At 52.1% G+C, this 137,285-nt stretch overlaps 9 protein-coding genes across 18 annotated transcripts; 4 read left to right on the plus strand and 5 right to left on the minus strand.

Annotated features, from left to right (window-relative positions):
* The first annotated feature begins 12,802 nt into the window (after positions 1-12,802).
* On the plus strand, positions 12,803-21,924 carry LOC310702665 (uncharacterized protein). 3 transcript variants are annotated; one of them, XM_083494635.1, is made up of 6 exons: positions 12,803-13,363; positions 15,456-15,662; positions 15,771-15,909; positions 17,333-17,475; positions 18,370-18,422; positions 20,728-21,924. In XM_083494635.1, exons 2-6 carry the CDS (start codon positions 15,460-15,462, stop codon positions 21,510-21,512), a joined length of 1,323 nt encoding a protein of 440 aa, XP_083350761.1. In that variant the 5' UTR covers positions 12,803-13,363; positions 15,456-15,459; the 3' UTR covers positions 21,513-21,924. The 3 variants fall into 3 exon arrangements, with proteins under 3 accessions (XP_083350761.1, XP_083350759.1, XP_083350760.1); XM_083494633.1 differs by having other exon boundaries at positions 12,803-12,993; XM_083494634.1 differs by lacking the exon at positions 12,803-13,363 and adding an exon at positions 13,482-13,554.
* Positions 21,925-22,591: 667 nt separating this feature from the next.
* Positions 22,592-30,183, minus strand: LOC310703592 (lysophosphatidic acid receptor 6-like; the record flags this gene model as incomplete). Its single annotated transcript, XM_083495977.1, has 2 exons — positions 27,264-30,183; positions 22,592-23,740 (listed from the first exon to the last, which is right to left on the minus strand). The coding sequence occupies exon 2, from the start codon at positions 23,639-23,641 to the stop codon at positions 22,592-22,594; it is 1,050 nt and encodes a 349-aa protein (XP_083352103.1). The 5' UTR covers positions 23,642-23,740; positions 27,264-30,183.
* Positions 30,184-30,266: 83 nt separating this feature from the next.
* On the minus strand, positions 30,267-38,442 carry LOC310702632 (beta-galactoside alpha-2,6-sialyltransferase 1-like). The gene is made up of 6 exons (XM_083494510.1): positions 37,532-38,442; positions 35,692-36,416; positions 34,757-34,854; positions 33,614-33,715; positions 31,237-31,411; positions 30,267-30,944 (listed from the first exon to the last, which is right to left on the minus strand). The coding sequence occupies exons 1-6, from the start codon at positions 37,729-37,731 to the stop codon at positions 30,637-30,639; spliced, it is 1,608 nt and encodes a 535-aa protein (XP_083350636.1). The 5' UTR covers positions 37,732-38,442; the 3' UTR covers positions 30,267-30,636.
* Positions 38,443-40,345: 1,903 nt separating this feature from the next.
* GPN1 (GPN-loop GTPase 1) lies at positions 40,346-48,382 on the minus strand. The gene is made up of 14 exons (XM_083494643.1): positions 48,048-48,382; positions 47,858-47,951; positions 47,730-47,769; positions 47,120-47,186; positions 46,623-46,660; positions 46,051-46,129; positions 45,857-45,951; positions 45,436-45,481; positions 44,020-44,166; positions 43,459-43,541; positions 42,719-42,758; positions 41,689-41,782; positions 41,092-41,211; positions 40,346-40,812 (listed from the first exon to the last, which is right to left on the minus strand). Exons 1-14 carry the CDS (start codon positions 48,345-48,347, stop codon positions 40,727-40,729), a joined length of 1,329 nt encoding a protein of 442 aa, XP_083350769.1. The 5' UTR covers positions 48,348-48,382; the 3' UTR covers positions 40,346-40,726.
* Positions 48,383-48,408: 26 nt separating this feature from the next.
* On the plus strand, positions 48,409-58,909 carry ZNF512 (zinc finger protein 512). Of its 7 annotated transcripts, none has more exons than XM_083494575.1 (12): positions 48,409-48,764; positions 50,593-50,682; positions 50,993-51,076; positions 51,435-51,559; positions 52,536-52,622; positions 53,095-53,190; positions 53,414-53,581; positions 54,352-54,540; positions 56,757-56,858; positions 57,612-57,674; positions 57,948-58,046; positions 58,214-58,909. In XM_083494575.1, exons 1-12 carry the CDS (start codon positions 48,695-48,697, stop codon positions 58,523-58,525), a joined length of 1,485 nt encoding a protein of 494 aa, XP_083350701.1. In that variant the 5' UTR covers positions 48,409-48,694; the 3' UTR covers positions 58,526-58,909. The 7 variants fall into 7 exon arrangements, with proteins under 7 accessions (XP_083350701.1, XP_083350703.1, XP_083350705.1 ...); XM_083494574.1 differs by lacking the exon at positions 48,409-48,764 and adding an exon at positions 48,909-50,246; XM_083494577.1 differs by lacking the exon at positions 50,993-51,076.
* Positions 58,910-64,959: 6,050 nt separating this feature from the next.
* Positions 64,960-68,346, minus strand: CCDC121 (coiled-coil domain containing 121). The gene is made up of 2 exons (XM_083494762.1): positions 66,672-68,346; positions 64,960-66,304 (listed from the first exon to the last, which is right to left on the minus strand). Exon 2 carries the CDS (start codon positions 66,301-66,303, stop codon positions 65,353-65,355), a length of 951 nt encoding a protein of 316 aa, XP_083350888.1. The 5' UTR covers position 66,304; positions 66,672-68,346; the 3' UTR covers positions 64,960-65,352.
* A 1,652-nt stretch (positions 68,347-69,998) lies between these two features.
* On the minus strand, positions 69,999-90,677 carry GCKR (glucokinase regulator). 2 transcript variants are annotated; one of them, XM_083494438.1, is made up of 23 exons: positions 90,515-90,677; positions 90,299-90,427; positions 89,773-89,923; positions 89,657-89,705; positions 85,461-85,585; positions 83,956-84,111; positions 82,280-82,348; positions 81,087-81,155; positions 80,643-80,716; positions 79,712-79,778; positions 79,321-79,374; positions 78,296-78,390; positions 77,294-77,399; positions 76,076-76,194; positions 75,827-75,925; positions 75,598-75,695; positions 75,266-75,342; positions 74,793-74,889; positions 73,166-73,263; positions 72,861-72,944; positions 72,564-72,713; positions 71,894-72,028; positions 69,999-71,121 (listed from the first exon to the last, which is right to left on the minus strand). In XM_083494438.1, the coding sequence occupies exons 5-23, from the start codon at positions 85,518-85,520 to the stop codon at positions 70,954-70,956; spliced, it is 1,875 nt and encodes a 624-aa protein (XP_083350564.1). In that variant the 5' UTR covers positions 85,521-85,585; positions 89,657-89,705; positions 89,773-89,923; positions 90,299-90,427; positions 90,515-90,677; the 3' UTR covers positions 69,999-70,953. The 2 variants fall into 2 exon arrangements, with proteins under 2 accessions (XP_083350564.1, XP_083350565.1); XM_083494439.1 differs by lacking the exons at positions 82,280-82,348; positions 89,657-89,705; positions 89,773-89,923; positions 90,299-90,427; positions 90,515-90,677 and having other exon boundaries at positions 85,461-85,606.
* A 5,320-nt stretch (positions 90,678-95,997) lies between these two features.
* On the plus strand, positions 95,998-109,601 carry LOC310703593 (GPI mannosyltransferase 4-like; the record flags this gene model as incomplete). The annotated part of the gene is made up of 3 exons (XM_083495978.1): positions 95,998-96,067; positions 100,490-100,705; positions 106,061-109,601. 3 exons carry the CDS (start codon positions 95,998-96,000, stop codon positions 107,680-107,682), a joined length of 1,908 nt encoding a protein of 635 aa, XP_083352104.1. The 3' UTR covers positions 107,683-109,601.
* A 12,477-nt stretch (positions 109,602-122,078) lies between these two features.
* LOC310703057 (trypsin-like) lies at positions 122,079-124,973 on the plus strand. The gene is made up of 3 exons (XM_083495020.1): positions 122,079-123,243; positions 123,623-123,762; positions 124,796-124,973. Exons 1-3 carry the CDS (start codon positions 123,000-123,002, stop codon positions 124,943-124,945), a joined length of 534 nt encoding a protein of 177 aa, XP_083351146.1. The 5' UTR covers positions 122,079-122,999; the 3' UTR covers positions 124,946-124,973.
* Positions 124,974-137,285: the final 12,312 nt, after the last annotated feature.

The raw sequence follows: 137,285 nt of genomic DNA on the forward strand, positions 1-137,285 counted from the left end.
CCTTGGGGCCTTTCGCAACCCAGTGGATCCTCGGGCGAAGCAGCTGATCATTCCCCAGAGGAGCCGCAGCGAAGCATTGCCACCCCAAAATATCTGTTTGGGGCGCTGGCCCCTCCTCCTCCTCCTCATTGGAACTCTGCTGGATCAGGCCAAGGGGGCCCCACAGATTCATCATCATCACCACCACCAATTAAATGTGAGCCGCCCTCCACCTATAGATCTCAGGGCGGTTCACAGCATCCTTTTCCCACAGTGGCCAACACAGGAGCCAACTCCCAGGGGCGGTGGGGTCTTCGGCCCCAACAATAAAATATTTGAGGGGGCTTCTCCCTTAGCCGATGGGCATTGCCATTCAAATGTGGTGCCTGCAGCCTTCTTGAACAATCCAACTCTAAAATCAGTAGCCACTAGGCCCTTGACCATCTTCGAAAACCTCCTGCCAGCAGAGGGACACAGGATGGTATCCACAATATACAATATATGGCTCCAAAATCCCACAAACCCCCTTGACACAATCAAAGAACAATGGGAAGATGACATAGGCCAGGGGTCTGCAACCTTTAAGACAAAAAGAGCCACTTGGACCCGTTTCCGAAGGAAAAAAAAACTGGGAGCCGCAAAAATCGTCATTATAAAAATAACTTTTTTGTCACTTTTTATTATTTCTTTGTTTGACCCCTCAGAATTACTCTTCCTCATAGAAATAAATGTTAAATTAACAAGTTACCTTTGTGTGTGTGTGTGTGTGTGTGTTTTTCACTCCCCTTCAAAACAGTGACCAGCGTACACGCCCCTTTCAATGCAGTGACCAGTGTACATGCCCCTTACAATGCAGCGGGCGGGCAGGAAAGTGACGTCGGGATGGTGCGTGACTAACGCACGCACTGCCCCCATGCGTCGTCACAGCCAGCACAGCACCCGCCACAGTGGGGAGTGTCAGGGTGCACAATGCGCCTCCTCCCCTCACTAGTATCCGCCCTGGAGCCGCGGCAAAGGTGTAAAAGAGCCACATGCGGCTCCGGAGCCACGGGTTGCAGACCCCTGACATAGGCTATGAAATTAAGCCCACCCAATGTACTAGAATGTGGCCTAAACCTCCTTTTAGGTCACTATGAGCCAAAAGAAGGGAACTCACTCTGAAACTCACCTGCAGGTGGTACTTAACACCCTGGAAACTGGCGCTGATATGCCCAGGATTTTAATGTTTGATGTTTTATTCTGTTTTTACTGTTCTGTTGAAAGCTGCCCAGAGTTGCTGGGGAAACCCAGCCCGACGGGCGGGGTAGAAATAATAAATTATCATTATTAATTATTATTGGAGTAGCTACTGCACCTCCACAGGCACATACCTCCAAATGTGGTGGGAATAACCTAAAATCCAACCCTTCTGGATAGCAGTTCTACAAAAGATATGCAAAAAAACTAACAGGTATTAGAACTCACCCCAGAATTGGGCATAAGGAACATCTTCCAAAATCGAAATGACCACTCACATTCTAGAGAGCTTATAACCTACCTACTCTCAACAGCCATAAGCTGTTCCCAAACCATTGTATGGGAAATGGTTTTGCTAGAAAAGATAACTAATAAACTGAAACTGACCTTGGGACGAATAGAAGAGGACGCCTTCACCCCAGTCTGGCTCATCTTTATCACATACACAGCCCAACAAGACAACAAGAAGAATCCACTGACAGCATAGGAATCAATCTGGCTCACCTGACCCAACAAGCCCCCCCCCCCCATGCAAACAAGCCCCACTGCAGCAGACAACCACAGACAACCAGCCCCACCCTGCCCCCAACACCTCTCCCTACCAAGGAAATGCAATAACCAAATACAAAGAGAACCCCCCAGTAGACGCTGACACAAAACCCCCCACTTAGACTCAACAAATGAAGTTACAGATAGGTAGCCGTGTTGGTCTGCCATAGTCAAAATAAAAAAATTCCTTCCTGTAGCACCTTAAAGACCAACTAAGTTAGTTCTTGGTATGAGCTTTCGTGTGCATGCACACTTCTTCAGATACCTGAAGAAGTGTGTATCTGAAGAAGTGTGCATGCACACGAAAGCTTATACCAAGAACTAACTTAGTTGGTCTTTAAGGTGCTACAGGAAGGAATTTTTTTATTTAAACAAATGAATGTCCTATATAAGCCTCCCCTCCCCTCGCCCTCTTCCTTCTCAACCTTATACTTGTTCTGCATTCCACGCTCTCTCCACAAATGTAACTGATCTGGAAGACAGACGGTACCGCCTGGAAAAAAGAGACGAGGCGTGCACTTTTGTAAAGCAAGGAAATCTTTAATAACGAGCAAAATGTCGTGCCTGCCCCGCACCCTGGGCTCGCCGGGAGGGGGGGGGGCGCCAGGAGCCAGGAGGGGCGGGGGCGGGCTCGGGCTCGGGCGGAGCAGCAGCGGGGCTTGGTCCCGAGGCGGCGAGGGGAGCCCGGCTCTGGGCGAGGCCAGCTCCCCTCCCGGAACGGGCGCCATCTTAGGAGAGGCAGGGGGGGCGGGAAGCGCGTCGGAGAGAGGGCGGGTGAGGCGCCGCCGCCGCCATCTTGGACGAGGGCCGGAATGAGCGCCATCTTAGGAGAGGCAGGGCGGGCGGGAAGGCGGGCGTCTCTCTCCTCCCGGGCGCGGCCGCGCTGCGCTGTCTCCTCACTCCGGTGCCGGGATGGGAGCCCCCGTGGCTGAGTCGCCGTCTCGGTCCCTCTCAGCGGCCAGAGCAGCCCAGATAGACCGGGAGGCTCCACGGAAGCAGCGCGGCCTGCCCCTCCTGTCGAGCTCGCAGGCGTCCGCAAAGGATTCTGGGGGCTGTAATTGAGAGAAGACCCCGATTCCCCTGCAGACCCCTTAAGGCAACCTGGGAACTGTAGTTTCCCACGATTTCTGCCAGATGATCCTGGGAGTTGTAGTTCAGGGAAGAACTAGCAGCCTCCAACAACTCCTGGCGCCCTGAACAAACTATAGTTCCCAGGACTCTCCCAAAGCATCCTGGTGGCCCACTCTGGTACGTGCAGTTCCTTTGGGGGTAAATCGCAAGCCCCCAGCACCCTGAATAGGCATCATTCTGCATTTCCCTTTGGACCTGTCACTAGATGGAGCCAGAGGAGGGACAGAGGACTGGGCCCCTCTTCTACAGTTTTGTTTTCTTTCCCTGCAGGCCTCCCAGCTTTCTGGATTTCTTCCGCCACCACCTTCATTAAAAAAACATGGATTTTTAAAAGATGCATGAAATAAAGAGTAATATATTTACGTGGTCCATGAAATCAATTTGGAACTTCAGACTTTGTGTGGGCACAAACAAGATCTCCGTCTCATCCATTCAGACGTGACGTTTTCCCCTCCCTGTGTGTGCAGGCAGATGTGAAATGATTCCCAGCTCAGTTTTTTTAAAAATGTGTGACAAGATTCAGCCCCAAGAGAGGCAGTCAATCAAATCTCTATACTTTTAAAAGAAGTGGACAACAATAATTTTGTGACTAAGAAAAATGATCTGTTTCCTTTTTGTCCTCCTGGAACAACTCAGCCAAGCCACCTCTCAGAGGGACTCATTACCATCTCCCACCTGTGTCAGGCAGGAGGTGGAGACAATAAATAAGCTCTTGGGGATCCATTAAATTAAATCCACTAAATGCAGAAGTTACCACAAAGAAATACACAAGCATGGTTTCTTTGAATACAGCATACAAGGAAACAGAAACTGGTTACAGGTCAAATCAGAATTTAATGTGAAAAAAAATCACAAAATGAAAATGTATTTGTGGGGTGGGGAAGTGATACGGAAGGGGGGGCATGCCTTTCTTCACCCTTCCGCCGGTCACCAGAGGGTCCGAGGCGATGACCTCAAGGGCGCCCAGCCCCACGTGGACCCCTCAGCCCCCACACCGTTGCACAAGCACCACGCTCTACCCCAAGCCCCATCAATAAAGTGCCTTTTCCCTTTCCGCTATCACGGGCGAAATAAGCCTAAAATCTTATGCCTCCCTCCCGCTCTATCTTTATTATGGGTCGACCATACGAAGCTGTAATTCCCTATTCTTTCAATGGCTGCATTCTACCCAATCAGAACCATGCATTCGCCTTGCAGAGCTAGCTCAGCGAGCCCCTGCATGCCTCATTTAACCTCTTGACAAGCTGCTGACGGCTCCCCGCTGGGAGAACAATGGAACCGAAACTTGTGAACTCATAAAGGTGTCAAATCTTGTTGTTGTTGTTGTTGTTGTTTAGTCGTGTCCGCCTCTTCGTGACCCCCTGGACCAGAGCGTGCCAGGCACTCCTGTCTTCCGCTGCCTCCCGCAGTTTGGTCAGACTCATGTTTGTAGCTTTGAGAACACTGTCCCACCATCTCGTCCTCTGTCGTCCCCTTCTCCTTGTGCCCTCCATCTTTCCCAGCATCAGGGTCTTTTCCAAGGAGTCTTCTCTTCTCATGAGGTGGCCAAAGTGCTGGAGCTTCAGCTTCACGATCTGTCCTTCCAGTGAGCACTCAGGGCTGATTTCCTTCAGAATGGAGAGGTCTGATCTTCTTGCAGTCCACGGGACTCTCAAGAGTCTCCTCCAGCACCAGAATTCAAAAGCATCAATTCTTCGGCGATCAGCCTTCTTTATGGTCCAGGTCTCGCTTCCATACATCACTACTGGGAAAACCATGGCTTTAACTATACAGACCTTTGTTGGCAAGGTGACGTCTCTACTTCTCAAGATGCTGTCCAGGCCTGTCATTGCTTTTCTCCCAAGAAGCAGGCGTCTTTTAATTTCGTGGCTGCTGTCACCATCTGCAGTGATCCTGGAGCCCAAGAAAGTAAAATCTCTCACTGCCTCCATTTCTTCCCCTTCTATTTGCCAGGAGGTGATGGGACCAGTGGCCATTATCTTCATTTTTTTGATGTTGAGCTTCAGACCATATTTTGCGCTCTCCTCTTTCACCCTCATTAAAAGGTTCTTTAATTCCTCCTCACTTTCTGCAATCAAGGTTGTGTCATCTGCATATCTGAGGTTGTTGATTTTTCTTCCGGCAATCTTAATTCCAGCTTGGGATTCATCCAGCCCAGCCTTTCGCATGATGAATTATGCATATAAGTTAAATAAGCAGGGAGACAATATACAGCTTTGTTGTACTCCTTTCCCAATTTTGAACCAATCAGTTGTTCCATATCCAGTTCTGACTGTAGCTTCTTGTCCCACATAGAGATTTCTCAGGAGACAGATGAGGTGATCAGGCACTCCCATTTCTTTAAGAACTTGTCATAGTTTGCTATGGTTGACACAGTCAAAGGCTTTTGCATAGTCAATGAAGCAGAAGTAGATGTCTTTCTGGAACTCTCTAGCTTTCTCCATAATCCAGCGCATGTTTGCAGTTTGGTCTCTGGGTCCTCTGCCTCTTCTAAATCCAGCTTGCACTACTGGGAGTTCTCGATCCACATACTGCTTGAGCCTTCCTTGTAGAATTTTAAGCATAACCTTGCTAGCGTGTGAAATGAGTGCAATTGTGCGGTAGTTGGAGCATTCTTTGGCACTGCCCTTCTTTGGGATTGGGATGTAGACTGATCTTCTCCAATCTTCTGGCCACTGCTGAGTTTTCCAAATTTGCTGGCATATTGAGTGTAGCACCTTAACAGCATCATCTTTTAAAATTTTAAATAGTTCAGCTGGAATACCATCACTTCCACTGGCCTTGTTATTTGCAGTGCTTTCTAAGGCCCATTTGACTTCACTCTCCAGGATGTCTGGCTCAAGGTCAGCAACCACACTACCTGGGGTGTACGAGACATCCATATCTTTCTGGTATAATTCCTCTGTGTATTCTTGCCACCTCTTCTTGATGTCTTCTGCTTCTGTTAGGTCCTTACCACTTTTGTCCTTTATTATGGTAATCTTTGTACGAAATGTTCCTTTCATATCTCCAATTTTATTTTATTTTTTTTAAAAAATTTTTTATTAGGTTTTCACATTTTATATTGACATCACAAACACACAAAGACAAAGACAGACATGTATAATTTCAAATCCTTACTTTCTTAACCACATTCTCTGACTTCCCCGCACCACCCCTTCATACATCCTAATTCCAATAGTTAGCTCAGCAAGTTCTTACTCTCATCTTCACAATATTGTTGTAATCATTTTTTTAACTTAGTTCTGCTTAATTAACCAAATTTAACTTATACATCAATTATAATCATTACATCCTTTTCTAAGGTCGACCTAAGTTCCCTTCCACAAATTTCCCAATTTTAAATATTAGTTACTGAACACACTACCTAAACATAAAAATCATAAAATTATCCTCCTTTTGGATTCAGAAGCTCTCCCCCCCCCCTCTTTCCCGGTTTCGGTCCCCCAGAACAGAAGATGTCCACAATATCAGTTCTTAGCCTGGATTTCTCACGTCCGAGGCCTTCAAATCTCCGTCAGTCCCTCTCTGCCGGTTTTGTTGATAGTCCTTTATGTTGGTCATCGAGTCTCGAAGGAGCTCTATCCCAGTAAAGTCCATGTTTCTTCCAGCCAGTCCTCCATATTCCAAAACGGAGCCCCAATCATATTTCTTGCTTCTTTTAAGTCCAAATGTTTCAAGTGTCCCAAAGGCTTCCTCTTTCATCTTGGACAAATTTGCAATCCGTAGTTCTTCCAATCCCCCCATAAAGGGATCACTCCCTACTTCATTCTTAATTTCAATCCAAATTCCCATAATCCGAATCTTGTTTTCTTTATAATCCACAATTTCCTTGTTTTCTTTATATTCCACAATTGTAGGCTTCTGGTTGGCCCTTTCCACCAGCAGCATTTCCGCTCCTCCTTCTCTCTCCTCTAGTTCTGAAAATATCTCTTCTGATTCAGCTGCAGAGTTATTTTTTGTCAAGTCACAGTCAACAGGATTATTTACTTTAAGATTCAAGGTTGCAAGCTTTGTAGCCATAGCTGTACTCTGGTCTTGTAATTTTCCCACGAGCAGAAACATTTTTTCCAATTCGGCCTGTAATTTTCCATCTGCAGCCATTGTAATGTCTCAGAATCCCCCCTAGAGGGATTCTGGTTACTTAGTCCTTCTCCAACAGTCAGTAACTTTATTTATTTATTTCTTCTTTGTTTCCAACCACTTAAAATCAAATGTAGCACATCTAGTCCTTAAAGATAGTAAATAACAAATTTTTCTAGGTTTGAAAGCTCGTTTGACAGCTCCTTTGACAGCTGTCAAACTCCTTGTGTCTCCTCAGCAGGCTCGCTCACGGATCGCTCCTGGATCCGGGGGGGGGGGGGGGTTTCACATCAACTTCTAAGATTCAGTTCTCATCCTCCAGCACAAAACTTCTAATGCCAATCATGAAATTAATAACTTTTGTCTCACAAAGAGAGAGATGGTCTCTCCACCTTAGTTATCCAATTCTTGCTTTAAATGTCTGCAGGAAGGGGGGGGCGGACTTCCTTTTAGCACTCCCCCGATCATTCCAAATTCAAGGAAAAATAATATTTTAAATCCAAATTCCGTACTACTCACGGGTTATTTCTTTTTCAGTCCAAATGTTCAAGGAAAAAAGTCAGCGCTCTCCGGCCATGGCTTGCGGCTTCACTCCACTGAAGTAGCGGTCTACTCACAGCACCACGCCACTCTCTGCACCCTCTCCAAAGCCTTTAAAAAGGCTTCTTTGTGGGTTGGGGGGGCGCCGAGTCACCAAGTCCACAGGCATCCGCGCCTGTGGTTTCTGAGGGTCCCCGCATCGCCGCCACGGCAGGACCCATCCTCAGTAGAGCCGATTCCCTCCGGAGCTCAGAGGGAATCCGCCATTAACTGATCGTGCTAACCTGGAAGTCCCATATCTCCAATTTTCTTGAACAGATCTCTGGTTCTTCCCATTCTGTTGTTTTCCTCTATTTGTTTGCATTGCTCGTTTAAGAAGGCCTTCTTGTCTCTCCTTGCTATTCTTTAGAAATCTGCATTCAATTTCCTGTATCTTTCACTATCTCCCTCGCATTTTGCTTGCCTTCTCTCCACCGCTATTTGTAAGGCCTTGTTGGACAGCCACTTTGCTTTCTTGCATTTCCTTTTCATTGGGATGATTTTCGTTGCTGCCTCCTGTACAATGTTACGAGCCTCCATCCATAGTTCTTCAGGCACTCTGTCCACCAAATCTAAATCCTTAAACCCGTTCCTCACTTCCACTGTGTATTCATAAGGGATTTGACTTAGATTGTATCTTACCGGCCCAGTGGTTTTCCCTACTTTCTTCAGTTTAAGCTTGAACTTAAGTCAGCTCCAGGTCTTGTTTTTGCTGACTGTATAGAGCTTCTCCATCTTTGGCTGCAGAGAATATAATCAATCTGATTTCGATGCTGTCCATCTGGTGATGTCCATATGTAGAGTCGTCTCTTGTGTTGTTGGAAAAGTGTGTTTGTGATGACCAGCTTGTTCTCTTGACAGAACTATATTAGCCTTTGCCCTGCTTCGTTTTGATCTCCAAGGCCAAACTTGCCAGTTGTTCCTTTTATCTCTTGCCTCCCTACTTTAGCATTCCAATCCCCTATAATGAGAAGAACATCCTTCTTTGGTGTCACTTCTATAAGGTCTTGTAAGTCTTCATAGAATTGGTCAATTTCAGTTTCTTCCGCACCAGTAGTTGGTGCATAAACTTGGATTACTGTGATGTTAAAAGGTCTGCCTTGGATTCGTATCGAGATCATTCTATCATTTTTGAGATTGCATCCCGGTACAGCTTTCGTCACTCTTTTGTTGACTATGAGGGCCACTCCATTTCTTTTATGGGTTTCTTGCCCACAGTAGTAGATATGATGGTCATCCGAACTGAATTCGCCCATTCCCGTCCATTTTAGTTCACTGATGCCCAGGATGTCAATATTTATTCTTGCCATCTCATTTTTTACCACCTCCATCTTACCCAGGTTCATGGTTCTTACATTCCAGGTTCCTATGCAATATTTTTCTTTACAGCATTGGACTTTCCTTTCGCTTCCAGGCATATCTGCAACTGAGAGTCCTTTCGGCTTTGGCCCAGCCGCTTCATCAGCTCTGGATCTACTTGTACTTGTCCTCCGCTCTTCCCCAGTAGCATGTTGGACGCCTTCCGACCTGAGGGGCTCATCTTCCAGCGTCATAACTTTTATATGCCTGTTGTCTTTGGCCATGGAGTTTTCTTGGCAGGGATACTGGAGTGGCTTGCCGGTTCCTCCTCCAGGTGGATCACGTTTGGTCAAAACTCTCCACTATGACCTGTTCATCTTGGGTGCCCTGCTTGGCATAGTTCATAGCTTCTCTGAGTTCTTCAAGCCCCTTCGCCACGGCAAGGCAGGGATCCATGAAGGGGCAAATCTTGCTACAATGTATCTATTTTGTTTCCGACCTCAGTTATCAATATAAAATGGACTAAAATCTTTAGAAATTCGTATAAAATCAACCACAACTCCGATTTCCTTGCTTTTGGTGCCAATCGGCTCAGTCTCTTCAGGACTCCATGACACCTCCCCTGCCTCCATGATCCGTCGAGCGAGGTGTCACAAACTCAGGAAGACCCTAATCCGGTCAAATCGCTCTGCCAAGCCTTTCCTCCGGGCAATGCCAGGTGGCAGACTATGCATACATGGACCATTGTCTTCTCATCACCAGTACTCAAGAGGTGCTTATCTGCGCATATCTCCAGCTCTGCATATTCCCCCCTCCCTATGTTATTCCGGTGTAACCCAACCTCTTCCTAATGTATTCATGGTGTAATCTGGGTAACCCAACCTCTTCCTAATGTATTCATGGTGTAATCTGGGTAACCCAACCTCTTCCTAATGTATTCATGGTGTAATCTGGGTAACCCAACCTCTCCTTAATGTATTCATGATGTATTTTGCACTGTATTCTGGGACATGGAAGGAAGTTTCAAAAGTTAATCTCACCCCTTTCCCGCTGTTCAATCTCGCCTTGAACCTGTTGCGCAATAAACTTGGATCTTCTGCAGCTTGCTCCTGTCTCTGGCTGAGCTCATTTTTCTCCGCAGGGACCCGCAGACTTAGTCCGACGAGCTGGGTGGCAGAGCAGCCTCGCACCCAGATTTTACCGTAACAAGAAGCAAACTGAGAAAATAATTTTTCCTACAATGACCAGCTGGAAAGGAAACACCACAGAAAGACCTGAATACATCCACCTGCTTCTGGGCCAAACTCACTGGCAGAGGCTCTCCACTTGGGTGGCATACTGTGTGAGGTGAGAGGCAGGGATGATAATAATAATAATAATAATAATAATAATAATAATAATAATAATAATAAATTTATACCCCACCCATCTGGCTGGGTTTCCCCAGCCACTCTGGACGGCTTCCAACAAAATATTAAAAATACAATAACACACCAGACATTAAAAACTTCCCTAAACAGGACTGCCTTCAGATGTCTTCTAAAAGTCAGAGAGTTGTTTATTTCCTAACTGAGGAAAGGGCCTCTTCGTTGGTGTGAGTGTTTCTGCTCATGGAGCTCTCTCCCTAGGAAGGCTTGCTTGGCTCCTAATCTGGTATCTCTTCAGTGCCAGGAAAAGACTCATCTTTTAAAGTCCTAAGTATATTTTAACTACATCTTTCTTGATGGCTGCTTTACAGTCAATTTGCATTTCCTTGTCTTGCATTGATTTTATTGTTGATTGTATTTCATTATGAACTATCCCAAGTGTCATTAAGAACAGCATACTAAAATACAACAACCAAAAGCCAAATGAAGTCTCTCCAACTTCAAAAAGGGTGAAATCCAACATCTCAGGATAAAAATCAATAAAGCGTTGAAAAGAGAAAGAGAGACCACAGCAAAGGGAATGCCAAAAATAATCAAATGGTGGGAGTTATCTCTCCAAATGCAACAAATTGTAACTTGTATTGAATATACTGTGGTACCTTGGGTTAAGTACTTAATTCGTTCCAGAGGTCCGTATTTAACCTGAAACTGTTCTTTTTTTATAAATAATTTTTATTAATTTCCAATATACATTTGTAACATCATATCAAAATTTGTCACATATTCTCTGTTTTAGACTTCCTTCAGCCTCTCTGAAAATCATTCATATCCATTTTTTTTAAAATACGCATTTCCTAATTTTAGTATTGCATTTTATATACCCTCTCCTTCATATTTTTTTTTTATACAATATTTCTTAAACATTCACAGAGCTTCTTGGAATCCCACAAGCGTTATTTGCTCATCACATACACAAACCTGAAACTGTTCTTAACCTGAAGCACCACTTTAGCTAATGGGGCCTCCCGCTGCTGCCGCGCTGCCAAAGCACGATTTCTGTTCTCATCCTGAAGCAAAGTTCTTAACCTGAAGCACTATTTCTGGGTTAGCAGAGTCTGTAACCTGAAGCATATGTAACCTGAAGCGTATGTAACCTGAGGTACCACTGTATTCTCATGCAAGAGTGACTTACAGTGTAGCTAAGCTATATAAAGGAGATGGGGAAAGTTGCTTTTGTCCTTGTTACCTAGAAGCACAGGCACTCCTTAGCAGGGGGCCATGACCCTCTTGTGGGGGCAGAGTGGCACCTGACCTGCTCCCAAGCTCCACTCTAGCATCTCCAGGAAGAACTGTCTGCCAGTCAGTGTTGACACTGCTTGAAGGAGCAGTGGTTGGACTCAGCACAGGGCAAATTCCTGTTTTCCTGTGTAATCACATTCTGGGCAGCACTCCAAATTGCAGTGACCCTTGCTGGCTAGGAAAAATGCAATTCCACCCCCAACAGGTGCTTTGGGGGGTCTGAGAAATGATGCCTTAATCCCTTGCAACAAGGGTGCATGCCCTATAAACTAAAGTGGCAGAGAAGAAAGTTCTTCAGAACAGCAACACCAAAAGATATACAGCTGTCCTAAGTCAGTCTGGGTGATTTTCCCTGCAGTTGGGGGAGTGTGGGGCAGCCAGGCCTTGAATGCAGTCAAGAAGGAGCCCTGGGCCAGAGAGCTCAATACGTTCCCGTGTATCTAGGAGATGAAGACAGGAGAAGGACTGGGTGATGAATGTGGAGTTTAAATAATTAGGACAAGGAAACCTTTGGCAAGCTTACTTAGCGAAAGGAAGGCAGAATGCCGACGCAGTGCTCTGCCAGGCTGCTCAGAACCAGGTCTGAAGGCCAGCTCAGTGGCAATGCAGGGCAAAGAGGGGGGGGGGGCACCGTGGGAAAGGAGCGCCATGGAGCAAAAGAGAATAAAAGCAGCAGACTTTCTGTTGTTTGGGGCGGCCTCTTTGGAGCCTGAGCCCAGAGGAGGCGCCCCTCAAGGCACCGTTGACTCCGCTCTAGTCAAACAAAGTCGCCCCCTCGTGCCTGTTGTCCAGCCTCTCTCTCTTGGGGATAAAGGGTCCCCCCAAAGAAGAATCGGGGAGTTCCCCCCTCCCTTGTCTAACAATTCCCACGCAAGGCTTCACTACCAACTCCTACAACTTGCTGCCCGTGCCGCGTGCCCTTTCGTTTTCTTTTAAACAACAAAATTCTCCTATTTCTTTCAAGCAGCTGAATTTGCTAGTGCCTGTGGATAAATCTCCCCAGACAACCAGGGCCTTTGGATGGGGGCATGGGAGACTCTCACCCCCCGCCCTTCAAACTCAGAACAGTTTCGGGAGCCTGGCTGCTGCGCGAGGAACCTAAAAAGAATGTAACACTTAACTTTAAAAAGCTCGAACAACATTACAGCTCATTTACAAAAACGCCTTTTTAAGGGCACCCGGCTTCCACCCAGCAGCCCAGCGGCCGCGCGCTCCACCCTGGAGTCAAAGGGCGCCCGGTCCCCGTGGGCGCGGCCTGTGGGGAGGGAGGCGTCCGGGGGGCGGGGACGCCTCCGCCTCCTCCCCCAGCCAAGGAGCCCCGGGAGCCCCGGGAGCGGGAGACCCCCGCCGCCTGCCCAGCCCGACCTGCCCCAGTCCGCGAGGCTCTCCGGAGAGACTAAGCTGGAACGTCGAGGATAATGAAAAATGGAAATACGAAGCGGCTGGTTGCGAAGGTGCTTCCTCGGCCCAAGTGAGCCGGGCGCCGACGGGGCTGCCTCGCTGGAGCGGAGGGCAAGGAAGGCGAGGACGGGGCGGGCTGCCGGGCTGCCCCTTTGGACACACTCAAGGAAAGCTGCCTTTTAGAGGCAAGACTAGGGGGGGACACGAAAGAGGGGCCTGGAGGAAGAATTCGGCGGGTCGAGGACGGGGCGGGGCCGCCGCTGCTCGGCCTGCCCCCCCCCGCCCCGTCCCTCCCTGGGCTTGACCAAAGGTGCCTCCGCGCCGCCTTCGCCCACTTCCGACGGCACAACAGCCCCGCGGCGGAGAGCGAGCGAGCGATCCCGCCAGCAGTGCCCGCCCGCCCTCCGAGGGGCTTCGGCCACCCTCCGCCCGCCGAGAAGGTAGGGGACCGAGCCAGACCCGCTCCGGGGCAGAGGCGGGCGTCGGGCGCGGGCTTGGCGCGGGAAGCGGGGACTAGTGGGGGCGCCGACGGGGCGGGGAGACTCGAGAGCGGCTGACTGGGAGGGGGCGCCTTCAACTGCTTGCGATTCTTTATTAAATGTCGATCGCGCCCTTGGTCGGAAGACCACAGGTCAGTTTGCAGGGGGTTGGCCTAGATGCCCCTGGGGGGTCCCTTCCAACTCTAAGATTCTATACAAGCACAACATAGTATAATGTAGTAATAAAATAATAAATACCCTCCCCCGCACATTTAAAAGACCAGAAGTTATTCGGCAGCCCAAGGCCTGCCTGGCAAGGTGTGGCTAGATGCCCCTGGGGGGTCCCGTCCACCTCTCCCATTCCATGAGTCTGGCGTTTCCACCAGGTGCCTAATGGTGTTTCCCTGGCTGCAGGTTTCACAGCGCAGCTCAGACAGTGTCAGGAAGGGGGGGGGCAGACACAGCCCACTTGTTTACCCTTTGGTCACCCCCATGCGAGGGGGCACAGGGGGAGGGAGCTCCAGCACAGGCCCCTCTTGCCCTGGCAGGCCCAGCCTGGCACCCTCCTCCCTGTCTGCTCCTTGGCACGGCTCTTGGCACCCTGCAGCCCTCTGGAGACTGAGTGGGATTGGCTGGAAGGAGCTGCCGCACTTTGGCCCCTGCCAGCCCCCAGCCACCCAGATCCGGCTTCTGGGGACTTTTGCCCCTTGGGCTTTTCAAGCAGATCTCTGCCCGGTCCCTGGAATCGTCTCCATTCCGTTGCTTCTTCCCAAGCAGCTTGGAGGGCACCCAGTCCAGGCAGTGCCAGCCTTGCCTTGGCAGAGGTTCCTTTTTCTCAGTTTGGCTTTGACCATCTACTCCTGACGAAGTCTTCTGTGCCGGGGGAGACAAAGAAGGAGCTGACCCGCTTGCTTGGCTTTCCCCTCACGCTTCCCCAGCTGCCTGCCAGCTCCACACGGAGTGGAGTTGGAAGGGATCCCAAGGGCCATCTAGTCCAAGCCCAGCAAGGAAGGAGTCTTAGCTGACACCCTCCCATCCAGAGACAAGGAAATGAACAGCTCCCTGACTGTTAGAGGACATCTGAAGGCAGGCAGCCCTGTATCAGGAGGTTTTTAACGCTTGAGGTTTACTATGTTTTATATGTACTGTAAGCTACTCAGAGTGTCTGGGGAAACCCAGCCAGATGGGTGGGGTGTAAATAAAATAATAAATACATAAATAACGCAAGCAAGCATCCATGACAGATGGTCACCTAACCTCTGCTTAGAAACCTCCACGGAAGGAGAGTCCACAACCTCTTGTGAGAATCTGTTCCACTGTTGAGCAGCTCTTACTGTCAGAAAATTCTTCCTGGTGTTTAGCTGGAGTCTCCTTCTTGTAACTTGAAGTCATTGGATCAGGTCCTCCAGAGCAGGAGAAAACAGGCTTTCCCCTCTTGGGCTACTGGATCCCTGCCAAGCACCTAGCACAGGATGGGGCCTCTTGGGCAGCAAGCGGCTGCTTAGTATCTTGGCTTTCTTATCAAATGCAGGCAAGCTGCTGCTGCTGCTTCTTCTTGAGTTAAAAGCATCATACTTTTTTAAACAAAATTATTTGGATTTTCAAATTCCAGTTTTACAATCAGATATCCAACATACAGACAAGATCCCAGAGAATCTCCTGGGCTTCCCTCCTCCCCTTTGTGGGTACAGTTGTTAATCATTTCCTCCTGCATCTTTCATAATAATCCAAATCTTTTACATCTCTATTATATCCAAAATTCACCATTAAACTACAAGTGTAGTCAAATGCAGGCAAGCTTCTAGTCCTCATTGGACACAGCAGTGTGCAGGACGCAAAGCACTGGCCCTTTTCTCGTGGCGCTTGGTCTCTACGAAATACTCCACCAAACCTCAGACGCTACAGTTGATGGCCTGAGGGGGCACCCGGCCTTCTCTTGGGGGTCTGTCCCTGGGAACACGCTTGTGAATGGAGAGGAGGCCCCCTCCCCTTCTTGCCGTGGGGCCAACCAAGTGCAGGCTTCATCTCCCCTTCTCTCCCTCTCCTCCTCCAGCAAGATGGCGTCACAGAAGCTGCAGGTGGCCGTGGTTGGGGCAGGGGCTGCTGGTCTGTGCGTCGCCCGCCACATCCTTGCCTCGCCCGAGACGTTTGCTCCTCCCGTGGTCTTTGAAGCCTCTGGCTGCCTGGGAGGCACTTGGGTTTACGTGGAGGAAGAAGCCAAGGAGCAGCCCACTCACTCCAGCATGTACCGGGACCTCAGGTAGCCACCCGGGGATGTGGCCCCCCTCCTTCACCCCTGTGTGTGTGTCTTGGGTCCCTGGGGGGCAAGGGAGCTCATCCTGCGGCTGCGTCCTGTTTCCCCTCCCAGGACCAACCTGCCCAAGGAGGTGATGGCCTTTCCTGACTTCCCCTTTGACCCGGCGCTGCCTTCCTTCCTCCACCACTCGGATGTGCTGGCCTACCTGGAAAGCTACGCGGAGCATTTTGGGGTCTACGACCACATCCAGGTGAGACTCAGGTGGGGTGGCGGCGCTTGAGTCTGTTACTGGGAAATTGGAGGGGGGGGTGAGAGACCTCCCCACCCTGAGCCTTGCCTCACCACAAGGCAAGGACAGGGGGTCTTCGCTGCCCATTACCCAAACTTCATTCATTTAGGTTCAGAACTCCATTCACAAAGTGCCTGTCTGATCATAAACTCCAGATCCCTGATAGCAGCCCATAATGCTTAGAAAATTAAGAGCAACAAACAGCGATACCTCAGTTTTCAAACGTCTCCATTGACAAATATTTTGGTTCTCGAATGCTGTAAACCTGGAAGTAGATGCTTCGGTTTTTGAACGTGCCTTGGAAGTCAAACGTGCCACACGGCTTCCGTTTTGAGTTTTCTGTTTTGAGGATTCTGTTTTGAGTTTTCTGTTTTCAAATGTTTCAGAACTTGCAATGGTCTTCCGGAATGGATTACTTTCGAAAACTGAGGTACCACTGTATCTGCAAGGGAAGCTCAGCTCAATTTGCAGGAGGAGCCCGTGACTCCCCTCTGAGCCCCAGGTCTCCAACAAAGGAAAACGGGGAAAGTGCCAGAACCAAATGTCACAATTCACTGAAAAAAGTATCTGTGTACTGGCTTGCTGGGGAAACTTTAGAAATTCATATGAAATTACTTGTTGGATCAATCTTCTCAGTTCCAGGGAAGTGAGGTATAAGGGGAGGGGTGAGAGAGCCCACCATAATCCCTGGGATGTGCAGTCACTCCGCAGGGCTTTCCCAAGGAGTCGTGACCCCAAAGAGTGTCGGACTCAATCACAATGCCTACCTGCCCCATAATGGGATGAAGGGGTGTATTTGACGTGACTCAGGGGCCAGAGAACTGTCAGTGCTTTCCTTTGTACTGTGATGGAGTAAGTGTGAAATACTATATTTGAGTGACAGGGGCAGGCCTGGATCTCAGGTGCCACCTGAGACGCCACCTTTTCTGTGACATATCTATGATGTCTGGATGATGTAAGTCAGAGGGAGGCCACAGCAGCAAGGACTCCGGATCCCTTTTTGGTCCAACATAAAGAGCACCCCTGAGCATGTGGCATTTCTCTGGCCACTAAGAACCCAAGAAGAGCCCGCAGGATCAGGCCAATGGCCCATCTCATCCAGCATCCTGCTCTCACAATGCCTGAACAGGATCCGAGCACAAGAGCTTGGAATCGGCAGTCCCCATACATCTGGGGCAAGGACTCCCAGGCAGGCCATGCCCCACCATCTTGTGTCAGAAATGAAGGGCTGCCTGGCATCTCCAGGGGTTCAGCAGGAGCCCCTCCAAGCTCGTTCTCGGGTCCCAGCAAGGGGTTCCTCTGCCCCCCAGAGGCCTTTCCCTGCCCACTGCTGGGTCTCCGCTGGCCCCCTCCCTGCCTGAGGGCCTTCTTCTCCCTCCTGCAGTTCCGGAGTGAGGTGAGCCACGTCCGGCCTGTGTCCAGCAGCGAGGGCCAGCCAGGGGGCTGGGAGGTCACAGCCACACAGCAGGGGCCAGAGACAAGCCAGAAAGTCACACAGCACTTTGATGCCGTCATGGTCTGCACTGGGTGAGTTCAGCAATGGAAGTCAAAATCCCTTTGGCCCAGTGCCGGGGGGGGGGGGAGGGAGCATGACTTGGCAGCAGGAGCCACAGAAATCATTGCAAGGAAAGTGTGAGTTAGCTTCACAGAAGGATCTTCACCCGTGTCCTGCATCAGTCAGGCCTCCTGTGGGGGGGGGGGGGAGGGAGGGAGCATGACTTGGCAGCAGGAGCCACAGAAATCATTGCAAGGAAAGTGTGAGTTAGCTGCCCCCTGAGGCTTCACAGAAGGATCTTCACCCGTGTCCTGCATCAGTCAGGCCTCCTATGGTCTCTGCCCTTGATGGGTGTAGACAAGCTGGGATGGGGTCAGGAGGGGCAAGAAAGAGGGTCCGAGAGGGGAGGTGAAAGGGGTTGGTGTGCTTTGCCTGGAAAGGAAAAGACCAAGCAGGCGACATGATCACATAAAAGGGCTAGAGGGTTGCTGGGGGGGGGGGGCATGGCAAAACGCCTTGATGGTAAGAGTCCTAGGACAACCAGTTACTGAGATGGGGGTGCCCTCACTGGAGGTCTTTCAAGCAGAGCCTTGGGATTCCTTTGCTCTGGATTCTCAACACTGAGTGGGGGGCGGGGGGGGTGCAGTCATAGAATCACAGAATGGTAAAGTTGGAAGGGATCCCAAGGGTCATCTAGTCCAACCCCCTGCAATGCAGGAATCTCATTGGCTGATGTCAAGTGCCCAAGGTGGCTTGAACTGGCTGGGCTGGGGGGAGGGCCAGGGACCATTTTCAGGATCCCCCCTCCCCATTTTATCAGGAAGAGGCAATCATGTTCTCTTAGTCTCTGGGAACCAATCAGGGCAGAGGTGGGGGCAGGGGCGGGACCTGGCTGGTCATGTGTCCTGACAATCCTGTTTTTGCAGCCATTATGCCAACCCCTTCATCCCTCCCATTCCTGGCCTGGACAGCTTTCAAGGTAAGGACCAAGGAGGAGCTCTGAGGCAGCTAAAGGGGGTCTTCCGGTGTCACCCCCCATCCCGTTTCCCACAGTGGCCAGCTCTCCCCCCTTTCTCCCCAGCAGCTGGCCTTCACTGGTAGACTGCTGTGGAAGCTGAAGGCTCTGTACAGCTGACCCGACGAAGAGCCAGTGGTGGGGGCAGGTCTTCTTGTTGCCAGTTCTGCAAGTTTGCCTTGTGTGGATAAGCCGTTCCTTTTGTCTGTCCAGAGTCTCCTTCTGGTGGTCACATTTTATTATTATTATTATTAATTTATTATTTATACCCCGCCCATCTGGCTGGGTTTCCCCAGCCACTCTGGGCAGCTTTCAACAAAACACTAAAACACAATAACCTATTAAACATTAAAAGTTTCACTAAACAGGGCTGCCTTTAGATGTCTTCTAAAAGTTTGGTAGTTATTTTTCTCTTTGACATCTGGTGGGAGGGCGTTCCACAGGGCGGGCGCCACCACCAAGAAGGCCCTCCTCTCCTCCCAGAGAGGTTCTGAGGGTGACAACAAGAGAAAGGGCCTTTTCTGTGGTGGCTCCCCGATTGTGAAGTGCCTCTCCCCAGGGAGGCTTGCCTGGCACCATCATTACATGCCTTAAGGTGCCAGGCAAAAACATTCCTCTTTATCCCGATCTTTAGCCATTAAATAATCTAGGGCCTGTTGCTGTTATTCATAGAATCCTAGAGTTGGAAGAGACCACAAGGGCCATCGAGTCCAACCCCCTGCCAAGCAGGAAACACCATCAGAGCACTCCTGACATATGGTTGTCAAGCCTCTGCTTAAAGACCTCCAAAGGAGGAGACTCCACCACACTCCTGGGCAGCAAATTCCACTGTCAAACAGCTCTTACTGTCAGGAAGTTCTTCCTAATGTTTAGGTGGAATCTTCTTTCTTGTAGTTTGGATCCATTGCTCCGTGTCCGCTTCTCTGGAGCAGCAGAAAACAACCTTTCTCCCTCCTCTATGTGACATCCTTTTATATATTTGAACATGGCTATCATATCACCCCTTAACCTCCTCTTCTCCAGGCTAAACATGCCCAGCTCCCTTAACTGTTCCTCATAAGGCATCGTTTCCAGGCCTTTGACCATTTTGGTTGCCCTCCTCTGGACACGTTCCAGTTTGTCAGTGTCCTTCTTGAATTGTGGTGCCCAGAACTGGACACAGTACTCCAGGTGAGGTCTGACCAGAGCAGAATACAGTGGCACTATTACTTCCCTTGATCTAGATGCTATACTCCTATTGATGCAGCCCAGAATTGCATTGGCTGTTTTAGCTGCCGCGTCACACTGTTGGCTCATGTCAAGTTTGTGGTCAACCAAGACTCCTAGATCCTTTTCACATGTACTGCTCTCAAGCCAGGTGTCACCCATCTTGTATTTGTGCCTCTCATTTTTTTTGCCCAAGTGCAATACTTTACATTTCTCCCTGTTAAAATTCATCTTGTTTGCTTTTGCCCAGTTCTCTAATCTGTCAAGGTTTTGAAGTTTTGAAGGTTTTTGGTATCTGAAGAAGTGTGCATGCACACGAAAGCTCATACCAAGAACTAACTTAGTTGGTCTTTAAGGTGCTACTGGAAGGATTTTTTTTTATTTTGACTATGGCAGACCAACACGGCTACCTATCTGTAACTGAAGGTTTTGAAGTGTGATCCTGTCCTCTGGGGTGTTAGCCACCCCTCCCAGTTTGGTGTCATCTGCAAATTTGATCAGGATGCCCTTGAGTCCATCATCCAAGTCGTTGATAAAGATGTTGAATAAGACCGGGCCCAAGACAGAACCCTGTGGCACCCCACTAGTCACTCTTCTAATTCAAATTCGTATTCTTATTCATTAAATTTGTATACCCCCCTGTACTCCTCAGGGCGGTTACAACATAAAATCGCAATATAAAAACACAAAATACACAATAAAAACAAAAAGCAAAAGCAACCCTATAGTCCCCCTCCCCCTGTTAAAGGTGGGGGAACTCTTATTGTGGTTATCTGATCGTTGTGCTGCCTGTTACTAGCCTTTCTGTTCTCTTCTTCTTAAGATGCTTCCTAAAATATTTTCTTAATGTTGCACTCCACCCTGGGATCTGTCCATGAACGGTGGAATATACTAATTTGGGGTTGGGGAGCAGGTGGGGAGACCTGGCCAGGGGAGGGCGGGGGGCTGGAGCGCCCGAGGAGCTGTGGGCTCCCTGCGGGCAAGAGAAGGCTGCCCGTGGGCAGGGGGAGCCATGCCCTTCCTGCAGCACCCACCCCTGCCTGCCTTTTGCTCTCCTCTCCAGGCCGCCTCCTGCACAGCCACTCCTACCGGCGCCCGGAGCCCTTTACCGGGCAGAGAGTGGTGCTGGTGGGCGCCGGCCCCTCCGGAGTCGACCTGGCGCTGCAGCTGGCCCCTCTGGCGGCGCGGGTGGTGCTGAGCCACCAGGGCCCGCCGGTCCGCGGGCTGCCCCGGGACGTGCTGCAGGTTCCCCCTCTGGCTCGGGTGTCGGCGGAGATGGTGGTGCCCAGGGACGGCTCTGCGCTGCCAGCCGACGCCTTGATCCTCTGCACGGGCTACCAATACCGCTTCCCCTTCCTGGATCTGGCGCAGCTGGGCTTGCGGGAGACGGAGTATGGGGTGGGGCCCCTGTACCGGCACCTGCTCGCCCCCCGGCACCCGTCGCTGTTCCTGGTCGGCGTCTGCCAGCAGATCTGCCCCTTCCCGCATTTCCACTGCCAGGCGCTCTTTGCCCTGGCGGTGCTGAAGGGCGGCTGCCCGCTGCCCTCCGCCGCCGAGATGGAGACCGATGCCCAAGCGCAGCTGGAGCGGCACCTGCGCGAGGGGGGTCTGGCGCGGCACTTCCTGCGCCTCCGGGCCCAGCAGTGGAGCTACGCGGAGGAGCTGGCCCGCCTCGCAGGGTTTCCCCCGCTCCCCCCGGCGGTGCGAGAGATCTATGAAGCGACGCGCGCCAGCCGTGCCCAGGATGTGAGCACGTACCGTGGAAGGAACTACCGGCTCTTGGGCCCAGATGCCTGGGAAGTCGTGCAAGGAGAGGCCGGGGATACAGAAGGAGGGCCTCTTCTTTGAAAGCCGACTAGCCAGGGGCCATCAGCGCCACCATCTTGTGGCAGGGAGTTCCACAGTTTAGCCAGAGCATTAGATGACTATGCTGCCGGCCAGTTCTGCCGGGAGACCCACCCCCAAATTAGGGTGTTTGGGGAAATGGAGGGAAATGTCGCTTGGCCAATGGGCGGGTGGGCAGCCTCTTTTTTGGGGGGGGGCTTGCCAAGGAGGGTGGTGGCAGCCTTGCGAGGGAGGCTGGGCCCAGAGCACAGGAGCCTTGCGCATCCTGGGAGGGGGTCGTGGCCGCCCATTTGCCTTCTCCTTTCTGAGGGGTGAATGGGGGGGGGGCTGCCTGCCATGCCTTAGGCAGACGAATCACAAGCTGTTTGCCATGTTAATTCTGAAGAAGCAGAAGAATAAAAGGACTGTCACATGCTCTGCCTGCAACTGAATTTATTTCTCTTTTAATCCCAAGGTGGTTTAGGGCAGAGATGGGCTGCTCTTTGGGTTGGGGAGGGACAGGCCATGTCAGGCTTTTCAGGGTGTGGGATCAAGACCGCCCTCACCCCCCTGTAGGAGGCCAAGAGGAGGTGGAGCCGGAGCCAATGGCAGGCAGAGCCAACTCCTCCCCCCCCCCCCAGCTGAGATCTACAGCCCAGACAGAGGAGGAGGAAGCTGACAGGCAGCGCCACACTCTGGCCTGGTTGCTGGGAAGGCAGGCAGAGGTTGGTGCGTGGCAGGAGAGAACCAGCAGCAAATCACAGGAAGCGAGTGGTGAACTCTTTATTAGAAAAAGCAGGATCCACACAGGAGCGTCAGGGCTAAGGAGCACAGCAACTCTTCTCTGGCAGTTCTTGCCCCCATGAAGCCGTGGTGGAGACTGAAGGGACCAGCTCTGCTACTGGTAATGTGCACTGCTACCTGCATTGCAGGGGGCTGGACTAGATGTCTCCTGGGGCCCTTCCGGCTCTACAGCTCAAGGATTCTGTACCCTTCCCAACCCCCCTGGGGGAGCCTTTCCTCCTGGCATGAGCGGCCTCGATGCTTCTGGCACCACCTTCCTTGAACAGCAGGGCAGGACCAGACACCCACAACTGTGCCAGTCAAGCTGCAACCTCACAAATGCTTGTGCTGCTGTTTCCCTCTGCCCTGGTGGCCTCTGCCCCTTCCAAGGGTAGCACCTCCACACCCGAGGGCAGCCCAAGGAGACCCTGGGCCCTCAAGGGCTGGCCAAGGTTCCCCGGGCCCCTGGCGTTGTTGCAGTGGGAGCTGTGGGAGCCCCAGCCTCTGAGCAGGTAATCCAATGGCACCAGGTGCTGGAAGGTCTCTGTGGCAAAGTAATAGGCCAGGGGGTCCAGGGCGGCGTTTGCGCAGGCCAGGAGCAGGGCACACTGGTAGGCCATGTCCAAGCACTCCCCCTGCAGCTGTGGTGCCTGGTACAGAAGAACCGCCATGTGGTAGGGCAAGAAGCAGCCCAGGAAGATGCCCACGTTGGTCACCACCATGTGACGGATCTTTGTGCCGTTGACCAACTCCATCTGAACGGCCCCGCTGTGGTGCACGGCACGCAGGAGCTGGCAGGAGCAGGTCACCATGATGGCCAGCGGCAGGGCGAAGGCGAGCGCCATGGCGGTGGGGACCCCGCGGGCCGAGATGTAGTGGGGGCGTTCGTCGAAGCAGAGCATGTGCTGCTCCTTCTTCCTCTGTGTGACGTAGGTGGGGATGGTCCCTGCGATGCTCAAGGCCCACACCCCTGCGCAGATGTACCTGGCCTGCTGGCGCACGGCTTGGGCCCTCGGACTGAGCGGGAAGCAGACGGCCAGGCAGCGGTCCCAGCTGAGGCAGGTCAGCAGGAAGATGCTGCAGTACATGTTGACCAGGAGCAGCGTGCCCACCCCTTCGCACAGCAGCTGAGGCAGCTGAGGCCGCCAGCCGTAGAAGTGCACCCTCAGCGGCAGCGAGGCCAGAAGCAGCAGGTCGCAGGCCACCAGGTTCTTCATGTAGGTGATGGTGATGGAGCGCCCGGCGCGGCCCAAAACAAAGATGCACAGCGCTGCAATGTTCAGAGGGAGGCCGACCGCAAAGATAAGGGCGTACATGCCAGCAAAGGCCTGGTCGGTTGGACGGGTGCAGTTGGTGCAATTTGGGCTCATCGCTGCCAGTCTCGGGTGGGCTGGGGCTCGCTCTGGAGTGCTGCAGGAAGCCTGCAGGCCGCAGCTGCTGACCAGCACCGGCCTTCTAGCACCCGCTCCCTGGAGAAAGGAGACAAGGAGTTGTGTGTTTTGCTTAGTTGCGACCCTCCAACTTTTTATTGGCTGTCTGTTGCTGGTTTATTTAGAATCATAGAATGGTAGAGTTGGAAGGGACCCCAAGGGACAGCTAGTCCACCCCCTGCAGTGCAGGAATCTCAGTTCAAGAACCCCTGGCAGATGGAGGAGGAGATGGACAAGCTGGAGGGTGGGCAGAAAAGGGTAGCCAAGATGGCAGAGGGTATGGAAACCAAGTCTGATGAGAGACAGTTAAGGAAGTTGGGAATGTTGAACCTGGAGGAGAGGAGGCCGAGAGGTGACATGATGACAATCTTCAAATATTTGAAGGGCCATCACCTGGAAGATGGATCAAACTTGTTTTCTGCAGGTGGAATCTCCTTAATTGGAAGTTTTTCTACAAAGGTCAGACGGTCACCTGTCAGAGATTCTTTAGTAGTGATTCCCGCATGGCAGGGGGTTGGATTAGAAGCCTTTAAGGGCTCCCAATTCTATGATTCTAAGAGGATGTAGTCACTTCCACCCAAGGTGACTGCTACTTCCAAAAATCAAAGAATTTTTTGAGTATCTTACATTCCTGGCAGAGTTTGAGTTCCAACAGATATCAGGGGAGCTGATCTCCCTCTGATTTGTGAATATTTAGTCATCTGCTCTGGGAAGGCCTCATCCAAGTCTTCAGTCCGGCTTGGAGGTCTATAGCAGACTCCCACAGTGATGTCACTGCTGTTTTCCTATCCTATAACATTTACCCAAACACTCTTAACCTGCCTTCCATGCTCCAAGTCCAACTTCTACACTTCATTCATGAGTCTCATCCTACCAGTTTTCAATAATGCCTATTAGGTCATATTTTCCATCCCATATCAAGAGCTCAAGTTCCTTTTGTTTATTTCACATGCTCTGTGTATTAGTATAGAGACAAGTGAAGCTGGAGAAACAGTAGAGTTGGGACCCCAAGGGTCCTCTAGTCCAACTCCTCCCTCATAGGAATAGGAATCTCAACTAAAGTACCATGACTCATTCCTTTCAGCTGCTTCCTTCTGTCCCCCCCCCCAGCTTCCTGTGTATCAGTAAAGTAATCATACTCAGTACTTGGTGTCTCCTTGTCCTTGGAAATATTTATATTGATTCTGTGACCTAGAGTAACTGAGAGAGGCAGGAAGCTTGGTAGATAAGGCCTTTGGAGACAAGAGAGCTGTGTCATGCTCTCAGAATGATGGCTCCCCTGCTATCATGGAGAATGATGGTCTGGGCATTGCTCGTCTGTTATCTAGCTAGCCTGGTCTGTAGTGTTGGGGGTGTGCATGTTGGCACCAAGGACATGAGGAAATTGAATTGTGAAGTCCTAGGAGGAAAACTTCAGGTTGCCAGGTATGCTGTCGAGAAATCTCCAAGGTAGCTTTCTCTGAAATGCTACCAGATCCATGTGCAGGGTCGGCCAGCCAGGCACAGCTGTGTAGTCTGATTGTGGGGGTGAGACAGTGTTGTCAGGAGCAGGGGGTTCAATTTGTTGGGTGCTGGGGGGCATTTTGGGATGAGCCTGTGCAAATGATGGGTTCCTCTTCAACACAGATGGGAATACTGGCACATTAAGATGGCAGAGCTGCTTTTAAACAGATGGTGGGGTGCAGGGAGTGGCTGATAGGACTTGTGGAGGGTGGTGTTCACAAGAAGTGAAAAACACCTGCTTCCCAGGGCCATCTCCTTCTACGAACACATTTAAAGAATTTGTTGCTGTTGGTCTTTATGGTTTTACCAATGTGAGCCTCAGAATTCTTTTTTTTTAAATTATTATTATTATTCGGATCCCTTCTTGGCCGCTTGTGTCCCCCCCCCTCCCCCCCAGGTTTTGTGTCGCTTTTGGTTCCCTTGATGTGGGTGGCGTTCTGGTTTTCTTAAGAATGTCTTCTTGCCTCTCACGCCTTATCTGATTCTGCCTGCTAACCGCAAAGGCATCCTCTGGGCCCTTGTGCTATCTTGCCTGACCTGCTGAGCTTTTTCAACTCCCAAGCCTCTCTTCCTCCTCCTCCTCCTCTTTTATTTCCAAGAACTTTGCGGAGCTTGACCTTCTGGACTTTGCCCCTCAGCTGCTTTTTTGCCAGTCAGGGTGCCTCTCTCGAAGCCTAACGTGACTGTGCTGGGCTCTCTTGCCAAGTCTCCATTGAGCTCTATATTGCTTTGGTGCACAGGGGTCCCTACAGCAGCAGCAGCAACAACAGTTTATTATTTATACCCCACCCATCTGGCTGGGCTTCTCCAGCCACTCTGAGCGGCTCCCAACAAAATATTAAAAACACAATAAAGCATTTAACATTAAAAACTTCCCTCAACAGGGCTGCCTTCAGATGTCTTCTATAAGTCAGATAGTTGTTGATTTCCTTGACATCTGATGGGAGGCTGTTCCACAGGGCGGGTGCCACTACCAAGAAGGCCCTCTGCCTGGTTCCCTGTAACTTCACTTCAGACACACAGGACATTCACTGCCTTCATTGGTTCTGATTTAAAAGAGAGGTAGAGCTGGGTTTCATCCACATACTGATGAACACCCAGCCAAACTGGATCAACAACACTTAACATTTCACACCAGATCCCGGGTGGCACCGCCTCTGCTTGGCTCCAGCTGTTCTAGGACACAGTCCCTGAGGGTACCTAGAAATTGTACCTCTTTGTCGGGCTGGAACACTCCTGTTCCCAGCCTCTCTCCTAGGATGTAATGACTTTAAACAACTTGGGACCAGTTTACCTACAAGATGGCCTTACCGTTCAGTTGGTGGAAATGGCCCTTTTTCATGTGCCACATCATACCTGCACTGTGTCAGTAAGAACCTGATTGTTTAGTGTAGCAGCACCGACACTTTGGAACTCCCCAAGGCTACCCAGATGTTTAGAAAGTCTGCAGGAGTTTTAATTTGTTTTAGTCTATTTTATTGTGCTTTTTAACTTTATATATCATGTTTGTAGGTTTCTTTTTAGTGATTTTTAATCATTTTATCTTTTTTGTAAGCCGCTATGAGTTTTTCCCTACAATTGAGTGGCGTGCATATTTTATTAAAATAAGTCAGTGATGTCTTTCTAACAATTTCTAAATTCTGCATTGTTTTTAGTGAAATGATGAGCTGGCCCTACAGGTACACAAAGAGGGTCAGCCATGAGAACCACTGGCCTTTGTCTGGAGGAGACAGGGCCAGGTCTGGAGGGCAGCCTCAGGTTTCCTGAAGGCTGTCTGGAGGAAGCAGCCATTGTCCAGCTTCTCTTCTGCCTGGGGGAACTGTGCTTGTGTGGCTGCCCCATCCCCCCCATCCTCTCAGAGCCTGCCTTGGGCCAGCCGGCCAGTGGGGAGGGAGGGCGAGGGAGCTGAGAGGCGGTCAGGCTCCTGCCTCTGCCTGCTGATCCTGGGCAGCAGGTGGCCAGGAGGCGCCTCCCTCTTCTTCAAGGCTTCACGCCAGCAGCCTCCCTGCTAGGCAGGAGAAGGGCTCTTCCTCCCCCACCCATTTCCCACAAAACTTACTTCACATCTCAGAGGAGCCAGTTGCAGAGGGGAGAAGCGGCTTCATGGGAGCAAGAGCCACCACCTGCTTGCCCATCTTCAGCAGATCTCCTCTGGCTTCCTGCTTCTCAAAATGTCAAGGTTGAAGCACATACAACACCCCCCCCCCCCGCCACCCGCTGGGCTGAAACCACATCCCTGGGAAGTCGGTTGCCTCAGAGGAGCACTTTCAGATCATTTTCCGTTAGCGGTGCCTGGGTGCCGGGGGTGGGCAGGGAGGGAGCAGAGTCTGCAAAGAACTCACGAACTCATGGAACCGCAAAGGAAGCCATGAGTGGCCTCCTGGAGGGCCTGTGGCAGCCGTAAGACCAGCTCTCGGGACACGTCAGAGCCCCACATGCAAGCAGTGGGGGCTACAGGAGGCTTGTCGTTCAAAATGCATATGGCTGACACAATTTGGGCAGGAACCAGGGACAGGATATTACCTTTAAATGCCAAGGGATTGTTTCAATATTAAATTCAACAGTTGCTGTGAAAGAGGAAAGGGTTGTCCACACAGAACCCCAAAGCCAGCAACTGGGAATATGAATTTCAGTTTAGGGTTTCTCCTCTGTGGGAGGACAGCTGAAATGATGCTCCCAGACTGGAATGGGTACATCTACTTGCCAGAAACTGGCCAGGGAGTGACTTGTGGCCACATCTATGCCTCCCTCCTGCCCAAATAGTCAAGTGGGCTCTCTTTGCAGACAGACTCTCTTTGTAAACACCCTAGAAATTTGAATAAATAGTGGCATGAAGATGCCCCCTTTTATTTTTTTGAAGCATATCTGCTTAGCCCCACCCCATAAACAGCATGCACCACCCTGGGTTGTCTGTCCTGACGGGATGAAACTTTGGGAGGCAGCCGATATACATGTCCAGGGTTGTAAGGAGTTAACATGCTGCCCGCAGTCACACTTGCTCACACCCTGAACTAATCTTCAGGGTGGCAGGGGTGGGGAAGATCAATAGCTGAAGCACAGGCAAGAATGTCAGAGAATCATAGAATTGTAGAATGGAAGGGACCCCAAGGGTCATCTAGTCCAATCCTCTACAACGCAGGAAGCTCAGCTAAAGCATCCATGACAGATGGCCATCCATCATCTGCTTAAAAACCTCCCAGGAAGCAGAGACCGTTTCACTGCCAAAGGGCTCTTATTGTCTTCCTCCTGGTGTTTGGTTGAAATCTCCTTTCTTGTAACTTGAAGCCATGGGTTCGAGTCCTGCCCTTCAAAGCAGGAGAAAACAAGCTTGCTCCATCTTTCATGTGACAGCCCTTCAGATATTGGAAGATGGCTCTCCACGGGGCGCAGGCATCTAAACCACTGAGCCTCTGGCGCTTGCCAATTGTAAGGTTGGCAGTTAGAATCTGCACAATGGGGTGAACTCCCCTTGCTCTGTCCCAGCTCCTGCCAACCTAGCAGTACGAAAGCATACCAGCATGAGTAGATAAATAGGTACTGCTGTGGCGGGAAGGTAAACGGCATTTCTGTGTGCTCTGGTTTCCATCACGGTGTCCCATTGCGCCAGAAGCGGTTTGGTCCTGCTGGCCACATGACCCGGAAAGCTGTCTCTGGACAAAGGCCGGTTCCCTCGGCCTGAAAGCAGAGATGAGTGCCGCACCCCATAGTCGAATTTGACTGGATTTAACTGTCCAGGGGTCCTTTACCTTTACCTTTCTTTACCCTATCTCCTCTCAGTCTCCTCTTCCCCAGGCCAAACATACGCAACTCCTTCAACAGAGACAAGTTTTCCTTCCTGGTTCACAATACTAGAGTGCATAGTAATTGAGTGAAGCTGAATGCTGGAAGATTCAGGGTGGACAAAGAGAGGCATTTCTTCACACAGGCACCAACTTCTGTGGCTTTACAAAGGACGAGGCGACCAGGAGCTACCAGCCAGGATGGCTCCGCATTATCTCCGGTCTCAGAGGTTGCTGCAGATGGCAAGTGTGGACAGTTGCTGTTGCACTCAGGTCCTTCTTGGGCCGTATTCAGAGGAATCCCACCTGCAGCTGTGGAAGCAGAAGGCAGCCATTGTGGCTGGTAGCCATGGATCAGCCAAAAGGTGCCACGAAACAGCACAGAAGTCCATACAAAGAAGGATTTCAGCTTCTCAGGGAGGGTATTGACAGAGGGGGAATGTGAGGTGGCTTCCTGCTCACTTGTGCTCCATGTGAATTTGGTGTCTTTTTCCTCCTGGGGGGCAGTTTGGTTTTTTGGTCTCAGGCTTGGGGCTGGATGCCTTGCAAAAACCTCGCTTCTAGAAGCTTCCACCAAGCTTGTCTGTTGCAACCATTCTGCAGGACAGTGACAGACCTACAATTATGGGACCCTGAAACTTGAACTGTTATGGGGGGGGGGGGCTTGACAATCAGCAATGAGTTCTGGGTGACCCCTGTGACCACCTTCAAGAGGGTCATTCATAACAGATCACAACAGTTTTGTTTTTTTAAAAAAAAATATCTGATATGGATTAAAATGGCTGTCCTGGATTTTCTCACCTGTCCAAGTCACTGGGGTGAATAAAAATGTCTGATGCCTTATAATTATTGAGCCCCACATTGGGTGAAAGATTCCTTCCTTGAACTAGATGACCCTCAGGTTCCTTCCAATTCTATGAATTTATGATTCTATATAGAATTTATTATTCTATATGCAGGGGGGTGAAAAGGAGAGAAATGTTCTATACCGTACATGCATGAAGCATCATTGAACGATGAAATAAAACCTAGAAAAGACCACAGTTAATATAATATTCCATCATAGACACCTATGAGAATACATACTACATGAAGCACGTTTTAGAAAATACTCTTTATTCCAGTCTTGCAGGGGGTTGGACTAGATGACCCTCGTGGTCCCTTCCAATTCTAAGATTCTATGATTCTTTTTTTCTGGTTTTTCAAGCAACATATTCACATCCTGAGAGTTTCCAAGCTGTTTCTGGAGACAAGATGGAGAGCTCTACAGCAGAATGGCAGCACCTGACTCTTCAACTTTGGGATTGTCAAAAGAAAGACCACCCAGAATTAATCAGTTTGAGTCATGGGACCCAAAGGGGGTTGACTGGACCCCGTTTTTTAAAGCAACGTGAGCCAAAGTTGCTTCTGGGGCTCCCCTGGGATTCAGCTTCAGTTTCATATTTTTCAAGGAAGGTGTGCCTCCATCTACACCCTGCAAGGGGGACCTTTGTGCCCTCCACCCACTGTGGGGGCCCATGAGATGCCTGTGGGGAGCACAAAGGGAGCCCTGCCACCCCCACCTGGGCCATGGCTTGGTCTGGCTGTGCCCTTCAGCCCCCAGGTCTTGTCTCCTTCTCTCCCCCCCCATCTCCCCCCAGGGGCTGCAGGCCACTAAGGAGCAGGGGTGTCCCGGGCCCCTAATGGCTTGCCTCCCCTGGCCAGGCTGCTACTCCTCCAGGTGCAATTCAGGGCCCGGAAGCCAGGCAGCGTCACCCGCCCCAGCTGGGCCAAGTCAGCCGGCGAGCCTTGGTTCATGCGGCGAACCAGGTCCTTCTCGAAGAGCAACGGGTGGTAGGCACCCAGCGTGCAGGCCTCATCCACAAAGTCCTGGTAGTAGTGGCACCGTGAAGACTGGCGCTGTGAGGGCAGGAACTCGTAGACATGGACCAGGTCACAGAGCGACAGCATCAGCACTGTCCCTGGAAGAGGGAGAGAGGGAGGTGGGGCCGCTGCAAAGAAGGACCTGCAGGGCGGCAGAGGAGGGGGCCAGGAGGAAACTTCTTTCACCAGGGCTGGAAAGTTGGCGCTTGATGAGTCCCCCTGAGAATGTGGAAAGTGCCTCGCACCTCATGCCCTGGAGTAACATCAGCCGCCCCCACCCTCAACCCGTGAGAGGAAGGAAAGCAGGGCTCAGAGGAGCTCTGAGTAAAAGGGGAGGAAGAGGAAGGGAGCACCCTTGGGAGACACGAGGGAGGGGGGTGCCTTCCTTACCAAGCAGCCCTGAGGAGGGGGGGTTCCGCTGTACTGCCTCGGGTGCCCCTTCCTGCACCAGCCCCCAGAGCTGCCACGGCACTCGCGGGTGCAGCAGGTGGAAGAGCTGCTGGGGCCTCTGGGAGCGCATCGCACGGAAGGGTCTGAAGATGGGGTAGTCGGGGGCCTCGAACCACTGCCGGGGGGAGAGGGAGAAAGGGGAGTGTGGAGCAGAGCAGAGCTTCAGCTCACCCCACCCCACCCCACCATCTTTGGTGCAAAGGTCTCGGGCTCTTGATTTCCTCCTAGCTGTGAAATTCATTCTTTAAGCCAGAGGGAAATTGCAGGGAGTTCCCCTGACAGTCGCCAGAAGGCGCCAGAGGAGCTGGGTGAGGACTGCAGGGCCTGCTCCCTTCCAGGGCCTTTTCCAACTGGCCCCGGGGGCGTGGCCCAGGCCCTTATTTGGAACAAACTTTTGGGGAAGCTGGGAAGTGTTCTGCCATTGCTTCCCTGTTCCAAGTGGTTAATGTGTTTTAAAATGTCCTCAAGCAGTTGGTGGCAATTTAAATTTGTATTTCCTTTTTTCCTTTGTTGGGGGTGGGTGGGTGGGATGGATATTTGGTTGGGGATTAATTTTAGTATAATTGTTCTGTTTTTGTTTTCTGTTCTTTTATTGGTTCTGTATAGTTTGTGTTTTGTTTTTAAGGGGCGGGATCAGGGCTGCCTGGGAGTGGGGCCCCAGCCAACACGATGGCTGGGACAAGTTCCACAGGGGGGGAAGCACTGGGACATCCGATCTCGGTGATCATGGGCAGGAGGAGGAGTTACGCTAAGACCAGACCATGTCATTAACGAGGAGGCAGGTTTAGTCGTTGTTTGAAGACTATCCCTGCCTCCGGGTCTGGCCTTGACCAGATGGATACTGGAATCAACAGGGGAAACCCACATGACCTGAAGGTGCTGCTGTGCAATGCCAGGTCAATGGTGAATAAAGCCACTGCCATCCACGACCTGATTGTGGATGGAGGATTTGACCTGGCATGTGTGACAGAGACCTGGTTGGAGGAAGCAGATGGGCCTGTCCTTGCTACTGCTTGCCCACCAGGTTTCTCTTACACACAGCAACCCAGGTCATGTGGGCGGGGAGGGGGGGTTGCAGTGATTTTTAGGAAGTCATTAGTTTGCATCAGGCGTCCTATTGGGAAGACCCAGTTTTCTGAGTGCATGTTCTGGAAGTTGGGCAATAGGGGCAGTACAGGATTCCTTTTGGTGTACCGACCTCCCCGCTGCACCAATGATTCCCTGCCCGAGCTGCTTCAGGTCGTGGCGGATATGCTCCTGGAGACACCTAGTTTGGTTGTCCTAGGGGATTTTAACATCCATGCCGACACGACCTTACAAGGGGCCGCTCAGAACTTCGTGGAAAGCACGGCCTCCATGGGGCTGTCCCTGAATAAGTTGGGCCCAACTCATAGTCATGGACATGCCTTAGACCTGGTATTCACCTCTAGTGACATGGGTGATCTGACACTAAGTAAAAGTGAAACCAAAGAAGTGCCATGGTCAGATCACTTCCTGGTGCAACTGGACTTCTCCACGACCCTTCCCCTCTGCAGGGAGGTGGGACCAATTCGGATGGTCCGCAGTTTAATTCTGTGTCCAGGGCAGCTGTCTACCAGCTCCACCTGGTACACAGGCTAAGACCCTACCTGCCCGCGGACTGTCTCGCCAGAGTGGTGCATGCTCTGGTTATCTCCCGCTTGGACTACTGCAATGCGCTCTACGTGGGGCTACCTTTGAAGGTGACCCGGAAACTACAGCTAATCCAGAATGCGGCAGCTAGACTGGGGGCAGCCGCCGAGACCACATAACACCGGTCTTGAAAGACCTACATTGGCTCCCAGTACATTTCCGAGCACAATTCAAAGTGCTGGTGTTGACCTTTAAAGCCCTAAATGGCCTTGGCCCAGTATACCTGAAGGAGTGTCTCCACCCCCATCGTTCAGCCTGGACACTGAGGTCCAGCACCGAGGGCCTTCTGGCAGTTCCCTCACTGCAAGAAGCACAGCTACAGGGAACCAGGCAGAGGGCCTTCTCGGTGGTGGCGCCCGCCCTGTGGAATGCCCTCCCATCAGATGTCAAAACGATAAACAACTAACTGACAATCAGAAGACATCTTAAGGCAGCCCTGTTCAGGGAAGTTTTTAATGTATGATATTTTAGTGTTGTTTGTTTTCTATGGAAGCCGCCCAGAGTGGCTGGGGTACAAATAATAAATTATTATTATTGTTATTATTATCAAGTCCTGGGAATGTAATTCACAGAGGATGCCCCTGCCCTCCCCTGGCACCCACGGATCTTGTCCTGCCCCAAGCACAAGGCAGAGAGAGGGTCTCACCTCCTGCAGGTCCCCTGGGAAAGGCGCTGGGTCCCATGCAACCAAGGCTCCCTGCGCATAGAGTTGGTCATCCAGAAAGTGCTGCTCAGGAGAAGCCATCAGCTGTGGGGTAGAGGGGGGCGGATTGGGTCAGAACGGGCCTGACTCCAGGATCCCAGAAGGTTGTTCAGATGCAAGAGGAGGCGGAGAGGGGAGGGCAGGGAGAGGTCCCCAGGGTTGCTGGCCCTTACGTGCAGCTTTGTTAGACATGTGGGTTTCTTGCCCGGAGCCCACAAATACCTGCCCAGGGATTACTGAAGCCTAGCGGGGAAGGGCAGGCTGGCAGGCAGAGGGCAGCCCCACCTTTCTCTGCACTTTCAGAGAGGCCATCCTTCCCTCTTCTATCCTCTTGTTGCTCCCCGGAGAGAAATTATCCCTTTTCCCTCTGAGCTGCTTGGCACCTACTGCTGCTCATATTGCACCCGAGTGTGTAGCGTACCCACCCCCCCCACCCGCAGAGGAGCAGCATGGGGGTGACTTCTGTGGGCAAGGCCCCTTGATGCCACGTCCAAAGCCCCAGCAGTGCACAGGTGCCCCTCAGCCAGAGCACAAACTCACACTGGAGCTGGCGAAGGCAGTAACGTCAGCGCCATCTCTCTTGGGTAACATTGAGCAACAGCTCTTGATCCTGCTGTGTTTACCAGCGCCACCAGCATCCTGTACTGTCAACAACTGTTCCTTGCAAACGGTTCCCTGACCCAGGGCAGGTGTTCACTGCCGAGATGAGCACATTATTCACCAATCTGCTGGTAAGCGGCTGAAGGTGTGTCTTTTTATGGAAGCGCTGATGATCACTGGCTGTGATTTTTGCATCTCACGGCCATTCAACTCTCACCTGAAGACACGGGCCTGAGTTCACAAAAGTTCATCTCATAATTAATAACATTTGCTAGTTTTGAAGGGGCCTCAAGCCTCTTTACGCCCGTGGGCTTCAGCACACCCTAGAGCTGGAGGGCAGGGATTGTGGCTCCAGAGCAGTCCAAAGCTCATAACCCCACACACTGCAGCCCCACGAGGCTGCCCCCAATTGGCTCTTCCCTTTATCTGGCCAAACCCATATCCACACCCTGCTGTCCTCTCCCAGCCCCCCCTTTCATTGCCCACCTGGGAATTCACGAGGCGGATGGTGGTCTTGGTGCCCACGTCCTGCTCATAGCCAGTAGTTGGGGCTCCGTTGAAACGAAGAACAGCATCATGGGAGTCTAAGAGGAGGAGGAAGAGGAGGAGGAATATGAGGGCCAGGGGAAGGGAGAGCAAGCAGACCCCTACCCAACCAGGACCCTTCTTAGACCTGCAGCCAGCCAGGCTGGGGGGGGGGCTGCTCAAGACATGTCCCAGGGCAGCTGCATCATCAAGGGGAACAAGATGGCCCGTTTCAAGCAGACTCCCATGAAGACCAGATAATTACCCATTATTTCAGTATTGTTATTATTTTATCACTGTGTAACTGTAAAGTATTGTTAGGAGTTTCCTCCTGAGACTTTGCCAACAGAAATGCTCTGCTAACATTTCTAGGATGTGAAATGAGCTCCTTCTGTGAGAACTCAGCTGGAATTTTACACAAAAGGCACAACCAGGACTCCCCTGCAGGGCCCAAGGGGAGCTGAGAACCTGCTTCTGCCGCTGCCACTCTGCTGCTAAAGAGGAGAGAGCCAGGAACACGAGGTGGGATCTGAAGGGAACAACTCCTATCAAGGGCTCTGCTTTGCCTCCACAGTCGGAGGCAGCCGTGCTCTGAATCCCAGCAGGACTCAGGAGGAGAGACTCAGGGATCCTGTTCTCAGATCCTGTTTGTGAGCTTCCCATAACAGGCACCTGGTTGGCCTAGATGGGCCACTGACCTGATCCTGCACACTCTTCTTTTGCTCTGAAACCCAACTATAGCTGGGTGACTCCCATAAACAGGAGAGGCAGGTTGCGTCATGCTCCCGAGTGCAGGACGCATGGCGCCCTCTCCTGAAGGGCAAGGCATCCCCTTACCCCCTGGAGGCTGTGCCAGAGCCACCCGCCAGGATGCTCCCCCCCCAACCAGCACTCACCAATCTCCTTGCCCAGTCCGGAGCCCAACATGGAGCCAGCAGAGCTGACGACGGCACACTTCCCCAGGGGGCCCAGCTCCTGCCTCAGGCTCCTGCGGGGCAGCAGCCCCCTCCACTCTGGGTCTGCAAAGGGCCCCTCGTCCCCCAGGAGCGTGGTCACTGCCACGCGGCTCTGGAGCTGGCACAAGAGCTCTGTCCCAGCGGCATGGGGGTTCCCTCGGTGTTGCACGGCCCCCGGGGGCACCCGGTACTTATTCATGGCTTGGTAGTTCTGGAAGACTTGCTGAAGGCGGGGGCCCAGCACCCCTGAAGAGAGCTTCTTCTGCCAGGCAGCCCAGGGCAGGGGCTGCAGCTGGACAGCCGTCCTGGAGCCCTGCCAGGACCTGCCCAGCCCCTCGGCAAGGCGGTGCCAGAATCTCCACAGGCCAGAGAGGAAGAAGTGCCACAACGGAGCCTGCTGGGCAGAGGCAAGGCTGGCAGGCCCAGCACCCAGGAGCCGCTGAAGAGTCCGGTTGCTTCTGGAGTGCGGCTGGAGGCTCCGGGAGAAAGCAGCAGCTGCAGAGGTTGGGGGTCCTCCTGCCCCATGGTGAGCCAAGCGCAGCACGAGCCCAGACTGCAGGCAGAGCAAGGAGAGTGTGGCCAGGCACAGCAGAGCAAAGCTCAGCCAGGCACAGCCCCAGCCCCATCGCCAGGGGGGGCGCAGGCAGCACCAGGGGTCCACGGGCCTGGGGAGAGATGGGCACAGCAAGGTGAGACACCTGGGGGTGCCATGGTTCAGTCCTTTGGCCACAGGGTCAGCTACGTGGCTGGAGTAGCCAAGTGCTTTTCAGGTCCGAAGGGCAGCCTGGCTGGAGCAGCTCAAGGCAGACTGGCACCCCCCCCTCACCCCACCCCAGCAAACAGTTTCCTGCCTCTAGAATGCAGGTCCCATGTAACTGCCCTCTTCATCCTCCAGGCATGTCAAACTGTTACCAGAATTGTCATTACCACCATTCTCTAGTGGCAATGAGTTCCACAAGTACACACTGTGCAAAGGAACATTTGATTTTATTTGGCCTGAATGTCTGGCTAATACATTTCCCTGGGGGACCAAGAGATCCTCTCTTTCTCTCTCTCTCTCTCCACACCCTCCATCATTTCATGAACTTCTCCCTGCATTTTAAATCCCATTCCTCCCCCCCCCCCAACCCAAAGAGCCCTAAACGGTGTAAGCTGTCCTCGCGGGGGAGGTCCTGGATCGTTTTCCAGCTGCTTTCTGAGGGGCATCGACCAGACCTTCCTCGCTTGCTTCTGCTCCAGAGATTTGGGGAGGGGGGTGCCCTCATCCCTGAAGATGCCCTTTTCCGGGGCGAGGTCTGACCTTTCTATTTCCCATCTATAAAATGGACAAAGCCTCGAGCCCGCTAAGGCTTCAGCCTCGGCGCGGCTTCTGCAAAGGGAGATTCTGCAGCAGCCGCTTCGGGGGGGGGGGGGGAAGAAAGTGGGGCAGCCCCACGCCCGCGGCCCCGCTGCCAGCTTGGAGTCCCGGCAGCCCCTTCCTCTGCCCAAGGCTCTGGAGGCAAGCGAACAGGCGGGAGCCCGAGGGCCAGAGCGGAGCCGGAGGAAAAAGCCCCCGAAGGCGCCCGACCCGGGCAGGGTCGCCCTGTCCTCTGCGCGCCGCTGCGCACCTGGCGCCGCCGGTCTCCAGCTTGGGGACCTCCCGGCTAGAGACGCGCGGCGGGAACAACAACCAGGCTGCGCCGCCCGCGAGGCTCCTTCCCCCCCTTGCAACCCCCCCCCCACCCGGGGCGCGGGCCAGAGGGCTGGGCTTCCCCAGGTGGAGGGGGACCCCGCCGCTCACCTTCTCCGCCACCGCATCGCCGGCTCCGGGCACCCGCTGCAGCGGTGGGCGGAGCAATGCATCCCCAGCGGAGGCCACGCGCATGGGCCCCCCGAGGCCGCCCCGCCGCCGCTTCCTTTCCAAGCCGGGCTGCTGCGCTGGGCAGGGGCGGCGGTCTTTGCCCCCCCCCCCCTGTCAGGTTTCCAAAGGGGAAAGAGCATCTCTTAGAAGCCCCATTCCTGGCATCTTCGCCCTCCTGCCTCCGCGCCGCCTGGCTTGCTCGTGTCCCCGGAAGGGAAGATGGCAGGATCCCCGGAGACGGGCTCTACGGGGAGCTGCTTTCCAGCACCAGGCGGCCGACCAACTCTGCATTGCAAAGACGTCTGCCCACACCAACCCCGCCATGTGGGAATCCCTTGCAGACAGGTCGTGCATCCCTAGCAGCGGCCAGAGGATTGACCGCCGGGAGGAGCGCAGAGGGAAGAACCGCTGGCCGGGCCACGGAGGGGGGGGGGCGCTTTTGCAACGGCTGGCCGGCTCCCTCCTGCGCGAGCGGGCACCGTGCGCCCTTCGATCCGTGCACTTCCAGGGTGCCCTATTCTTATCACAGCGCCCATTGCCCACTGTGTCATTACAGCTTACGCGTTGTCTGGATCAGGCCCAACTATTCCAGTCTCCTCACTAGGCGCTCCGGAAAGGGAAGAAGCCCCCCTAGCAGGACCGGAGAGCAGCAGCATGTCGTGCTCGGAAGCATTTTTGCCTCGGACCCCGAGGGCAGAGCATAGCTTGGAAAGGAAGCGGCTGGCAGCCATTGAACCGGCTCCCCAATGACATTTGTGGACTCTTTTAAAGCCATGCAAGTTGGACGAACCTCCCAACCTGTCCTGACTCTCCCAACACTCGGCTTCACTGGATGTCCACGGGTCCCAGCGTTGCAGGATCCCTGGGATCCCTTCCAACCCTGCGGGGTCCTTGACCTTTTTTTCCCCATGGCAAAATTTGCACCATCCACCCAATTGCCTGCTTGTGATTGCAATCTGGCTTGCAGAAGAATGAATTTTGCCTGGGAAACCACTGCCCATCTTGACAAGGGAAGTGTCCTGTGAAAGGGAGCCGGGAGGCCAACACTCCTCTGGGGGTTCAGGGACAGAGCTCCCTTGGAAGGCAAGGAAACAGGAACTAGTAAAAGCCACTTTGGCACCATCATTGCTGTGGGACTTGGAAGCTGATTTGCATGTGGTTGCCCACAGGTGGGGAAAGACGCTTCCCTGCCAGTATAAAAAGAGGCAAGAGCCAGTCCACCATGGAAGAGGTGGCAGAGGGAGGGACTGCCTCTCTTTAAACTCCCCCAGACCCAGGAACAAAGAAGCACCTCCTAGGAGAGAGGGGGGGGCTCTGGCAGGAATCCTGTGTGATGGGGAGAGACCCTCAAGAGGCACTCACTCCCCTGGGAAAGCAGACGCAGTCTTCAGCAGACCAATGCCTGGTTGCAAGTCACTTGGGGAGAGGTGGGCCCAGAGCTGCTTTGTGCTCTGCTCTGGTCAGCAGTGGCCAGGCCAGCCATTTTCAGCAGGAGAGAAGGCATTCCCCTCGCTTAGAAGCCCAGGCAGCAAATGGGGGTCTGGCTCTGCCCTCCCAAGAGCCACAGGGCAAAGTGGTTTCTGAACAAAGTGTGTGAGCTTTTCTGCCGGAAAGGTCCTGCTCAGTTTAAGCTTCAAAGGAGATTTGTAAAGTGGTTTAATATGCAGAGTGCTTTTAGCTTAGGTTTTGCAACCTGGAATGCACGTTTAGAAAAATGCACATTAGGACTGAGTAGAAAGCCTCCCTTGAGTCTGCCCGTCTGATCCTAGTCACTGTTCCCCTCGTGTAATCTACAGCCCTCTGTTAGGTTTCCATAGCAGTCTGATGCAGCCCCATAAAGCAAGTCTTTTTAATCTAACTGGCTGCAGCACAAGCCCCCCAGGAGTACAAAAATAAAGCAAGCTTGGGTACCAGTGCAGGGGAGCTCCAACAGCAGCCGTGCAAGCAGACAGGACAGGCAAACCTCTCGGTCTTGCTCTTATGGTAAATGCATTAACAGTGGTTAGCCAAGAGATGAGTGCCGGGACCATCCAACCACCGGCAAAGTCGACTGCCTGCCTCTTGGACGGAAGTGGTGGGTCTGTGCTGAGTGCAACATCCTCCTGGCTCTCTGGGAACAAGGTTCTTCCCTTGAGGCCGAGGGAGATGACGGGAAGATGCTCAGAGGCATTTCAGGCAAGGAGGCCTTAAGGAGCAGGATTGTTCCAAGCAGTTTTTATTTCCCACCCCTTTCCTAAAGACCCCTGGGAGGGGGGATCTGCCTTCTCACAGCTGCCACATAAGGGGGGAATCTGTTACCTCTTCCCCAGTCAGTCACCACCACCTCAGACTCCACCAGCACAGATGTAATGGTAGGAAATTTTGCCCCCCCCATCACTGTACCACTTTCTTGCCCATCCTCGCTTCAGAGGTTCCTTGGGAGCCCTTGCTTTCCCTCTTCTTGGGCTTCTGCCAGCCAGAAGAACTTGCTGCCAGAAGAACCCCCAACTCCAGCTCCCTTCTTGGAACAGGCAGATCCTCAGGGAGCCCCCTCCCCTTTCTGCCTTTTCTCCTTTGAGGGAGCCCAGCCACATCTTCTCCGACCCTCTCAAGATGATCAGGGAAATTGGTCCACCACCCAAGGTTCCCATGCCATTCTGAGAGGCCCCGCCTGCCTCCCCATTGGCATAGGTGGCCAGGGAAGGGGGCGCCCCCCCCAGCACACATACGCCCCCCAGCACACATACGCCCCGCAGGAAGAGGCAGAAGCAGCAATTCATAACAAAATATACATTATCTCATGATAACTTACAAACTGAACACATGTAATATTACAGTGAAATTCGCTGGGTGACAATGGGAAGATGGGTCACTTCAATGCATGCTCTTCCACAATGGGTTGACCCTGCCTCCCCTGGCCTAGGCGGTCTCTGCTGGAGCCTCACCCCCAAACAAAATGGGATCCCAGCCACTGCCATCAATTCCAAGGACTCTGTGTTAACGGGCAGAAGTCTGCAGGCAGCCCTGCTCAGCTCCACCAGCCCAGAAGGCAGCACAGTAAGGGCAGCCTGAGAAGCCTCCAAGGAGCCAGTCTCTCTCACAGGGGCCCAACTTCCTCCAGCTCCAGGCCCCCCTTGGGTTCTCCTCTCGCCTCCCCTAGTGGCCGCTTCTGGCCGCGTAGCGCTGCTTCGCCTCCTGCAAGAAGTTCCGGAAGGCGGGTTCTTCGCAGCGCTCCTCCGTCACTAGGGCAGGGGACAAAAAAGCCCCTGGATGAAGTGGGTCCCAGAAGACCACCAAGGGGGAAGGCCATCCCGGAGGGAACATCCCCGGCCAACCACAGTGGACTTAAAGTGAGCTTGCTACGCAAAGCCCCTCTGAGATCAAGGTCAGGGCTCACGCTGCCCCAACACACCCTGAAACGGGATGCAGGCATTTTGGAGGATGCCCCCCTCCCCCCACTTGATTTGCCTTTTCCTCCCCCCAAACCACTGACCTTTCCCAATCTCCAGAGCCCGCCTTACCTTCATGGTCAATGTCATCAGTGTCACTCTCTTGGCCTTCCTCCGGCTCCTCTTCCCCCTCCAAAGTTCCTCGGGTCAGAATCAGTGCCGAGGGACCCGCTGCGGATTCTGCTATGGAGCCTGGAGACAAAAGCCAAGTGGCTGCCAAGCCTGTCCTGGCCCCAGACTGTGCCCCCCTCCCACCTGCCAGGGGCCCACCTTGTCGCAAGGCAATGGGCAAAGCTCTGTGCCAGGAAGACTCCCATCCCGCATGCTCAAGAGGGGCTGCGCAGCCATGGCAGGCAGGCGGAGGTCACAGGCATAAACAGGGAGAGGCTGGCTGGGAATCCAGGGAGGAGGAGACAGCAGCAGCCTAATCCAACAGGTGCAGCGTGGGGCTCCCCAGCTGATCAGCTGAGGAAAGCAGTCAGCCAGGGTACAGACCCTGCCCACACCAACTCTGCCTCCCCAGAGCAATGGCTCAAGGGATGGCGGAAAGGTTGGCACTGCCAGCAGCCTCCTCCCTGCTTGAAGGCAAGAGCCAGTGTGTCCGCCAGTTGTGGCCCCCAAGCAGCCTCTCTAGGCCTCCGCAGCCCCACCCCCTTGGCCTTGACTCACTTGAGGCGGCCGCACTGCTCTCCATCGCAAGGGGCCCCAGGTCTCTCTGCAGACGGTGCAGCTGCTCCTGCTGCCGCTGGCTCTCCACCTGCTCCTGCAAGCAAGGAAAGGGAAGGAAGCAATTCCTGCTGGTCCTCCAGCACATGCGGGTCCCTGCCTGCCTGCCTTCTCCAGCAGAGCTCCAGTTGGCACCTGTGGGGCTCCAGCCTGCCGCCTCCCAGCATGCCCTGGTGGTGCCCAGAGCGCACCTGTGCAGCTCCTAAAGCAACTGCTGCCGCACCCGCAGCAAAGCTGGTGAGAAGTCAGAGCCCTGCAGGGCCAAGAGCAGCTCTGAGTTCTTCAGGTGGGAAGCTGTCTCTAAACAGAGACAACAGCAGCCACAGGGATAATGAGTGTGTCCCTCAGAGCCGAGAGAGAGTGGAAGGAGAAACCACTCAGGACTCCAGTATCTACAAAGATGTACATTTATGTGCACACATGTATAGAAGGCAGCACACTAAACGCGGAGCGCCAATGGCTGCTTTGAGCTCTTCTGGCAAGGGAGCAGAAGCCTCCTCTGGTCACTTGGGAGGGCAATTGGGAGCCCCCAACATGCTGGCAGGAGGTGCTCCCTGACCTCCTCTCCTCCCTCCTTCTGGTAAGATGGAAGTGCCCGCCTTGAGGCCAAAGGAGGACTTACACAAGCAGAAGGAGCTTCTCCACCCACATTGTCCAGCCTGGACACTGAGGTCCTTCTCAGTCGTGGCGCCCACCCTGTGGAACGCCCTCCCGTCAGATGTCAAGGAGATGAAGAAGAACTACACAACTTTAGAAGACATCTAAAGGCAGCCCTGTATTGGGAAGTTTTTAATGTTTGAGGGTTTGTTGTGTTTTTAATATTTTGATGGGAACCGCCCAGAGAGGCTGGGGCAACCCAGTCAGATGGGTGGGATGATGATGTGTGGGGAGCCTTTCCCATGTGACTGACTGGGGGCAGGGGAAGCAGAGGGCAGAGCAACAACACGCCAAGTGCATCTGGAGACAGACTCACCATTTTCTTCCTTAGGCGCTCATACTCTGGGCGGTATTCTCTGGAGGGAGAAGAGAAATGGGTTTCAGCTGTTTATTCTTGGGCACCACAGCCTCACTCCCAGGCAACCACTGTAGAGACTAGGAGGGCCCCTTACAGCAAGGACCACAGCCCAGACCTCCAGTCACTGACCCAAGGGCAGGGGAAGAGACTTCCCCCGGGGCTTCATGTCTCCCCATAGAGCAGCAGAGGGGGTCTTGCCCCCTCAAAGGCCCCCTGTTCTGGTCACCCTATGCTGCATCTAGAGGGATCCCCAAATGGATTTGCAGGAAGCCCTGGAGTTAATGCAAGCTCATCTGGGCCAGGATGGCAGAAGCCTCACAGAGAAGGGGAGAGAGAAAGGCTTTCATCCCTCTCTTGTAATGCTGCAACTTGGGGGCCTCCAATGAAGCTGCAAGGCAGAAGACTCCGGACACACAAAAGGAAGGACTTCCTGACACAGCATGCAGTTCAACTCTGGAACTCCCTCCTGCAGGAGGCAGTGATGGCCCCCAATTTGAATGGCTTTAGAAGAGAATGAGGACAATGCATCTTCTCCTTCCACAGGCAGAGGGAGGATGCCTCTAGACGCCAGTTGCTGAGAAAAGCAGGTGTGCCGTGGGCTCCTGTTGGCCTCCGGATCTGCTTCCAGGCATCTGGTTGGCACTGTGAGAAATGGACAAGGACTAGGTGGGCCCCCTTACACAAGGGGACTCTCTCACCTCTCATACTCATCGACAGCTTTGGAGAGGAGTTCGAAAAATTCATCCAGCCCTGACCCCTGGACAGCGGAAACACCAACCACCTGCAAGAGAAAGTCCTTCGTTTCAAACAGGGTTTGTGCGGAGCGTGGGAATTGAGTGCAGGAGAGGGGCTTGCAAACACCTTCCTCTGCTCCAGTGGAGCATCAGCACCAGAACATTGCCTGGCCCCCCTCCCCGAGGGACAGGAGCGATGGGCACAAGCTCCTTTTCCAGAAGAGGTGGCACAAGGCCATCTGGCGGGAGGGGGGCGCACCTGAACTCTCAGGCCTCCCTGGACCAAGTCCTTCAAGCATCCACAATAGTCTGTCCAGATGAAACAGCACAGGGTATCTGGTATACTCAGGGTTTGGGGGGGGGGGTTGCAGAGGAAGGTACCCCTCCCTCCTTGGAGCTGCTTCCCTGAAAGTTGGACAGTGAAGGTGGGAAACAAATGCCAACTTCATGCAGTTTCAGGAGTGTGCCTGCAAAGAGGTCTCATTCACCATCCACACCTGGATGGGGGGGGGGAACCGTGCCCACCTTGAGCGAGTGGTAGAACTCATCCAGCACCAGGCTGAGGGAGCGAGTCAAGTTGCTGACATAGGTGGTCTCCTGGCTGAGGGCGTCCTGGAAGGCTTCAAAGTCTTGCATCCACTCCACAGCAAAGCTGTGGTCGATGATGTCTGTCTGCGTCAGGAAGGCAGAGAGTGAGTGAGGGTGGCAGGGGGCACAGGTGGGCAGCTGCTCCGCAATGCCACCTCTGGGGCAAGGACCACAGGCCCCACACCATGACGGCTGCTTCTCTTCAGCCATGGCAGGCCAGGCCAAGGGGCAGCGGCAGCTCCTCCTGCCCTCCCCCACCATGAGACAAGGACCAGCTAAAGAAGTGAAGGCTGTGGTCACACCCAGAGTGCAAGCTCCACCCTGGAAAGACGCAATTGAACAGCAAAGTTTCATCAGCAAAAGGGACAGCAGCCCTTCAAGACACCTGAAGAGGCTTCCATGCCTGCTCGCCCACCCCTGATCCTAGCAACCTTCCATTCTTTATGGGGGTCAAGCTGCCTTCCTTCCTCTCTGGAAGTGGCAGGCTCTGCTCCAAGAAAGCATCTTCCTGCTGGCTGAACATTCCTTTCGTCACCCTCTTCTTTGCCGCCCTCACCCAAACACTGCCAAAACAGCTTCTGCTCTCAGATTCAAGTACTTCTGTGCAGCTGTTTGCATTATCTGCATTTCTGTTCGACTGATCACTTTAGGACAGGAGTGGCCACAACAGCACACAATGCCCATCTCCTACCAGGAGTCCTTCATTTTGTCATGTAGGCCATGGCTGAAGAAGCCAAACCACTGCGGGACCAGCTTCCAACATCCCACTGTCTACCCGTGCTCTGATCTTCTCTCTCTCGCACTGGAATTGTTTGCGACCCTGCCTTTTGTAAGGCTTCCTGCAGAAACTCCCACCCAACTCAGCTCTTTTCCCTGTCAGTGTATTGGGCCATGGAATTCTCCTGACTAGCATTTCTCTGAGCATATTAAAATCAACTTCCTTAAATGCGGCAAATCTCTTTAGCTACACCCCCGTAAGCTTTCTGTAGAGGCCTGAATTCAGCACACCCTGCATGACCACTGCCTGCCGTCATTCCTGCCCCAAGTTCCCACTGCTTTAAAGCCACTGAACAATTTTTCCCTATAGGCTGGACTAATGCCAAGGTCAGTCAATCTCCTCATCTCTTCCTCCACCTTTTGAAAATGCAAGTTGTCCACAAGGCAGGCCAGGAATTGGGTGGGGGAATCCATGCTCTGTGGAGTACGTCTCCCAAAAGATCCCGGGGTGTGCTGAAGTTCCCCAAAACTACCAGTTCCTGCTTCCCTGAAGCATATGTAACTTGTTTCAGGAAAGCATCATCCAGATGGTCTTCTTGGTTCAAGTCTTAGACTGGATCTTGGCATTCCACTCACCTTGTTCATGGCCACGATAAATGGGAGCTTCGTCTTGTACAGGATACTGAGAAGAAAACAACAACAGCATGATCAGGGATGCAGAGATTGCCATTTTCGATCTGGGGTTGCCACAAAGACATTTCGCTTAGAAACTCATGACTGAAAGAGCAGGCAGTTTGTGTGCTTTCCTAGAGAAGGCCTAAGAGCAGCAGAGGCAGCTTCTTGCTCAAGGTTCAAGGAAGAAGCCAAGAAGCCACCAGAAGAGGGGCTAACAATTCCACCTCCCGGGAATGAGGGAGTCGTCTCTGAGCCTTCTCAGCAGCTACTGAGAGAACAACCCTGTTCCCAAACAAAGAACAATCAGAGAGATGCTCTCCAATAATGGGTAAGCCATTATTAATTGCACAACAGATAACTATGGAGAGAATCCTCCTCTTACCTGCAGGCGTAAAGCATGTTAGACATGAACGTGACAGGGCTGGTGCTGCGTGACGTGTCCATCACATAAACCACCACGGATGGGAAGGAGGAAGCCTAAATGGGTACATCAAAGGGGGGGAGCATTAGCCCAACAGGGCAACCTGCCCCCAGGCACCTCCTGCAAAGGAGGCCAGCTGAGCAGAGGGTCCTCACCAGAGCTTCAGTGATGATGGTGCCAGAAGCAGACCAGGTGAACACCTCAATCTGCCCAGGAGTGTCAATCAGGACGTACCTGCAAGGGGAAGAATTTGTTCTCTCTCACACACAGGCCACGTTCAAATCACTTTCTCCAAAACAAGCTCACCCACTAATCAGCTAACACCTGGAAGATGGGGTTTAATCGTGCACTGGTTGCACAATCCTGTTCTCATCAGGGAACAGGATCCCACAGCCCAGGCAGCAAAATTTAATCTTCACTCATCAGCTCCTGAATGGAGATTAAAGATCAGAGTGAGATCAGCACAAAATTGGGGTCTCTTTTAAACTCCTGATTTTTTTCTTTAATTGTTTTGGAATTATTTTCACTTCTAAGATTAATTATGGTTTGCCTTGAATGTCTCACACTAAGTTAGAAAAGTGGAATGAGCATCGTGAATACATGCACAATAATGTGACACAGTTCACCCCTTTGTTCTGCTGAAGGTGAGGCTGCATACGCACCTCCCTTCAAGAGGAACTTCCATCACCCCCCTCCCCAGGTGACAGCAGGCTTCCCACTGACTCACTGAGATGCTGCCTGTCGTTTCTCAATGAACTTCATCACCTAGTCAGAAAGAGAAAGATGATTTATAGGTAGAAACAGAGAATTAGAGTTTGCAGTTCAGTTCATGATACACAAAAAACCATGATATCATCAGCATCAGAAGTACAGAATTACCATTATGTGATTAAATTGTTAACTGGGATATAAACAACAACAACAACAAATTTATTTGTACTCCGCCTTCCCCGGCTGGAGCCGAGCAGCTAACATCATAAAACTAAGACAGTATACAAAGAACATAAGAACAGGCAATCTATTAATTAAAATACACCTTAAAATTAGTTCAGATACAAATTTGCTCTGAGCCTTAGTATTGATAATAATATGTGGCCCTCTGATGTGGCCCAGAATGTCAAATGCTCATCACTGCTGGCAAATTCTCCAAGAGAGGATGTTTGGCACCTACAAACTCAAGCTAAATGCAGTACCATTCAGTGAAATTCACCAGAAATTACGTACCTGGTCAAATCTTGTCGCAAAGAGGTTCAGAGAAGTCACAATACCGCCGTTGGGGCCCAGCCCATACCTGGTGCACATTCAGGAAAGGTTGGTAGAAAACTGAAAGTCACCTCTAACAGCGTATTCCCATCCCCTTCCTCTACCCCAGATAGAGACTCAGGCCATTTAAAGCAAAGGTGTCACATAAAACCACATTTGTAGAGATCGCCAATGTCAGCAGCAACAGCTCAAGAGACACACTGGCAATTTCACCAGTTGCACAAACTCCATGCCCAGCCTTACTACATCCTTTCAACATTGGTTTTCTCCACCCATTGCAGTGTGCAAAGTCCAGCAATCACCCTCTAGCCCAGGGGTAGGCAACCTAAGGCCCGGGGGCCAAATGTGGCCCAATCACCTTATCAATCTGGCCCACGGACGGTCCAGGAATCAGCGTGTTTTTACATGAGTAGAATGTGTCCTTTTATTTCAAATGTCTCTCTGGGTTATTTGTGGGGCATAGGAATTCGTTCATTTCCCCCCTTCAGAATATAGTCCGCCCCCCCCAAGGTCTGAGGGCCAGTGGACCGGCCCCCCTCCCCCGCTTTGCCCCCGGCCCGGGTAAGGATACTGCTTCATGACCTCCTTGTACTTCACGGTGTCTCGTATGTCTTTGGGGAAAAGGAGAGGGAGAGAAATGAAGACCCCGACCAGGCAGAGGCCGGTCCCGCCGCCCCCCGCCCCGGCCCCGCCCCTCACCGATGTTGGCCGGGAAGGGCAGCTCGTGCACGGCGGGGTCCAGGTTGATGACGTAGGGCGGGCAGCCCCGGCTGTGCAGGTGCGCCGTCAGCCGCTGCGGGAGGAGAGAAGCGCCGTCAGGCCCGAGGGGAGCCCCCACCCCCCGACCCCGGCCCTCCCTCGCTCCCTCGCTCCCCGCAGCGCCGCTCACCTGCACCAGCGCCGTCTTGCCCGAGCCGGCCATGCCCAGCACCAGCACGCAGACCGGCGGGGGTCCCTCGGCCGAGCTCGCCGCCGCCACCGCCGCCATGTCGCCTCGCGGTCGCCAGCCCGCTTCCGCTTCCGGAAGGCCAGGGGCGGAGCAAGAGGCCACAGAGCTAGGAAAGGCGGAGCGGCCTTCAGGTCGGGACAGCGGGACTCTGCCTTTGCTCCCCTCTGCGCTCTTTTCTCCGCTGCTTTGACCATAGAGGTGCCCTAGCGAGGCAGAGCGGCCGCCCCGCTCCACGGTCATAGAGCGCAAAGCGAGTCCTCCCGGCCAGCGGTAATGACGTCCCTGGTGAGGCGCCTGGTCCCCTTGGCAACGCGGGGCGGGAGCTGAACTCCCGGAGGGGCGGGGCGGAGTGACGGAGGCCCCGGGGGTGGCGGAAGCGCCCTGAGCCCTTCCTGTGCCGGCGCGGCCTCCTCCCTCTTGGGGCGGCGCCAGGAGCCTCGCCAGGTCGGTCTCGGAGGGGCGAGGGGAGGCGCCGAGGGAGGCCTCGTCCCGGGGACCCGAGGCGAGATCGGAGGAGCCGGGCAGCCGCTCGCCTTCCCTCTCCTCCCTAGGATGGATCCAGGCCCAGCCCCGCTCCCTGGCTGGAGATGAAGGGGGCGAAGCCCGCCGCCGCCGCCAAGAGCCCTGCCCGGGAGGGGGAGGAGGAGGCGAGGGGAGGTGAGGAGGGGGCGCCGGGGGAGTGTCCCTCTGGAGCTTGGCCCCCCCTTCCTCCTCCGGAGAAGCCCCGAGAGGCGGGTCCGGGGGAGGCATAGTTTGGAAGAGGAGGAAGGGGCTGCCAAGGGTCATGGCGGCCAAGCCCCTGCCATGCAGACACCCATCAGCCTGCCCTAAGCTCAGAGGGTGCCAGGTGACGTTCAGGTACAACCTCAGCCCCCTTCTCTGTAAGCCTGAAAGCGTCTTAAATCAGCACCCTGCCCTCCAACGGGGAGCTCCTCTTGCTTGACTAGCCGAGGGAGCCAACGTTTGTCCACAGACAGTTTTTCCAGGTTATGTGGCCAGCAGGACTAAGCCGCTTCTGGCGAAACCAGAGCAGCGCACGGAAATGCCGTTTACCTTCCTGCCAGAGCGGTACCTACTTATCTACTTGCACTTTGACGTGCTTTCGAACTGCTAGGTTGGCAGGAGATGGGTCAGAGCAACGGGAGCTCACCCCTTCACGGGGATTCGAATCAACGATCTTCTGATCGGCAAGCCCTAGGCTCTGTGGTTTAACCCACAGCGCCACCCTTATTCTTTGATAGGAGCTATTAATTTGCATGTCACTCCAGGACACAAAGGCAGAGAGCATAAGGAATCGCAGGATGCAGCTTCTCACTGCCAATCCCAGGCCTGTCAGGTCCATTCAGAGGCTGCTCGTGGGAAATGCTGACTTCAAATGAATTGGGTCCCATCTAAAGATAGGAAGTTTGGTTAAAAAGGCTTCTGCTGGCTGAGTCTCTTAATGACCCTTTCCCGATAACCTTTCATGATAACCTTGAAATCCTCTTGGGAGCCTAGGAAGCTGCCTTTCACTGAGCCAAACCGTCAGGTCCTTCTAGCAGCACTGCCTGCACTGCAGTGGCTTCTCCAGGGTTTGGGGCAGGGATCCTCTTCCTGGAGATCTCACTGGGGACTGAACCTGTGAATTCCTGCCCTCAACTGTGCTGGTCTCTCAAGAACTAGACTCTCCTGGCACTTTTTATGTGATTTGGCATTCCTTTATGAGATATACAGCAGAACTACTCCTACTACGTGCCTATTTTGTAGTTTTGTTTTCACTTTTTGATTTTCAACTGTTATAATTGTTATCTCTCTTCTACAATAACAATAACTAAAGAAGTGTGCATGCAAACAAAAGTTCATACCAATAACTAACTTAGTTGGTCTCTAAGGTGCTACTGGAAGGATTTTTTAAAAATTTTGTTTCAATAACAATAACATTTATACCCCGCCCATCTGGCTGGGTTTCCCCAGCCACTCTGGGTGGCTCCCAACAGAATATTAAAACACGATAAAGCATCAAACATTAAAAACTTCCCTAAACAGGTCTGCCCTCGGATGTCTTCTAAAAGTCTATGCATTCTATACAACAGGGAAGTCCAACTTCCAAGAGGCTGCGATCTGCTCACAGATCGACCAGTAGATCGCAATCGACTTGTTGTACGTGTTTGCTATACATTATAGAATGAAATAATAATACAGTCCTGTACAGTCCTATTATCGTACAGTCTACGAACAGTCCTGTTAACGAACTATTCGAGCAACGAACTCCACAAAACCGGAAGTAGGTGTTCCGGTTAGCAGACTTTGCCCCGGAAGCCGAACGGTGGAAGGGCACCGGTGGTGGGAGGCCTCAGTAGGGAAAGCACACCTCAGTTCAAGAGCGCTTTCGGCTTAAGAACGGACTTCCGGAATGAATTAAGTTCATAGACCGAGGTACCACTGTAATAAATCCCCCCCCCCAAAAAAAACCCCACACTTGTCTCAGTCTTTCTTCTCCTCTTAGCTGGGGATTCCCTTTCCAAGGCAAAGCACAAACAGGAAAACAAAGATGCGGGCGATGACCAGGAGCTCCCCAAAAAGAAGCAGAAGTCTGGTGAGTGGGTTCTACTTTGGTTCCTTTCTCTGGGCCCCTGCACAGTCCTGGCTCTCCTGCAAGGAGGGGGCTGGAGACCCCCTGCCCACCTACTCAGCTCAGTTCCTCCTGATGTGAGGGGGCCGCCCATTCCTGTCCCTCATGAACTCTTCATCTTCCTGTGTTGGAGCTTGAGCCCATGTTGGGGCGGCCACTTCCCTTGGCCTCCATCTCTCCCCAAGGTTGTTGGTGGGGTGTTCTGGGTTGTGGTGGAGGGTAGATGGTCCTGGCTGCAGAGGCAAACCTTCACTGCTGTTTTTCCTTGTCCCAGGGAAATGGCAGCAGATGGGGCAACAGCCTAATCTCAAGCCCAAAAGTGGCCATAGAAAAAGAGACACACCGGTATATGCAGCAGGTAAAACAGGACCCCGACATCGCAGCTCCTTGGTGAGGACAGAAGCCAAGAAACCAGGGCCATCGTCCTCTGGACCCCAGGACCTCTGGCGAAGGGGGAGGCTCTTGTCTGCCCTCCCTGTGTGCAGCCAGGAATGGCGCATAGCTGAAAAAGCAGGCAGAAGAGGTTGTTGGGGTGCATTACTGGGAGGGGTGTGTGCAGAAGGCTAGTAAGCGTGACTGTGTCCCTAAGCATAGAAAGAAGAGCCCTGCAGCAGGTGGGCCAGCCCAAGATGCCCCAGTGGGATGCCCACCGGCCAGGTGAGAGGGCAGCCAGGAGCCTTAAGAGGCTGAGTCAGCACCTTCTTCTGTTCCCCCAGGCAGCCTGGAAGAGCACTGGCAGCTGGAGATCCTGAGCAGAGGCCGCGTCACTTGCCCCACCTGCAGGGCTGTTGTGAGGAAGACGGTGGAAGGGCTGAAGAAGCACATGACCAACTGCCAGCATGTGAGCAGGCGGGGGATGGGACCTTGTCCTTTTCCTAGGTAATCCCTGGGGATCCTCCCAACCCTGCAACTCCCTCTCAAGTCATGGGGCGTAACAGCGTCATCAGAAACCTGCTACAGTGGTGCCTCGCAAGACAAAAGAGTTTTCCGTTTTTTGAGTCGTTCCGCAAGACGGATTTCCCTATGGGCTTGCTTTGCAAGACGAAATGTCTTGCGAGTTCTTGCGAGTTTGTTTCCTTTTTCTGAAAGCCGCTAAGCCGTTAATAGCCGCTAATCCGCTAATAGCCGTGCTTCGCAAGACGAAGAGACTCGCGGAACGGATTAATTTCGTCTTGCGAGGCACCACTGTACATCAGGCCAAGGGAGACCACCTCGTCCTGCTTCCTGTCTCCCACATCAGCCAGCCAGGAAAACCCCCCGCAGCAGCTCCCCCCCCCCACTAGCCCCCAGCCTGGCAGCAGCTCTTGCTCAGAGGTGAACCATTTCACCCAGGAGTTCAAGGGGATCCTGCCAGCCCCTCTTCTCCCCCACGGCATTGCTTGCATGGTGCTGCCCAAACAAGAGTCGTTGTTCTTGGCCGTTGAGACTGAGGGTTCAGTGAAGCAGCTTCTGCTCTGCTCGTCTGCATGAGGGGGAAGCCCCCAAGGGAGCACCCAGGGCCCCCAAATTACTTATTTATTTTGTAAAATTTATATACGGCTTGTTTGTAAGACAAATCTCAAAGCAGTTTACAAAAAAAGGAACAGTAAAATTATCGCTAAAAATTTAGAACCACAATTTTTAAAATGCAGACATTAAACTCACTGTAGAATAGAGCAGAGCAAGTCAGTTTCCGGGATGGGGGGGACGGACGGACGGACGGACACTTCAGGCCCCAAACTCCAGGAGCAAGGACTAATGGGAGATGTTCCCACAGCCCGTGCTGCCAGATGCTGGTGGCTACTGCTGACATGTGCAATGCCTTGTGGTCTTCCTAGGAGACGCTCACATGCCACCACTGTGGGAAGCAGCTGCGGTCTCTGGCAGGAATGAAGTACCACATCATGGCAGACCACAACAGCCTGGTAAGCAGATGCTGCGCGCCCACAAGAACATGCCTCAGGCAGATGCTCCAGTCCCTGGAAGCCCAGCCTGCTGCCTGTCTGTATATCCACCCCCCCTGGGCCTTGTTCAGGGCCCTCTGGGAAGCCTCTGGCCTGACTCCCGACACGGCGACAGTTCAGCCCCAGCAGGTCTTCCTGGGCCTTTGTCCTTGGGTCACCTGCAAGCACAGAATCATAGAGTTGGAAGGGTCATCTAGTCCAACCCCTGCAACACAGGAATCACAACTGCGTCATTCCGGACAGGGGGCCACCTCTGATGGAAAATCTCCAAGGAGGGAGAGTCCACCACCTTCCCAGGGAGCCCGTTTCGCTCTCAAACGGCTCTTGCCTCCAGAAAGTTCTTCCTGGGCTTTAGTGGGAATCTCCTTTCTTGCAATCTGAATGCCTCGCTTTGGAGCGTCTCTGGCCAGCCTTTCCCTTCCCTTTTACGCAGCCGGTGGGGACAGAGGAGGCGGCCTGCGATCTGGGCGAGAGAGAGCGCTTGCGGAGGGTGCTGAAGCGGATGGGGAAGCTCAAGTGCCCAAGGCAGGTGAGATGGAGCAGCCCCTGGCCTTCCAGGGAACCAGAGCGGCCTGGGCCAGGCTGGGGCAGGGGCCTCGGACCGCCTCAGGCTCCTCTCAGTGAAGGCAGGGCTGACTTGCCACCTTCCAGCTGGTGGTGGAGGGGAGACGCAGAAGCTCCCCCCCCCCCCCGAGTTGGCTTCCCTCCTTCCTGGGAGCCTGTGCTCCTCTCTGCCCCCTCTCCTCCCCCAGGGCTGCACAGGCAGCTTCACCAGCGTCCTGGGCTTCCTCTACCACACGCGGAAGTGCGGGAAGGAGGCTGCCGAGCTGGAGCAGATGGCTCTGAAGTGCCAGCACTGCGGCAAAGCCTACCTCTCCAAGGCGGGCCTCGCCTACCACCTGAAGATGGAGCATGGCCCGGTGAGTTGCCAGCGAGGAGCAAAGAGGGGCGGGACCTCTCCCCATCTCTGGAGCACTCTGCAGAGGAAGCCCCTGTTCCTGACTGACAGGCGGGTGGAAGGGGGGCGGGGCAACGCCCAGAGAAGCCACTGCAGGCCCCCTCCTCCTCTTAGGGGGCCGGGCATTGTCACCTGCAGAGAGCCTTTGCTACCCCTTCCTGGCAGTGGCGGGCGTTGGCCAGAACATAAGAACTAAGAGGAAGCTCTAGAGCAGGCCGATGGCCACCCAGTCCAGCCTCCTGTTCTCACAGGGCCAACCAATGCCTGTGGGAAACCTGCAAGCGGGATCTGAGCCCCAGAGCCCGGAGCCTCTCCTGCTGCGCTTTCTGGCCACTGGCCTGCAGAAGCATTGCTGCCTCTTGACTGGAGGTTCGCCACCAAAAGCCCAGCCCTCCGTAAAGCTGTCCCTTCCTCTTTGAAAGCCACCCACATTGGTGGCCATTGCTGCCTCCTGTGGGAGGGAGTTCCACAGTTTGCACTTTTAGTTTTACTATCCTTTTAGTCTTCGGCTTCATGGAATGTCCACAAACTCCAGCGTTGTGAGAGAGGGAGGAAAAAACATTTCTCTATCCACTTTCTCTAGGCTTTGCATAATTTCCCCAACTAGTTCCATGTCCCTCTTCCTCGCCTTTTCTCTAAGCTGAAAAGTCCCAATTGCTGCAGCCTTTCCTCCTCCCCGTGCTCATTTTGGCGGCCCTTTCTGAGCATCCCTCCCTGTGTCCTTCCTGTCAGATCGCCTTGCTGGGCCAGGACACCCAGCCGGCCCCCCAGAAGGAGGTGGCAAGCGCAGAGCCCAGCAGTGGAGGCCGCCGTGCTCTGAGGAAGTCTGCCCAGGCAGCCGCCCACCACCTGCAGGAGGCCCTGGCCAAGGAGTGGCCCAGGCGGAAGGTCTGGCAGGACCTGGTTCCCGAGGACCGGAAGGTGCGGCCGTTTCCTCAGAATCCATTTGGCCCTGGGAGCAAGAATAATAATAATATAATAATAATAATTTATTATTTATACCCCGCCCAGCTGGCTGGGTTTCCCCAGCCACTCTGGGCGGCTTCCAACTGAATATTAAAAACAGTACAGCATCAAACATTAAAAACCTCCCTAAAGAGGGCTGCCTTCAGATGACTTTTAAAAGTAAAATAGTTGTTTATTGCTTTGACATCTGCTGGGAGGGCGTTCCACAGAGCGGGCGCCACTACCGAGAAGGCCCTCTGCCTGGTTCCCTGTAACCTCACTTCTCGCAATGAGGGAACCGCCAGAAGGCCCTCGGAGCTGGACCTCAGCATCCAGGCAGAACGATGGGGGTGGAGACGCTCCTTCAGGTATACTGGACCGAGGCCGTTTAGGGCTTTAAAGGTCAGCACCAACACTTTGAATTGTGCTCGGAAACGTACTGGGACCCAATGCAGATCTCTCAGAACCGGTGTTATGTGGTCCCAGTAGCTGCCCCCAGTCACCAGTCTAGCTGCCGCATTCTGGATTAATTGCAGTTTCCGGGTCACCTTCAAAGGTAGCCCCACGTAGAGTGCATGGCAGTAGTCCAAGCGGGAGATAACCAGAGCATGCACCACTCTGGCGAGACAGTCCGCAGGCAGATAGGGTCTTAGCCTGCGTACCAGGTGGAGCTGGTAGACAGCTGCCCTGGACACAGAATTAACCTGTGCCTCCATGGACAGCTGTGAGTCCAAAATGACTCCCAGGCACAGTTACCCCATTCAGGACCAGGGAATCCCCCACACCCACCCGCCCCCTGTCCCCCAAAAACAGTACTTCTGTCTTGTCAGGATTCAACCTCAATCTGTTAGCCGCCATCCATCCTCCAGGCACTCACACAGGACCTTCACCGCCTTCACTGGTTCTGATTTAAAAGAGAGGTAGAGCTGGGTATCATCCGCATACTGATGAACACCCAGCCCAAATCCCCTGATGATCTCTCCCAGCGGCTTCATATAGATATTAAAAAGCATGGGGGAGAGGACGGAACCCTGAGGCACCCCACAAGTGAGAGCCCAGGGGTCTGAACACTCATCCCCCACCACCACTTTCTGGACACGGCCCAGGAGGAAGGAGCGGAACCACTGTATGACAGTGCCCCCAGCTCCCAGCCCCTCTAGACGGTCCAGAAGGATGTTATGGTTGGTGGTATCAAACGCCGCTGAGAGATCCAGCAGAACTAGGAAACAGCTCTCACCTTTGTCCCTAGCCCGCCGGAGATCATCAACCAGGTGGTTGGTTTCACACGTCCAAGCAGCCTGTCCACATCCTCGGAGGTAACAGATTGAAATTGATCCCATGTAACAGGACTAGACAGAACTCTAGCACTCTCCCGCCCTGGCCCTGCTCCCACGGTGGAGTCTACCTCCTGAATCTGAGCGACTTTATCTGCAAAAAACTTTGCAAAAGCCTTGCAGGAGATCTTGGGGTCCCTACCAAGGAGAGTCCTGGTTGACCTCAAGGTTTCTCAGGGGCCAGGATGCAGCAAGGGAGTGCTTTCTCCCAAGGAGCAGGGTCTTTTGCAATGGGGGGCCCACGTTGTAGAAGCCCCCGCCTCAGGAGGCCTACCCAGCCTGCTCTCTTGCAGCTTGCAGGGGAAATGCCCAAAGCTTTTGGTCAGGTTGATTTTTTCGTTACTATTGTTGTCATCTATCCATCTCGAGAGAGAATGGAGTGCACTTCCAGGGGTGAAGTCAAACTAGTGCATTAGCAACAGTGAAGTGAGCTCCTCAGTTCAAGCCTGGAGGTCCTGGGCTGCCCAGACAACAAGACCCCCCCCCCTCAGCCTCTCTGATGGGTCCAAAGGAAAGCAGAGCAAGATGCTTAGCAGTAGCTTGGCTTGTTACTACGGGGCTGAGATTTTGTAGTAACAGCTATTTTAAGGCTTGACATTTTGTCTAACACTGGAATGGAGTTGAAGTCTTTTCAAAGTACAGGTGCAAATGGTTGCACTTCCCCCAGGGGCCAGGCACCCCAGAAGCAGAAGAGGCTGGGGGCGTCCCTGGGGCTCAGGAGTCAGGGTGCTTTGCCCCTGGTTAGCTGGTGCCCCAGTCGGCTAGGGCACGGGGGGGGGGGCTGCTGTGGGAGTAGCTGAAGGCAGCCGCCCCTGCTCCTCACTCTGCCTTCCGGCTCTGCTCTCTTCTCTTCCCCAGCTGAAATACACCCGCCCAGGACTGCCTGCTGTCAGCCAGGAGGTTCTGAGCAAGTGGAGGGCAGAGATCAAGGCGTGCCGACGGGTCCGCTGCCCAAACCAGGTAACGGGACGGCTGGGCAAAGCTTGGGGGATGCCACCCAGCGGCGTAGCGTGAGTTGTAAGCACCCGGGGCAACGCAAGTAATTTGCGCCCCCTAACCCGGGGCAAGGCAAGTAATTTGCGCCCCCCGCTGCCGCCCAAACGACGCCGCTTGCCCGGAGGAGGAGGGGGGCAGAGAGGCGAGGAAAATTCAACGGCCCAGCAGCTGCAGCAGCAGCGGCGGAGGCGGGGCTGTGAAGAGGGGCTGCCTGGCGTGTCCTCCGCGGCGAGGGCTGAGAGCCGCTGCCTGCCGGGCGCCTTCAGCCGGGCGCCGTGAGACATGCGGCTCTGCTACAGCCTGCGCCCGAGGCTCTTCGGTGACTCCGGAGGCAGCGAGCGCGCCCCCCCCAGATGTTGCGCCCGGTGCGGCCGGCACCCCTGGCACCCCCCACGCTACGCCACTGATGCCACCAACTCTCCTGACTGGACAAGGGCAGCAGAGCTCCTTTCTCCTTGCCCCAAACACTTGCAGCGGAGGCTTTGGGGGCTCTTCCTTGGTGTTCAGCTTCCCATGGAATAATCTGGAGGCCCCTCCCTCTGCCCTTTTGCACCACAGAGGTGCAGAGCCCCCAAGTGTCTGAGAGGAGACTAAGAGCTGTTGCTGCCAGGAGCCTCTGGATTTCCCCTCCTGCTTTCAGACCCCTCCATCTCTGGGGCGCTCCTGGGTGGGGAGGGCCACTGACCGCCCTTTCCTGACTCTCGCCTTCCACCACAGGGCTGTGAGAGTGTCTACAGCAGCATCTCGGGCCTCAAGTCCCACCTGGGCAGCTGCACCTTGGTATGTGCCAGCCTCTCCTTGGGCTCCAGGGTGTGTGTGCCTGGGGGGCTTCTGCTGCTGCCTGCCATTGCCAAACCACCCCTGGAGGCAGACATGGATTCACCATCACCATCTCTGCGCCCCAACTGGCAGATCCCTCCCTTCACAGGGACGAGACACTTGTGCTTAAAATCGGGGGGGGGGACCCTTCTTTCTTTCCCCCTCCTCCTCCCCGCTGTCTTCCTCAAGTTCTTGCTGCCAGAGATTCTAGGCCACATTTCCGTCTCACTGCAGGGGGAGTTTGTGGCTGGGAGATACCGGTGCCTGCTGTGTGAGAAGGAGTTTGTGTCCGAGAGCGGAGTCAAGTACCACATCAACACTGTGCATGCGCAGGTGAGGAGCAAGGGGGCTGCGGGAGGGCGCATGGACCCAATCCAATGCCACAGACCTTTCCGCTGGGCCCGCGCCCTCACCGGGGTCTGTGGCCATTGGCCCGGCTGAGCTTGTGCTGGCGCTCCCCCTTCCTCTCGCTCCCACCTCCTGCCTCTCCCCACCCCCAGGACTGGTTTGCAGTTGGCACACACACCGCCAAGAGCTTCAAGAAGCTGCTGAAGCAGCAGCCAGAGGAGGCGGAGCAGAAGAGAGCGCCCAGGAAGTCTCCACCCGGCGGGAGCCGCAAGAGGAGGCCACAGACTGCTTCCTCCCCCAAGAAGGCCACACCCAGGCAGGAGGCAGTGGGGGAGCAGAGGCAGCAGCAGCCCCTCAAGGCCAGCTGCCCCCAGCAGGCAGGAAGTGGGCGCTGTGAGGAGGAGGAGGAGGAGGAGGATGGCCCTCCCCCTCTGAAGCTCAGCCACAGGAGAGGGAGGGAGTAGCGCCCCCCTCTGGTCTCTCAGGGTGGGGGGAAGGGGATCCTCTGGCCACACCCCTCCTTGCATCCTGCCCTCCAGCCCCCCTCAGGCGGCCTTGGCTGCTCAAGTGACTGACTGGGGAAGGAGCCCCACTCCTCCCCCAATGCTCAGCAGGGTTTACTTCTGAGGAGGCACATCAAGGACTCTGGTCCTCCCCAGGTGAGGCCACACTCTCCAGGTGAGGAGCCACCAGAGGTGGGACTTCTTTCCTGGCCTCTGTCGGGCAGGGGGTGAACTATAGCCAAACATTCACGCATTCCAAGGTAATTTTTACATTAAATTAGTTATAAAAAACCAAAATTAGCTACATGAAATTACTAAAATTGTGAATAAAAGTTTTATATAATCCTCTGGGTAATTTGGATTTGTTTAATAACATAAATCAGAACAGCATATTGAATTGTATGAAGTTTCCTGGTTTTCCTGGCTAGTATTACACCCAGGTGTAACAATACATGAATTCCAGATTGTATGTCACATCTTATAGATAGATTTGTAAATAAGATGGATGGATTTTCTTCTGTACCCATTTCTGAGTGTTGAGTTTTCAAAAAACTGTGGGTGCCCCTCCCGTGTTTTCCGGCGCATCAAGGCCCCCTGGAGTCTCCCACGAGAGGTGCCCTTTTGCCCTGCTGTTCGTGAGGACCCTCAGTCAGGAGAGTCAGTCTTGGGAAGGTGGCTGCACCCACTGGGTGCCAGGCTGACCTCACAATGTGTTGCTGTAGCAACAAGATAAACGGAACTGCAGGAGGAGGAGGTGGTGGTCTCACTTGGTCCAGGCTGGACTGCCTGGGAGAGTAGCTGGTGCGTTGGGGACAACCGCTGCTGGCCTGGCTCTCTGAGCACCATCCTTTCAGAGGGGTGGAAAGGGGTCCATAGGGCAGGCCTCCTTTCAGTGCCTCTGGAGCCAAACCAGCAACTCCCTGCAATAGAGGCGTCTCCTGTGCCAAACCAAGAGAGGTGTTGACCCTTTGCTTTCCTCCGTTGCCTGTCTTGAAGGCAGCTGTGTGGAGCTGGCTGATCTTGACCGACCCAGGCCTGGCCAGGGGTCTGTGGCCCTGAGAGCGCGGCCAGGGCGAGGGGGCTAGGATGCAGTCGCTGGAGGCTGGTCCCGAGGACTGGCAAGCCACCGGGCTGGCCAACCTCTGCCCACCCCCTCTAAGCCGGGGCAGCGGGACAGTGGTGGAGTCCCCGTTGCTGGACCCTCTGCTGCTCAGCCAGGAGGTGCGAGAGCAGCTGACAGCTCACCTCCAACGGAAGCGGCTGCAGCTGCTGTGGGGCTTGCCTGGCCTGGTGCACAGCTCGCTGGAGAGGTCTGTGCCGGCCCTGCCGGGCTTCCTGGCATGCACAGCCCCGCAGGCAGCCACCGACCACCAGAGGCCCCTTTTCAAGGTGGAGAGGCGGCTGTGCCTGGAGCACCACCTGAGGGAGAGAGCGGTGCATCGCAAGTGGGGCTTCCCCAAGAGGGTCTGCAAAGCCCTCTGCTGGCCGCTGCCCCCTCCCGGGACACCTCTGGCCCAGGCAGCCCCACAGCAAGAGAGGCCCTCTTCGAAAGGGAACAGCTCTCCAAAGCAACACAGTCTTTCGGCAGCACTGGCTTGTTCTGCCATGACCATGGCAGCCAAAGGCGGCAGAAGCTGGTGGAGCCCAGAAGCGACACAGGAGCCTTTGCCACTGGCCTCGGGACTGGCACGCCTGCCTGAGAAGCAGTGGGAAGATCTTCCAGGGACTGAGAAACGGGAGCTGGGTGGGGATGGCCCCTGGAACAGCCTGGCCACCTTGGAGCTCCTCCAGGTCCATCTGCCCTCAGCCACAGCCCGCCCGGACGGGGCTCGGAGCCTGCCTGGGGAGGCGTGTGCTAGCGTGGAGCTCCAGCGCTGCAAGAGGCAGCAGCCAAACTGGGGCCGGGCACCCCTTGCCCAAGGATGTCCTCCTGCAGAGAAGCGTCCTCTTGCCGCAGCCGCCCAAGGGAAGATGAATCCTGAGGAAGGGGTCTGGGTCCCACTTCAGCCGGCCGGGGATTCCCCTCGGACTGCCTGGGCCATCACAGGTACCCAAAGAGAGCTGCCTCCACCAACCAGCAAACGGGATCCCGCCCGGCTGGATCTGGTCCTTTGGGATCTGACCCCAGCCTTGGTTTCCATGACAGGTGGGGGGGAGCAGGCCCCGGAGTGCCGCCAAGAGAGCCCCCCTCTGACTGAGCGGCCTTGTTGTGCTCACTCCGCATTCTGCCGCTGCTGCTGCCGCCATCACCACCAGGAGGCCGCTTTGAAGCCCTGTCCCACGAGCCTCCTGGGGAAGGCTATGCCTCACACCCCTGAGGGGCTGGGTGGGCAAACTAGTTCACCACGAGCAACAGACCTTTCCACAAACAGTCCCAGAGCAAATCCAGGATGTGAAAGATTTCTTACGACTGACAAAAAGCAGTACTTCGAATTCCACCTGCGCGAGAAGCTTCTGCATCAGCGGTGGGGGGTGCCCAGGAGGGTGAAGGAGTCTGTGGCCAGGTCGGCCCTCCTGCAGAGCACCATCAGGTGAGGCCTGCCCCCCCCCGACCTGCCCCATGTGACACTGCCAAGATGCAGGAGCTCAGCTGGCTGCAAGGAGCTTCGCTGTTCCTCAATGCTGCAAGGAGAGGTCCAGAGCCCCATCCTCACCCCTGAGACACAGAAGTCAGATGAGGAGCTCAAGCTGTTGTGTGAGCAGCCTGGCTAGAAGATGGCAGTGCAAGACAGGCATGCTCATCATACTGGGCTGGGATGAGTCCTCAGCGCCACTGCTTTGGACTGGAGTGCAGATACTTTGAGCAGGAAATAAATATATTGTTTCTGATGGGAGTTTAATTGAGGATTAAATCCACAAATTAAAATCAAAACCTCCTATCTTACATGTGGGGGAGCAATATGAGAGCAAACATGCTGTGAAGCCCCTTTAGCAGAGTGAAAATACTTAGGCACTTTGGCAGCTTACTGTAATCTAGGAATTAGGCAATTACGTCTCTATCCCTGTTTATTTGTGGTCGGCTGACCTTTCCCCTCTCCATCCCCTTTGCTAAGAATGAACCACACGTTTTAGTAAGATAAACAAAAGGTTTACTGACATTTGAATGCAGGCAACAAATATATCAAAGTAATATGCTGGTAAAAAAACCTTTGTTACAAAATACAAAGTTAGTTTCTAAAACGGAGTCTGAGCTCGGAGCAGAGCCTAGGAATATACTAGGGTTGCCATATTTCAACAAGTAAAAAGCCAGACACAATTTTTTGTTGTGCAAAATCACCCCCCCCCCATCATTTCCGACATGGGTTGTCATACGTCCAGGTTTTCCTGCACATTTTTGGAAATTCTGCCTGGACACTGTTTCCGATGGACAAATCCCAGATATGTCTGGGGAAACCCCGGTGTATGGCAGCCCTACTATACGTCTGCTCACATCACTGGCTTGACAGAAGAGAGGGTGAGAGAGCTCAGGCAGGAAGAAATTACATAATAAAGCGAGATGAGCGCCGCAACCCCAGAGTCGGTCATGACTTGGCCTAATGGTCAGGGGGTCCCTTTACCTTTAGTTTATATCCTTTGTTAGACATTCCCATCAAAGCGTTAAGCAAGTGACTGCATCTTCTTCTTTGGCGATCCCTCGTAGCCGAGTAAGATTGTCTTCCAGAAACACAGTTTTAACAATGAGTCCGTAAGTGACTTTGGAGGCCAATTCTGGATCCACATGTCCTTCCACAGTGGGGACATTGGTTTCCAGGCAGGAGTTGATCATGGTGTGGATTTGCCAAGCGTGCCTTCCTCTTAGCATGTTTCTCCCTTGGATCCTGAGTCTGAGTGTCTTCAAAGCCCATGACACCTTTGGTGACGATTGTTCTCCAACTGGAGCGCTCGCAGGCCAGTGTTTCCCAGTTGTTAGTGTTTATGCTACATTCTTTAAACCTCTTTTGTTGACCACCAGCATTATGCTTTCCATTTTTAAGTCTCCTACAGCCCTTCATGTGCCTGTCTGGCCATCATACCTTTGTCATCTTGACTGGAAACCACAGGGGGTTAATGTGTCCAAGTCACAGCTTGTCACTTAAAACACAGCCCATCCTGCACCTTCCCCAGTCACAAGCTGTGTGTCTAGGAAATGGGGGCTGCCTTTAGTTGATGACACTTAAGGACTGATAAGGACAAAATTTTGGGGTACGGTACTTAACTGTTTCCCAGCTTCGGTAGGGTCTAGCCCTGCGGGTTCAGAATTGGTCAGGTTCAATAAGAGATCACAGCCAGGCAAATTGAAGCAAAACAGAAGCTAGGAAACCTGATCGTCTATTGTTGCAACAAGGTTTCAACTCCCAAACAAAACAAAGTCCAGAACAAAGGGCAAATGGCCTCTTTTGTCACAGAAAAGGCATGGTGTCAGACAGACATTTGAGAACCAGAAATGCCCCTGTCTATCCTGCATAGTTCAAGTACCCACACCCCACAAGTCAATTAACGTATTTACATATCCCTTTGTCAGGAAGGCATCCCTTGGCATTTTTATTTAGTCCTGAGTCTCATTTCCCTCTGACCATTACTAGTCTGGTCCCTTTGTCAGGGCTGTTAACACCTGGTTTGGCCGTTAGGAGGGGTATCCTAAGTATGTGTTGTCACATCTTGAGAATTATGGAGTCCCTGTTCCATACATGCCATGAGTCAGGTCCCCTCCCCTCCATCCTGGGATCACAATTTTTATCACCTTTTTGAACTAAATAAAACTATCTATTTGACTAATTTTAGTGAATTTCTGTGCTTCAGAAAATGGGGTTTCCTTGCCTTATTATGACACTGGGAGCCCAGTATAACAGACGGAAACATACATAAGTCAGCGGCCATGTGTGCATGTGTTGCTCAGTAGCAGGGCAAGCTGCTGTGTCCTGGAACTCTGATGTGTCAAGTCCTTACGCACAGCATGCCAGTGCTTCTGAGGAGTTGGTTGGGTGCCCCTCCTTTGTCCATGACAGTGGCTGAGCAGCTGCTTTGCAGCCAGAGGCCTCCTGAAATAAAAATATCTCCAGGTAGAAATCCTACATTGCCAAGGTAGGAGGGAATGTAGGGAGATCCTGCACCTGGGCACTGTCTGGGCCCAGCTAAGCCATGACCCTGATCCTGACCATTGCTGAACCACAACCAAAGATCTGCCCGCACCCCCAACATACCTCCTGGTTTTCTTAGCCTGAGTCGTGAGGCTCCCTTAAGTAGGGCCACTGAGATGGCTTCCCTCATCTGTCCCTGCAGAATGAGAGTTTGCCTCCCATCCTGTTTTATTAACAGTTTTTCTATCTCAACTCACCACACCTCGACAAAGCAATTTGTAAAGCAGCAACCTAATAAAATTGCAAACTGTGAAAAGAATAAGATATTAAACCACATTAAGTAATATTACAACCAGTGGCGTAGCGTGGCTTGTCAGCACCCGGGGCAAGGCAAGTAATTTGCGCCCCCTAACCCGTGGATTTGCGCCCCCTAACCCTAACCCCCAGTTGTTGCGCCCGGTGTGGCCGGCCCCCCCTGCACCCCCCACGCTACACCACTGTTTCCTGGCAGTTTTATTCTCTTGGCAAACCGCTTTTGTAGCTGTCAAGCGGTTTATAAATTTTAGGATTTTTTTTTTAAAAGGGCATTTTCAGAAAAAGCTGCTCGTGGCTCTCAGCTGTTCCCTCTCAGCTGCTCGCTCCTAGTTTGTGGGAGGGTGGATTTAAGGCGTGACGGGGGGGGTTGCGTGCGAAGAAGGGCAACCTCTCCCCACTCCGCCGCTTTGCTCCACCCTGGCAGGCAGGCTGGCAGGCTAGCTACACGCGACGCGCTCGGAGAGGGCCTCCGGATCGTCCCCCGGGCTGGGCAAGAGCTCGTTCTCACGCAGCGGCTGTTGCGCAGCCTCGCCGCCGCCGCCGCCCTTGCTCCTTCGCGTGCGGGGAAAGGCCGCCGGCAGCCCTGGGAGCGCCTCCCTCCGCGCCTTCACACGCAGCTGTGCCAGCCCAGCAGGCGGCTCCCATCCTCCCCGAGCCCCGGCCGGGCTAGCGGGGGTTGTGAGCCACCTGCAGGGAGCCGGGGGTCCTAGCAGGCTCCCTCGGAAGGTGGAGCGGGGCCCTCCTTCGCTGGAGGTTGGATGGCCAGCTGCGAGGAATTCTTAGCAGGCTCGCTCCACCTCCTCCTCCTCCCGACTTTGCAAGGAATTAGCAGGCTCGCTCCACCTCCTCCTCCTCCCGACTTTGCTGCTGCTGCTGCTCGGCTTTTTCCCTCTACCGACGGCACGCTGTGCCTTGGAGAGGTTCCCGCTTCCTTGAGGGGGGCCGGCCAAATGCGCCCCCCAAAATGTTGCGCCCGGTGCGGCTGGCACCCCTGGCACCCCCCACGCTACGCCACTGATTACAACAACAGCAGTTAAGCAAAACTGATTAAAATGGGTTCAGTGCAGTGCATTAGTTGGACTATGGAACTCCCTCCCACAGGAGGCAGCGACGGCCACCAGATGGGATGACTTCAAAAGAGGACTCGACAAACTCATGGAGAGGGCTAGCGATGGCTACTAGTCAGCCTGGAGGCTATACTCCGTGGCCACAGTCCATGCTGCTGCTGGATTCCAGATGCTGGCAGCCACAGGAGAGCGCGCTCTTCCGCTCGGATCCTGCTTGCAGGTTTCCCCCAGGCATCTGGTTGGCCACCGTGAGAACAGGAGGCTGGACTAGCTGAGCCGCTGGCCCGATCCACCAGGCTCCTCGTAGGCTCGTCTTGAGGTTCTCTCCGCCAGGACCCTGGTCAGCGTCTCAGCAGTTGCGCGGCTGGAGGCAGCTCGTCTGCCCTGCGCTGCGGAGAAGGGGCGCCCGCCCTCCTGCGCCTCCGCGCGTCCCCGCTGCCGGTCGCTCTCCTCCTTCGGGGCCGCCGCGGCGCAGGAGGGCCAAATCCCGCAGCGAGTCATGCTGCCGCCGCAAGCGCTGCACGCGATCCTCCAGCCGGTCCTTGTGCGCCTGCAGCGCCCGCGCCCTCGCCACCAGCCGCGCCAGCTCCTGCCTCAGCTCCCGGTTCTGCCGCTGCGCCTCCCGCCTGTGCTCCAGCAGGCACCGCGCGGCCACCTGGTGCGCTTCTCCGGCCACGCGCGCCGCCCGCTCCCGCGCCTGGCGCTCCTGCGCCGCCTTGGCTTGCGCGAAGCGCGCCGCCGCCTCCTGCCGCCGCTGCACGTGCTCCTGGCGGGCCGCCGCCTGCGCGCGCTGCAGCTCCCGCACTCGGCCGGCCTGCTCCTGCTGCAGCGCGCGCACCCCGCGCAGCTCCTCCAGCTCGGCGCTTCGCCGCGCCAGCTCGGCCTCCTGGCGGAGCAGCTCCGCGCGCAGCACTGCCTCCTGCTCGGCGGAGCGGGCCAGGAGCTCCCGGTGCTCGCGCTGGATGTGCGCCAGCAGCTGCCGGCTCTCGTCGCCCAGCAACACGGCCGCCCCCTCCCGCCGCTGCGCCCGCTTGGCCACATAGTCCAGGAACTCCCGGCTCTCGGCGCGCAGCTCCTGCGCCTCCCGCTCCAGGAGCTCGTGCTGCGCCCGCAGCTGCGCCCGCCGCCCGCGCAGCCGCTCCAGCTCCCAGCAGACGCGCTCCAGCTCCCCTTGCAGCGGCGAGGCGCCTTCCTGCGGCGGGCTACCCCCGGAGTCCTCGGCGCCGCTCCCGGGGGCTGCGCGTCCTGTCCCAGCTGGCTGCGCCTGCGGCAGCGTCTTCCCCCGGCGCTTGCGAGGCATCCTGAGCTCTGGAGGAGGAAGGAGAAGAAGGGCGCTGGAAGTCGTCCAAGAGCGGAGCCCGACTAACCCAGGGCCCTCGGGGGAGCGGAGTAGGATCCGCCGCTCCCGTGCTCCGTGCGCAGAGCCCCCCGCTGTTGAGCAGTTGAAGCGAGGAGCATTGGCCGTTCAGAGGAATCCAGAGGGGCCGGGAAGCTGCCAACAACCCCCCCCCCCTTCAAGGGCAGAGGAAAATGTTCCTCTGCTAAGTTAGGAACCGAAAGTTTGAGCGGCTCTTGGCCACGCTCCCGGTGGAATTGGGGGTGGAGGAGGGCTCTCCCGGGCGCAGGAGAGTCGAACAGGGGCAGTCCCCGGGCAAGAAGGGGTTCTACTTGCTGGCTGCGCTGGAGGGTCCTTCGTGGCGCACGAAAAAGTAGAGCCGGGAGGCGGCGGAGAGGCCCCTCGATGTGTTGTCGGTCGCCTGGCGACCGGGAGGGGAGGGGCAGGCAGGCGGGGCTCCTTCCAGCTTCCCGAGAGCCTCCCCAGACGACGGGCCCGAGAGGCTCCGGGGGGCACGAAGAAAAGTGTCTGGCGGGCGGGCGGGCCCGTCCAGGAGGAGGCACGATGCTCGGGACCGATCGGGGCTCCGGTTCGACAGGCGCCGACGGCCGGCTCCGCGGGGAAGAGCGGGGCTTGTAACCCGGGAGGTCCTTTGGGCCGCTGAGCTGTGTCTCCGGCCCGCCGGCCCGCGTCTGTCTTCCCCCTCGGAGAACTCAGCGGAAAACTAGGGCAAAACTAGTTTGAGTTGGTTCTGCGGAGTCTCTTTGGCTCTGGCGCCCCCTACCGCTTGTCTCCCTCCTGCCATACCAGTCCCAGGGGGCACCGACCCCCCACACTGACCCTAACTTCCATGTGGTTTGCTCCTGAGTAGCCTCTGGTTGGGCCGAAGAGCTTGTCCACCTGGAAAGGCAGCCCACCTAGGAGAAAGAAAACTCTCATCCTCAACATCGGCTGTGCTGCCTTGGGAGTGATCTTCCAGTGGTGGAGTTTCCTTCCTTGGAGGTTTTTAAACAGGTCGGTTGGCCCCCTGTCATGAATGCTTTAGCTGAGATTCCTGCATTGCGGGGGGTTGGGCTAGATGACCCTTGGGTCCCTTCCAACTCTGTGATTCTATGAGAGAAGAAAAGGCTCAGGAGTAAACGCTACACAAACACCGAGCGGAGTCCCAACATGGTTGGATGGCACCTGGAGCAACACCTTCATCAGTGAGGCCGAGAGGGGGGGGGGCTGTCATCTGGGCAGCAGAAGACAACATATGCACTGCCCAGGCTGGGGGGGGGGGCACTTTGGTAGTGCTACCCCAGTGGTTTGACTTGTCCATACAGGGGATTGCATTTGCATACTTGGAAATGCTTGGCTTATTGAGTTCCTGCCTGCCCATCCCCAGTGCCAAACCTAAACCATGCAAAGACTCAAGGTTCACGAGTTGTAACCAGATGTGTTACTGTAGGTTGAGAGGAACACAGGTGGCCCTCCAGATGTTGGCAGATGTCGCAACACCATGGGCCTCTGGAACGAATGAAGTACTTAATCCGAGGTACCACGGTATCTGAGAAGTCAGAGGCAACCACAGTCAATCACTTTCTGGTTACCTCCAGGATGAATTGCACTACAGTGGTACCTCAGGTTAAGAACTTAATTCGTTCTGCAGGGAAAGACTTGCCAAAAAAGTTGAAAAACATCTTCATGTATGCAACAACGGCGAGAGTTCTGGTAGCACAAGGATGGAAGACTGAAGAAACTCCAACTAAAGAATCATGGCAAGAAAAATTGATGGACTATGCAGATCTGGCAAAATTGACATATAAATTACGAAATAAGGATAACTGTGACTTTAAGAATGAATGGGAACCTTTCACAAAGTATTTTAAGATGCAACAAAGCGAACTGGACTCCTTGGCAGGTTTTGAATAAACATTCACAAATTTTTTACTGATAATAATAAGCTAAACAGTTGGAGGATCTATACAACTCTGTAACATGCAGAAAATAGCATTCTTGGAGAAACCAAAGACTGGAACTGAGGAAAGTCGGGTGGGGTGGGGTGGGGGGATGGGTTTTATGGAGGGGAGGAAAAATGGGGGGGGGGAATAAGGATATATTTTTGGAAAATATGTTTTGTTATAACTTTGAATAAAATTTATTTTTTAAAAAAGAACTTAATTCGTTCTGGAGGTCTGTTCTTAACCTGAAACTGTTCTTAACCTGAAGCACCACTTTAGCTAATGGGGCCTCCCACTGCTTCTGCGCCGCTGCTGCATGATTTCTGTTCTCATCCTAAAGCAAAGTTCTTAACCCGAGGTACTATTTCTGGGTTAGTAGAGTCTGTAACCTGAAGCGTATGTGTCAGGGGTTCAGGAGCAGAGGCGAGGGCTAGGGAGGAAACAGAGAGCGAGGGGGAGGAGGCAGAAGAAAAGATGAGTGATGACGACGACCCGAGATCTCCGAGTCTTTCCAGTGAATCAGAAGATTCACAGAAAGGAGCACCAGTAGCCAGGGCAAGGGGGGAGACTAGGGGGACACCCCAGGAAGATAGAGCCAGAGGGGACTCAGAGGGGAGCAGTTGGAAATCGGGACCAGCGTCACCGCCAGAGAGCAGGGAAGAGGAAGGGCGCCAGGGATCAAGCGCTGGCGCGCGCCAAGTTCAAATGCACAGGAAGGTGGCGCAGTAGGCAGCCCGGAAAGGGAGCCAGGTCCTAAAGCCCAGCGCAAGAAGACAGGAGGGTCCGGGGGGGTCAGCGTCAGAAGAATCCCGGAAGGAAGAGACCCCGGGGGGCAGAGGGACCCAGAGAAGAACAGTCAGGCGGAAAAGGTGGAGCCGGGCTAGGATATTAAGTTGGTGTACAAGGGGCGGAGATTCAGACGGAGCTTCGCCGATCTAAGCATAAGACGTAGAGTTGCACGCAGCAGCTTGAGAATGGAAACTGTAACTCAATAAAGACTTTTATTTAATGATCGCTGGCTAGCGTGATCCTCTGTGAGCTAGGATCTAGAAGCAACTCTGACAGTATGTAACCTGAGGTACGACTGTAATGGCATTTTATGAAGATAGTTCAGAAACTTCATTTGGGCTAGAATGCTGCAGCCACACTGCTCTCTGGGGGCAGCAGGACAAATCACATGCCAACTTTCAATCTGTGCAATTGGCTACCAGTTTCTTTTGGGGCTCCATCAAACAGCCCTGCGTCTTTCTTCTCAAAACCTCAAACCAGCCATTCTCTCAGCAGGAACCACCTCTGATGATTCTGAATGACTGACTTCCTGTTGACAGGAGCTCAAGGCCACAGCTTCCACCCTCTCCCTTTCCTGAACAGCAAAAGTGCACCCAGCAGCCACATGTACCCTTTGTGTACATATGCACAGGAGCAAGGGTCACTTTTCCAGGCCAGCTGAAGAGGGATACTGGCTGGGGTGGGGTGTGGTCAAGGCCACCTGTGACGCCATCCCAGGGCACATGCTCCATCCAAGTGGGAGGTCAAGCTGGGCCTTATGAAAGCATTCCTTTGCCACGTGGAGCCCTCAGAGTTCATGGTGTGCATGTTGTGTGTATTTGGGGAGAGAGGTTGCAGTCTGATCCTTGTGGGTGGTTCAGGATGTTTTCCTAGAACCTGAGCACTCCAGTCACGCACCCCAAACCGAGCAAGAACAGGACACCCAGCGCACAGACACATCTTTTATTACAAAAAGAGAGGAGCCCAGAACTCGCCAGCTGGTTCCGTCAAAGACAGGAGGAGTGACACAGTCAAGCTCAGCCTCCAGGGCAGAAACGAAGGAAATGAGCTGTGCCAGCCTCATGCACTGAGACAGAGAAAGGGGCAGGGTGGACCCAGGTCCCTTTACCCCCAACCCACCTGCCATGCCCACACAATGACACTGCCGGCATATACTGACTACAGGCACCACAGACAATTTGCTGCAAGCCTTGCAAGGTCCCCCAGGACATTTCATGAGACTTGGAGAAGGCCTCTCTAAGACCCACCTGGCTTGGGCTCAGTCTGCAGGTGGATGGCGCCCAGTCTGCGCTGCCTAGCTGGGTGCTGGTGGCTGTGGAAGGGCAGGCTGGGAATCTGAAGCCCTTCCTGTCTCCCTAGTAGCACGCCATGGTCCACCAGGCAGCCAGCCTTGCAGAAGAGGGCACAGGGGGCAGTGCCAGGGATGTGAGCTGGCAAGGAGAAAGCACAGATCGGAGGGGCTGGCAGGAAAGGCTGACACGCACTTTAGCATGGCAGCCCAATGCCGGGGGTGCATGGAGGGGAAGGGCAGGACAGGGATGGCAGGGCAGCTCCTGAGACAAGGGAGTCGTTTGGGGGCAAGGCTCACCCTGCCAGGGGGCAAAGAAGGGCATTCCCCAGAGGCACAGATCCATCTCCCAAAGGGAAGAAGAACCTGTTTCCTGGCAGAGCAGGATCCTTGTCTTGGCCTCACTTCCGGTAGCTCTCATCCCAGATCCCTCCTCATCCCCTCCCTCCACCCCTTTCCCCACTGGGAGAAGACAGGCCAGCACCAGCAGGGCAGTGTCAGGCGAGGAGGCCTCTCTCGTCAGGCTGAGTGCCTCTGCTTGGAAGACCGTCTGGGGCTTGAGGCTGTGGGACCCCTTGGAAGAAGTGCCCCCCCCTATGTGCTCTGCTCATCAGGTTCTGACTTGTCAGCCCCCCGCTTCCTTCCAGGAGCGTTCAGCGCAGTGTCAAGGGCGGCTCGGAGGGAGGGAGCAGCATCCAGGCGGGCGCGGGCCTCTGGCACCGAGCAGCTACGCAGGAGGCAGAGCAGGGCTGTGGGTACAACCTGGGCAAATGGAAGAGATGTGGGGAAATCTGCAGTCAAACTGACCATTATGTTTGTTAATAAGCATATGAAAGGGTTAAGGAATACAGAGTTCCTGTATTCCTGCATTTCCTGTGGCAGGAAATAGGACAAAAGATCTTAGAACCATAGTGTTGGAAGGGCCCCCAAGGGCCATCTAGTCCAACCCCGGCAATGCAAGAATCTCAGCTAGAGCACCCATGACAGCCACCCAACCTCTGCTTTAAAACCTCAAAGGAAGGACAGTTCGCCAGCTTCCGAGGGAGACGCTTCCACTGTCAAACACCTCTCACTGTCGGAAAGTTTTTTTCTGATGTTTAATCAGTGTCTCCTCTTTTGTAACTTGAAGCCATTGGTTTGGGCATCTTAATCTTTTCTTCCTCCTTTCCCCCGTTTCTCTTTTCCTTTCAAGCCAGCAATGTGAGCAGATGCACATATATGGGCTCATACTCCATTTTGGAAACTAAATTTGCATTTTGCAACTAAGAAGTATTTTTACCTGCACACCACTTTGATTTATTTGCTGTCTGTATTGAATGAAAGTAAAATCTTTTTGTTTTTACTAAAACAGGTGGTTCATTCTTAGCAATGGGGACAGAGAATGGAAAGGTCAGTAGACCACAAATAAACAGCAATAAGAGGAGTGTTTGGTGTGACTTGTACCTCCTGTGTCATGGCACAAGTGTGGGATGACCAGATGAAGTGGGGTGGGCAGGTGCGGGGGGGAGGGAGGGGGGAGAGAACACCTGCCTACCTTGCTCTTGTCTGTTGCTACGGCAATGTGCTTGGAGACTGGAGCTGTGCGGAGATCCTCAGAGAGCGGCTCAGGGTCATAGATGGCTTGCAGGAGACCTTCCAGGCACTTGGCATGAGTCTGGCCCGAGAACCTCTGGAGGGAGAGAGGGAAGTTGGGTGGGGCTGCCAGGTCCCTCCTGAGTGTGGGGACTTGAGCTCTGCTTTTCCCCGCAAGGTGGTGGCCCCACAGAGCCCCTGTGATGTGAGCAAACGTCACTCAGGTTCATGTCACCATGTTGCCCTGACGGTGCTCATGGGCCTCCTTGGACCAGGCACTGTCTTTCCATGAGTAGCCTCCCTAAGATGGTTGTTGTGAGGATCACAAGGATAAAGGCCGCCATTGCTTCCCAACGCATCTTAGTGGATGATTGAGATACAGTACAAGCAAATCTGGGAGACAGGCAGGTCTCAGAGGCAGTGTCCCTCCCCAGTGTTAGAAATTGGAAGAAGGAGGCAGCTGGACTGAGCGGAAGACCTGGCTGGCCTGACCCTGCACCAGGCACTGCTGTGGCCAAAGCAAGACTCTGCTGGCACTCTGCTGGCCAGCCCTCCCCCTGGGAAGTGGACACCCACCGACTAGCTCCATGGCCCTGCAGAGGAGCCTTCTGGGATACCCCTGCCCCCAGTACCTGCAGGATGCTGACTGCCCTCCAGAAGAGCTTGGAGTTGCTCACTCGCAGGTCCACCATGTAATTGCGCAGGATCTTGCCCTTCAGCACGTGAGCCCCGGTGCTGACTGTGTTGAGGATCCACTTGGTGCTGAGCTCCCTTTGGAACCTCTGCAAAGGGACGGGGGATGGGCTGAATGGGCAAGGGGAGGGTGGGCAGAGAAGGGCCAGGCCAGGGGGGCTCCAGCCTGGACACAAAGCAACTCCCCCCTCCCCCTTGCCAGTGGCTCCCTGCTCCCCCCACTGCCCCCTCCTCACCTGGATGAACTTGCCTTCATACTCCAGGAATAGGATGGGCCACATGATGCTGATGATGGAGGGGAAGAGCTTCTTGAGCGAGGCCTGGCGGGGGCAGGGGGCAAAGCAGGGAGAGAGGGGGAACAGTCAGCCAAAAGGTCAAGATCTGAAAGGGGCTTGCTCAATGGGTGGGGCAGAGCCCTCTTGCATGTGTGATTCTGCCCCTCCAGGGCAGTGGACCATGGATGATAGCCATCGTGACCAGTAGCCATCAGTCATCGGGTATTGAGGCCTGCAAACATGCCCACCTTGCAGACAGCACCTACCGGCAGGTATTGCCCAACTGTGGCATGAGAAAGGGCTTGCACATTGGAGGTCCTCTCCTTCACCTGGACCACCAACTTCTCCACTTCATCAAGGTTGTCTGCAGTCAAGAGAGGAGAGAGGGGTGTTGGTGGCAAAGGAAGGCAGCACAAGAGGGTTTAGGGTGCTCACTCCCCCACCAGCTGTTTCCCTTTACGGAAAGGAGGGAGAGGAGCCGATCCAAGTGCCTTTGACTCACAGGTGGGGCTGTCTGATGTGGAGCCAGCCACTGGTCCAGGCAGCCCAGGATTGTCTCCAGGATTGGCTCTGGGGGACAGGATGGCCCCCTGTGTGTAGGAGATTAGCATTCAAAATTTAACAGTTAAGAAGTATAGGGGCTATTTAACCACAGGGCTGTAAATTGCTAGACAGGCAGATTTGGACCATAGAAATGTAAAAGGTGGAGAGAGAGAGCTCTGTGTGATGTCATTTCCTCTGTTTCCTGTCGCTTCTCTCTCTCACTTCTTCACCATGTCTTCAAGTCAGACGGATGTTGGCGATCTCCCTGACTGCACAATCCAATTTTGTAATCAGCTATATATTTTGAAACCCTTAACTATTTTACCTGCATAGTTTTACTGCTGCCCACCTTTGCTGTGATCCAATGCAAGACTGCTAAGTAAGTAAACACTAATTCTACTTACTTTATAAGTTGTTGCTGGATTCTTTGTTAAGAGGGGCTAAGCCAGCTAACCTTTGGTAGGAGTAGTAATAATAATAATGATATATATTTTTTCTACCCCACCCACCTGACTGGGTTGCCCCTGCCACTTTGAATGGCTTCTAACAAAATATAAGAAAACAGAACAAAATATCAAGCAGCTGGATTTGCTCAGAAAATATAATGCTTTGCAGCCTAGTTTCAAGCCTCTGTATTTTGCTGCCAAGGATGGGGTTCTCTGCGTAACCCATACACATGGAAGACTGGCAATTGTAATTAATGTGTCCTCCCCATGCCATCCATAACCTGATCCAACCACTATGGCCAGTCTCTTCTCACACTCCTTGCAAATTGTGATTCTTTTCACCTAGAGATGCTGGTGGCTGGACCTCAGAGCCGCCTCCTGCTCTGCCGCTGAGCTGCAGCCCCCTCTCTGAACCAGGCAAAGAGGGCAGGTGGTCAGGAGCCCTCAGAGCGCTGGCTCCAGCAGCCCCCTTTCTGCCATCCCTTCTGTGCTTGCCGAGCTGCAGACTCCCTCGTCCTCCCACCTCATGGCTCCCTAGAACATCCAAAGGGCCCTGCAGCTGGATCTGGCCAAAGGAGGACCATCTAGCGGAGCATCCTGGTCTCACAGTGGCCAACCAAAAGGAAGCCCACAAGCAGGATCTGAAGGCAGCAGCAGCAGCAGCAGCAGCAGCAGCAGCAGCAGCAGCCAGCCCCCTTTCCACTTGGGGCCCAGGAATTGGTCCTATTCAGAAGTATCTTGACTCAGAACCCAGCCTTGTGTCCTCCATGAATTTTCTTCAGAGTATAACAGCCAACTTGGTGGCCATCTCTGCCTCCATAGTCTAACCATGTGGAGAGGCCTTTCCTTTCTCCTGCATCTCCCAAGAGGCCCTTGTGCCCCCCCAGCCCCCCCCGTCTCTCACCATCCACTGTGAAAAGGAAGAGGACGGTATCCAGCTCCGTCAGTGATGGGAGGATTGTTTTCACAAAATCTTCTTCAGAGAAAGCAAACTTGGGGCCCTGCAGGAGAAAAACAGAAAGAAGAAGCTGTCCATGCCTGGCTTCGGGGGGGGGGGGGGCATGTGGGGGGTCTTGAGTTATGGGTTGGCCCTGATCTACCAGAAATGAGATGAGCTGGCTGTTGCCTTGGCTGCCCCGGCACTGCTTGGTCTGTGTGCCCAACTCTCATGTGAGGGGGGCCTTGGAGAAGGGGGTGACCCTTGGAGGGCGCAGCTCCTCTTGCTTTCGGGGTTGGGCCTGTGCATTTGGGTTTGGTGTCCCCTTTCTGTAGAAGCCCCGAAAAGAGGAGAAGGAGGTGGAGGTGGAGGAGGAGGTGGAGAAGGAGAAGACCCCAGCCTAGGAGGTGTCCAAACAACCTCCTCCTCTGACCACTCGCCTGTGCAATCAGATCAGCCTCTCTGTTGAACATTTCGCTGCGGTCCCCAATGAGGAAGCCCCGGACATCGTTGATGTCTGTGCCATGAAGGGAGAAGCAGAAAAGAGAGTTCATGTGTCTGCATAGGAAGGAACCCCCGCCCTCTCTGTCTCTCTCTCTCACACACTCATGCACACGCACTGGGACCTCCTGCCAATCGCCTGCAGCCTCCTCCAGCACATGACATTTCCTGGGCCTGGTGAATGGGGACATTCTGGTGGCGGTGGGTCCCCCATTTACAGAACCACTCTCTGCCCAGACTGAATTTACCCTCCTTGCCTGGTAGGGCTCACCTGCCCCAAAGGTGGGGATGCACTCGGCCCCATCCATGATGGCGATGATGCCCAGGGTATGCCAGCCGACCAGGTAGACATAAGCCTTCTTCTGTAGGCTGTGGCGGAGAGAGGCAAAGATTGTGCTGGGGGCAGAGAGTTTTTGACAGGCCAAAGCCCACAGGAGCTGAGGTTCAAGGAAGATAAATTCTGGTTGCTGTGAATAAATTCCTGCCCACCTGAGGCTCACCTGGTCCCTGCTTGCTTCACAAGGGCAGCAATCTTCTTGCTCTGACCATAGGTGACTTTGTGGGCCCGTTCATAGGTGCGGAGGATTTCCAGAAGACACCTGCAGAGAGGATTCAGAGAGAACTCTGCTGGGCTTTGTGCTGCTGGTCAGCTGCCAGGAGAGGGACTGGGAGCTAAGAGAGTCTCCTCTCCCCACCCCACGGAGGAGCCCCCAGAGGCTGCCCTGCTTGGCTTCTGCTCCATAACTCACTTCTCTGAGATCTCGCTGTCCTTGGAGACTGTCTTGTGTGCAGTCAGGAGCAGAGTTTCCAGAAGGATCTTGGTGGCGCTGCCGCCCTTCATGCGGGATGAGCCAGTGAGCCCTTCAGGCTGAAAGAGCACAGCGGGCTGAGACCGGTCCCTGCCTGGTCCTTGGAGGAGACTCTCCCAATGCCCCATGGCAGCTGCCAGGATGTGCCAGAGATCAGGGCCCCATGGACTGGGCTGGCAATCCTGCCTGCCTGCACTAGCCCAACGCAGGCCTTCCTGGGAACAAGCTCTTACACTGGAGCACAACTGAAGCATACCCTGAGGCCCACAGCCAGCAGCCCTTGTTACGAGAGACATGTGGAGCCCAAGTGAGCACTCTCTCTCCCCCCCCCCTTGCAGGGCTGATGACCAAACAAATTGCCCTGAAAGATAGAACCTGAAGGAAGTAGATTTCAGGTAAACATGCTTATTGAATTCCATTTTTATCATATATGTGAGTGCTGGGGAGGGCAGGGAATGGGGGGCACAGGGGGGCGGATGTCAGGGAGAGGCAAACGGGAAAAGATGAAAGGACAGAAACCAGCAGTTATAGAGAGCCAAAGAGATTATCAGCAGCTTGTCATCTGACAGTCAGTCTGACGTAGAGGGGGAGGAGGATGAGCCTGGGACAAGTCATGCTGTACACAGAGGAAGTAAGGGGAGGAGTTTGCGCAGACTTGCATGCTGGGTGCGGAAAAGGAGGAAGTAAGTTTAAAGGGAGCAACTGCGCACAAGGGGAAGGAGGCTAATGGAAACGCTGGAGATGTACGTTTGAACTTTGTCAAATAAATCAATTGTTTGGAACTGGCTGGGAGCCCGGAGTCTTATCTATGGCCAGCTGGACAGCACTAAGCCTCTGACAGCGGGTTCTACTCTAGAACAGGTTCCTGCCTGCAGAGAGATGTTTGGCTTGGCACACCCTTTCCTCACTGACTGATGGCACCAAAGCCTTTTGAAGAACCATTACCATCCAAGGGCCTCTTCCAGGTGCTTCACCTGAGGGAGGTGCAGCAGGTGACACCCTGAGAATGGGCTCGGTCAGAGGTGACAGCCCCTGCCCCCTATCTGTGGGCTGCTCTCTCCGGTGGACCACCCTCGGCCCCACCAATGCCTGTATGTGCTATGGATGCGCAGGGATGGTAGGTCTGATGAGGGAAGCACAGGGAAGCCCAGCACTCACCCCCACGGCAGGATTGAGGATGAAGGCCTGGTGGGTTTCCTGCAGCTTCTCCATCCTCTCGGCCACTTGCCGGAAGGTGGAGTGGAAGCCCTCAATCTTGTCTGTCCTGTAGGGAGATGTGTGGTGTGAGAGGGCAGGCAGGGGCCTCTTGCCCAGATCCCCCCGCTCCGCTGGATTCTGACGCTGTCCAGGCCACTTCATCACTTTCTTCACCTCCACAAGGTCACCCTCCCCAGAGCCCCACATGGACCTCCTCTTGCTTGCCACAGGGAGAATTTAGAATGTTCATTATATACAGTGGTGTAGCGTGGGTTGTCAGCACCCGGGGCAAGGCAAGTAATTTGCGCCCCCTAACCCGTGGATTTGCGCCCCCTAACCCGTGGATTTGCGCCCCCTAACCCGTGGATTTGCGCCCCCTAAGCCTAACCCCCAGATGTTGCGCCCAGTGCGGCCGGCCCCCCCTGCACCCCCCACGCTACGCCACTGATTATAGATTACTGTTAATGCAGATGAACATTTTCCAAAGCCCAACCTCTGAAGCAGAAAGAAGGTTGCATCCCACTCCATACTCACTCTCATTCTACTTTAGCTGGGGATTTCTTGATTATCTTACTAAAATGTGTAGTTCATTCTTAACAAAGGGCACAAAGGGGGGAAAGTCAGCAGACTACAAATAAACTGGGATAAGAGGTGTAATTGCCTAATTCCTAGATTCCAGTAAGCTGCAAAAGCGGCTGTGTGTGTTTTTTACTCTGCTAAAAGGGCTTCACAGCCTGTTTACTCTCATATTTCCCCACCACATGTGGGATTGGTGATTTAAATTTAAAGTTACACATTTGATCCTCAACCCATCTCCATTAGCTGCCTTCTTCTCCCCCAGCCAAGCGCCTCTGGCCTCTGGCACACGAGATGCTCTGAACAGGGTTGGCCAGACTGGGCAAAGTGTTTGGCAGCTCACCCTGCAGCTCTTCCGGACCTGCCCCCTGCCCCTCCCCCCCTTACCTGGCCATGGTGACTGGGTTGAATCCCACCAGAACTGGGACATAGATGTCCAAGTTGTTCATGCAGAAGTCCAGCTGCCCAGCCACGTAGGGAGCCTGTTGCAAGCAAGCAGAGCCCGTGTGAGGCGTCAACAGCCACAGTGGCCATGCCTTAGTTGCAGGCACAGGCAGGCAGCTTCTGCTCCAAAGGCCACGTTCCTCCAAGGCCAAGCTCCAAGGGGACCCCTGGCTTGGAAAGGGCTACTTCCGTCTCCCAGACCCATATTTCCTCTTTCAGGCCTGGCACCAATGTACAAAACACAGTGCAACACCATAAGAAGAGCCTGTTGCATCAGGCCAAAGGAAGCCCCCCTAGTCCAGCCTCCTCTTCTCACAGTGGCCAGCCAGCTGCCCCAAAGGGAAACCGCAAGGAAGAGTCGAGCACATGATCTACTCTCCCCTCCCGTCATTTCCAGCCACTGGTATTCAGAAGCATTGCTGTTTCCAATGGTGGAGGCAGAGCAGAGCCATCGTGACTAGTAGCCGTTGTGGCTAGCAGCCATTGATAGCCCTCTCCCCCTCATGTATTTCTTGCCTCCTCTCAAAGACCTGCAAGTCAGTGGCCATGACGGCCTCCTGCAGCAGCAGGTTCCATAGTTAACTACACGTTGCCTCACTGACTGGCAACAGCTCTCCAGGGTTTCAGGCAGGGATCTCCTCCTGTGCCACTTGGAGATGGGGGATCAAACTTGTGACTTCCTGCCCTAAATCAGATGCTCCAACCACTGAGCTCCAGTGGCCCTTCTCCATTGCCAGCAGAAACATCCACTGGACACACCTAAGGACTTGACATTGAGGGAGTTTGTCAGAGGTGGCTTTTGTGGTCCTCCGCGTGAAACCTTCTGGCTGGGGTGGGGTGCAACATCCCTCTCGCCTTCTGCTCCCCTGCCCATCTGGAACAGAGATATCCCTTCGTCTCCTACAGGAACTGGGAGGGTCCCTCCCTCCCGTCCCTCCCTCCACTCCTGTCCTGCATGAAATACTCACAGACAAACCACATGAAATCCCAAAGAAAATGACCTTCTTTTTCCCTTCACAGACCTGGAGGAGGAGGAGAGAGAAAAGGGAGCTCAGTTGTCACTCTTATGCTGCTGCTGCTGCTGCCCATAACCCCCCAGCCCACCCAGGACCAAAGGCACCCATCAGCTCTCCTGCCCAGAGCACCTGTGGGCTCTCTTCCTGCCAGCAAGGCAAGGGAAACCAAGGCCTTTACATGTCCCTGGTGGAGCTGCTCTCCATCAGAAGAGTCTGTAGCTGGTGCTTGCTCCTTTGCAACAGCAGCTCTGGGGAGCAGCTGGGTACTCAGAGCCGAGGGTGCTGGTAGGCAAGGGTCTCTCTCCACACACACACACACACACACACACACCAGCAGCCTCACCTTCTTTAGGTCCTCAATGCCCAGCAGCGCACTGTCCTCAGGGCCCTCCAGGGATGCTACAAGAGACCTGTGAGAAGAGGCATAAGAAATGCCCTTGTCTGTGTGGGAACTAAATTTGCAGCCAAAATGAGATTTCAAGTTTTGCTGGATAAGCAAAGGGTTAAGACACCTGAAGATCCCCTATAAATTGCTAAAGAGGACACTCTGTGAGGTCATATCCCCTGCTTCCCCTTGGTAGGAAAAGTAACAAATGAAAATATTCCTTACCACTTCCTCCCTCCTCAGTCTCTTTTTCACCATGGAGCTGAAGAGAAAGGATGCTTAGTCTAGACTCCATTTTTTTATCTCAACCATATTTTTATAATGTCAAATTCTGCCTCTCTTGTTTTCACTGCTGCTTCTGCTGGGATCAGGTCTGAAACTTTCTGTAACAAGGTTAAGCCACCTTGTCCTAGAAGTTTCCAGATCTTATGCTGCAAAGGGATGCAGACCCTTCAACTGTCCCAATTTAATCAGGGCATCTGATTTGGGGGACCATGCTTTCAAGCAAGATCTTGGCCCTGAAATAAGTGCACCCTAGTTTTCTGCGTGGACATGTTGGAGGGTATAAGGATGGTCATTTTACACGCTGCTAACTAGATGTCAAACTCACACAAGTGAGTAAGAGGAAGGATAAATAATATCCCACCCTGCCCTCCAAATCCACCCAAAACTCTGAACCCTCGAACATGAAACTCTGCAGCCTAGAGCTCCAGTTACCACCAGCACCACACAAATGCACCCATGCAAAAGACTCTCTTCTCCAAACTCAGGTCTGCACCTGAGGCATTTGTCCCCCACATGTCCCAGACACCCCCACACACACCAGTCTAGTAGCCTAGAGTACCAAATGGCTTTTTTTACAACCCACCTGCTCATCCTGTATCCTTACCTGTCCCCACCAGCAATTATATACGTGTACTGGGGCAGCTGCCCCAACCCCTTCAGGAGTATGTTAAAGGATACCTAGGAAAAACAGACACAAAGACAGTCAGGGAGGTGTGGGGCCACCTGTGCCCCCCCCCTCCAGCTCTGAGGGACCACCCCAAAGGCCACAGTGCAAAGCCTGCCTTTCCTAGCAATGCAGTCCCTGTGTGGCATCCCAGGCAGGTGCCCCCTCCCTCTGCAGCCCTGAGCCAGGCTCAGTGGCAAACCCTCCAGCGCTGACTCCCAGGGGCAAGGGGGCAAGCCCCAGGGATGCCCCACAGATGGCAGCAGCCCTCCCTGCATCAGCAAGCCCTCTTCATTAGCTGCACAGCCCTTATCTCCTGGCATGGGGGGGTTGAGAGAAAGGGGGGAGCAGAAGGAAGAGGAGGGTGAGGCAGGAGACACTCACCGCCATGAGGAAGCCCATCCGGCCAGAGGCTCCCCCTCCACTCAGCACAATGAGCGTGTTGTCTGGCTCCTGAGGAAAGAAGGAAGAGACAAATAGGCTGGGTGTCCACCCACTCAGCTGATCCTGGCCCAGCTGCCAAAGGCCCTCTACCCCAGTCCTCATAAGCAACTGAATACCTGGCCTCCACCATAGTTTTGCCCTCCATCCAGCGGAAACGGTGGTTGTAGCTGGACATGTGAGATAACTAATCTCATACAGTATAACCAACATCTATTGCATGAAGGGGTTAATGCTGTAGAGTAAGCTGCCCTGCCAGGTCACTTCCCCTCACCTTGGGAAGAAGGTAATTGTCAGGACTGGTCGTTGTCCTCTTCAGATCACCACACAAATGCTTCTTGTTCTTTTATAACTTTTTATTGCGTATTAACAAAACAATCTTATAAACGGTTCTTAACTATTATTCCTCAGAGTCACTTCTTTCAGCTACCTTCTGAGCTCTGCTTCTCCATGACCAGCCACTCTCAACATGGCGAAGGCGCCCTTCCGATCTCTTTTTCCTACCCTCCTGGCTAGAGCTGGCCTGTATCTCCCCTCCTCCCAATCTGAGCTAGAACTGAACCCTTGCCTTGCCTGGGAACAGCCGGTCCCTCCCTCTTGTTCCTCTTGCTCTCTTCTGTTAGATTCACTGCTCTCCTTCCCCCCTTGGGGAAAGCTTTCTCCCTCTGAGAAACTGGAAACTTCTAACTCTTCCCTGACAGTAATCAAGCATGTTTTTGTATCTCAGTCTTTCCACTCTGCCGCCAATGTGAAGAAACGCCTACATTTTAGCTGTGAAGCTAAATGTGAAGAAACTACATTTAAGCTAAACTTAATTATGTGTTTGAATTACCATTTTAAGCCTGCCTGAAGACAGCAAATATTTTAAGGGGGAGAAAAGGGGGAAATCCCAGGAGAATCCAGTTTGCCTTAAAGCATCCTGGATTACTTAAACGAAAAGGCTAAAACTAGCCTATTTAAGCTTTCCTTTTAAGCTGCAAAGGGATGCACTCCGTTGAACTCACAAACATGATGAAGGAAAGATAGTATCTAATTATTATATCCTCTCCTAGCATTTATACACATCCCAACAACAACAACAACACACACACACACACACACACACACACACACACACACACTGCCTCCTGCCATACCTTCAGCACCTCTTGCACTTTGGCAATTATGTCCACCATGGTCTTCAGCACTGACTCGCTGTACAGCCTCTGGGGGAGACAGAAAAGCGTCTCAGTGGCGCTCAGTGCTATTTCTCCATCGCATCTGCTATGACTGTTCTAAACCGTGCCCAGGTGCAGCAGTGGGCAGGATGGCTGCCAACAAACTGAGACAATGCTGGTAAGACAGAGACCTTGGGGTGTGTGTGTGTGTGTGTGTGTGAGTGGTTCCCAGATGCAGAAGATGGGGGGTTCGCCAGTTCAGGGCATGGTTGTGCCTCGTCTGAAGGAGCAGGTCCGTAGTCTGGGGGCGCTCCCAGTTTCATTTCTGCTACTGGAGGCTCAGGTGACCTCTGTGGCAAGGGACACCTCATGTTAGCTTAGGATGGTGTGCCAACTACACCCTTTTCTGGTCAGAAATAGCTTAGCTGTCATTCATGTTGTCAGGGCTGCCACCCAGTCCCAGCTCACATAGGACCAAGTCAGCCAGCGTTCAGTTTCAAAGAGTCTTTATTGGATTACAGGTTCCATTTCCAAACTGCAATGTGCAGCCCTACTTCTTCTAGGTCAGAACGACGAAGACCCGTCTGAGTCTCCGCCTCTAGCGCACCAGCTTAATACCCTAGCCTTGCTCCACCTCCTGCGCCTTTCCTTCCTTCTCTGGGTCCTTCTGCCCCCCTGGGTCTCTCCCTTCCTACTCTCTTCTGACGCGGACCCCCCTGACCCTTCCGCCTCCTTGCGGCGGGCTTTGGGACCCGGCTCACTCTCTGGGCTGCTGACTGCGCCAGCTTCCGCTACATTTGAACTTGGCGCGCGCGCCCAACTCTCCACTTTCCTCTTGATAGTTTCATCGCTCCCCGAGGTGGGCGTGACTACTCCTGACTCATGCCCTCCCTCCTTCTGAAAGTCTCCGGAACCCGATATCTGGTCCCCTTTCTCCCCGCTGCTCCCGGCTGGGCACGTGGGTCCCGATCTCCAACTGCTGCTCTCTGATCCCTCTCTGGACCCTTCTTCCTGGGGTGTCCCCCTGCTCTCCCCCCTTGCCCTGGCTGCTGGCGCTCCCTTCTGGGAATCCTCGGACTCGCTAGACAGGCTCGGTGATCTCGGGTCGTCATCCCCACTCATCCTTCCTTCGTATTCCTCCCCCTCGCTCTCTGTCTCCTCCCTTCTCTGCGTCTCTGCTCCTGAACCCCTGACACATGTGTTGGTAACCTCACAATTGGACTACTGTAATGCACCCAACATCAACTTCATTGGACTGGTCATGTTGTTTGGATGCCTGATTATCGTCTTCCAAAGTAACTACTCTCTTCCCAACTTAAGAATGGAAAGTGAAATACCCGTGGACAACAAAAGAGGTTAAAGGTGCCCTCAAGGCAAATCGTTAAAAATGTAGTATAAACACTGACAGTTGTGAAACACTGGCCTGCAAGCGCTCCAGTTAGAGAACAACCTTTACCAAAGGCACAAACTCAGGGTGAAGAGTAGAAATGAGCTAAGAGGAAGACACGTTTGGCAAACCCTCATCATGATCAACTCCTGTCTGGAAACTCGCAGGGTCCCTTCCAGTTCTGCTATTCTATGATTCTACAGTGTTGAAGGGTCACATTCCAGACCACCCCCACCCCAGGCAAGTAGGCAGGGAGAGGCAGAGTCACCTTGTAGTTGACCAGCGCTTCGTCGTCTTCCTGGAATATTTCTGCATCACAGTCTCTGAGCAGCTGGACGATCTGTGCAGCGTCCGCCTTGTCCAGCTCCCGGGTGATGGGGTTGGACTTCTCGGTGATGGGCAAGGCAGCCTCGTACCCTGCCAGCTGGGAGAAAAAGGCATGAAGGGAGGGAGCTGTGGGGAACAGACGCAAGGGGGGCAATAAGCACTGCAGAACAGCTGCAAGGCGCCGTCCTCCAAGATCTGCTGGGATCCACCCTGAGAGAAGCTGTGCCTGCCTAGACTTCCCGGTGGGTTTTCCCTTGGCATGTGGCACATTTTTGCTGACTTTCCACCTAGGACTTTTGAAGTCGTGGGACACATGTCCCAGAATCTTTGTCCCATTGAGCACCTGTGCACAGGGCTGCTATGCAAATCCATGACAAATTTCTATTTTTATTTAGATGCTAATCTGCCAACACCATGACTCACTGTGGCTGACATACACAATATGATCAGACACATCAATGCTGTACGGGGGCAGCCTCAAAGGGACGTCCAGCTATGAGGCGCCTCTTCTCAAGGAGTTTCAGAAAGAGGCTTGGAAATGTACTGAGGTCCTGGATCAAACCTCCTCCCAGGATATGTTGCAGTGCACGGGGGAGAATATCCCATCCTCGGAGGGCTCCTCAAGGGGCAAGGAAGAGATTCTGAAGTTTAAGGAAGAACTTTCTGACAATAAGAGCCATGGACTCTCCTTCCTTGGAGGTTTTTCAGCAGAGGCTGGGTGGCCCTCTGGCAGGGATTCTTTCGCTGTCATTCCTGCATTGCAGGGGGTTAGGCTAGATGACCTTGGGGTGCCTACCAACTCTACACTTCTCTGGTTCTATGATTCAGGCACTCATACCAACCAGAGAGGCCATCACCCCCCACTCCAACAGAGCACCACCCTCCCTCCCTCCCTCTTTCAGCATCTTTCCGTTCAACAAACGACGACCCTGGGGGACTCAGGCTGCCTTCTCTTCCGCAGCCCTGGGACCTGTGGCAGCAGGAGGTCCTGCTGGGAAATGGCAGGTGGGCAGAGAGGGCTGTGGTGCCCCTCAAGTCCTGCTTGCGGGGGCTTCTTCCCGGGGGTGTCTGCCTGGCTACTGTGAGAACAGGAAGCTGGGCTAGATAGGGGATCGTTGGCCTGATCCTGCAGCCAGGCTCTTCTTGTGGGGCCTGATGCACGCAGGGCAGGTGCTCAGTGACAGAGCTATGCATGGACCCTTCTTCTAGGGGCAAGCGCTGGGTGCACCCCCCTTTTCTACTTATCTGGTGGTGCCACTCAGACACATGAAGCTTCCTTCCGAAGAAAGGCAGGCACCCCTCCCCCCTCCCCACCCCTCAGAAGCCAGGCTTCCTTCCACCAAGCTCCATTCTGCCAGACCATTTGCCCCCCTGCCCTTGGGGGCAGGTCCACCTGTTGCAGGGAAGTGCTGGCCCTTCTCTCCCAGCTCCTGCTCCCGTCCTTACCTCCCACTTGCCCTGGTCTGGCGTGTCGATGACATGAGGGTATTTCTTGGTGCCCCGCATGGTTCAAGGCCAAGAACAGGCTCAGAGCTCCGGATGCTGCTTTTGCCGGCCTTATCAGGCCTCTGCTGTAATGATTAATCCAGGCAGTTAAAATTCAAGCTGCTCATTGCTCTGTGTCCAGAGCAGAGATTCCTCGCTTATGGGGGGCGGGGAGGCAGGGCTGCCCCCTCTATCTCCTGGAGGGCACAGTCAGGTGATTGCATCACTCCTGGCTCACCTGGAGGAGGAAACAGGCCCCTGGTTGGTAGCTGCATGGCAAGCAAGGCCAGAGAGGCTCTGTTGGAAGGGCACCAAGAGAGAGGAGTGAGGGAGATGTACTGGACAGAGTGTCGGACCTGGGAGAGCAGGGTTCGAATCCCCACTCAGCCATAATGCTTGCCGGTCACTGCTGTCGAGTGCCAGCTCTCAGCCTAACGTACCACACAGGGTTTTTGTGGGGTTTCAATGAGGAGAACTCTCGGTGCCACCTTGAGCTCCCTGGAGAAAAAGATACAATGGGATAGAAAGACAATGAAATGACTAAGAATGCCACGGCTCTCCCATAGCCCCACAAGGGTCTCAGGCCCAGGTGGAAGACTGTCCCGCTCTAGCAGCTGTGGAGCTGAGGCCCAGAGGCAGTGGTTGCAAAGGCATTGAGGGCAGCAGCTGGCAAACTCAGGAGGAAGATTAAACCAAACTGAATCTTTGGGCTTTGCAGTTCGCAGCTCTGGGGTGGCTCAAACCTGAATCCCAGTCTCTCCCACTGGCATTTGCCCTGGAGCCCAGGACACGAAGCAAAACATGTTTGCTTTCACCAGGCGAGGGTCAAAGGGCCCTTGTCACGCTTAATGACCCCTCCTTTCCTAGCCTGTGCCAGACTCCAGGACAAAGGCCCGTCTGTCCTGTGAGCAGCAGGAGCAGCAGGGAAATTGTCTGGTTCTTCCCTGAGCACTGGCGGAGGAAGGGGGTACAGTGGGTGCGGCCCACCCCAGGTCATCACCGCCCCGCCCCCTGGGATGATTGCCCTGCCCCCGCGGACAGCTAGCCCCGCCTCCAGGTGCACAGCATGTGTGCCGTTCCAGGTGCCGGGACAGCTACCTCTGCCTCTGTCCCTGAGTGCTTAGATCAGTGGCTTTGAGCCAGTGTACCGTGGCACCCCGGGGTGCCTTGAATGGTATGTTGAAACGGATCGGAAAGGGGGGGGGACTTTTCTCTTTTTCAATATGATTTACCTAACACCCCCCCCCAGAAGAACCGCCACAATGATTGATAGCAAGTGAGATGGGAAAATAAACTGTGTGGAAACAAAATTATTAGCCAAAGGCTTTGTTTTGCGGAAGATCTGGAAAGGAAACAAAAGGCTTTTGGTGTGACGCAGTTCTAATTGGGAACCACCATTATGAGACAGACTTGGTTGCAAGATTTACAGTCAAAGGGGGAGAGGTGCAGAAATATGAGATGACTGGATCCTTTCTGAACTTGAAGCATGGGTACCCCCAACAAAAATCTAAAATTCGGCTAAATATTTGGAGTTGGGGTGCCTTGAATGGTGGTCAGGGGTGCCTCAGGCAACAGTGTGTCTCTGTCACAGGCAAGGCTTGCACAGCTGCCCTGGCCCTGGGCTCCCTCTGTCCTCCACCAGCTGCCTGGGTGAGACCTGGGAGGGTGATGGGAGGGTGGATTCAAGGCAGAACAGAGAGGAAGAATGACTTCCCTTGATCTGGACACGAGTTATACTACTGGCAAGTCAGATGTCCTTCCTGTTATATTTGTGCAGCTGGTTCTTCCTGCCTAAGTGGAGAACCTTACATAACTTTACATATGGAATTTAATCATTTCCCAACTTTCCCCTCACCTGCCTCTGAGCTGTCACCTCCCTCAAACCCCTGCTGTAATTCTAAACTGTCTTCCTCTTCTCTGGAAGGGTCAGGCTGGGGAGGCATTCTCCACCATTCCTCCTCTGCTCAGTCCCTGACACCTGGGGTGTTCTCCCTGTTTGGGCAGACGATGCCATCTTCCTCAACCAGCCAGTCCCTGACGTCCCTGTGAGCAGAACTGCCTGAACTGCATTTTGGAGCTCAAAGTGTCCTCCTCAATATTGGCCCATATTTCCGTAGAAAAAAAATGGTAAATGATGGTAATAACCTCCTGCCATATTTCCGCAAATAAGAAATCGTAGATGATGATGATAATGATAGGGGACTCAAATGGCAGGACCCGTCCGCCACCAGGGTGTGGCTGAGCAGCTCAGCTCGGCCTGGGTGGGTGCCGGTGACGTAGATGAAGTACCCTGTGAGAGAGGAGCACAAAAAGAGGGAGGTGAGGCACGGCTAGCGCAATGCCACCCCAAGATCAAGATTTATTCATCACTGTGACCCCAACATAAAGGTAAAGGTAAAGGTACCCCTGCCCGTACGGGCCAGTCTTGCCAGACTCTAGGGTTGTGTGCTCATCTCACTCTAGAGGCCGGGAGCCAGCGCTGTCCGCAGACACTTCCGGGTCACGTGGCCAGCGTGACAAGCCACATCTGGCGAGCCAGCGCAGCACACGGAACGCCGTTTACCTTCCCGCTGGTTAGCGGTCCCTATTTATCTACTTGCACCCGGAGGTGCTTTCGAACTGCTAGGTTGGCAGGCGCTGGGACCGAACGACGGGAGCGCACCCCGCCGCAGGGATTTGAACCGCCAACCATGTGATCGGCAAGTCCTAGGCGCTGAGGTTTTATCCACAGCGCCACCCGCATCCCAACATAAAAGTTTGCAAAGCTCTGTTATACACTCACACAACCTATATATATATATGTATAGCTCAGTTGGTAGAGTACAAGATAATAATAATAATAATAATAATAATAATAATAATAATAATAATAATAATAATAATTTATTATTTATACCCCGCCCATCTGGCTGGGCCTCCCCAGCCACTCTGGGCAGCTTCCATAGAAACAAAAAATACACTAAGATATCACGTTAAAAACTTCCCTAAACAAGACTACTACTACTACTACTACTACTACTACTACTACTACTACTATATTTATACCCTGCCCATCTGGCTGGGTTTCTCCTCTTAATCTCAGGGTTGTGGGTTCAAGCCCCAATTTGGGCAGAAGATTCCTGCCTAGATGACCCGAGGTGTCCTTTGCAACTCTGCAATTCTAGAATTCTATGATTCTATGTCATCTATAAAAACACATACATTGTATATAGATATTCATTTTATATCTTTATCTATATATGCACACACATGCACATATCAATTATATTTATAGTGTATATACATGTATATACACACACACACACACACACATACATATATGCATTTTATTTATTTATTTATATATATACAAACACATATGCACAGGCAAATACATATTTCATTTACATATATATACATGCACGCGTGCACACCCCCCCATTTTATTTATATATATACACATATATGCCTATAGTTATGGAACTGAGCTATTTATTATGTGTATCTCTGCCTAGAAATTATCTCTATACCTATGTCAATATCATGCCTACAAACACATGTAGAAACAGGCTCAGAAAGGTAGTTGTGAGATCCTGGAGGTGCCGAACTCAGTGCATGCCCAGAGTTGGTTAAGACTTGATTCAAATTGTTTCTTTACGTAAAGGTTCAGCCTTGCTGGCATCCTCTACATATTACCAACCATCACCCACCTTCCGGCGTGTTGGTGGTGTGGTCGCGGGTGGGGCAGGGTGGGGATGGCGGTGCCTGGGAGCTGCAGTTCCTCGCCCAGGAAAGGCTCTGGTAGGCGTTTGTTGCCCACCTGCACCAGCCCTCCTCGAAGGGGCGCAAGAGGAAGGCCTCTGGGGAAGAAAGGCAGGTGAGGGGGTCCCAGGGGTGCCCTTTCTGCCCTCCCCCCTTTCCGGTGGCACTAACGTCCCCCCGGCCCTGAATGCCCCCCGAACGCTCACCGTAACCCCGTTTATCTCCACCGTCGCCAGTCTTTGGTGTCATTGCAAAGGTGGGCAGGGGCCACGCAGATGCTTGGCAGGCACAGGCGCTTGTCTGGGGCACAGCTCCAAGGACCTGGAAACATTTGGACAGTTAATGGGGAGCCTCCAAGCCCCAGGGCAGTCTATCTGGTCGGCCCGGTTTCGGGGAGGCGGAAAAGAAAGCCTTACTTTGGGGGCCACAGTTCCTGGACTGCGCGTCATCCAGTGCCAAGATCACCTGTGGAGGGGGAGGCAGTGCTCTTGACATGCTCCAGAGAAGGAGCTGGCCGGGGGGTGGGGGGGGCGAGGAGCCCAAGAGCCACCTGGAAAGCGCCAAGGACTCTTCCAGTGTAGGCCAGCAGGGGGCACCAGGCGCCAGAGGACGAGGCGGGGCTTTGCCACGGGGGACAACGTGGCTGCCGTGGCTCAGCTCCAACGTGAAGCTCCTGTTGAGTCCTGCAGGGGAAGGGCGGAGGGGTGAGGTACCTGGGGGTCATCCAGTCTGACCCCTGCAAGGATTGTGGATTGCCATCTGGTCTCAGCCGCTCTCATTTTTAGCAGTCCCCAATGGGGGACGGGAAGCAAGGCATCAGTAAATGTCATGATGGTATTTCTTTACGCCAACCCTACCAGGCAGGTCAGTGGTCTGGAAATCAATAAATAATAATTATCTGATACGATACATCCTGCAGTTTAGAAACGTAATATGTGATATTGATATGGAATTACAAGAACTGTGCCAGGCGGCATTTCCCCCACCACACCGGGGAAAAGGCCGAGCGGGTGGCTCTGCGCCTGTTGGATTTCCGACCACCAGTGCCCCAAGTTTACCTGTCTTGGCCATGCTGTACCAGGCGTGGAGCTCACAGGCTGAGGCTGCGTTGCTCAGGGTTAGGGAGCGGAGTCGGGCGGGGGCGGCAGGCGGCTTGGCTCGCTGCTCCGAGATGCTCATGTACCAGCCTGAGGGGAGGTTGGGGGGCGCCAGTTCAAAGGGGTGCTCTAACCACTAAGCAATGCTTCCCCTCCCTTCAAATGAAGCATGTTTACCCTTGTCGGTGCCCCGCATGTGGTCAAAGGGGGGGTTGGCGCCACGTGCCCAGTCTCTGCCCTGGGCGCCACCGGTACGCTACGTGCTGACATCCTCCTAGCCGCAGGTGGTGCCTTCAAAGTTGCAGGCCAAGGCGGCGCCCGGCAGTGCCAGCCCATTCTGGTAGCCTGGAAGGAGAAGGAATCAGGCGCCCTGAGCAAGCTACAGTTCCCAGCATTCTGGGCACCAAGTGCCCTTAGGAGACCCCTGTTCCCCCCATGAGCTACAGTTCCCAGAGGTCTCTAAGAAGAGAAATGAGCTTGGGAACTGTAGTTCTGTCAAGGGAATCACAACCCTCAACGCCCAGAGAAAGCAATCATTTCCAGGGGGCTTTGGGGGACATTGTGGGAACTGTAGCTTGTTCAGTTTCCCAAGGAGACCCTCACAGAGCTCTAACTCCCAGCGTTCCCTTGGAAAGGCTGTGCGGAATATTCTCCTCCCAGTTCCCAGGGTGCTTTGATCAAGATGAGTTAAATCACTCTCTGAGAGGGGAATTGAGTGACATCTCCCCGATTCCTTTGGCGGCGCCAAAACTTACTGCAATGGCTCTCGTCAGAGCAATCCCAGCGGTTGCAGGCAAAGTTGCAGGCGCTGGCGCTTGAGTTCCCATAGGCGCCCCAGCTAGGAAATGGAGGCCCAGCTGGGGGCGGGGGCGGAGGGGAAAGTGCCATTAAAAGGAGAGGAAGAGTGAGAGAGAAGGGGAGCATCCTAGAACGGGAGAGATGGAAGGGCCTCAAGGGTCATCTAGTCCAACCCGCTGCAAGGAAGCTCAGAGCTATAGTTCCCAGGATTTTGGGAATTGAGAGAGGGAAGAGAGAGAGGGACGGGATTCGCACCCCCCATCTCCCTTCGCCCCCCGGCTCACCCCAGCCCAGCAGGGCACCCCACAGCACCCACAGGCACGCCATCCTCCCAGCAGCGCCCAGTAGGACTTTGCCCCCAAGTTACCTGCGCGCCGGCAGGGTGAGGCGGGCCAAAAGCCGGCGGGGCGGAGGCAGAAACCAGGACTTTGGCCCCTGCACCCCAAAAGACGTGGGGCTCCCCTGGCACCCCAGGCGCCTCTTCTGCTCTGGCAGAGCCTCCTGGGCCAGAGGCAGTCTACCTGGGCTGCTCCTGAGGGAGCTTGGAAGCAGCACTCAGGGAAACGCTGCGAGGAGGAGGAGGAGAATAAGGAGAAGGCGAATAATGAGGATAATCATTAATAATAATAATAAGGAAAAACCTTAATTATGAGGTTATTTTATATAAATATAATATAATATAATATAATATAATATAATATAATATAATAATAATAACAAAGAGAAACCAGGCCCCTCAGGCACTTTTGGGACTCCTCCCTGAGGGGATTTTTTTGGGGGGGCCTCCGGCCTTCCTTCTCCGCAGGGATCCCCCAAGAGGCTCCCACCTCAGGAGGGAGACCAGCGCCCCCCAGCGGCCAGGCTAGGCCCCACTGCCCTCAACCAACATGGCGGCGGTGGCGCGTCTTCTGCCCTTCCCCCCCTCCGGTCCGTTTCCCTCTTTCAGTCAGGTCCAAATGGCCCCTCTAGGACCTCCTCCCTCCACGCACGCGCACAGCAGCCTCAGCAACAATAAAAATTTCGGCAGCAACAGGTGGGCGTGTTCGTCGTTTTTGGCCAATCCCAGGCGGGGTTGTGGGCGGGGCCAGCCATTTGGCGCTTTTTCTGCTCTGCGTTTCCCGCGCCGTTTAAGGGAAGGAAGCTGGTAAGTTTGGTCGTGTTTTTAATGCTGTATTCTGTTGGGAGCCGCCCACAGTGGCCAACCCTAACCCTAACCCCAAACCCTAACCCTAACCCAACCCCTAAACCCCAAACCAACCCTAACCCTAACCCCCTAACCCTAAACCCTGACCCTTGACCCCCGACCCCAACCCTAACTCTCTAACCCTAACCCTCTAACCCTAGCCCCACCCGACCCTCACCCTGACCATAGCCCTTTGACCCTTGACCCTGACCATCGAGGAACAGACACTGTTATCTGGGAGGTTGCCAGGGTTACTGATGTAAGGATTAAAAAAGACTTTTCAACCAGCTATTTGACCTGAATTCCACCTTCACAGAAGGCAGGCTACACCTTTGGAAAGGACCAGACCTTATGGAGGTGTAGGGACTGTCCTACCAATTTAGAGAAATAGATAGGTATTTCCTGCTGACGGAGCTGCTTCCCCTGACACACTGGAACTCCCCCCCCCCCTCGCCACGCTCTGGAGGGGAAGCTGGTCCTGATTCCCAGCTGCCGCTTTGGGATTCCCTGCTGGCCGCTTGTCCCTGATGCGTCCCCCCTGGGACCCCCCTTGTCCTGACCACAGACGCCCCCTTCTGGGAATCCTCTGATTCGCTGGAGAGGCTCATGGAATCCCTCAGGCCACTGTCACTCTCCCCCCCCCCCGCTGTCCTCGGATTCTTCCCATTCGCTCTCCATCTCCTGTCCCCGCTGTGCCTCTGTCCCTGAACCCCTGACATCCATCCCCCCTCGAGGCCCCCCTTCCCCCCTCCCTCTCCTCGGGTGCGGGTTCCGGGTGCTCCATTGCTGTGGGGGTTAGTGCTGGAAATTGTTCGTTCCCCCCGGTGTGTCGCCGTCCCTCTGGATCCGGCCAGTCTTGAATAGGCTCGTCGACGTCGATCTCCTCTGCTTCCATCTCTGTGTATACGTGCTCGAACCCAGGATCCTCCCCCAACATGTCCATGTCCATCTCACCCCCCGTTACCTCGGGCAATGCTGTGTGCCAGGGCCCCCTTTGCAGCTCTCTGCCCCACTCCACCTCTGGTTGATTGTCCCACCAATAGGAGCGGTCAGTGTCCACCCCCGAGCATGATCCCCTTGGGGGGCTCGATTCCGGCGTCGTTTCCTCAGCGGACGAGAACCCCTGGAACGTGCTGGCTGAAAGTGTGGGCGTGAAAAGCCAGTCGTCGAAATAATCTGCTGGCATGGGTCTGTGTGGGAAGAGTGCATGGAACTCGTCTTTGAGATAATTCTCCTCCAGGGCGTAGTCCGGTACCCAACTGTTGGCGCTGGCCGGGGTACCTTCCCTGGCGAGGAAATATTCTACTCCCTCCTCCCCCCATCTCGAGTCCAAAATTTCTGTGACCTCGTTGAGTGTCGTCGCCCTCGGTGACTTCCCCCCTTCTGGTGACTTTCTGCGTGGGTCTGGTGCGGTCCCTGGCTCCTGAAACCTGTGTGGTGCTTTGTAGGGTGTGAGCACCGACCTATGAAAAACCGGGTGCATTCTGGAGCCTTCCGGGAGAGTCAACCGGAAGGCTACTGGATTGATTTGTGCCTCGACTTGGTACGGCCCTAGCTGCTTGTGTCCCAGCTTCTTCTTAGCTAACGATTTGGCCGGCACCGCCTGGGCCGCTAACCATACCCAGTCCCCCACCTGGATGTCTTCCCCTGCTCTTCTGTGTCTGTCTGCCTGCACTTTGTAGGCGTGCTTAGCTAGTTCCAAGTGCCTTCGGAGTTGCTCATGGACCTCCTGTAACTCTGCTGCTAAGTGCTCTGCTCCCTGCGGTTCCCCCTGCGCCGTCGTCTCTAACCGCGGAAAGGTTCTGGGATGCCGCCCATTGTTGGCGAAGAACGGTGTCACCCCTGTGGACGCGTGCTTCGTGTTGTTGTAGGCAAACTCGGCCAGCGGTAGGTAGTCCACCCAAGTCGCAGGCTGTTGATTCGCGTAGCATCGCAGGTACTGCTGCATGATGGCGTTGACCCTCTCCGCTTGTCCGTTGGTCTGCGGATGTCTCGCCGACGCTAAGTTGATCTTGACGTTCAGGATACCCAGCAGCTTCTGCCAGAAACTGGAGATGAATTGGCGACCCCGGTCGGACAGGATGGACCGTGGCAAGCCGTGCACTCTGAACACGTGGTCTATGAACAGCTTGGCGGTCTGTTCCGCTGTGGCCACCTTCACGCAAGGAATGAAGTGTGCCATCTTGGTGAACAGGTCTACAACCACTAGTACCGCCGTCTTGCCTCGCGAACTGGGCAGATCTGTAACAAAGTCCAGTGCCACCTTCTCCCACGGCTCTAGTGGCGTCTGCAGCGGTTCCAGCAGTCCCGCCGGCTTCCTATGCACTGGTTTGGCTCTCTGGCAAGTGTCACACCTGGCGACGTAATCTGCGACTTCTCCTCGCATCTGGGGCCACCAGAAGTCTCTGGCTACTAATTCCGCCGTCTTTTCCTTGCCGAAGTGACCCGCGCTGGGCGCGTTGTGCAATTGCTGCAGGACTTTCGCGCGTAGGTCGTTTCCCGGCAAGTAGAGAGCACCTTTGCGGGTTAGCAGTCCGTCGCGTATCTGTAACTCGTCGTCCGCTGTGCCCCTTCGCACCTCCTCAATCTTGGATTGTGCGAACGGATCCTCCTGCAGCGCGCGACGCACCGCGTCCAGGTCTACGGTGACTGAAGCGCATGCCCACGCCTGCGGTGCGAAAATGTGTTTGGCCGCCACCGGTGCCGCTTCCTCGAGATACTGCGGTTCCTGGAGAGTGCATCTATGACGTTGTTGTCTCCCGGGATGTATTCTATCCTGAAGTCGAAATCCGCAAAGAACTCTGCCCAGCGTATGTGCCTCTGGCTCAGGAGCTTCGCCGTGCGCCAATTCTCCAGGTTCTTGTGGTCTGTGCGGACCTGCACGGTGTGTCTGGCTCCGATGAGGAAGTGCCTCCACGCCTTGAAGGCTGCGTGGATGGCCAGCAACTCCCTGTCCCAGATGGTGTAGTTCTGTTCTGACTTGCTGAGCTTCCTGGAGTAGAAAGCGCAGGGCCTCCAGTTCCCTTGCGGATCTTCCTGCAACAGGACCGCCCCCACCGCTCTGTCTGAGGCGTCAGTCTCAACCCGCATTGGTCTGCAGGGATTCACATGTAGCAGCTGTTCTTCGGACGCGAAGAGGCTCTTGAGTCTCCGAAAAGACTGTTCCGCCTGGTCCGTCCAGGTGAACTTTTTCTTTTTGGAACTGAGGGTGTCTGTGATAGCCGCTGTCTCCTTCGCGAAACCCCTGATGAACTTGCGGTAAAAGTTGGCGAAACCGACGAACCTCTGGACCTCCTTCCGATTGCGCGGGCTCTTCCAGTCCAACACCGCGCGGACCTTGGCGCTGTCCATGGCGAGTCCCTTGTCGGACAGCTTGTAGCCCAGAAAGTCCACCTCCGTCACGTCGAACTGGCACTTCTCCAGTTTGGCGTAAAGTCTGTGCTCCCGTAGTCTCTGCAGTACCTCCTTTACGTCCCTCTCGTGAGCCTCCTGCGATTCCGAGAAGATCAGGATGTCGTCGAGGAAGCATACGCACTTCTTGTAGAGGAGCCCCTCTAACACGTGGTGCATAAACGCTTGGAAGCAGTGGGAGCCATTCTGGAGACCAAACGGCATAACCTTGTATTCATAGGTGCCCAGCGGCGTGAACATGGCCGTCTTCCACTCATCGCCCTCCCGCATGCGTATGAGGTTGTACGCGCCGCATAGATCCAACTTGGTGAAGATCCTCCCCTTCCGCACTGTCGCGAGCAAGTTGTCGATCTTGGGCATGGGAAAGGCTTTGGGCTTAGTTTTCAAATTTATGAGCCTGTAATCTACGATCAGCCTTTTTTGGGGCGTGTCTTTCTTCTTCACGAAAAACACGGGACTACCCCCCACTGCCTTGGATTCTTGGATGAATCCCCTCTTCAAATTGTGCTCTATGAACTCCCTGAGTTCCTGCAGCTCGTCCTCGGACATGGAGTACAGCTTCCCCGTCGGCAGCGTCGCCCCTGGCAGGAGGTCAATCGCGCAGTCGTAGGGCCGGTGGGGGGGCAACTGGTCAGCCTCCTTTTCGCAGAAGACCTCCAAAAACTCTTTGTACTTGTGGGGCACCGCCTGCACCATACCTAGGTGCATCTGCTGTCCATCCTCCTGGCCCTACTCTTCCTGGCCGGTATGGATGCAGTGCTGTGCGCAGTAGGATGAGCTGAAGGTCAGCTGCCGCTGGTACCACGCTAAAGCTGGGCTGTGTCTATCCAGCCAACTCATGCCCAACACTATAGGCGTGTCTGACAGGTGGGTGACGTTGAAGCTGATGACCTCTCGGTGATTTCCAATCTGCATCACCATGGGTGGTGTTTGTTGAACCACCTGCCTGCCCAGCAGCTTCCTGCCATCGACTGTGACAACGTTTAATGGCAGCGTGGCTGGTAGAAGCGCTATGCGATGCTGCTTGATGAACTCCACCCCCACGAAGTCTGCGTTACTACCGGAATCAATGGTAATAGGGACTTCCAGGGTGAATCCATTTGGCAACTAGAGAGATGCGGTGAGCTGCACCACTGGTTTGGGTGGGAGGGAGTCTGTAGGCTGTAAGATCTCTGGGGACTGCTTCACTGACTTGCCTGGCTGAGCCCCAGTGTCTCTGCTTCCAGGCAGGCATTGTCGTTTCCCTGAATCTGCTCCCACTAGGCCAGCTCATGTAGACTCTTGGTCTACATCAAGGAGCTGTAGTCTTTGCCCAAAGTGATATGTGGAACGGACAAAGGATGGGCTGGGGTGAAATGCACTCCCTTTTCATGGTTGGATCATTGCCCAATAAAGCTTGGAATGGCAGTGGCAACTCCCTGCTGAAAGGTTGGTGGGCCTGTTTAGATGGCCTGCCCTCAGAGGCTAATGGAACTGATATGTTTTTGAAAGCTCTGGGGATTTTCTGGTGGATAAAGCTGTGATCATGTCAAAGCCCCGGTCTCGCTATTCAATGCGATGACACAATTACCCCCAAGTATCCTGTCCAGCTTAGTAAAACTCAAGTGGCCCCTTGGCATCCTGGGGAACTCTGGACTATGAAGCAAGCTGGACAAAGATTAGTGTGCAAATGATTCAAGTCGTGCTCTGAAGCCAACTGAACAAAGCACATAATCAGGTGTGCCATGTGGTAGTGTGGGCTGCGAAGAAGGCTCAGTCTGCAGCTTGCATGGCATCCTCTAGGAGCCAACCAGCAGAGTTATTTCAGATGGTAAGGCCTCTTTTAAAGAAGCTGCTGCTTTTTTGGAGTTTTGGAGTAGCCCGGAGGCAACAAGAGCCCTGAAGAAGGTCCTGGGGATGACCAGGATGTTAATAACCGCCTCTTTCAGCGGGTCTGGGAAGGCTCCCTCACGGAGGGAAGCATTCACCACCCCACGAAGCCCATCGCCCAGTCCTTCCCGGCTAGCTTTTATAAGCCAGGATGGGCAAGGATCAAGGAGACAAGTGGTTGGTTTCACTCGTCCAAGCAGCCTGTCCACATCCTCGGGGGTAACAGATTGGAATTGATCCCACACAACTTGACTAGACAGGACTCTAGCACTCTCCCGCCCCAGCCCTGCTCCCACGGTGGAGTCCACCTCTTCTCGAACCTGAGCAACTTTATCTACAAAAAACTTTGCAAATTCATTGCAGAAGATCATGTGGCCCGTACTGGGCCCCGATGTCGCAGGTGGTTCCGCTAAATTGTGAACCACCTGAAAAAGTCTCCTGCTGCTGTTTTCTGCAGATGCAATAGAGGCAGCGAAGAAAGTCTTCTTCGCCGTCGCTATCGCCACTTGGTAGGCTCGACATTGAGCTCTAACCTGTGTCTGCTCAGATTCAGAATGAGTTATCCGCCACCGGCACTCTAGCCGTCTCAACGATTGTTTCATTGCCCTCAGATCCGTGGAAAACCACGGGGCTGTCCAGGCTCCATGCAATCGGAGAGGGCACTTTGGAGCCAAACAGTCAATAGCCCTGGTTAACTCCACATTCCAGCAGGCCACCAGGGAATCGGCTGAAAGGCCATCAACAGGGGATAAAACATCCCCTACCACTCTCTGGAAACCGTTTGGATCCATTAAGTGGCGGGGGCGGACCATCCGAATTGGTCCCACCTCCCTGCAGAGGGGAAGGGTCGTGGAGAAGTCCAGTTGCACCAGGAAGTGATCTAACCATGGCACTTCTTTGGTTTCACTTTTACTTAGTGTCAGAACACCAACATCCATGGAGGTAAACACCAGGTCCAAGGCATGTCCATGGCTATGAGTTGGGCCAGACTTATTCAGGGACAGCCCCATGGAGGCCGTGCTTTCCACGAAGTTCTGAGCGGCCCCTTGTAAGGTCGTGTCGGCATGGATGTTAAAATCCCCTAGGACGACCAAGCTAGGTGTCTCCAGGAGAACATCCGCCACGACCTGAAGCAGCTCGGACAGGGAATCCTTGGTGCAGCAGGGAGGTCGGTACACCAATAGGAATCCTGTACTACCCCTATTGCCCAACTTCCAGAACATGCACTCAGAAAATTGGGTCTTCCCAATAGGACGCCTGGTGCAAACTAATGACTTCCTAAAAATCACTGCAACCCCCCCTCTCCGCCCACAAGGCCTGGGTTGCTGTGCGCAAGAGAAACCTGGTAGACAAGCAGCGGCAAGGACAGGCCCATCTGCTTCATCCAACCAAGTTTCTGTTACACATGCCAGGTCAAATCCTCCATCCACGATCAAATCATGGATCACAATGGTTTTATGGATCATTGACCTGGCATTGCACAGCAGCACCTTCAGGTCGTGTGGGTATCCCTTGCTGATTCCAGTATCCGTCCGGTCAGGACCGGAGCTGGAGGCAGGGATAGTCCTCAGACAACGACTAAGCCTGCTTCCTCGGTAATGACATGGTCTGGTCTTAGCGTAACTCCTCCTCCTACCCATGATCACTGAGATTGGTTGTCCCTGAAGGCACTTTTTATCACCTTTGGTGGACGTGCCCGAAGATTAAGGCTTTCTGGGAAATGATATATAATGAAATGAAAAAGGTACTTAAGTGTACTTTTCCTAAGAAACCAGAAGCCTTTCTTTTGAGTATGGCCGGCCAATTGGTGTTAAAGAAGGACAGGACTTTCTTTATGTATGCCACTACAGCAGCAAGAATTCTCATCGCAAAGTATTGGAAGACGCAGGATCTACCCACTCTGGAAGAATGGCAGATGAAGGTGATAAGACTATATGGGACTGGCTGAAATGACTGGCAGAATCCGAGACCAGGGGAAAGAGACGGCGGAAGAAGATTGGAAGAAATTTAAAATTTATCTTAAGAAATATTGTAAAATTAATGAATGCTAAAATGTTGACGTTTAAGAAAAAGGGGGATTACAGCGGTAAAGATTAAGTAAAAGAAAAGAATAAGGGAAAATTTGATTAAACCAAGGGGCAGGATTTGCTGAAACAAAGTTGAAACTGGGATGTAGAAAGGGGAGGTGTGGGGAAGTCGGTGAAATAAGGTTTAAGAAAAAAAGGATTTGAAATTATACATGTTTGTTTATGTGTTTATTTGTTTGTATTGTGTATTGTCTGTGTTTACAAAAATTGTGAAAAATCAATAAAATTTTATTTTAAAAAAAAGAGATTGGTTGTCCCAGTGCATCCCCCCTGTGGAACCTGCCCCAGCCATTTTGTTGGCTGGGACCCACTCCCAGGCAGCCCTGACCCCTCCCCTTAAAATCAAATTAAAACCTAGACAGAAAACAAACTAACAGAACAATAAAACTATAAAAACAAAAAACAAAGTTACAAACACAACATAATTAAATTAAACAAATTCTCACACCCAACTAAACACCCACCCCACCCCACACACCCGAGGCCTCCCTGGAGCCCCATAGGCTGCGGAGGTGAGTATGGGGCCCGCCTCCAGGCCCAAAGTGGAAAAAAGGGCTTCCAGGGGGAGCGGTCCTCCCCAAGACTCACTGGCAAAGCGGCAGCAGCAATTTTAAAGGATTTACAGTTATAAATTGCTTTTTTCTTCTTTGCTCTTGAGAGGGGAGGGAAGAGGAAAGACTGGAAATTATTGTTGGACCTTTACTTTTTATCTTAAGGGGTCAGGCTTGAAAAAGGTGTCAATATTTGTCTAACTAGGAATTATTTCTGTCACCAACAATGCTCAATCGGGTTTTGTGCTTTAAGTATTTTGTCCTTTTCAGGGCTGGCTTTTGACAACTAGGACTGCTGCTGTTTCCAGTGGACAACCTTCCAATCCAGGCAGGTCTGGTGAAACTGTGATGGCTTCACCCAAAACCTTTTGGAGAGTTCTCTGCATGCTTAGAGTGGGCTGGTGTCTTCTTCCTCAGACTGGCTACCTGCACCCAGGTGAGTTTTTCCAGTCTCCAGAGGTCATGGCAGGTAAAGCTGACATCTTATGTATGTGGTATGAAAAGGTTTTGTGTTTTTACAAAACCTAGTCTTTGTGGACAGTCCTTTGTACCTGGTTTCAAAAAGGTCTTGGGGGGGGGGTCGGTGATGAGTTAAATTCTAGGGCCCCCACCACATGGCAGGTGAGCTGCTTTCCATTTCCTCCATTGTTCCTGTTATGTACTGAATTGAATAGGATCCAAACTGCAGCAGTCTGATTGGTCCTAGAACAATAGGATTCAGAATGCAGCAGTCTGATTGGTCCTAGAACAATGCAGCAGTATGATTGGTTGGCAGGAACCACCCAATCATGCTCCAGAGATAAGTGAATCCACAACCTGATTGGCTTACAGTAGAATTCCGGGATTAGCCAATCATGTGCAGCCCATTGTGTAAATAATGTATATAAAGCAGATACTGTGAGGGGACTTTCATTCATTCCTCCTCACCACTATGAGCTGAATAAAGAGCATGAAATCACTTTGCGACTCTGAGTATATTTCACTGGCGACGAGGATGGGATCCCGCTGAGCTGACTGCCACACACAGCACCGCAGCACCGCCACCTGCCACACCGCTGCCTCGCACCGTGTATCCAGGCTTCAGCTCCGGGACACAAGGAACTCAGAATGGCAGCCAACAGCAGCTTCTCGCCATTCAATCCAGCATCTGGAGACTGGGAAGCATACGCCTCCCGTTTCACCTTCCTCCTAGAAGCCCAAGGGGTCACCGACGAAGAAGACGCCAAGAAGAGGGCGATATTCTTCAGCGTCTGCGGAGAGGAGACGTTTGAAGTCGCCCGGGCTCTCCTTGCGCCTGAAGACGTCGCTACTGTTCCATACAAAACAATAATGGAACAGCTGAAGGGGCACTTTTCGCCGCAGCCCTCAGTGGTGGCTCGTCGAAATGCCTTCTACGCAAAGCGGCAAGCCCCTGGGGAAACCATAACTGGGTTTGTGACCTCTCTCCGCCAAGCCGCCCGGTTCTGCAACTTCTCAGAGCTGGAGAACATGCTTCGTGACCGCCTCGTCGGTGGCCTGAAGGATGAGAAGCTGCAACGACGCCTCTACGCTAAGAAGGACCTAATGTTCCAGGTCGCTCTGGAGGAGGCCCTGGCAACGGAAGCTGCCGAGAGGTCGACGCAAGAGGCACAGCCGAGCCTGCCATCCCAACCGAGGGTCCACCACGAAGACCTCACCAACGACTCAGGATCTGACAGGGAGGAGGTGCACCGAGTACAGCAGTGCACACAAGCAGCGCACAGACCACAGCTGCCTCGACGAGAAGGAGGAAACTGCGCAAGCTGTGGGGAGAGTCACGAGAGGAGGACCTGCCGTTTCCGCAACGCAGAGTACAGGCAGTGCAGAAAATTGGGACACATCGCCCGGGTGTGTCGGGCTCAGCCCACCCGACACCAGGCATCAGATGACCAATCCAAGAGCCCCAGGTCCCGGGGCCCAACGCACCAAGGCAACTCGACGGAGGTCACGGACTACCAGGTATACCAGTTGCCCCACCCCAACGTAGAGAAAATTTATGTAGAGGTACAGATAGAGGGGGCCCCATGCCGCATGGAGCTTGACACGGGTTCAACTCTATCCATAATCTCGGCAAGGACCTTAAGGAAACTGTGTCCTACTGGGGGTCCCAAACTCAGGCCGGCCCCATTCACCCTACGGGACTTCCAGAAACGTAAGGTCCCCACAATGGGGGTGGGGACCTTCAGGGTGCAATACCGAGGGCGGACGCGGCAACTGGACTTGCTTGTGGTCAAGGGCCCCTACATTAGCTTACTGGGATTGGCATGGTTTGGACCACTGGGGCTAGCTGTCACCGGGGTGAACCACACTACCTTACAAGTGGACGTAGACGCCATATGCAAGGAATTTCCAGGGGTTTTCGACGGGAAATTGGGACAGTATACGGGCCCCCCCATTGCGCTACAGCTTGACCCTGCAGTACGACCGGTCAGGCTCAAGGCCTGCCGGGTCCCGTTCGCCTTGAAACCCCGTATAGACGAGGAATTGGACCGACTCGTGGAGCAAGGAGTGCTGGAGCCGGTGCCTAATGCCCCCTGGGAAACCCCAATCGTCACACCCGTCAAGCCTAATGGTTCGGTCCGCATCTGCGCAGACTACAAATGTACCATAAACAAGGCCCTCACGGCCCACGCATACCCAGTGCCAGTGGTCAGCCATGTCCTTGCCACCCTGGCTGGGTCGAAAATTTTTGGCAAGCTGGACTTGGCCCAAGCATATCAACAGCTGCCAGTAGATGAGGCCACAGCAGAGGCACAGACGATTGTGACGCACAGAGGAGCGTTCAGGGTAAAGCGGCTGCAATTCGGGGTCAGTGTGGCACCAGGCATATTCCAGAATCTAATGGACTCTCTCCTTAAAGGGATTCCTGGCGTCACCCCCTTCTTCGATGATGTGTTGATTGCCGGGCCCACACCAGAGGAGTTCGAGGACCGCCTCCGCACCGTTCTGGACCGTTTCCAGATGGCGGGTCTCAAGGTGAAGCGGGAAAAATGTCTACTAGGAGTGCCTCAGGTGGACTTTCTGGGATTTATGGTGGACGCAGAAGGGGTCCACCCGACTGGGGACAAGGTATGGGCCATTTGTGATGCCCCAGCGCCCAACAGCAAGACTGAACTTCAGGCCTTCTTGGGACTATTGAACTTTTACCATTCCTTCCTTCCCCACAAGGCGGCGGTAGCAGAGCCCCTACACAGACTCCTGGACAAGCGGGCCCCTTGGGTGTGGGGCCAGTGCCAGGAGGCCGCATTCCAGGCAGTCAAGGACTTGCTTGTCTCAAACTCGGTCTTGGCACACTTCGACGAGAGGCTGCCGGTGGTGCTAGCATGCGACGCCTCACCCTATGGCATTGGCGCTGTCCTGGGGCACCAACTCCCGGATGGAAGAGAGGTACCGGTGGCCTACTTTTCCCAGACACTCAACGCAACCGAGCGGAACTACTCGCAAATCGACAAAGAGGGGCTTGCAATCGTGAAGGGAGTAAAAAAATTCCATGATTTCTTGTACGGGCGGCCCTTCACCGTGGTGACTGACCACAAGCCGTTGCTTGGCTTGTTTGCCCCTGAAAAGCAGACCCCCCAAGTGCTGTCTCCTCGCGTCCTCAGGTGGTCAATTTTCCTTGCCAGCTACCAGTATGCACTGATTCACCGACCTGGGAAGGCGATGGGCCATGCGGACGCCCTCAGCAGGCTACCACTACCGGAAACAGGCCCTGACCCAGCACCTGCACAAGAGGTTATGAGCCTGGAGCTGCTTCCCGACCGCCCCATTCAGGCACAAGAAGTTGCACACCATTCCAAGAAAGATAGGGTCATCTCCCGGGTCCTGGACTGGGTGTGGAGGGAATGGCCCAGCAGCAGCCCCGGGCCAGAATTCACCGGCTACGCAACCCGCAAACATGAACTGTCGGCCCACAAGGGGTGCCTGTTATGGGGAAGCAGAGTCGTTGTTCCCCAGCCCCTCCGCAAAAGGGTCCTCACAGCCCTACACGAGACACATCCAGGGGTAGTAAGAATGAAGGCCCTTGCTAGGAGTTATGTGTGGTGGCCGGGGATCGATGGAGAGATAGAGGCCTGGGTCAAACACTGCCAGGCCTGCCAAGAATCCCGCCCAGATCCCCCAAGGGCCCCAGTCCAGTCCTGGGAGTCCGCCCGAGCACCATGGTCACGCCTGCATGTGGACTTCGCTGGCCTCTTTCAGGGGAAAACATTCTTCATAGTGGTGGACTCCTACACCAAATGGCTAGAAGTCGCACTGGTACCGTCCACTTCTACGTCCGCAGCCATCCGGGTACTACGCAGGCTGTTTGCAACCCACGGGCTTCCTGACACTCTCGTCTCAGACAACGGGACTGCATTTACGTCAGGAGAATTCCAAACCTTCACAGCACAGAACGCCATCCGCCACATCCGTTCGGCGCCGTTCCACCCTGCCACCAATGGCCAAGCAGAACGCATGGTGCGGACCACCAAGGACACCCTTCGCCGCATGACGCATGGGGACTGGGAGTACCGCCTTGCCACATTCCTTCTAGCACAGCACAGCACCCCCAGCTCAACGACTGGCCGGAGCCCCGCTGAACTACTAATGGGTCGGCGCCTTGCAATCAGATTGGACCGCCTTCACCCCGATAGAGCTCAGGATGAAGTAGTGGTGGGGGAAGGCAGGAACCCCCGGACCTTCGAGGCCCAGGACCCAGTGTACGCAAAGAATTTTGGGGCAGGCCCAGCTTGGGTACCCGCCACAGTCACCAGGGTCACTGGCCCCGTGTCGTACGAGGTGCTAACGGATGGGGGGCAATGCTGGCGCCGCCACTGCGACCAGATACGGCGACGATTCCCAGGAGGAAACCAGGAGGAGGACAGGTCAGAGGAGTCCCAAGGGAACAGCGGGGCAGTGAGGCCCATAGAGCAGGAGGGGCCAGCAGGAGAGGCAGAATCAGTAAATACAGAGAGGACCCGTGAGGCCGAAAGGACACCGGAACCAGAACCACGACTGAGCGAGCCGGTTGTACCAGACCAATCAGGCCCATCACAGCCAGCATCCTTGGAACACGAGCCAGAACCTGAACCTCGGACCAGGGAACACCACAGGCCGCAACGCACACGTAGGCCGCCGGGGTACCTCAAGGAATATGAATGCGACCTCCCGGGCAGGACTGGAACTTAGAGGGGAGGGGTGTTATGTACTGAATTGAATAGGATCCAAACTGCAGCAGTCTGATTGGTCCTAGAACAATAGGATCCAAATTGCAGCAGTCTGATTGGTCCTAGAACAATAGGATTCAGAATGCAGCAGTCTGATTGGTCCTAGAACAATGCAGCAGTATGATTGGTTGGCAGGAACCACCCAATCATGCTCCAGAGATAAGTGAATCCACAACCTGATTGGCTTACAGTAGAATTCCGGGATTAGCCAATCATGTGCAGCCCATTGTGTAAATAATGTATATAAAGCAGATACTGTGAGGGGACTTTCATTCATTCCTCCTCACCACTATGAGCTGAATAAAGAGCATGAAATCACTTTGCGACTCTGAGTATATTTCAGTTCCAAACAGGCCACATATAGGCAGCCTGGTTTATAAAGAGCAACAAGAGCAATTCTGAGTCTGCTGAATTATTGATCTTCTGCAGTTTGTTCTGCTTTTAATTAGATTCTTTCTTTGTTTTTATTTTAGTGAGTCAAAGACTTCAATTATTTTTAACTTTTCTAATCTTATGTTGCAGGTCACTGGGGTGGGGGGCAGGTTTCTAGCTGACAGGGCTCCAGCTACTAACTGTGTTAACCTTTCCCCACTCCTCCTCAGGCAGCATATTGGACTTAAAGGTTTACCACCCCTGGGAATTCCTCCCCAAGTCTCCTTGCAGGACTGTAGTGTTTCCCTTGATCACATCTGGAGCTGCTTTCTGGGCCATCAAAGCCCTTCAGCACCTGGGCCTCTCGACCAGCTGCATCACCAGCTACACCCTCCTCGTCTCACCCCGCCTCCTCACCACCATCTTTTCATTCATCCTTGACTACAGTGTTTACCAGCTGGCTCCTCTGTGGGGAGCGGATCCGTGGAACTCACTGGCTCTGCTTGCTGGCTCCTACGTCACACTTGTGTTTTACACGAGGACTTTTGCTAACACTGTGGAAGGACTTCTCTTTGCCTTGCTGCTTCTACTAGTGTCTTCAAAAGCAGCCAGCAAGACCTCGGCCTCAGCCTATCGGTGGCAGAATCCTCTAAATCACAGACTTATTGGGATGATCATAGTTGCTGGATTTTTTAACAGGCCAACGTTTCTGGCATTTGCTTTGGTGCCGCTGTTGCACTGGGTATGTGCAGGTGCTACGTGCCAGCAAAGCGTTAGAAGAACAATACACCATGTTCTCTGTCTTGCCCCAAGTGCCGCCTTCACTGCTGTTTTCTTCATAGCTGCTGACACCTGGTATTTCACTTCTCCCCCGTCAGGACTTAGCCTGCATAGCTTTGACGAGGCCAGCCCACTGAGCATCCTTGCCAGGCTGCGCCAGAGTGTCGTTGTGACCCCCTTGAACTTCCTCACCTATAACCTCAACCCTGATAACCTTGCACAACACGGGACTCACCCGCATCTGACACATTTTGCTGTTAACGGGGTCCTACTTTTTGGGATCCTTCATGTAGAAGCTGTTAGCAATGGCATCAAACTCCTGAAAGTGCACATCAGCCAATTTATGTGGTTGAAGGCCTTGAAGAGGAGCTCACATTCAGCCATCACATGCCCAGAAGGCAGGCTGGCACTGCTGGCTTTCTATTTTATCCCTCTGGCACTTCTTTCTTTATTCAGCCACCAAGAACCTCGCTTCCTCGTCCCTCTCATCTTGCCTCTGGTCCTTTTGGTCACGCAGCATAGACAGGCCCAGCAGTGGAAATCCATCAACCTTGTGTTCAATCTCTGTGGTGCCCTTTTCTTTGGCTGCTTCCACCAGGGAGGCATAGTCCCTTGCCTCTTCCACTTGGAGCAGCTCACCCATTCCCCAGAGTCCCTGAGCCATCGCACACACTACACACTACTCTTTGCTCGGACCTACATGCCTCCCAGGTTTCTGCTAAATGTTAACAAGAGCAACACGCTGGTGGAGCTTGTCGACATGGCTGGGGCCGAGAAAAGCTTCCTTTGCCAGATTCTGGGATCCATAATGAATGGTCCTGCCTGTGTCAATAGAGAGCTGGGCAAGGAAATGACTTGCCAGGTGCTGGTTATCATCCCAGGCACCGTCAGAACCATAATAGAGCAATGTCCGTTGCTGGTCAAGAAGGAGACAGTAATATTTCCACATCTGACGATGGAAGACCCACCACAAATGTCCTTTCTCCTTAGTGAAAAGTGGAGAAGCCAGTTAGGACTGCATATCCTGTATCTGGAGAGAAATAAAAGAGCATCTAGCATCAAGGTGAGCTAAGCAAAGAAGCTAAAGAACATTTGGCGCACAAACATGCAGTCCACAAAAACCCTAGTTATTCTCAGAAATCTCCCAATACACAGTCCTGTGTCACCCCAAGCAACCCATTTCCTTTCTTCAACTTCCAAGTGCCCCAAATGCCATCCATCCCAGTTCCTGCTTCTCAGTTTCCAGCATCTTCTGTTCTGTTCCAGCCAAAAATCTAGCCATCTTGTCTCATAGCTGTGTGTCCTAGGGCCTCCGCCTGCCTCTGCCTTCTAGGGACCCCAATACGCCACTGACCACAGGCACTTGGGCTATATGTGTGACTTTTCTCTGAAATGCTACCAGGTCCATGTACAGGGCCAGCTAGAAAGACACATCTGTGGAGCTTCAATGCGTGGATGAGACATGGGTGTGGAGAGGAAAGGTCTGGATTAACTCTAGGCACCAGGGAACATTTTGGGACAAGCGGGGTGGGCTTCACTTGAACCAGTGTGGAACCAGACTGCTGGCACTTAAAAGGTGGCAGAGCAATTTTTTGCAGGGAAAGCCAAAAGAAACTAAGGAGGATCTGGTTCGGAACATATCTCCCCCTCTCCTGTAATAAGGATGAAGGCGAGAAAAGATCCATGGTGATTTAAATAGGGGAGGGGTAGAATGAGGCATTTAGAGTGCAGGGACACTGATAGCAACTCAGAGAGGCCAAAGCTCCTTGGGCTAAAATGCTCGCGCCCAAGACATTTGGAGACGGGCCTGGAAATAGGTGTTTATATGCTAATGTGAGACACCTCCAAGCCAAGATGGGCCAGCTGACATGTTTACAAACAGCCTGGTGTAATGGCAAGAACGAGCTAGACCTGGTGGATTGCTCTAGAATTGGCATCGAGACAAAAACTGCTACCAAGATGAGCAGCAGCACCCACCAACACACACTCTGTTTCTGGGCATGATTCAAGAAACAGATTTTGTTTGGGGCTTTAAAAGTCTGAGGTGTATCAGAGGATCTTGAAGGGCTGCCGACCCCTCTAGGAAGCTGCCAGTTCATTGATATCACCTTCAGAAACTCTGTTGCCACTTGAACCCGATACCTCTACCAGAGCCAACTGAGTGGGTGGCACCCGGGGACAAGGCCTTTCCGGGAGAGAAACCAGACTGTGGGACACTCTCGTCAGGAATATTTGCCTGGCACCTGTTCTTCTGACCTGAGTTTCATGAGCATCATCATTTTCAAAAGCACCTCAATCGGTCATTATTGTTGTTTGCTTGTTTCTTTTGAAGAAATTGTTTTATAGTGTTATTTATAAAAATGTGTTCTAAAATTGATTCTAAGCTGCCTTGAGAAAACTTTGTGCAAAGACCGGATAATAATTATAAATAATAATAAAAATTAAGCTCAGTTTAAGAAAACTTTGACCAGGGCACTTGTGGCAACTGCCTTTGAAAGGTGCTTTTTGCGTTTGGAAGCCAGAAAGAGGCCCTTGCAAAAAGTTTGCTTTATGCACCGCAGTTGTCACTGCCCAACTCCTCCTTTGTTAGTAAGGGACCAAAGGGCACATGATTGCATCAGTATTGATGGCATGGAACATTATCTGCTAGAAAATGAAAGTGTCCAAAATCAAGATATGCCTAAGACTGTACTGAGGTGGGGAGCTGCTATTTAGCACCCTCAAATCCTCCAGATGAAATGCCTTGGGTCAGTCTCTGCCACAGCAACCCTCGTGGCTTCCTTCTGGAGCAACACTGCCACTCCCCCTGCAACAATGTGCAAACACTTCTGGCATCCTTTCTACCCATAACCCAGATGGCAATGTGAATTCTCCACTAGAAGACGTAGAGATGGGCTGCCTCTACTGGCAGAAGCCACAAGAGCAGCAAATCCAGCCTCCAAGGAATGCACTGCCCGCTGCTGTGCTGGCAGTGACAGCTGCAGAGTGCTTTAGATCTCTCTCCCCCCCCCCCCCCCGGCAGCCTCTTGGGGAACAGAAAGCGCTTCCCTTATCCCTGACATAAAACTCTTCTCAGGTGTGGGGGAATTTTATGGTTTGCCTCAGGTGACAAAATGTATTGGGCCAGCCCTGGCAGTGGCTTTCCCTTGGTTTCTGGGCATAATTTTAAATGCTGGGTCTGACCATCGCAAAGGTTTGAGCACCCTGGCGTAAGCCTCCCCTGGTCCTAAGCCCTTCATAAGTAAGCGGTCCTCTGAGGTTAGATTAGATACAAGTGGTTGTTCCCCTATTGTGGAATCTGTATTGGGAATTTTGATAGCTGTGTATATCTGTGTATTGCAAGGGGTTGGACTAGATAATCCTTGTGGGTCCTTTCCAAGCCTACGATTCTGTCATTCTGCTGTTATGATACTGTTGCCCGTTGTTGTGATTTAGGATAGTTTTGGTTTAATAATAATTTTAAATGCTGGTTTTTTAAAAAATGTAATTGCTGTTTTTTTGTTTTGTAAACTACCCTGAAGGTGTTTTAGGACACGTGGTGGAATGCAATAAATGAACAAGTACTTAGTCTATTCTTCCTAAAAACAAGCTCTACATACATTTACCATAGCCTTTGACACCTGCACTTTCAGAGCCCACCCTATTCCTGTGATTGTAACTGTCCTCAGTTTTGAGGTTTAGTGCTGTAGCCCACTGGTAAAGGATGGGTAATAAAATTAATAATAATAAATAATATCTTCACAAAGCATGCCCCTGGCTCTACTCCTTTACCAGCTGTGTAGCAGGCAGAAATTCAACAGGTCAGCCTTTTGCAGAATAGAAATACAATTATGGGGAAAGCTTCATCTATTCACATTCTGTCTGTTTTACTACTTGTGTCACCACCAATTTATTTTTGGGTCCTCCACACCACCTGCAAGAAATCACATAATTTTGCATGACACAAAGCATTTGCAATTATTATGCAAATCAGTGTCCTCTATTGCAAGTGGATTAGAGGGCCCAATCCGTCTAGTGTACTGGCCCCAGAAAAACCCTATTGGTGCCCCAGCAGTAGCCCATGTGGAGCTGTCCTCCTGACCATTGTTGCTGCAGCTTCCCTGGATGGGCTGGCAGGGGGAAGGGCGGCAGTGAGGCTGGACCTGTGAAAGTGTTTTACATTTCTTTTTGCTTTTAACTTGTTGCTATTTTATTGTTGGGTTTTGTGTGTTTATGTTGTAAAGCGCTGTGATACATTTTTATGATACACACACACACACACATATGTATATATATAATAAAATCAATGCCCCGTAGCCTGCCCCCAATTTGCTCCATTGGTGGCCCCCACAGGTTCATGCCAGTCCTATCCAGGTAGTAGGAGTGACACTGGTGTTCGGAGGGCAGCACTGCCCCCTCCAGGCTGCTGCTGCTATATGCAAGGCTTCAGGAGGGAAGAAGTGGGGGAAAGAACATATCCTTCCCTTCCTCAGAGCAATAGAGAGCCAGTGTGGTGTAGTGGTTAAGAGTGATTGACTCGTAATCTGGGGAACTGGGTTCGCGTCTCCGCTCCTCCACATGCAGCTGCTGGGTGACCTTGGACCAGTCACACTTCTCTGAAGTCTCTCAGCCCCACTCACCTCACAGAGTGTTTGTTGTGGGGGAGGAAGCGAAAGGAGAATGTTAGCCGCTTTGAGATTCCTTAGGGTAGTGATAAAGCGGGATATCAAATCCAAACTCTTCAATAAAGTATATTGGATTGGACTGGTTTTTAAAACTGAACTGTAATGATAAATATAAATAACATTAATAACAACAACCATAATAATAGGTGGAGGAATCACAGTTTATTGGTAGAGCACATGGTTTGTATGCTGTAAACAAAGAAACTTCCAGAATAAAATCTCCACCTTAGAGAACTGGTGTCAGTCAGAATAGGTAATGGTCTTGCCTGACCTGGTACAAAGTAGCTTTCTATTATGTTCAAAGTACTTCAGGTTGGAACTGGCAGTCAGCCCTCAACTGAAGCCTTTTAGGCTACATATATAGCCAAGCTCGTGAAGATTTCAAGAAGGTAAGGGTTTTTGTTGTTTTAAGAAAACTGCTTTTTCTTTTCCTTGTTCCAGGATGGCTGGAACAGCCCATAACAAAAGCATCCCTGGTGCCAATTGCAGCATTTTGTTTCAAGGCCCCCTATCCCACTGCAAAACATGGTGACTTTGGCCTGATCATTAAAAGTCTGGATGGATGCACCTACTGAGAGCTCCACTAGCTCTTATTCCATTTCCAGGCACAAGTCAAAGTCCTCCTGGTCTGTCTGCTCCTTCGATTATGCAGGGGAGGTTTTCCTCGCAGGGCTAAATAGGCAAAGGCAGTTCCAAACGGTACAACTTCCAAATCACAAGAAGAAAACAACCCATCTAGAAACAGGTTTGGCCTCTCCTGGATAGGTCCATAGCCTCAGAGCTGTTTCTGGATTTGGATGCCAAAGTGGCACCACACAGTTAGGGGGCTGGTGTGCCAACTGTGCCACAAACGGGGGAATGCAGAGCTGGCTATTACATTGGGACAGCAGATGCAGTTTGCCCAAAATTTGCAGCTTAAGATGCTGACAAAAACCAGGCATTGGGAGGGAACATGTTACTCCAGAGCAAAAGCAACTGCACTGACTTCCTCATTCTTTGAGCCCAATTCAAGATCAAGATGCTGCATTTTACATTAAAGATCAGACTTTAGCAATGACCTACATTTCTTTTTTATGGGTGTTTTTAAACACAGCATTGCCGCTGTCTTAACTGCTTTTATTTCTTGCTCTGCAATTCTGTTTAGTTTTGCAATTGTTTTATTGTATTTTATGTTTTTTAAGTTGTGAGCCATCTCAAACTTTTCTAAGGAAACACAACACTGTTGTGTGGAGCCGTCTTTGGGTTTGGTTCAGAAGCACCAGCTGATGGGAGAAGAACGCTGCGACCGGACTGCGGTGGTGGCGGTGGGCATCTGGCCATTGTTCAAACAGCTGCACTGGCTGCCCACTTACTGCTGAGTCAGGTTCAAGGTCCTTGCATTGCTTGACAAACAACTTGGGTCCAGGATACCCCATCATACCCCAGTTCAATCACGGAGGTCATCTGCAGAACCATCGTTGGCCATTCCCCGAGTTGGTGAGGCTCGTCTGACAAGAAGGAGTCGCGCCTTTGGTGTCACTGGCCCAGTCCTGTGGAACTCCCTGCTACGGGAAGGCGAAGCGGCTGCTGGGCCAGAGGGCGGGGCCTGCTTCTGCCGCCAAGCAGAGCGCCAGGAGAATCTCGGGGGGCCTCAACTGCGGAGGCGGCTCCAGGTCCCCCTGCGAAGAGGCTGTCCGGGGAGGGAGCGGGGCGTGCTGCGTCTCTGGGGGGCTCGGCCTGGGACTCCAGCTCAGCGCGGGAACCTCGCCAGCCTCAGTTTCCACAGCCGTGCAATGGGCTCGGGGCCAAGCCTCCACCCGCCTCCCTCCCTCCCCCGCACGCAGGAAGGCGGGGCAAAGCGGGCCGCCCCTTTGATTCGCCGCTTGCTCCTCCAGGGGGCGCTGGCAGCCTCGCCCATTGGCCGGCAGGAGACGCGGCGGGCCCGAGTCCGCTATTGGCCGCCCTCAGCGTCCGTCTTGGGCCTTCCTCAGGGATCCCGCCCCTTGTCCTTTCCGCGCCCCTCATTGGACCAGCCGCTGGCCTTGGCCTCCTCCTTCAGCTCGCGCAGGAAAGTGTCGCGCAGGCGCAGTCCGGATAGGCCTCGCCTCCGCCAGCCGCTCCAGGAGCCGGTGGTCGTTCAGCAGGGCGAGCAGCAGCCGGCGCAGGACCATCCTCGCCGCGAAAGACTCCGGGCGGGAGAAGGAGCCGCGTCGCGAGCGGCGAGGGGGCGGAGCAGGCGCCGGGCAGGTCACGTGCTGGCCTGGCGTCGGGATTGGCCGGGGGAGCTGAAGGCGGGCGTGACTTGGTCCGCCTGACCATAGAGTAGCGGGTCCTGGGGGCGGAAGTGCACGCAGCTTCCGGGCCTTTGGCTAAAGGCATCACCTGCCACCGTCTAGTCAAAGCTCTGCTTTCCCCAGTCGTGATGTGTGGAAGTGAGAGCTGGACCGCAAGAAGGCTGATCGCCGAAGAATGGATGCTTTTGAATTCTGGTGCTGGAGGAGACTCTATTCCAACTCGATGATTCTTTGATTGTATCTTCTTGATACATTAGCCTCTGCCATGTCTTTACCCTCTGAAGATTGTGGATTCTCCTTCATTGGAGGTCTTTAAGCAGAGGTTGGATGGCCGTCTGTCATGGAGATTCATTTAGTTGAGATTCCTGCATTCTTGTAATTTTGAAGAAAAATGTAGCCAATCCACCTCACTTTTTTTTTTTTAAAAAAATTAATATTTATTAACGTTTCAAAGGTTGCAGAAAGAAAAAGCAAAAAACACATTTTTAAACAAAAACAATACAACACATCACAATAAAGAAAAAACAAGAATAAGAAAAAACAAGAAAAAATAAAATCCATTAAAAAAGCGAAAAAGAAAAATACAACACATCTTCCCATTTCCTTGACCTCACACCTCCCTTTTTTCTTTTTTGTTTTTTATATAATTTTTATTGGTTTTACAAGAATTTTTTATAAACACATACAAACAGATAAAGAAACAAACAAACATGTATAATTTAATATCCTTTTTTTCATAAACCTTACTTCTTCGACTTCCCCAAGCCTCCCCTTTCTGCATCCCAATTTCCAAAATTATTTCAGCAAATCCTAAGACTTAATTTCATCAGATTTATCCCTTATTCTTTTCTTTTACTTAATCTTTTTCAGCTGTAAACCCCTTTCCCCCCCCTCAAATCTCGACATTTTAACACTCATTAATTTTGCAATATTTCTTAAGGTACACTTTAAATTTTTTCCAATCTTCTTCCGCCGTCTCTTTCCCCTGATCACGGATTCTGCCAGTCATTTCGGCCAGTCCCATATAGTCTATCACCTTCGTCTGCCATTCTTCCAGAGTGGGTAGATCTTGCGTCTTCCAATGCTTGGCGATGAGTATTCTTGCTGCTGTAGTAGCATACATAAAAAAAATTCTATCTTTCTTTGACACCAACTGGCCGACAATGCCCAAGAGAAAGGCCTCTGGTTTCTTGGGAAAAGTGCATTTAAGCACCTTTTTCATTTCATTATATATCATTTCCCAGAAAGCCTTAATCTTCGGGCACGTCCACCAAAGGTGATAGAAAGTACCTTCAGTTTCTTTACATTTCCAACACTTATTGTCAGGCAAATGATAGATTTTTGCTAGCTTGACTGGGGTCATGTACCACCTGTAAATCATTTTCATAATATTTTCTCTTAAGGCATGACATGCCGTAAATTTTATACCGGTGGTCCACAACTGCTCCCAGTCAGCAAACATAATATTATGACCAATGTCCTGTGCCCACTTAATCATAGCTGATTTAACCGTTTCATCTTGTGTATTCCATTTCAGCAACAAGTTGTACATTCTAGACAAATTCTTATCATTGGGTTCTAACAGTTCTGTTTCTAATTTCGATTTCTCCACCTGGAAGCCAATTTTCCTGTCTTGTTTGTAAACCTCCATTATTTGATAATAATGGAGCCAGTCTCGTACTTTAGTCTTCAGTTTCTCATGGCTCTGTAGTTTCAATTTGTCACCCTCTTGTTCCAGAATTTCCCAATACTTTGGCCAATTGGCCTCCATATTGAGTTTTTTCACAGCTTATATCTGATCCAGACATTACCGTATTTTTCGCTCTATTGGACGCACCGGACCACAGGACGCACCTAGTTTTTACAGGGGAAAATCAAGGAAAAAAATATTATCCCTCCCCCCCAGCCCCAAAGAGCAACGGACAGGCTGCGTGCAGCCTGTCTGCTTCTCCCAGAGCTTCTTGGGGCTGCGGGGGAAGCCCGGGTTCCCCCACCAGCCCCAAAGAGCAAAGAAGCCAAGACAGGGCACGGGATCCATAGCCGCGCAACCTCTCCAGCCAGGAGCTAAACCTCTCCAGCGCGGCTAAAGAAGAGAAGGCAGTGAGCACGATCCATCCCACTCACTGCCCTGGCTTCCTCTTTAGCCTTGCACAGCATCTTTAGTCTTGCGCAATGGGATGGATCGCGCCCACTGTCCACTGGGGCTGGACTAGATGACTCCTGGGGTTCCCTTCCAACCCTGCAATTCTATTACCTCGGAAGGTGTTTGGGGTCTCCACCACTGGAGGCTTTTAAGCAGTGGTTGGGGGACCATCTGCCTGGCGTTCTTTAGCTGTGATTCCTACATTGTGAGGGGGCTGGGCTAGATGACCCTCGGGTGGCCCTCCCAACTCTATACTGTCCTACAGTTCTGCAGCAGGAGATCCACAGCCACTTAGAATCATAGAATCGTAGAGTTGGAATAGACCACAAGGGCCATCGAGTCCAACCCCCTGCCAAGCAGGAAACACCATCAGAGCACTTCACACAATGCCCACACCATCAGAGCACTTCACACAATGCCCACCATCAGACCACTTCATACAATGCCCACTCCCAGTTTTCATCTGAGAGACATGTGGCTTCAGTGTCTAGGCAGGTACCCCCCTACCTGCCACACTTCCCCCACCCCACTTAAGCTAAGGGAATTCCTGCCCAGAGAAGCTCTCAGGTGAGGCAAGGGTTAAGATCTACCTCTGGTAGATCTCTTGCGGCTGGAGAGGCACGCAAGGCTAAAGAGGAAGCCAAGGCAGCGAACGGGATGGATCGCGTTCCCTGCCCTGGCTTCCTCTTTAGCCTTGCGAAGCCTCCTCCCCCCCCCCCAGGCGCGCAAGTCTAAAGAGGAAGCCAAGGCAGCGAACGGGATGGATCGTGTTCCCTGCTCTGGCTTCCTCTTTAGCCTTGTGAAGTCTCCTCCCCCCCCCCCCAGGCGCGCAAGTCTAAAGAGGAAGCCAAGGCAGCGAACGGGATGGATCACGTTCCCTGCCCTGGCTTCCTCTTTAGCCTTGCGAAGTCTCCTCCCCCCCCCCCAGGCGCGCAAGTCTAAAGAGGAAGCCAAGGCAGCGAACGGGATGGATCGCGTTCCCTGCTCTGGCTTCCTCTTTAGCCTTGCGAAGCCTCCTTCCCCCCCCCCCCCGGCGCGCAAGTCTAAAGAGGAAGCCAAGGCAGCGAACGGGATGGATCGCGCTCGCTGCCCTGGCTTCCTCTTTAGCCTTGCGAAGCCTCCCCCGGCTGGAGAGGTTGTGCAAGGCTTTTCTAGAGAAGGGAGAAGGGACTGACTGGCGGTGTCAGTCCTTTCTCCCTCTCGGGGAAAAGCCCGCAAGAGCCGCGCGACGCTTGTGTGGGGCTCTTGAGGGCTTTTCCTGCCTGCCTCCCCCCTGCATTCGCTCCATAGGACGCACAGACTTTTCCGCTTGGTTTTTAAGACGGGAAAAGTGCGTCCTATGGTGCGAAAAGTACGGTATATAATGCTTTTCTAACAATGTGGTTTTTGAAAGCTTTATGCACTTTAACCTTGTCATACCATAGATATGCATGCCATCCAAATACATTATTAAAACCTTCTAAGTCCAAGATATCTGTATTCTCGAGGAGCATCCATTCTTTCATCCAGCAGAATGCTGCTGATTCATAGTACACACCTCCCTTTTTTGTATTCTAGTTCGATTATCTGTTTCAGCAAATCCTTTCCAGCTTTTCAAATTTTTGTCCTGTAATTTATCTTAATATAATGTAATTTTACTTTCCCTCCTTTCACCAATTAACAGTCAGTTTTTCCCAAATTCTTTATAACATTTCTGCTAAAGCCACATAACATCATTCCAACATCCTTCTAACATTCCTTAATTTTGCAATGTTTATGTAAATAGTCTTTAAATTTCTTCCAATCTTCCTCCACCGACTCTTCTCCCTGGTCTCGGATTCTGCCAGTCATTTCCGCCAATTCCATGTAGTCCATCACCTTCATCTGCCATTCTTCCCGGGTGGGTAGATCTTGTGTCTTCCAATACTTTGCAATAAGTATTCTTGCTGCTGTTGTGGCATACATAAAGAAAGTTCTATCCTTCTTTGGCACCGATTGGCCGACTATGCCCAGGAGAAAGGCCTCTGGTTTCTTCAGGAAGGTATATTTAAATACCTTTTTCAATTCATTATATATCATCTCCCAGAAAGCCTTAATCCTTGGGCACGTCCACCAAAGGTGAAAGAATGTACCTTCCGTTTCTTTACATTTCCAACATTTATTGTCCGGCAAGTGATAAATTTTTGCAAGCTTGACTGGTGTCATGTACCACCTGTATATCATTTTCATAATATTCTCTCTTAAGGCATTACATGCCGTAAACTTCATACCTGTGGTCCATAACTGTTCCCAGCCGGCCATCATAATGTTATGTCCAACATCTTGTGCCTATTTAATCATAGCAGATTTCACCGTTTCATCCTGAGTATTCCATTTCAGCAGCAAGTTATACATCTTTGACAAAATCTTGGTTTTGGGTTCTAACAGTTCTGTTTCTAATTTTGATTTTTCCACCTGGAAGCCAATTTTCTTCTCCAAATTGTATGCCTCCATTATCTGATAATAATGAAGCCAGTCTCGCACTTTGTTTTTTAGTTTCTCAAAACTCTGCAGTTTCAGTCTATCTCCCTCTTGTTTCAGAATTTCCCAATATTTCAGCCATTAGGCCTCCATATTGAGCTTTTTCTGAGCTTTCGCTTCCATCGGTGACAGCCACCTTGCGGTTTTGTTTTCCAATAAATCCTTATATCTTATCCAGACATTAAACAATGCTTTCCTGACAATATGATTTTTAAATGCTTTATGTGCTTTGACCTTCTCATACCACAAATATGCATGCCATCCAAATACATTGTTATAATCTTCTAAGTCCAAGATGTCTGTGTTTTCAAGAAGCAGCCATTCTTTCAACCAGCAAAAGGCTGCTGATTCATAATAAAGTTTAAGGTCTGGCAGGGCAAAACCGCCTCTTTCCTTTGCATCCATTAATATTTTAAATTTTATTCTAGGCTTCTTGCCCTGCCAGACAAATCTAGAGATGTCTCTCTGCCACTTCTTGAAACAGTGCATTTTGTCCAAAATTTGCAATGTTTGAAACAAAAATAACATTCTAGGCAATACATTCATTTTTATCGCAGCAATACGGCCTAGCAGTGAAAGCTTCAAATTTGACCAAATTTCTAAGTCTTTTTTCACTTCCGTCCAACATTTTTCGTAATTGTCTTTAAATAGGTTCCCATTTTTAGCTGTCATATTAATCCCAAGGTATTTCACTTTCTTAACCACTGTTAAACCTGTCTCATTCTAAAACCTTTCTCTTTCAATCGCTGTTAAATTTTTCTATAAAACCTTTGTTTTTAACTTGTTCAGTTTAAATCCTGCAACTTGACCAAATTCTTGAACCTAGCAGTTCAAAAGCACGTCAAAGTGCAAGTAGATAAATAGGTCCCGCTCCGGCAGGAAGGTAAACGGCATTTTCGTGCGCTGCTTTGGTTCACCAGAAGTGGCTTAGTCATGCTGGTCTGGAAGCTGTACGCCGGCTCCCTTGGCCAATAAAGTGAGATTAGTGCCGCAACCCCAGAGTCGGTCACAACTGGACCTAATGGTCAGGGGTCCCTTTACCTTTACGTAAGGAGCCTCAAAGTGGCGTACAATCTCCTTTCCCTCCCCCCCCCCAGCAAATTTTCTGCGAGGTGAGTGGGGCTGAGAGACTTCAGAGAAGTGTGACTAGCCCAAGGTCACCCAGCAGCTGCATGTGGAGGAGCGGGGAAGCGAACCTGGTTCACCAGATTACGAGTCCACCACTCTCAACCACTACACCACACTGGCTCTCAGTCTTTTATATGGAAGATGCCTGATGCATATGGGGGCCTGGAAAACTTTGCCTGTAGCATTCCCTAATGCCAGCTTAATAACTGAGAGAGGAAAGTCCCTGAAACATACCAGAACTGCTTTGTTATCTTTCCACAAAATAAATACATCTATATAACACCTGTTGGTTGGATGCCACCCACAATCTCTGCTGAGGTTTGGCAAGATTCCAGGGGAGTCCCAGGCACTTACCCAGGGTCTGTGTTCCCTTGAGAATGAAGGCATGGAGGAGGCTGTTGTAGCTTTAAGAAATATGATATATTGACATATCTACACCTGAATTTGGATGGAAGGAGTCCAGATCTAACAATGTGGTCATCCAAGAGGGGTTTGTTCCCCACAGCAGTGCAGCAGTGGAGTCCAAGGCATCTCTCCCAGCCTCCCTTCAGCCATCCTGCCAAAATGGTTCTCTCCTTTGCTCTCAGCCCCCAACTCTACATATGACATCATGCTCTGCTACCCCGGTAACCTTCCAAATCTCCTGTCTCTGTACATCTGGGCAGGGGGGAAGGACAGTTCTCTTGCATTACCAATGGCCCTCAGTGACCCCGCATCACTTCTTAGTAGCCCTAGCGTAGCCAGGTTGTTTTGCATAAGCTTGCCCATAATTCCTCTGCAGTTTGTATTTTCCCTTCATATTCCAAATGGATGCTTTATTTGAGATTCCTGCATTGCAAGGGGTTGGACAATGACCCTATGAATCAAAACCCTATCATTTATTACTTTCTTGGGGTTGGGGGGGGTTCCCCTCTCAAATTCATAGAACACCTATATTGCCGCTAGAAGAAGTTGTTCAAGCACATGTCAGCAGGATTGCTGCTCTGGAGGGACAGGCTCATCGGACTTCCTTGAGTGGGAATTGACCTCCTGAGGGTGACATGAACATGTTCCTCATCAACAGCCTCTGGAAGAGCTACCCAAAGGTAGATGTTGGTCTATGTCCCACCGTCTCCGCCCTGGCCCACCACCTAAGGATACCAGCTGCTGCAGCATCTGGCTAGGCTGGCTAAGCAATGGACATTATGTTTATTTCAATGAACTGAATAGAGTGAAAGATTATGAGTCATGGGGGCATGGAGAGTGCGTGTATTAACAGTACTTGGCTTATTTTTTTAGTTGCTAATACTGTTTTATAGATTATAAATGCTTTGTTAAGCATATAATATGACTTTTGCTGTAATTGTAATGTTTAGCATATTTTTGTTGCCGCTTTGTTAATACACTGGTACCTCAGGTTACAAACACTTTGTACTCCACTAACCTGGAAGTAGTACCTTGGGTTGAGAACTTAGCCCCAGGATGAGAACGGAAATCGCGCACCAGCGGGAAAGCGCGCCTCAGGTACCACTGTTGTGTTTTCTAGGCTGTAATTGTTTTTACTGATGATTTGTTAGGCTGAAAGAGCTGCTCAATGCCCCAGTGCTGGGTCTGAATACAAAACACTCTGAAAACTTGGGGAACCTACAGCCCAGACCTCCTACAAACCCAAAGGAGCAGCAATCTTATCTCCTTCAGAAATGTTACTAAAAATAGCCTAACTGCATGGACAAGAGTCAATGTGAAAGCTGTGCAAACATTCTTCTCTTCTCTCCATTCTGGGAGATTAGACGACTTCCAGGTGCACACAGGACTCCGCATTCTCAGTGAGGCCAGTTTGAGAGAAGAGAACATGCTGTGGCTGGGTTGCAGTTTGCTGCTGGCAGCTCTTGCAGGTACAACCCCCCCCCCCCCAAATCTGGACAGTTTATCTGCCCAAGAATAGTCATGAAATGTTGGGTGAGGATGAACAAAACTGCAGTACAGAAGCTGGAATGCAAATCCACAGCCATCAATCCAGAAGAGGGCTAAGATTTCAGTGTGCAAGTAGAGGTGTCCTGGCAACAGAGGAGGGGAAGGAGAACCAGGCAGTTAAGCCAGGAAACAGAAATGCAGGAGGGCTATCACCATTGTCAGTCATACTCAGATTTAACCCACTGATATTAATGGGCATGCCTAACTTAAGTCCACTGATTTCAGTGGGACTACTCTGAGTATTACTTAGTTGGATACAACCCAAAAACCCACTCTCTACACTGACCATTCAGACTATTCACCCAGCCCCACTTTATTAACTGAATTTGTTCTGAAACAGTGTGTGAAACTGACATATCCCTAAGCAACTTGGTCCCAACGTACCATGAGACCCCAAAGTACTTACTTTCCAACTTGACCACCCAGATCTGTTGATGGGGCACTTCTGTTGGTCTCCTCACCCCAATGAACCCTGAGGTTTAGCTGGACGTCATTAGGGATTGAGCCTTTGGTATGGCAGCCGCTGCCCTGTGGAACTCCCTGCCACCAAGAGCCACCCCTCCCTTCAGACATCTTTTGAAAACTTTAATGTTTAGAGAAGCCTTTGTAACATGTATCTTATTTCATAGTATTGTAGAGTTGGAAGGGACCCCTAGGGTCATCTAGTTCAATCCCCTGCCATGCAGGAATCTCAACTCTGTTAACTAATTAGTATTTACTGGCATTTTAATGATGTTTTCATGCTGATTTTATTCTCATATATAATAATACACATATACAGTACATATATATGGTGGTAAGAAAATAAATTAACAGCTCATATCAGAATAATCAAAAGCAGTCAGTTATTTGGGCTGATTGTACAAAGAGGAAATGTCACTGTTACATGGGGCAAACCAGCAGTGTACTATATAGTTACTTGTTATAGTTACTGTTTTGGAATAGTCTACAATAATACATTATGATCTTTTCTGTGGTTTAAAACCGTGGCTTTTATTTTAGCAGTATGAGTGATGGTATGTAGAACTCTGGCAGAAATTAATCAGGAACAGTTGCCAGCCACACTTACTTGCAATATGAGACCAATAATTCAAAGGATTCCTATGCAGGGAGATGGAGGTGGAAAGCAGGATATGGTGGCAAAAAGTTGAGCCTTTGTTTACTAGCAGGAAGAGATTGCATGCAGCGCCCTCATCTAGCTACTGTAGTCTGGCTGACAGATGTCATGGGATAGGCTGGATACCATTTCCAGAGTTCACGAGGCCACATTGCATTTTAGCATGTTCCTAACCATTGAAGAAGTCTTGATTTTTCCCTCTACCAATTATATATTGAGCTGTTGCAGCTGCTGAGAAGTTGGTTGGTAGTGCCAAGTGCCAACAAGATTCTGTGCCGTGGCAAGTCTCCCTCCAGTCAGTGCACCATGTCTGCAGTGGGGCCCTCATCAGCCAAGAATGGGTGTTGTCCTCAGCTCAGTGCAGCAGGAGGTGGGTATAAGCCTGCTTCACACCCTTTGCACACAATCTGTCTCCCACAGGGAATAAAGTCCATTCTCTGCTGTTGGCTGCTCTGTTCTCATTTGAAATAGGAGGGCAACTTGTGCATTTGCCTGCCTGCCTACAAGAATCCTTGAGGGTGAGCAAGGAATCTTTCAACCCAGGCTGAGGCAGAAAAACTCTAGGGAGAACACTATTGACCCACCTGCTCTTCTTCCAGCAGCCCAGGTCACATGGAGGTCTGGCTTGGCCTACAAGTCCCTGAGACTCTTCCTAAGGAGAAGCAACAGGCCATTGCTGCTGCCAAGCTGGTCCCTCATAAGCAGTTCAACAACTACACACTGGACTATGACATCATGCTCATCAAGCTTGCACAACCAGCTGTCCTGGGTGAGCTAGTGCAGCCCATCAGTTTGCCCAGCCAATGTGCCATAGCTGGGACCCAGTGCCTGGCTTCAGAATGGATCAGCAGCAACTGTGAGTACAGAGAGGGTGGTGCTGAGAGACTAACCAGGACCAGCAACAACTGTGACAGACTGGAGCAGGGGGCTGCTGGAAGATGCCCCTCTTCGTGGCCGTGGGGGATTATGGTGGGGGACACGCAAGGGGGCACTGAAGTTCCTTAGTGATGCATGGGATAAATGACACCATGCAAAAAAGGGAAGGGTAGATGAACGGCAAATGGTGGGAGGGAGGCACCAACAATTCATTGTACTATGATAGATTCATGGCAGGTGGCAGTGCCCCCTTGAAGCAGAAAGAGCTCAAGGAGAGAGGGGTGAGGCCTGAGCATAAGAGTCTCCCTCCTGCCTTGCCCCAGGCAGCTGCTCAGGATCAACATATTTTGGGTTTACAGCTGATGGAACAGACAACCTTCTGCAGTGCTGCTACCTTCCAGTCACATCTGATGCCACTTGCAACAATGTCTACCCAGGACGGTTCACTGACAGGATGCTTTGTGCTGGACAGCTGGACAGCAGCCAAGATGCCTGCAAGGTGAGGCTCTTCTCCTTTTACTGGCAAGTCCAGTGATTGGGGTGGGGTGGGGGGTGGGGAGCAAACAAGCAGAGGCATACCTTGACTCCCTTGTGATCTTGGCCAGAAGCTGTATCAGTACATCTGAAGCTGGGAGAGACCATGGACCAGAAACTTCAAAAGTTTGCTTTTTGTCACCTTTTATGCTCTGCCTGTGATTTCCTCCATGACCATCAGGACTGCTCTTCTTCCTCTCTCCCTCCCTCTCTTCCTGCAACTCTCACCTGCTGTCTCTATCTTTCTTCTATCCAAGCGCCACTTGGCACTAAACTCACAGTTCCAATAGCACCACTGGCCAACCTGGGAGATGGTCCTGCAGGGTTGATGAGATGGGTGCCTAGAGGAGCCTGCATGCCTTGCCTGGCCTCCCAGATGGGCATGTGTGCTCCTAGCCACTCCAAGCCATGGGTGAGAGGTGTGGTTTTGGTGGCCCCCTGAGCCTGCACTTTTTGGTGGGAGGTAAGGTTGTATAGGTGTCCCTGACTTTGAGTTCAGTAACATGGTCTAATTATGTGCATCCACACACACCATATAGATGAATGCTTCCCTTCAGACTGGAGCTGTCTCCAACCAAATCACTCACAAGCCCAAGCATTCTCCATAGGCAGGCTAGTAGCTACTGGCCGAACATTAACCAGAACTAAACAACAAAGCATAATATATTTGAAAAGTACAATAAAAAGCCATGTGCCAAATCCTCCCCATATCAAAGTTAAATAGCATTTATGTCATTCCCACATTCTTGAGAGGGCCAGAGGGGCTGTAAGCGCAAGCGCACACCCACCCCAACGGGAAGGGAAATTCTCCAGCTGCAAGAGCCAACCTCTTGGGACCACTCAGGAGGTACTTGTGGCTGGGGAAAGCCTCACACAGCTCCCTCTCTCCTGCTGCAGGCAGTGCTTCAGGGCCTGAGAGTTCAAATAACGACAGTGAGAAATTGCCATGATTTGATCCTGTCCCCTGGAGAGTCCCAAAGCTGTTGTCTATGTCTTAGGGAGATGTGGGCAGCCCCCTGGTGTGTGAAGAAGCCCTCCAAGGACTGCTGTCCTGGAAGAAAAGCTGCAGTGAAGAGAACCGGCTGGGGCTGTACACCAAGGTCTGCATCTTTGAAGACTGGATCCACTACACAATTGCCAACAACTGAAGAGCAATAAAGCCAGATTGAGCTCTGACCTGGTATCTCGCTGCTCTGAGAGAGACCCTGTGATCTGGCACCACCAGCAATGCAGTGACTGCACAGGCCCGGCTACTGTGGAAGAGAAGGCTTCAAGGAAGTCTACCCCCCAGTCTGCCCACCACCAGAGGGGTCATGGCTGAGGCAAGGGAGCAGAATCGAATGATTTGCTCCCTCGCTCCTCAGCTTCTGGCACACCTCCTGGAATGGCTTGATTTCACATTATGGTAGATGTTGGTTAGGGTTTACCATGTAGGTGAGGGAATATGTTAACTATATTTTATTCCTCCACAAACCTGACCAGCAGACAAAACATCAGCTTATTGCTTGTGTTTAGAAGCACAGTGCCAAGCATCTTTAACAGTAAAAACAAAAGCCTTTAGGCTGATCTCCCCTTCTGTTACCCTGTTTATTATAGAAACAGGCCACCGACTGAAAAGTATGGTTAAAACATATAGTTTACTCACAGTCAAGCACCTGTCCTTAGCACTGGCTATCAGTTGTACTTAAGGAAGCCATCCAACAGTCCCTTGCCTGAGCTAGGCCAAGCCCCCTTGCCCACCTCACCAGCTTCTTACAGACATCTCAGTTCTGTTTTCCCATCATTGCCAACCACAGAGATGCCAACTGAGAGTGCCCACAAATGGCAAGTTTAGTAGAGTGTGCTCATACGCTATGTCACTGCACTGAATGGTGCCCAAAGCAGCCTGAAACAAAGACCAACTGATCCTTGGAGGTTGCTAGTGCTGCTGAAAGCTCTTAACTCTGCCCCTTGATAAAAACAGGGTTATGACAGGAGGGATGCATTCCATTGTCTCTGCAGGCAAGGGCAGAGGAAGGGGGTGCGGTGGGTGTGTGCCACCCTGGGCGTCACCACTGAGGAGGGTGACAAAATGCTGGGAGGCACTCCCCACAGGGCCTGCAGCATGCCCAAGCCACCAGTGGTCAGGACCTCATTAGCAGGACCAGTGGTCAGGGATGATGGGCCTTGTACTCCCACAACATTGAGTGACCCAAGGTGGAGAAAGGCTGCTCTGCACTGACTGGCAACCACTCTCTTTCTCACACAGGGCAGAGATACCTGGGTGCATTGGGTTCGCTGATGCATTTGGTGCAGAAGTTTCCCCTACGCAGGTCGCTCTCTCTGTGGTCTTTGTGGTCTTTAAGAACAGGCAAAAAAGTCCACTGCCAGTCCTTTGGCAAACACACAGGGCAGAAGTGAAACCAAGTGAATCATCTGAAGCAAACTTAACAATAATATAAGGCTATGGTTATATGCACACTAACTTGAAATGAATTTTGTTGAGATCAAGGTGACATTTTGGAACCTAGGTGAAACTATCCTGAAACGGGCAAGTCAGCATAGAGGACTCTCTCTCTCTTTTTTTGGTCTTTTCTCTTTACATGGAATGGCTGCAGGTCTGTCCTGCACATTTTTCTGGAAGCAAGTCCCAAATTTATGGGTTCAGGGAAAGGCCCAAATCTATGCCAGTCTCGGCTATTTGCCACAGAAAGGCCTTCATTTGGAACCAACACCCAAGCTAAACACTCTGTCAGTTTGCCTCAGATTCTAGAGAATTGTAGGCTTCAGAGATCCCCAAGGGTCATCCAGCCCACCCCCTGCAATGCAGGAAGTACACTTTGATTGCAACTGACACTCACTCACCGTTGCTCACGAGCACCAGAAGCAGGTGTTGTCCCTTTCCAACGAAAACCCAATCTGTTTTTGGAGATTTCCTGATCTGCACACACCTCCTCAGGTTGGGCAGGTGGCCATGTTTCCATTTCACTATTTCATGAAAAGTATGTGTTGCTTGATTGTAGAACAAAAAACCTCAAAGCAGTTTACAAAACCAGCAAAAGCACAGGCAAGCGCAGCACAACTGTGTGGTGCGAGGCAGGTTAGGCTGGGAGGAAATAACTGGCTGCGGAGATTCTCAAGCCCAGAAGGAAGCTAGGCTGATCATGCTGATCATAACCAATTTTCTCCAGCACATACTTCACCCCTTCATAGTTCTCCTTCAGTGTACTCGAGTGAGCCAGGGGTTTTGATCCCCCAACTTTATGCTTTGCCGCACCATTTTATGGAAGATTTCGAGGTTTTATGGCTTCAAACTGATCCCTTTTTGACATAATCACCCAGAACTATCGAACCTGAATACTTCTTGTCATTAAAATAATCATTTCCAATCAAAACAATTATTCGACATGGCAAGATGAGCTTGAGCTCTTGGTACAGCAAACTAAATATGACATAATAGGCATCACTGAAACCTGGTGGGATAAGTCCCACAATTGGAATGTAATAATGGAGGGATACAATCTATTTCAGAGAAACAGACCAGACAAAAAAGGAGGAGTGGCGTTATATGTCAGGGATGTGTATACCTGTGAAGAGATCCAAGATTTAGAACCTCAAAGCCAAAGTGAGAGCATTTGGGTCAAAATTAAGGGAGAGAAGAATAACAGAGACCTCATTGTGGGAGTTTACTATAGATCCCCAAGCTAAACGGAGGACATAGATGATGCCTTCCTGGAACAGATGGCCAAGCATGCAAAAGGAAGGGAGATAGTAGTAATGGGGGACTTCAATTACCCGGATATTTGTTGGACGTCAAACTCAGCCAAGAGCATAAGGTCAAACAGATTCCTCACTGGCCTTGCAGACAACTTCATTGTCCAGAAAGTGGGAGAAGCAACAAGAGGAACAGCCATTTTAGATCTGGTTCTAACAAATGTTGATGACCTGGTTAGTGGGGTAGAAGTGGAAGGATCATTAGGCGCGAGTGATCATGCTCTTCTGAAGTTTACTATACAGCGGAAAGGAGCAGCCAAGCATACTAGGACTCAATTTCTTGACTTTAAGAAAGCCGACTTCATAAAACTTAGTGAAGTGCTGGGTAAGATCCCATGGACAGTAATACTAAAAGGAAAGGGAGTTCATGATGGCTGGGAGTTTGTTAAGAGGGAGATAGTAAAAGCACAATGTCAGGCAATACCAATGAGACGGAAACATGGAAGGTGCTTAAAGAAGCCAGGGTGGCTATCTAAAGAACTTTTAACTGAGTTAAGATTTAAAAAGGATGTGTACAAAAAATGGAAAAGGGGGGTGTCAAGGGGAATTGGGGTTGCTTGTGTGTAAACCTCCAGCTGTTCCAAACTGCTTATGGGGTGGTTGTGTCTTCCCCTGACTGAGCAGCCCTTGGCGCTGCTGCTCAGTCGCTAGCAGAATCTGTGAGTGGGCGTCTCCTAAATTTCCTCCAGCATAAGAATTCCTTAACGGACAACCTCCGCCTCGCCTCTCTGCGTGGAAGCCTTCTGCGCAGAGTGGGCGTGCCGAGTGGTGGTCCTCCACCCTCCTCACTGTCTTCACTGGAAGAGTCTCGGAGCCTCAACTATGAGATGCTCTCTCCCTCTCCCTTCTTCCTGGTGTCACCTGGACTTCCTTCCCCAGATGACGTTCTCTCTCTCCCCTTACTCGTTCCCTCTCCTGCAGAATCTGGGAGCCTCGCCTCTCCCCTCTGCTCTGATGTCAGTTCCCTGACAGGGGGAAACCACCAAAGAGGAATTCAAACAAATAGCCAGCACATGTAGACACAAAGTCAGAAAAGCTAAAGCACAGAATGAACTCAGGCTTGCTAGAGAGGTTAAAAGCAACAAAAAAGGCTTTTATGGGTATGTCCGTAGCAAAAGGAAGAACAAAGAAACAGTGGGGTCACTCAGAGGAGATGGTGAAATGCAAACAGGGGACACAGAAAGGGCTGAACTCCTCAGTGCCTTCTTTGCCTCAGTCTTCTCCGATAAAGAAAACAATGCCCGACCTGAAGAATTTGGAGCAAATGATTCAGCAGAGGAAACACAGCCCAGAATAACTAAGGAGATAGTACAAGAATATTTGGCTAGTTTAGATGTATTCAAGTCTCCAGGGCCAGATGAACTGCATCCAAGAGTATTAAAAGAACTGGCAGATGTGATCTCAGAACCACTGGCAGTCATCTTTGAGAATTCCTGGAGAACAGGTGAAGTCCCGGCAGACTGGAGGAGGGCAAATGTTGTCCCTATTTTCAAAAAGGGGAAAAGAGAGGACCCAAATAATTACCGCCCAGTCAGTCTGACATCAATACCAGGGAAGATTCTGGAGCAGATCATTAAGCAAACAGTCTGTGAGCACCTAGAAAGGAATGCTGTGATCACCAATATTCAGCATGGATTTCTGAAAAATAAGTCATGTCAGACTAACCTGATCTCGTTTTTTGACAGAATTACAAGCCTGGTAGATGAAGGGAACGCAGTGGATGTAGCCTACCTTGATTTCAGCAAGGCATTTGACAAGGTGCCCCATGATATTCTTGTAAAGAAGCTGGTAAAATGTGGTCTTGACTATGCTACCACTCAGTGGATTTGTAACTGGCTGACTGACCGAACCCAAAGGGTGCTCATCAATGGTTCCTCTTCATCCTGGAGAAGAGTGACTAGTGGGGTGCCACAGGGTTCTGTCTTGGGCCTGGTCTTATTTAACATCTTTATCAACGACTTGGATGATGGACTCAAGGGCATCCTGATCAAATTTGCAGATGACACCAAACTGGGAGGGGTGGCTAACACCCCAGAGGACAGGATCACACTTCAAAACGACCTTGACAGATTAGAGAACTGGGCCAAAACAAACAAGATGAATTTTAACAGGGAGAAATGTAAAGTATTGCACTTGGGCAAAAAAAATGAAAGGCACAAATACAAGATGGGTGATACCTGGCTTGAGAGCAGTACATGTGAAAAGGATCTAGGAGTCTTGGTTGACCACAAACTTGACATGAGCCAACAGTGTGACGCGGCAGCTAAAAAAGCCAATGCAATTCTGGGCTGCATCAATAGGAGTATAGCATCTAGATCAAGGGAAGTAATAGTGCCACTGTATTGTGCTCTGGTCAGACCTCACCTGGAGTACTGTGTCCAGTTCTGGGCACCACAATTCAAGAAGGACACTGACAAACTGGAACGTGTCCAGAGGAGGGCAACCAAAATGGTCAAAGGCCTGGAAATGATGCCTTATGAGGAACGGCTAAGGGAGCTGGGCATGTTTAGCCTGGAGAAGAGGAGGTTAAGGGGTGATATGATAGCCATGTTCAAATATATAAAAGGATGTCACATAGAGGAGGGAGAAAGGTTGTTTTCTGCTGCTCCAGAGAAGCAGACACGGAGCAATGGATCCAAACTACAAGAAAGAAGATTCCACCTAAACATTAGGAAGACCTTCCTGACAGTAAGAGCTGTTTGACAGTGGAATTTGCTGCCAAGGAGTGTGGTGGAGTCTCCTCCTTTGGAGGTCTTTAAGCAGAGGCTTGACAACCATATGTCAGGAAAGCTCTGATGGTGTTTCCTGCTTGGCAGGGGGTTGGACTTAATGGCCCTTGTGGTCTATTCCAACTCTATGATTCTATGGTGGGCAAACATGTAAGACAATTAAATTGCAAGTGATAAGGAGGAGGAGCTGGGACAAATGTGACTTTTGTAGGCTGTTGAGCGCCAGCAGCCCAGTGTTTTGATGTGTGCAGGGTCCCAACCCTGTATTGCCGCTGAAGTGGCAGCCCCGATACTGAACGAGTGCCCGGAATATTCCTGGGGACTAACACCACAAGCAGATAAGGCTTTGCGTAAGAACAGCAAAACAGGCTTGAGCCCAGGAGTCAGCTTCTTTTGGCCTTAGGCCCGCCGTCCATTGTCCTCCCTGGCCGAGGGCGGGTCAAAGGCCAGCTCAAGCAGGTGGGTGGCACCCGCCCAGGTGAGCCTCGCTCGGTGCCACAAACCCTGCCCACCTGTGGGGAAGGGAGGGCGGATATTGTCAAGGAGCAGCCCTCCCTTCCTTCAGAGATCTTTGGAAAGCTTTGTTGGTTTGCTTAAACAGGCATCATGATTTTAACCAATGAGTATTGCTTGATATTTATTGACATTTTCATGGATCTTTTGTTGATTCTCCCTTCTTCATTTCCCCACTTGCTATATTGCTACAAAGGGACGCGGGTGGCGCTGTGGGTTAAACCACAGAGCCTAGGACTTGCTGATCAGAAGGTCAGCTTCACCTGGAAACCCTGATTCCCCTCCTCTGCTACCGTTCTACATTAAGAACACAAGAAGAGGCTTCTGGATCAGGCCCATGGCCCATGGCCCATGGAAGATGCCCTCAGAATACTGCTTGTTAGGTAGATTTATTGCTTTATTGTTCGGCGTCCAGCACGCTTCCCCCTGCGAGCCTCTGCAGGTCGTAAAGCAATGAGCAAAGCTGCACAGCGGTCGTGTTGAAAGGGCAGTAAAACAAGTCCCACATGTTTCTTCTGTCCTAATGTCCCTTTATTTGCTCAAAAGTAGCATATTTACAAATCCCGACAGCCAGAACATGGAAAGGCCTCCCCAAAATTTTTAGTTTGGAATGTATAATTGGCTTTATTGTTTGTATTATGATGTGGCAAGATTTGATTTGATTTGTTATCATTAGAATGTTACTAATGGAGAATTAATTTTAAAAATATTCAATCCATTAAGAAGTTCTTAGTTCATCTTCAGTGAAGGTTTGCCGGATCATAAATCAGCAAATAGAATGTAAATAGAAAAAGAGATGAGCAAGAGGTCTCCTTTCCACTGACATCATCATTCCATCATGTTGCCATAGTGCTGTGACCTCATGTCTCCAGGGGCTTGGCGGCCCTTAGCAACGCTGGTACACAGAGACCTTCAAAAAGAGTGAGTGTGTTTTCTTTTTCTCCCCAAAGTTAGTGTGACATATTTAGTTTTAATTTGTGTTTCCTTTGAATAAAAATAAGAATTTTTTATTTGTATCCTGCCCTCCCCGGCTGAGGCCGGGCTCAGAGCGGCTAACATCATAAAAAAAAACCCAGGAAGGACCTTTTAGGCAGAATTTTGTTCCAAAGCCAGAACCATTCTTTTTTTATATATATAAAATTTTTATTGGTTTTACAGAATTTTTTAAAGACAAAACAAACACTTAAAAAGACATACAAACACGTATAGTTTCTTAACATTTTTTCATAAACCTCTTTTCCGGGACTCCCCCATACCCCCCCTTTCTGCATCCCAATGTCCATAATTTTTTAGCAACTTCTAAATATTCCTTTCCAACCTCTGTCATCTTAATCTTTTCTATAATCTGATCTTATATCACTGTATCCCTTTTTCCCCCTGAAAACCTCGACATTCTAGCATTCATCAAGTTTATAGTAGTCCTTAAGATAGCTTTTAAATTTTCTCCATTCTTCTTCCGCCGTCTCTTTTCCCTGATCACGGATTCTGCCAGTCATCTCAGCCAATGTCATATAGTCCATCACTTTCATCTGCCATTCTTCCAGAGTGGGTAGGTCTTGTGTCTTCCAATACTTTGCGATGAGTATTCTTGCTGCTGTTGTAGCATACATAAAGAAAGTTCTGTCCCTCTTTGACACCAATTGGCCGACAATGCCCAAGAGAAAGGCCTCTGTTTTTTTAGGGAAAGTACATTTAAGTACCTTTTTCATTTCATTATAAATCATTTCCCAGAAAGCCTTAATCTTCGGGCATGTCCACCAAAGGTGATAGAAAGTACCTTCAGTCTCTTTACATTTCCAACACTTATTATCAGGCAAATGGTAAATTTTTGCTAGCTTGACTGGGGTCATGTACCACCTGTAGATCATTTTCATAATGTTTTCCTTTAAGGCATTACATGCCGTGAATTTAATACCGGTGTTCCACAACCATTCCCAGTCAGCAAACATAATGTTATGACCAATGTCCTGTGCCCACTTAATCATAGCCGATTTAACTGTTTCATCTTGTGTATTCCATTTCAGCAGCAAGTTATACATTCTTGATAAATTCTTAGTATTGGGTTCTAACAATTCAGTCTCTAATTTTGATTTTTCCACCTGAAAGCCAATTTTCCTGTCCTGTTTAAAAAACTCCATTATTTGATGATATTGAAACCAATTTTGTACTTTATGTTTCATTTTCTCATGACTTTGTAATTTCAGTTTATCTCCCTCCTGTTCCAAGATTTCCCAATACTTTGGCCATCCGACCTCCATATTGAGTTTCTTCACTGCCTTAGCCTCCACAGGAGACACCCATCTAGGGGTTTTGTTTTCCAACAGATCTTTATATCTTATCCAAACATTAAACAATGCTTTTCTGACAATATGGTTTTTAAAGGCCCTATGCAGCTTAATTTTGTCATACCATAAATATGCGTGCCAACCAAATGCATTATTAAAACCTTCCAAATCCAATATGTCTGTGTTCTCGAGGAGCATCCACTCTTTCAGCCAGCAAAATGCTGCTGCTTCATAGTATAATTTTAAGTCCGGCAGGGCGAATCCCCCTCTTTCTTTAGCATCTGTCAGTATTTTAAATTTAATTCTGGGCTTTTTGCCCTGCCAGACAAATTTCGAGATATCTTTCTGCCACCTCTTAAAACATTCCATCTTGTCAAGAATCTGCAAGGTTTGAAACAAAAATAACATTCTAGGCAATACATTCATCTTAATCACTGCAATTCGGCCTAACATTGACAATTTCAAATTTGACCATATTTCTAGATCTTTTTTAATTTCTGACCAACATTTTTCATAGTTATCCTTATACAAATTCAAATTTTTAGATGTCAAATAAACCCCTAGATATTTCACCTTCTTAACCACTGTCAAACCTGTCTCCTCTTGAAATTTCTCCTTCTCCATATCTGTTAATTTTTTTCCTAAAACTTTAGTTTTTTGTTTATTCAATTTAAATCCGGCTACCTGGCCAAACTGTTGGATTATTTCTAACACCTTTTTCGTACTAGTGTTTGGCTCTTGCAGGGTCAATACTAAGTCATCTGCAAAAGCTCTTAACTTGTAATGTTTAGCTCCGACCTGTACACCTTTGACCTGCTGGTCATTTCTGATCATATTCAGCAACACCTCCAGAACCGAGATAAAAAGCAATGGGGAAATTGGGCACCCCTGTCGTGTTCCTTTTTCTATCTTGAGTTCCTCAGTTATTACATTATTTACAATCAGCTTAGCTTTTTGTTCAGAATATATTGCACCCATACCATTCTCAAAACCTTGGCCTACCCCCATCCCATGAAGATTCTTTTTCATAAAACTCCAAGAAATATTGTCAAAGGCTTTCTCCGCGTCCACAAAAATCAACACTGCTTTAGAGTTTATATCCACCTCTAACTTTTCCAAAATGTCTATTATGTTCCTTACATTGTCTGCTAGGTGCCTTTTTGGGAGAAAGCCTGCTTGGTTCTTATGAATCTTTTCCATCAACACTTTTTTAAATCTTTTTGCCAAAATGTCTGCAAAAATTTTGTAATCCACATTGAGTAATGATATTGGGCGGTAGTTCTTCAATTGCGTCTTTTCAGTCTCTGTCTTTGGTATGAGTGAGATATACGCTTCTTTCCACGATTCAGGTGCCTTTTTTCCCTCTAGAATCTCATTACAGACTTCTTTTAATGGTTGCATCCAGCCCCCGTGAGACCGAGGGAATCCCGGCTGCGTCGTCAACCCAGCCAGCCAGTTGGGTGGCTGGGGGTGTAGCCTGCCCTATTTAGGGCCGGCGTGGCTGGGGCTCGCCCTCTTTTCGCCTCGCCAGCCATCCTGCTTTGGTTTGTATTAAGGTTGTTTTGTCTCTTACCTTTTCTTTAGGCTGTGTATCTCAATTCCTTCGGTGATCGATTTTCACTTGGATTTACCTGCGCATCGGTGTTGTGCCTCCCATTGGATTGCCCACCCGTGTTCCAGGCAGCCGCTTCGGCAGCCAGAGCCATCTAGCTCCGGAACAGCAGGGCTGAAACCGCGCTGGAAAACCCCATCGACCGAGTGTTCCCTTCTCTCTGGGTGGCTTCTCTGCAGCGGAGCTTTGCGGAACACGGTTTGCACATTCAGTGCCAGCCTATCGCCGTTTAGTCCTTTTACTCGGAAGCGCACAGCTCGCCTGACGGATCAGGTTAGACTGGGGGTTCTTATTTCTAGCCGCATTTGCAGGGTGGTGGGGCACCTTTAACGTTTGTGGGGGGCTTGGTGGAGCAAAAGGAGGAAGGCTTAAAAGGACACGTCTTTGTCGCTACCCCTTTGCATTTGGTACTGGCCGCTTTGCCTTTGCGTTCCAACGGTTGCTTCTTCACCATTATACCTTTCCAAGAACTTCAGCCAGACTTCCAGATCAGATTTTACCTCTTTAGATAGGGGAACCCTGTGATGGGGTGACCACAAGCCTGCTGACAACCTCGCGAGGCGGCTGCAAAATGGGCGGCCTGGGGAAACCACTCAGCAAGCAAAGTTCAAATGGCCTAACAACGACTGAATCTGCCTGAGCGTAACTTTTCTTAGAGGGAGAAGTTGCTGAATGAGGTCCCTAAGCGCAACCATTTTTTCACTAGGAAGTTTTGAGGTTTGGGCGACTGTGTCCAGCTCAATGCCTAGGTAAACCATAGTTGTAGCTGGGCCCTCCATTTTATCTGCAGCCAAAGGTACTCCCAGCTCTGTGAACGTGGGATTCGGCGGGCACCCTTTGCGCCTCCCCTACTCGGGGGAAAACCCAGTTTCGGGGGTCCGGAGCAACTTGGGGTGAGTGGCGAGGTGCTTCGAATCGTCTGCTCCTTCCACGGAGCGAAACCGCATAGCTGTTGCCGGAGAGCGCTGACTTTTTCCTGTGGACAATTTGACTTCAAAGTAATTACCCATGAGTAAAGCTGAAGCGGGAGAATTGGATTTTTTAAACGTTTAATTTGGTATTGTAACGGGGAGGTTCAATACAGGAAGTCCACCTTCCCCTTTTGTAAATAGACTGAAGCAATGAGGCTGCAAGCTGAAGTCTTGGAAAGCCTTTTGTAAAAGACTAAATTTCCATCGGTAAAGAACATTAAGCCCCCCCTTGGAGGCAGGAGAAGGGGGGGAGTTGTGGACTGAGTATGCCTGCAGGAGAGAGTGAAGAGAGCTAAAATACCGCTGCTCTGTTTGCAAATATTTTTTATTACATTTTCTATAAAAACTTCCATCTTTCCATTTTCCACATCACGTATTTTAGTTTGTTGAACCTCCCTCCACTCCTCTGACAGTCATCCATAATAATTCTCCTATTTACACATTTCTTAATATATAGTATCACCTTTAAGTAATTTCTTTATATCCTTATTTACATTTTTGCGATATTCCTCACTTTTCACAAAGCCTCTTTAAAACACACTAGCGTTGTATTCTCCTCACATATAGTTTTCAATCATGGAACTTTGAAGTGTCAGGCATAGCCCTACTGGCTTTAGCCCAAACGTAGCAGAGTTTTCCTGCACAGCGAAGAAGCTAGTCGCGGCGGTAATGACTAGTCAGCTAGACTCAGAATAACTATTTACAGGATTTATTAAAAGGAAAAATAAAACCAGCAGAGTTTCTGCATACAAATAAAAGCAAAATAAATCCTTTCTTTCTTTCTCTCTCTCTCTCAAAACCATACACAGCACTTCTAACTCCTAACACACCTCACATCAAACTGAGCTAACAATCCCTTGATAACAGAGTTGAGTGCTGGTCGTTAACCAATCAGAGTGAGTAGTTTCTAGGTCAAGCAGACCTGGGCTTTCTGCCAAGAGTAAATTGACACCAGCTTGAGTTAATTGGTGAAGCTAGAATCTGCAAGTTTCCCACGAGAACCAATTAACAGAAACTGAACACCCCCTCACAGATTCTGCTGAACAATTAACATCAAATACACCTATGTAGGAGATTATTTTTCCAGCAAACCTAAACCTTTGCACATTCGCTTGTTCTTTACCTTTGCCAATGGTTTAGTTAACACATCTGCTACATTTTCTTCACTTGATACATAAGTACAGGTGATTACATTGTCTTGTACACAGCAACGTACATTTTGGTATTTTACAGAGATATGTTTGGAACGCGATTTGAAACCCTCTGTTTTACTTAAGGTTATACAAGCTTGATTATCAATGTAAACTTGTACTGGCTCTCCACAATTTACATTTAAATCTGCCATCAAATGCTTGAAATAAATCACCTCGTTGCACAATTCACTCAATGCGGCGTACTCTGATTCCGTTGATGACACACTTACAACGTCTTGCTTGCGTGACCGCCAGCTGATTAAAGCTCCACCGACCATTATGACTAGTCCTGTGACAGATTTTCTATCCGGCAAATTTCCCCAGTCACTATCACAGTAGCAACTCAACATTTCATCCTCTGAAGAATTTAATTGTAACATATAGCCAATTGTCTGTTTGAGATACCTCAGAACTTGTTTTACCCCTTTCCAG

Source organism: Podarcis liolepis (genome assembly GCF_965112155.1).
Source record: "Podarcis liolepis genome assembly, chromosome: 3".
Taxonomy (NCBI): Eukaryota; Metazoa; Chordata; class Lepidosauria; order Squamata; family Lacertidae; genus Podarcis; species Podarcis liolepis.

Coding starts and splice junctions, on each gene's coding strand:
- LOC310702665 (XM_083494633.1), top strand. CDS start 12,941: ATGAAAAATGGAAATACGAAGCGGCTGGTTGCGAAGGTGCTTCCTCGG. Junction 15,910..17,332: donor GGGTCTACGACCACATCCAG/GTGAGACTCAGG, acceptor TCCCTCCTGCAG/TTCCGGAGTGAGGTGAGCCA. Junction 17,476..18,369: donor GCCGTCATGGTCTGCACTGG/GTGAGTTCAGCA, acceptor CTGTTTTTGCAG/CCATTATGCCAACCCCTTCA.
- LOC310702632 (XM_083494510.1), bottom strand. CDS start 37,731: ATGCTCTTTCCCCTTTGGAAACCTGACAGGGGGGGGGGGGCAAAGACC. Junction 33,716..34,756: donor TCCGCCTCGTGAATTCCCAG/GTGGGCAATGAA, acceptor TCTACCCCACAG/CTGATGGCTTCTCCTGAGCA. Junction 31,412..33,613: donor TCCCAGGGGACCTGCAGGAG/GTGAGACCCTCT, acceptor TCCCCCCGGCAG/TGGTTCGAGGCCCCCGACTA.
- GPN1 (XM_083494643.1), bottom strand. CDS start 48,347: ATGACCGTGGAGCGGGGCGGCCGCTCTGCCTCGCTAGGGCACCTCTAT. Junction 45,952..46,050: donor CCATCATCACTGAAGCTCTG/GTGAGGACCCTC, acceptor GTACCCATTTAG/GCTTCCTCCTTCCCATCCGT. Junction 42,759..43,458: donor GCTGTCGATGAGTATGAGAG/GTGAGAGAGTCC, acceptor TTCTCCCTCCAG/AGAATACCGCCCAGAGTATG.
- ZNF512 (XM_083494574.1), top strand. CDS start 50,162: ATGCATTCTATACAACAGGGAAGTCCAACTTCCAAGAGGCTGCGATCT. Junction 51,077..51,434: donor CACACCGGTATATGCAGCAG/GTAAAACAGGAC, acceptor CTGTTCCCCCAG/GCAGCCTGGAAGAGCACTGG. Junction 56,859..57,611: donor GGGTCCGCTGCCCAAACCAG/GTAACGGGACGG, acceptor CTTCCACCACAG/GGCTGTGAGAGTGTCTACAG.
- CCDC121 (XM_083494762.1), bottom strand. CDS start 66,303: ATGCCTCGCAAGCGCCGGGGGAAGACGCTGCCGCAGGCGCAGCCAGCT.
- GCKR (XM_083494438.1), bottom strand. CDS start 85,520: ATGCGGGGCACCAAGAAATACCCTCATGTCATCGACACGCCAGACCAG. Junction 76,195..77,293: donor TCCTCAATCCTGCCGTGGGG/GTGAGTGCTGGG, acceptor GTGCTCTTTCAG/CCTGAAGGGCTCACTGGCTC. Junction 75,343..75,597: donor CATCCCCACCTTTGGGGCAG/GTGAGCCCTACC, acceptor TTCATGGCACAG/ACATCAACGATGTCCGGGGC.
- LOC310703057 (XM_083495020.1), top strand. CDS start 123,000: ATGGAGGTCTGGCTTGGCCTACAAGTCCCTGAGACTCTTCCTAAGGAG. Junction 123,244..123,622: donor AGAATGGATCAGCAGCAACT/GTGAGTACAGAG, acceptor TTGGGTTTACAG/CTGATGGAACAGACAACCTT. Junction 123,763..124,795: donor GCAGCCAAGATGCCTGCAAG/GTGAGGCTCTTC, acceptor TCTATGTCTTAG/GGAGATGTGGGCAGCCCCCT.